A 144,179-nucleotide genomic window follows, 5' to 3' on the forward strand; every position below is an offset into this window, starting at 1 on the left:
GAAATGTGATAATATTATCATTGCAGGCATAATTATGTGTAAATGAGTAAACACGTTGATTGTGAGATAATGATCGAGTGCCCAATGAGCGCAATAGAGTTCCAAGGTGCTGTATAATTATTATGATGCATGAACGAGTGCTCATATAAATACGACTAAGACGTGTGAGTTCTCTGTCGTGGTCAAGGCATTTTACATGAAACCAATGAATCCTATATGCATGGTGTGGAAATCTAACCCTATGTGGCACTTTCGGATGATACGGTCGTAATCGTATACTAAGAACTAATAGCATTGAAAACAGAATACGCGAGAAAAAACAAACAAACAAACAAACAAGGAAGTAAACGATTGGTGTAATCTACGTTTCGATATTTCCCATGCTCATGATACATCTCTTACTTTTTTACAAGGGAAGTCGCACGTAGCTTACCCAGTTTCTAACAACATATCTTGAATATCGTGTAATATATAGTTAAACCTTTTGATGTCCAAAAAGATATTTCATAACATCATTTTACATCGCATATATATATATATAAAACATGTTATTGTTATGTTAGTCGAAATTGATGTCCCTGTCAATGTCAGTGTCCCTGTTTTTGTTTCTGTCATTTTCTATGTTTCTGTCTCTGTCCTTGTCCGAAGCAATAATAATAATAATAATGATAATAATAATGATAATGATAATAATAATAATAATAATAAAAAAAAACAATAATGATAATGATAATAAGAATAAGAATAATAAAACAATAATGACAATGATAATGATAATAATAATAATAATACCTCGATTCTGTATTTCTATATGTTTACTATGATAATATATGGAATGTAATACTCATTATGTTAAGGGCACACTCGTCACAAGTTTTTTTGTACTTCTCATGAGAGATGTGCCCCAACATTTTCGAATTGACCACATGTTACTTGTACTTATATAAAATTATATTCATATTTGCTGGAAATAAATGCCATTGAACTTGAACTTGACCTTCCCTAATTCTCATTCGATTTTTATCAAATTTTTACTGTTGTGCTAATAGAGTTTACTCCTTAATCTTTCCAGACTAACTTTAATCCGGTCGGGAATTCCCCATCAAAATGATATATCAGTAGACCTGTACATAAAAAGAAAAAAAAAATTAGTTGAATACCCTGGTACAATGACACTCATAAAATTAATAATGACATCATAAATCAAAGTACACAATCCGAAATTTCAATGACTAGATTTAAGAGAATCAAATTTCACTTTCGGTGGAAGCATTGTGTCTCCTTATATGATGAACAATAAATCAATTTTCAGGTCCACTTAAAAAGATAACTTCCGTGCACCCCATTCAGAACATGGCATTTTAGTTACGTTAACACTCATGGACTCAATGTATAGGGCAATTCTATTTCAAAGTTGGCTTTTGTAATAGGGCAAAACCACTGCAGATAAATCATAATCGGGGAGAAACCAGTAAAATTTGGGATTTTGAATTTCCACTTGACGAAAGTGTTCATTCAAACAGTATATCCGTTTCATGCACTTTACATACAATGTATCATGAATATTAGATGGAATCGTAATTCGTCATCTAAAAATAACCAATACTGGCCTGCACACAAAACTTCATTTAAATTCCTCTTTTTTCCCCTCCCCCTCTTTTTTTTTTTTGGGGGGGGGGGGGGAGGGGGGGTATGAACACCAACAGAAACTGTTTGCATCCTTCCCATGAAATATTTTATTGTTGTGTATGATGCAATGATGTGACATAATGATTATACTTTGGGAGGATGTATAGGGATCATTGTTTAATATTCTTTATTTTGTTAAAAAACAATGTGACACATGGAAAGTCTTAACAACAACAACAACAACAACAACAACCCATCAACAAAGGTATATACGGGCATGGGGAATTATAACCCCTATTATCATCATGCCCTCTTCGCGTCATTAATCTACTGTGCAGTTACGAGCAATTTCTTCCCATATCATCAGCAGGAAATGATGTCAAAACGTTGTTTATTTATACACAAGGATTTTCGGAGAAATATGAGAACTTGTCGCCCAGAGCAACACACCTTATCGAGGGCATATTTTCTGTTTAACTGAATAGGGAGAGATTTACCTATTATACAGCTGGGTATACTCAGTATTACTTATTATATCTTCGTATTACGCAGGAACGAGCCAACGTCCGGAGGTCAAAAAACTTTTTTGTAGTCAATTGCCCAACTCTCGTTGGCGGCTTTTGTGGTCTAGCGATCAAGGATGTTTGTCAAACATTCTTACACGTCACGCTTTAAAGGCATTACCTACCATTTACAGATGACACAAAAACCCAGCTTTATGAGTGCTTAAAATAGTTTTAAGATGTGAATTAGGGATAGAAACATCCAATTTAAAAATGGTCATTAGTATAACCACTGCTATGTATATACAAAATGTGAACAATATAAATATAGTTATATAAAATTGCCTATAGAATAAACCGTCTGCAGTTGCGGTTTATTCAGAAAGATAGTGATATCTCCTTTTATAATAGGCTCTATTGCCAAATGCTTACATTATAGTTGGATGTTTTGTGATACAATAGTCATCTGACCTACACATATGCATCTAGAATATGATAAGTCGAACATTTATTAAATCCCTACTCCCAATGGTGAACAGTATACCTTCAACCCGTGCTTTTGATGTGAATGGTGATAAAGGGATACTGGGTTGTGCTGACTACTCACTTGATCATTATGGCAGCAAATGCAGACAGACGTATCAAGACAATTCCTCTCGATACCATTATGACGAAAAAAAAAGAAAGGGAAATCATACTGTGTGATCGGTTTTGATTATATATATACCACACCGTTGGGTAAGAGCTATATACTGTACCAATACGCAACTCCACAACCTAGTTGTCTTTTGTGAATATAGTATAGGCTCATAGACGAATATAATAGGATGAAGCAACCCTAAAATTGGATACATAAATAATTATGTCATATAAAATGCAAAAAGAAAAATACAAGACTTCTGAGCTTTCAGAAAAAAAGAAGAAGTGATTTTGGTTACAACGACGATGTGCAGGTGTCGTCGCGTCACGGAAGTTGCGGCTCACAATATAATCTGGTAACTTATACAACCCCTTTAACCCTCAAACTTCATCACATTGCAGTGACAAGATGTGGATTTTTTAAAAATGAAAAAGTGAAAATGAAATTCAATGAAGATGTGTGCGCATAATTATAATGTTAATTGTATATAGACATGAGAGGCTATTATAACTTAATTCATAACATGCGAATACGAAAAAAAGCTACCACGATCACTGTTTCGTGCATGCAACATCATGACTGTGTATATCGAACATTGCAATATCATTATGGGGGTGTTTCATAAAGCTGTTCGTAAAGTTACGAACGACTTACGAGCGACTGGTGATCAGTTCTGATGTGCTATACTTATCAGAATTTCAATAATTCAGCACAAGAAATGATCACCAGTCGCTCGTAAGTTGTTCGTAACTTTACGAACAGCTTTATGAAACAGGGACCTAGACAGATATTCTACGTAAGGTTTTAATCAAACGTCTATACATACAGTCATGTTTGTTTGATTTTGATTTATGTACTTTGTAAAGTCAACACGAATTTGGAGCAGTTTTGCATTTTGTTTTTACGTAAATAATGTCGATCACAATTTGTTATGTTGGTCCTGTTATGAGAGGATTAATGAGAGCCTTTCAGGGGCGCCTGTATTTTACGCGCCTCAGCGTGTTCTGACGAGTTTCCATGGTTCTTCGACGAATTTTCATAATATTATTATTGCTCATGAGCAGTTGTCTTTTCCGAGAACGTGACTATTCTACACGGATCCAGGTGGAGCGCGACGGGTGCGTGTACCCCCCCCCCCCTTTTCTTTTTTGTTAAAACAAAATAAATAAATAAAAAATGCGGGGGGCCCTTGCGGCCCCTTAATTTTTTTAAGGCGCCCCTTCTTTGCAGAATTCCTGGATCTGCCTCTGTATACATCATCTTTCTTTGTCCGTAAGAAGCTAAATAAGTTATACAGTGCTTTTAAACGGCCGAGGAGTTACGAACTGAAGAACACTTTAGAACGATGAGGTCTTCTATCAGGATAATTTGATAGTTTTTGACACATTTTCAAAACAGGAAGGAAAATCTCACGTGAAAACCCCCAATTGAATGGTGCAAACTTTATCAGGAGACAAAAGTGAGTACAGTAGGGGTGTGCTAGATTTCAGCGGAAAAATACCATCGCCCTTAGAGCACAATGTCATAACACACCAGGTTAAACAAGTTGGTCTGAACGAATAACTATTATCTGTAAAGTTCATTCCGTGAAGCTTATCAATCTGTTCGTCAGCTTTTATACTCTAAGTAAAACGAACTTAAACATGGTATAACTGCACTTCGAAGGGAAGGAACAAGCCCTTCATTCGCTATCTTCATGATTGTCTTTGCCTTCCAAATCAATGCCTCAACCAACGTGCAGCCTCCTGCTGTACAGTGTGTTATCGTCGAGTAAATGTTACATTCTGTACAAATAAAAGTATTCAGAGGAGAATATTATACTTATATACCGTCTGTGCTCAAGATTGATTTGATTTGATTTGATTTGATTTGATTTTGATTTGATTTCTGAATTTCTTTTTCATACATAAATGAAATACACAGTCAGTTGAACGAACTAATTGAGCACAGTATAATTTGAATCTGACAATTAAAACAAATAAATGATTGAAAAAATCAAGAAAATTTTTCTGACATAAAGCAAAATGAATATAAACAAACTATTTTTGCATACATTAATATGCAAACATATATTACAGTATATCTATTGTTCAAAGACAAATTACGCAACTCTTGATGTACAGAAATTCAGGAGACATCATCATAAGCAAACGCTTGACGAGGACAATGGCATCAGAAATGATAGTCTAAACAATACAACATTGTAAGAATATAATATACAAGTCACCACTCACTGAGTGGCGATAAAGAGAAAGGGAGGGAAGTTGACTGCATTAAGAAGACCTAATTCAAACAATCGGAACAACAAACAAAATAGGACCAATAAAAAAGTGAAAAGCTAAGACATTGCTAAATCTAAGACATTTTACAGTCTCGGTCACAGTCACTATACATGACAACAAAAAATATTGATAAGACAAAGCGAAAAGTATAGGCTATCGCCTCACACCTCCCTTTGACTTGTCACTGAACATTCTACAACATTATAACTCCTAACAAAAACTCATGCAGCAACGATACGTCTCTTCACAAAGTTATCATTCCTAAATTACTTTTAGTCTATATTCATTTGACGTGAGGGATATCATAAAATTGTTCCTTCTTATAAGTTTAATTCATGTCCAAAGAGCGAATGGGAAACTCTCGAGTCTAAACGGCATCTCCTCATATTATAGTTGACTGGCATTTCATACAGCCATTGACGTCGTGTATTTACTTATAAGTATAGGTCTAATCGCCTATATTGCTCTAATTGGATGGGGGACTTCTTAGATTTAATGTGTATACTTCTTAAATTGTATTTAAATTTTCTCGATTTGTTTGCATGATTTTACCACATTGCTATACTTTCTTGTAAAGTCAATATAAACATGGCGTTGGTGGATGTTCACTCTTTAGTGTGCACTGACCCAAGGCTAAAACAACGAACTTAAAGGGATGGTACAGTATTGGTGGAGATGAGAATTGGGCTTTTAACTTTTTGTGAGATACCAACAAAACACTTATGATATAGTACAGAGCATACCATTTTAAGAGGAATTCAAAGTTTATTTGATGAAAATCGGGTTTGGAATGGCTGAAACATCCACAAACAAAGTAAGACAAAGCAATCGTAATAAAGTGTGGGTCCCACACTTTATTAGAATTGCTCTTTTTTGGATATCTCAGCCATTTCAAAACCAATTTTCATCATAGAAACATTATATTCCTCATAGAATTACATGCTCTTTCATATTTCATAAGAGGTATCTCGTTATCTCACCAAAAAATGTTAGAAACCTGAAATTAGGTCTAAACCAAAACTATACGATCCCTTTAAATGAGGCAAATCTGTTTCACATCCAGAACATTATTGGACTATATAATAGCGTCCATAGTTCATGGACTTGCAGTGTGTATTGTTTCGAAAATTCATGTCGTAAATAAAGAGAAAAAGAACTTCGATGAAAAGAGAGGATTACATGAAAGGAGCTTCTCAGATTAAAATGTTTAATCATGATAAACATAACTTCAAAAATACTGTAATGATAGTTATTGACATCTAAGAATTTGGGTTTAGAAAGAAATGAAAAGAACTGTGAATGACGTTCAGTCTTTTGATTAAGTTGAATTTATCTTTGATCCGATAGCGGCCGAATAAACATTGACGCAATTCAGTGATTTATCTCTCGTGCATGTTGACTCTCCCAACTTACAACCGCAGCCAAATAGACATTGGCACTAAATGGCAGCGATTAATCTGCAAACTCGTACATGACGGACAGAGTTAACTTTAGACCAAAGTTTTGGAGGGAGAGACACTCTTTCTGAGTATGAATAACTCAAACTTTTCGATGAATTTTTGAGTTCATATAAAATGTCACCGCCCTGAAGTGGTAGCGTGTGAGAAAGATATAGCGTTTGGAATAATGGAAATGAGCGCATGTGTGAAGAATCGTTTAAAAAAGAAAAAAAAAAGAGGAGAATAAAGAAAGATCATACTTAAGAACACTTTAGCCTGTTCGTTTTCCCAACCAAAAATTGCCTCTGTGAAGTATTATGTTGTGGTGCCGTCTGATAGACGTTGAGTTTTGGTTTGTTTGATTTTGTATTCGTTTTTTTTTTCTTTTGTTGTAGCTGTTTTTAACTTTATAGACATGTGAATCGTAGATGGATCCTACAACATAAATTCTTTGTACATCGTGGCGTTATAACACTTTCGGAAGCACTGAACAGTGGCAGATGATAATAAATCAATGCTAAAAAGTAACGATCCTTTCTATCGTCACGGTATACTGCTTGGTGTGACGAATATTCGTCAAGCTCTGGAGTACCGTGCGCGAGCACAGTGACAGCCCTGCGCCCGTAGAATCCTCTTGCGCCGGTGATTCCTGATCAACGTTACCATGGGTGTGTGAAGCCGCTCCAAGTCCGATCGATCAACCGTTGCGTGGATGGCAATCGGCTGTGCGTTTTTTCCGCTTCGCTGCGCGGCGGCTGCTGGCGTTCGGGAACCACCCTAATTTGCATATGACCCCAAAGAGCTCGTGCTTTCACACGCCGGACCGGCTCGCGGCTCTCTTGCAAGGTCAGATGCATTGCAGCAGGAGGATCCAGGATGCTATGGTAATTTATGAGCCCGTGGTTCCGTTGTGCGTCCGTACACGGCCGTCCAAAACGAAAAGGGTCAGTGACGACCTCCAATCCCCTCCGCCCCCCCCCCCCCCGCCACTAAAGTTGCATTGACGATGGGGGCGCACATACCGCTCCTGCTGCTGCCGAGCCAAGCGCCCGTCTGTGCATCAGTGTTATATCGCATGTACAATGATATGCCTTCTTTACACGTAAAGGATACCATGTACCATGAGATGGCACGGGGCGCGGCGTTGGTAGGGCAAGTCATGAACAATTTTTGAATACACTACTCTGCATGAATAGCTATGCACGACACTACCGTTGTGGCTTGGAAAGGGTATTAACGCCCTTCTTCTTCTTTACTGCATCTGGAATTATATGGATTTTCCTTTATGATGAGGTAAGAGTTTGTGTATATGAATGATTTTGTAATTTTGGGGATTCAAATTGCCTTCTCATTTTGTCAGACAATTCTGTCGCATTTATTGGGTCGGAGAGAGGAGCAGCTACTGTAGCAGGACAGCGCGGAGTATGCACGCCCTGCACCAGTGTCATCCGCAATGCAATGTCAATGCAACTGTAGCTGTGACTGGTGACTAAACGTTAGTAAAAATATTGACGACATGCACATGGAGTATCGTAACGAAACAACAGACGATTTTGCTTGTAGAAAAGATTCTAGAATCTAGTTGTTTTAAAGTTGTAAATTACTGTGTATGGAGAAAGACATGGGATGGTCCTTGGTGGAGGCTCATTTTCGGAATGTTAAAATGTAACGTTACATACTCTGCAAGAGGGATGCACTAACTTGGAAGAAGAAGAAGAAGAATTTAGAAAGTTGTACTTGTACTGTAGCACGAGACTGTGCGACGAGATGGCAGCTTTTTTTTTTTTTTTTTGGTTTATTGTAGATCTATGTTTGGTATTCCAAAAATGACAATCTAACATTGTTAGATTATAAATTATATTAGGCCCTAACAGTAGCTAGCTAGAACTCTAGACAGAAAATTCCGTTTGTTCAGGGGAGTTTTTTAAATCTTGCTTTTACTTTACTTTTGGCCCTCCTCCATCCGGAGGCGATTCTGTGAAGCCAGACGTACACTGTAGTATTCTGTCACTGTGTTTAGTCGTAGTCTCTGTGGAACATATCCCTGACAACAAAATACAGACTGATTTTTCTTCGGTCAACTGTCAAAGCCCTAGCGGACCCTACTTTGGTAGTGTCAATTCTTTTGACAACAAAGACAAAGCCGAAGGTCACCAAAAAATATACGCGTCTGTTAAATACTTTTTTACATTGTACTATGGTCGGAAGGACTTCCATATGTACAATTGTACCCCCACTATTAGTATCAGTTACCGGTACTATTACACCTACATTTTGTATGAGCTTCCTCTGGCTCTGAAGTCCGCATTTCCCTAGTAGGACACCGAGATCAGTGTTACCTTAACTCTATAAACCCTAACCCTAACCCTAATCTTAAACTGAGTAAACTCTAATCCTAATCCCACAAAGCCACCTAAACTTATTCGTTACTTAGCTATACAGTCATAACGACACATAGCGGGGGGTACTTATGGAAGTCTTGCCCTACGGTCCGTACGGACTAGGTTTTTAGGTTCTATCAAAGATCTTTTATCGTTGATATGTGTTCTACTTCTGGTCAGAACTGTGTTGTTAAGACACTGTAAATTTGTATGACTCTAGTCTTAGTGACAGAAAATCTGTCTGTCTGGAGGAGGTTTTTTAATCATTTTTTTTTTTTTTTGCTTTTACATTCCTCCTCATCCATAGGAGGGGATTTCATGAAGCCAGACGTAAATATTACTGCAATGTTCTAATGTAATCTCTGGGAACATATCCCCGACAGCAAGATACAGACTGGTCTTTGGTCAGTGATACAGATTGATACTGATATACCCTGCTTTCAATTAGATGTTCTACTCTAGATACTTAACCAGTGTGAAATGAAAGAGGACAACATTTTTCAAACTTGTCAAATAGAGCACATGTCCTTCATTGTTTGGGATTCAAATTTGAATGTTACTGTACCTTGTACATGTACAGTGTACCTTCTCTAAATGAATTATTGTAAATGTGATGGGTAGAATAGTGTCGGCCTAATTATAATTAGAAATCTAGATTCTATCCCGATTTGCCGCATATTATTATTAACTCTCTGCAACAGTGGCAAATCTTCCTCCATCTGTGATAGAGAAGAAATAATAAGATCACTAATTAATATCAATTATGACTCTGGCAAACCCAACTCACTCAACACACAGGGCACCCATAATATTAATAAAGATAAGCTCAATACCAATGGAGATTCGCGTGGTCAAGAGTGGCCAGGCGATGTGCAGTCAGCATGTCCCTCTTAGCAGCAGGTTATGTGCCGGGTCGCGGCAAAGCATCAGATTTTGCAACAGGGAGTGCTCCCCGTTTGCGGCATGAGGCAAATAGGCAGTACGCACGATTACATTGAATTGTAAGTAGAGGCTCCGATGTTGGCACCTACAGATTGCACGTGTGCAGTGAATGCATGTCTCGATATACACTGTGTCTGATGCAAACCAGAACATGTGCCCTCCATCGTAGCCCTGTTTCCGGCCTCCCCTGAAACCTCACAAAATTATTCATTTTACATCATTTTTACAATTGGGAGCAGAAGACAGCTCTTTGCACCTGTAGTACTCTCTCCCATCAATTCTGATTGACCCCCCCCCCCCCAAAAAAAAAAAAAATGTATGAAACTAGTCATATCTTGGTATACAGTCATGTCCATCAAAGCCCTAATTTAGCGATAAGTAAATTGCAGACTAACCTTTTCGAGAGGCTTCCTTTGAGATTTCCTGTTGTTTTCAACTAACTGGTAACAAGCATCGAGTGTGCTTTTAATACATGTAGTCCCACGTATAGAACAAAAGCAGTCCAGAGTTTAACTCTCTTGTGTGTACATGTACAGTACTGGAAGTAGGACCCTAGTCTTAATGAAATATCTGTACACCTATAGTCTGTACAGTCTGTATGTTGTACGAGTACACGTGTACTCCAATATGTAATACTGTATAAACTGTTATTTTCGCGTACAGATATTTTGGCGAATTAGAAGGTGACAGACATTTTTGCGAGATGTTGATTTCACGAATTGACACCAACGCTATCTTGCATGTATTGTTACTCCAGTGTATGGCAACATTTTCGCGTGTTGTTCAATTTGCGATCCAACTGTGATTCGCGAAATTTGCGAAAATTAAACCCTCGCAAAAATAACCACATATAGTATTCTGGCTATCCAAACTAGTCATGAATGCAGATGATATTGACACTTTTGTCGACCGTTTGTATTAAATAATCTGACAATTAGGAAAGATCTAAATTCCAGTCAATTTTAACTAGTGTTAAATTCCTTATCTGAGATTAAATGTGAAAAAATATATATATTATTTCACTCTTTTTGCATTATATATCGAAGCATGTCAATTTCTTTTTGGGGAAAGACTTCCTTCTATTCCCCACTAAGTTTGCCTTACCACCCTACAATGTACACTACCTTTGAACCATTTTAGCTTAGGCACGGATGCATACACTCACACACATTTTGGCAAGTGGTGGAGTATGAATGGCTGGGGGGGGGGGGTGGATTAGGGAGAGGGGGGTATAAGGAAGTCTTCCCCCTTTTTTTTTTAATGGGCACAGAAAACATTGCCTGCCGTCCACTTACTAATAGTACAGGATCATCTTGGGGGAAAAAAATTAAATATGTATTTTTTCCTCTGCTAGGCAAACAGTATTGCCATGAAGGCCTATTAAAGAAGTCATGATGATTTAAAAGCGGTATTTGCAGAACTGGACCCAAATGTTTTGCAGGGAAACTGATATCAGATGTTGTTTTTTCCGTGTACATGTACAAGTAAGAAAAGTTTTAAGCACAGCTGTTTTTGAATTGGTAGAAAGAAGGAGAAAAAAACTTCCATACACCCCCCAACTAACTGTTGCTATGCCACTCTATACTACCCTACCCTCCTTAGCTTAGGCATGGATGCCCACATTCACACACATTTGGCAAGTGGTAGGGTGCAAGCATGTAGGCCAACATTGTATGAGTGGGGGGAGGGGGACATACAATGTACACATATAAAGGAAGTCTTGCCAGAAGGAGATATGCACATGAACAGATAATGGCTTGTTGCACATTGTTTACATTGCTAGCTTGTCCAGTAAAATGTGTCAACATCAACAAGGGACCCAAACTGAAGATACAAGTGTTTTCAATGTGTCAATGAAGATTTCTTTTCTTGGAACCCTTTTCCTCTGAAACTTCAAAGTTACGGTTTTTAAGTAAACGTAGAAGCTAAACTATGCAAGTACAGCATATATATGTAAAGACCCTTGTTAGACTCCTACAATAAGACCAAAATACTTGCTAGCTGATCAGTCAAAAAGAAAAGAGACCTACAATGTATCTGACATGAGCAAGGAGGCAGTTACAATGTACGCCAGAAGATCATGAAGCGTACCAACTGCTCATTTGTGCATACGAGCAGCTTGGTATGCTTCGGTGATATCTAATCTTTCAAGGTAAATGCAAGCATGCCAGAAAATTAAGAGTGGACAGTTATTGTGTGCATATGTTTGTAGCCCCATTAATCTCCTTTTTCTGTATTGGGTAAAAGGATCACTCAATACAAATACCTATTTGTCCACAGTAAAGAAATGAAACCAGTTTCACAGTGTAGTGAGCAAGTACAATTGTGTGTATGTGCACTCACAGTGTGCTTTGTAAAAAGCAGTCAACTGGAAATGCATGCGGAATTTAGAATTGTAATTCTGTTTTATCAGTGATACTAGAGCTTAGCTGAAAATATGTTTCAAATTACCCAACTTGTAATATCTAGTAAGAATCAATTTTATCATACAGTTGATGAAAGCTGGAAAATAGAAGCACGCAAATGCTATTAAAGAATAGTGTATAATGCCATATACCCATATTTTTCTCAGTTTTTATTTTCCCCTTTTTTTTTAGTCGGGTGCCTTTCACAAATTTAAAAACCTTGCCGAAATTACATAACTCTGATCCCAACATGAATGCCACGCACAGGCTCATACAGTGTACAGACTGTATACGTACAATTATATCACTGGTATGCAGTTGGTACGTAAACAAGGTGTGTGTACCAGTACGCACATCTGATACAGTAAGACACAGTTTTCATGTGTCCCACTATGGACCGCTTCCAATTTTTGTTATGACCTGTTACAAGTACATGCTGTCATGTTTCTTGCATTCACCCAATTTAATTATAACACAGCATCCACAGCAGTCACGGCCTGTCACGTTTGTCCGACTGCCATGGCTGCCAGGAACATGCTGTAAATGTAGCATACACTTGTATACAAGCAATTTGTCAGATTATACTCCATTAGCAGAGGAGGAGACAAAATAATTTCATATCAGTACTCTTGTATAGAATATGAAGGGAGTATAGAATATGAAGGGAGTTTGATTGACTCTGACAATACATTGTATGCTTATATCACAGCCCCAGATGAACTTTATGAATTTGATATGAGATGAAAAGAAGATCCATGCTTGACTGTTTGAAGCATACAAAATTTACAGTGTACGTGTACACACGTGTACAGTATCATGCACATGCATGTACCAAGCAGTGTTACAATCTACTTCCTTCTCCAAAGCTGAACCAGTCACCAATCACTGAGCATGGGCTGTACAATCAGTTTTATGAGCAATTCACAGAAAGCAACTCTGTCAAACTTGCCCTACTTGTTCTACCATCAATCGTGAGTCACCACTCGCAGGACATTCATTGTAATTTGTCCATGCCGTATTTGCATTCTTTGCATTCCAATCAATGCTGTACAAATAAGGTTGTTTGTACCAAATAGTATTTTCTCAGTAAGTATATCATTGGACAAGGAATTATTCAGTTGGTACTTGACACGAACAATGCATTTTTGAACATACAGTACATATACTGAGTCAACTGCTGTTTAAAATAGACAGTTGTGCACAGTTGCAAAGCAAAGTATTCTACATATAAAGTAACTGCACACAAAGGCATGGAAACATTGAGACATGAAGGAATCAGACAAAGTATGAAATAACACAAACTTACACATCAAGGTGTTGAACATGACACATTCAAAAACTTTAGTCATTTATTTACAATGTACCACAACCCTGTTCTTTTAGTTGTATATTGTCAGAGTTGTTATAAAAACACATGCTCACACATAACTGTTTTTTTTTTAATGTGTCAAGAAATCAACCTAGCTGATCATGTTTGGTTACATTCATTTTATAGCTTGAAAGAAAAAATAAATCAACAACACCTGCTTTGTGCTCCTGGTTTCTTGCTCCTGTGTTCACAGAACTTGCATATTTCTTTACAATTTATACATTTAAAAAAAAATACAGGTGCATGATATAAAATACGATGTACAACATGTTCTTGAGATTATTCTTGGCTAACTCTACAGTTAAGTGTTTATTTGAAATACTGTTCAGTTGAGTAGTGAAGGTTGGTATGGTGCAGTTTCAGTAACAATGCTGTTGCATCTTCAAAAGTCCATGATGAGTGCCAAAGTAGGGCATCTCTCCACTAATATGCATGTACAGTGTATGCTGCATGTGAACTTTGGCTTTGTATGCATGACTACAGTACATACATAAGATATGTACACATATGTACTTGAAGCTGTTTAGTCTTCTGGAAGACTTCTTATCAGGGCTTATCAGCATTTATTCAGAAATACAAATATTCAAAGTGGAGCAGAAAGTACATACACGTGTGTACATACATGTATCTTGGCCTGTTACATGTAGCATTTTAGACAGCCACCTACTATGTTTAAATGATACAAATTTATCTTGAACTCTATTGGAGTAATAACGGACTTCCTGCTTCTTTTGTGGGGGTGTTCTGATGTACAGCTACACTCTTTGTACATAATACATGTAGTGTACATTGTGCTATTCTGTATTGGCTCCGTTCTCGGTTAGCTCTTGGGGGGGGGGGGGGCGCTAGAGGGCATTCAGTGTGTGCATTGAAATTGTGCAGGGCTTCAGGTGTTGTTAGGAGTATTGATTGGTTGTTCTTTTGAGAACAAAATAGCAACAGTGTCAAACCAATGCTGTGGATGTCCATCACTGACTTGAAGGGATGGCTTAGTCAAAGGAGATCATTGTGGAAAAAACATATGGAGTGGTGTGTGTAGAAGGACGCACAGTATTAACGGTTCTACATTGTACATGTACAAATTATAACATTTACGAGCATACATTGTATCACATGAGTGGCAGTTGTCAGCAAAATGCGATTGTGATAAAGAAAAGCACAGGCCTTCAGTAAACATAGTGTCTAATACCAGCATTTCTTTGCAAATTCTTTTGGAGGACTTTATATTGAAAATATGACAATCACACCATAGAAACACAGTCAGATTTGCCATATCAAGTGACAAATTGTATCACAAATCGTAAAAAAGTTTTCTGTGATCATTTGTCATTGCAAAATCAGGATTTAACATCAAGTAATGGGGGAAAAAAGAGTTGCCTATAAAATGCGCACTGCTATAGCTGTGTTTGTTATGATAGATTTTGACTGTACTACCTTGTAATTCTCATTGTCGCATAAACATGTAAATGTACGCTCTGCGCATGCCTTTTACACAGTAACTCTGCATTCCCAGAAGTGCACAATTAAACAGCGAAAATGTGACCCTGCTTAACCTCCCCATGACGCGTGTGGGTACGTAAGATCACTGCATTCATTATTTGCATGTAGTGTACAGCCTGCGTACGGATTTGACTGCTAGCGATGAAATGTTTGCATTCATATGTGGGATAGGGAGAATTGGTATTGTGGTATTTTGAAATCATAGAAAATGATGTTCTTCAGAACATTTTCTTTTCTACTATTATCTTTAGGGATAGCCTACGCTACTTGTCAATACGATTTTCTTTTTCCCCAGTAAAAATATATCGCAGACCTACAGTTCAAATTACATTACTGAAAGGCTGTGTGAAGCCAAACCCCAACTTTGATAATTGTGATTAGATGTAATAAAGTACATATTTTACATGTACGTGTACATTGTACATACAGTATTCTTCTTGTGATGTCTGCATGCTGGCTGAATTCTGTGCATTGATTTCAATGATAGATATTCACACTGCCAGCCATGTTGCACATGAACAGTATGTATGGTGCAATGTACTCGTACACTGTATGAAGAAGCTATTGAACGAATGCTGGATAAAATGCTCCTGAACGGAGGACTGTTTGTTGCTTTGTAGTTTTGACAGCATTGTCATCTGCCGGTACTGGTGTTTGCGCATCTTCTCAGTCCTTTATGTGGCAAGGTCTATACATATAGATAAAGTCAGTGGCCCATCCCTTGACTATCATGCTCCCTTACCCAGCCCCTGGGGACTTGGAGGATAGAACTGTATCTCAAGAAGCAGGGACGCCTTCCTGCAAGAAGGACGCATCTTGCTGTTCAGTGATGTGTGCTGTCAGCCAAATCTAGTGTATTGTTTGATGTAGACATGTGTCTGCACAAGTACACAATGCATCATGTGTAGTAGAAATCAGGGGAACATTGTCACATTTGCAATGTATTATACAGTGTCTAACAGAGCAGTGGGGTTTTAGAGAATTGATACCGCTGTAATACAGTAAGTACATTGGGTTCCTACATTTTACATCTTTGTAGGAGTGGCCAGAACATAAACACATACTGTACTTTTTCATGGGGATTACTGTACAGGTGTAGTGTAGACCTTTGTTTTGTAAGGTCAATTACAACTGTATACCATTCATATTTTGCATACTTTCTGTTTTGCAGTCACGACAGTTTGCATCATAAGATCGTATTACTGTCTGTAGGTGTTATATTTCATTATGCACTGATTGAGTAATGCATTGGTCGTTATTCACAGGAAACAAAACCTGCTGTAAAGTGGAAAGCAGGATGAAGGTCATAGACGGAGAGGTTTAGGGAGAGGAGGAATTCTACTGTGTACTGATATTCAGCTTTGAGAATGAAGAGAAATTGTTTTTCTATAACACAACAACTGGAAAGGTAGTACTGTATGTTATCTTTGGCTTTGACTAGTGTAAAAACTACAGTAGCTTGGCAGTGTAATTGAATATTGAAGTAACTAACAACAACTGCAAGTCTTATTTCCCCTTCTACTGCAGCATTACAACGCGCCTACATGTGTACATGTACATTTTTATATATAATTTACGTGCATGTTGCCTTTTTATTTCACAACCTGAGTTGCTTTTAAACATGTTTCTGTACGATGCTAGTGGTGCAGCGACTTTTGGCATACAGTACACTTGTATATTTAAAGACATGCTACTCACATGAAATGCTTTGCTGTATTTATTAACTAAAGTGGGCAGTGCTTTTAGGCAAATCCCATTTGCGATCAAGTCATTTTACTTTAATAGACAGCGCACTCACATCACATGAACAGACAAAGGGAACACAAGTCGCAGCATTGCATTGGATGCAAACACTTTACATCTTTCTTTGGAATCTCCCCCTCCACCTGAAGCAGGAAATCCTCTTGATCCCATCAGATGTCTCTATCACTATGCACCCATCCTCCCAGAACATTTTGATGAGACAAAAATGTAGGGCCTACAAATTGTATGTCTGCCTACATGTACACCTTTGAGAGTCCTTGAGACTTTTTTTTTCAGCAGTTGTACATGTACTTGTCTCAGAAATTTCCTTTTAGTATATTTAAAGTGGGACTGACAAAGTGAAATTCATTCAGCCCTGCTACACAAACTAACTTCCTACAGTGTACACTGTTGCGCTTCAAAGGCTAGAGCAGTTATTAAAACCAGTACCAGTGCCAGTAGGTGTTTACATGTAAAACATTAGTCTTACAAAACTGTCTCAAACCCAAAATGCCTTCACTTTGCTATTATTACACAACCTTATAGACAGTAGTGTTGTATGAACATAATGTATAGGCTACATTGTACATGCATACATTGCATCACTTTTCTTCAACAAAAAAGTAACATCGTAAATTCCAGTTGTTTACTCTAAATACTCACAAGTTTTGCTTACATGTATCATATGATTGCTTGAACTTCTGATTGGGCAGTGAGAATCGATTTTCAGCATCATACATTAGGTGTAATACATGTATGGCTTCTACATTGTAGCAACCATTTGCAATCATGTTTAAATTTGCAAGATATAATTCCAGCCATTGAAAATTCAATTTTGGCAAGGTCTCACAATAGTGTACCTACAACTGTAAGTAATGCGTCATCAAGGAAGATGGACCTCTTTCTCTCTAAAAAACAAATAAACAAAAAATCTGAAAATGCCTTTTATACAATGATAACGATGGCTGCCCAGAGTTCATTTAAACTTTGAAGAATGTGCCATACTTGTGCATGCCCTTGACCGAATTTCTAAAACAAAGAGTCATGCTTACATTACCACTCTACCAGGAGTTGAAGGGCCTACGTGTATGTTTGTAGTGTGTTAATAATGAAGAGCGTGCAAAATACATACCTTATGTACATGTGTACAATTCACAGCTGAGTGCACATAGATAACAGACAGGACTTGATATACAGTTGTAGCAGAGGGAGGGGTTCATGTGACAGCACACACCTTATGGATAGCAAATGAAATTGTGTGTCACTGTAGCGTCATGTTCCACATATCACAAACTGTGTTGTAACCTGTAGGGCACATGCAGCTGTGTTGGTACATGTGTAGCTAGTCTTTGGTACACTGGATGCTGTATTCTCCATGCTGTCATACAGTTATACAGTGTGCATACAAATGTACATGTACGATGTACATGTACACCATATCCATTGGTGTAAGTTCTGATTCATCCAGGTAACGTTAAAAAACGGTGCAAAATTAAATCAGTTCATATGGACTTCCTGTTTTAATTTCGAGAATGATTCATCTTGACTTACATCTGTACCAGGTACTGTTTTAATTCTGAGAACAAGAAACCGGTCTTGGAATTAAAACAGTAAGTCCAGATGAATTGATTTAATTTTGTACAAGCCGTACCTTTATTATTAGTGTACACCATACAAATGCACAGCTTTGTAGGTACATGTAGACATAGAACTGTCTACTGGCACTAGGTATCAAAATGCCAAGGGGCAAAAATGTTTGTATGGACTAAAAAACACCAATTGCCACTTCAAAACCGTACCCACTGGTATGTATGCAGTATCAAGACCGATCCATCAATGTGTGTGTCAATATGGAGATTATGAGAGATACTAGTTGTATGTACATAGGCCCTACACATTCAGAGCATACATTGTACTTGTGCGTACAAATGTACAGTATATTTGTATTTTATGGTAGTAAAAACTAAAATGTAGTGTACATACTGTAGTTGTTGGTGATGTACGTGCACTCTCGTCGAGTTGCAGTTTCTTTGACACCATGCAAAATGACAGCTGCTGTACTGTAGACTGTTGTCTGTACATCTTCTAGAAGATGCTACCCCTATAGTGGTAAATTGCGGGGGAGAGGTGCGAGGGGTTCAAAGATGCACTTTGTTCCAGTAAAAGCAGTCTAAAGTGATTACCAGCTTTAATGTGCTCGACGTAAGTCCATTTAGGAAATGGGCATTTCAGAAGAGAGTGTCAGTCTCCAAAGTTGACCTCTTTTCACTGATCAATGTTTGAATGCGCTCTCACCAGAGAGAAAAGATCAGTAATTTGCGTTACAGTGTAGTTGTACACATACACTGTACCTGTAGGCCTCTAAATATGGTTGTACAGAGAACATGCATGCACATTGTGTACAAAACTCACTGTATTGTAATTGATGTGAATTTGTACTCACAAGTATGATTTGCAATGCATCCAGAAAGATATGGCAAATTGCCCGTGTCCTACATGTACAGATTATACATTATGTACAAGGTCCACTGTAAGATTTCAGAGTTGAAATAGAACACAGAATGGACTACACTGTATGCATTGTGGCAATTTCTTGTCTGAATTTTGTTTTTGTGTTTCGAGTTGTTTTGCCATGTACCTTCTAAACAGTATTGTAGAGAGAAGGGGGAGGCTGATGTGCAATTTATAGACAGACACTTGTACAACCTGTAGGAGCACAGTTCTTCTCTGCTGTACAATCAAACCAGGTCAAATTTGGCTGGTAAATTTGCCCTGTCACAATGAACAATAGTGACTGGATTAGACTAGAAAAGGGCAATGCCGGTAGTTAGTCTATAGGAAACCATGACCTACAATGTGATAGTGTGTCATATCCTCAGATCATTGTCCTCTGTTTTCGCAGTGAAGGTCACATTTCAATTTTTTATTGTGGGCTGCCGATCAATATGGTAAAACCAGAAAAATTGTGGCATAAAAATTCTTTTAATTCCAGCTGACAGCCTTTTTGCAGTATAAAACTTTCACAAATTGCCGACCTTGAAAAAAACAATGATTATACTGCTTAGATGTACGTGTAGGCCCTGCAAGTGATACAGGGATTTGTTGAGTCATTCAAACTCATACACTTTCTTTGATGCCAGTCTACTATACCCTTGAGGAAGAAGTTAAGAGATGAGTTTCAGGCATATTTTGCTGTTAGTCTTTTATCAATTTTGTTTTTCACGGCCGTATGAAAAAGGGAATCATTTTTTAAACATACTGGAGATGAGATGAAAAAGACCTTAATTTATCTTATTTCTTACATCTTGTTATTGTGTTCATAGTTCACCACTTCTCATGCAACAGTAGTCGTACAATGCTGTATAGCAACAATTGAACGTCATTCAAAATAGACCCAAACACCTGGGTATGACGCTGTGAAGAACTTTGTGGATAACCTTAAGGTGTACATACAATGGTGTCGGACACCAGTTACATCACACCATGATGCATATCATTGTTAATAGTGGGCAGGGATGGGTCATTTCCCGGTTGGCTGATCTCTCTCCTGCCTGGGCTGTCGGCCTCGTGAGATAAGCAGTAGACCAGGAAGCAAGCGAGCGTGTAGCGAGACTGTTTCATTTTTAAAGCGCAGTGCTCACACCCATGCGAAAAACCTGTATCTTTTCAGATTGCAGCGCACACTGAAAGTATACATGTAGCAGTTTGCATAAGCATCAATGCAGTGTGTCATAACCGAGGTATTCAAGTGCACATACTGTACCGGTACATTTAATACAGTCAGGTGTATTCCGGTTCAGCACTCGGTTATAAAAAGTGCTGTCATACATGTACATTCACACACATAAAGACACAAAGTGACACATTGTGCCACAACTTCTGAAGTATTACATGTATACAAGTAGGCCGACTCTGTTCAAATGATTTGTGGTACAAAGTTGTAAATTCTGAGTCCAAGTCTAAAGTTGCAATTTGTGCCCATTGCATTATCATCCCATGTTGGTGTTGTGGTACTGTAGGATATGATACATCATACAATTGTAGTTCTAGTGATATCAATATTGTATTTAAAACCAACAAACTCAAAAAGTCGTTCGACCTCTCCATGAGCACCTTTAGTACCTCCTTAGCTTCCAGGTCAGAATCCAGCATGTGCTGTACACTACTGCATCATTAACATGAACAGGTTTATCCCTAGCACTGTGTGTATGTATTTCTTCCGGTCCTGTGGTTTAATCACCAAGTTGGGCTCTCCTTGAACATTTAATTTTAAAGATACGTACAATCGTTGTAAGGTGTTGTATGGACGCGCGTCATAGTTTAAAACTGCAAGGTATAAAATCATTGAAGTTTAAAACTTCCAAGATTACGCTGAATAACATGTGACCCTAACTCACAGTATGTATGCTGAACCCAATTAACCGCAGGACAGTTCACTACATGCTGTGCAACAGGTGAGTACAAGTGTATGTAATCATGAAGTCATTTTTGAAAGGCTGACAGCCATTATCTGACAGTGCCAGTCATACAGAATAGTTTGTTCAACCGGGATATAGACACCTTAGAATGGGGAACTGTCCATGGATGCACAATAGTGACATCATACAGTAGACAGTTCATTCAGTGATTTTCTCCTGTGCAGTACAGTACAGTCTTGAAATAACCTTGTATTGACCTTGTCTTTCAGCTGTGTGGTAACTTTTCTAGATCGATGGCATCTTTCCTCTTTTGTTCCATACTCCCACATGCCCTGTGGCGTGTCAGTCCATTGTTGTGGATTTCAGTGGGAACTGGTGGGAATTACATGTAGGGCCTACATGGAAAAGCTGGATTTTTATTTTATCCCCTTCCGGCCTCCCCCTCCTCAGTGAATTGCATTTCATCATGTGTAGGTGTATCAGTAATTATGCCAACAATTTTGCATACTGGTACTGTACAGTTGTACTGTCTCTACTAAAACTGACAGACAAACAAACAAACAAAAAACATACAGATATTGTTCATGCATAGGCCCCATCATTAAAAAAGCTAAGTTTGAATTAAAAAATGTGAAAACTGGATTTTTCTCACAAAGATGTGCAGTCTGATTCTGTGACAATATGCCATTCAGTCTATGTATGTAAAATTGCATTGCAAAATTCTATTCATGTTTAATTAGATTTTTCTTTTCCATTATGTACAGCTGTACGTAGAGTTTGTGCAGTGTTCAGATGTGTCAGTTTTATTGTGATTAGATATTGCTTTGTGATGCAAGTCTTTTTAGATTGAATTTTCCTATTTTAAAAGACTGCCAAAGTACTGCCAATGTTCATCATACTGTAGCCAAGGGAAGCGATTTGGCACACACGGTATTACTGTATGCCGAATCTCATACAAGGGGAGGAAGTGAAGCTGCACCGAGGTTAAGTGTCAAATAAGAATACAATTGAGTGTACACACAGACAGACGTTATTTGTTCCTTGTCGCAGAGAACCACAATGTCACTCTGTTCTGCCACCTGGATAGATCTGGAAAATTGAAGCAATTCTATTGTGCAAAATGTCCTGAAATTATTTTTCTGTGAAAGTATTGTTAATTGTATTTAGCATCAAAGCATTTTAATAAGTGTAGCTTTTGCTGCAAAGTTGCCAGCTATAGGTACTACTGTGTGGACAGGAGATTTAAATTAATGAGTGGGAATTATGAAGTGGTGCAATTTCCCTATTTGAGATATTTCACAGGTTTAGACTAACTCTTGACTTTAAGCACATAGAACAGGATATCACTGAGGGACAGGAAAAGGAGGAAAGAAAAGAGGAACAATGCTAGACCTCCTATGTAAGAACATTTCTTTACCAAGTTTGGAGCAGTTTGGACCCTGCATTAGTCACGGAACCATCCAGTGAAGTTGCAGAACATTTCATTTGTTGTACAGTCAGTGGATACATGTATGTGCCCAGCAAAGCATTGAAAGCAAACCTTTGTGCTCTGTAGAGCATGGTTGTAGAGAATCATTGAATTATTCGAGCCTTATCGATACAGTAAAAAAGGTCAAGGTGTAAAACCCATGGGAGAGAGAGAGAGAGAGGGGGACGGGTTGGGGTCAAGGAGATAGAAGTAAGGACACGCCTTCTTGGAATCCCCTGTCTGTATGATAATGTCTGCGTGCCTCACAGTTGACCTACATTGTATACTGTCGGTTGACACTACAGCGTAGTATTCCTCGCAGCGGCACAATCATGCTTGTTTGCATACTGTCACATGCTTATTTTGCAATTGTGCACCATGTCCAAACTGGCTGTAAGAAGCAGAATTGAATTAAACACACAGATTAGTATAGGTCTTGAGAAAATCAGATGTAAGAAAGTGTCATGGAATACCAAAATTTTTCTTTTTGCAAAGAGCTGGTTGATATCTGTAGCTTCAGTGGCCTCTGAATGTCTCATCCACCCACACACATCTGTTGTGACGCTGTGCTATGGTTACCTAGAAATGATGACTTTTAGTGAGGAAGGGTCATAGTTCCTGAGTCATGGATCTGAAAAGTATGTTTGTTTTGTTTTTGTTTTGTTTTTCCCCACGCAAATCAAGGGGAAATTGTGAACTGATAACATCGACTTGAGGGATACCCATTTCCAGGCAAAAGCCAGAATTCAGGCCCTAGCAGTATCAAATTTCAGGTCTTTTCATTCGGTGTACAAACCAGCTTCTTGGAGATGGTCCTCTCTCTCAAACTGTTATAACTGGCATACCTGCACCTCTTTGTGAATAGTTCAATGCCAAACTTCAAAAAGATTTCATGATGTTGTTTCGATCAGGGAGGTGTTACAGAGATGGAGTGGCAACTCAATAGATTCATGCAAACACATGTTTGGGTTCAAGGTGTTACAATGGGATGTCTAGCATTCCACCACGCTTTTCAGTCATGTTCGGCACTGCTCTAGTTGCAAGAGAAGTTCGGAGACGAAGAACGCACTTCACCTTTCGTTGAATTACAAGCTTTATTTCACCGTAAAATTCTAAATGAAATGCTCGAATTGATTTAGAATAGTTTAGGAAAGAATTCAATATCATAAACATGTATTTCTAGATTCTTCATAATGCGCAGATCGAAATGAAATGCAAATTATGATAATAATAATAATAATAATAATAATAATAATAATAATAATATTAATAATTGTTTTGGATATAAACTCCAAATTTTATTGTCCAAGAATGGAAATTCATTTTGCCCAATTGATCGTGGGCCCGGCAGCCACTGAGCAGCGCCAGATCGACGTTGCTCTAACCTTTTCAACTGTTGAACGGCAAACAAGGCAGCAGCAACTCCCATCTTTTAACGTCTTGTGGTATGACGCGGCCGGGGTTTGAACCCACGACCTCCCGATTGTGAAGGCAGCCGCTCTACTCACTGAGCCAACACATCGGTTATTAGGCCCTCTTACAAACCTAATATTTTTCTATAATGCACACATTTCCGCATGTTAGTTTTCTATCTTTTAATCTGGGATATTTTGATCTTTCAAATAAAGTACTCTGCTAAAGTGTGTTCCAGTTTTGCACTGCATTTTGATTTGCTGCTCCAACTTAAGATACACGAATTCATTGTTGCAATCACATTGAAAGAGAGAGAGAGCGAATTGCAGTAGGGGCAAGTATTTCTAGATGTGAGAGCACTAGTATACAAATATACTTGGCCTTGAGAGTTTCTTGTTAAAACTATGGGCAGAGGTGACTCCAAACTAGTACTATTCACTGAGGGGCGCAGCCCCGAAGTGAATAGTACTAGTTTGGAGTCACCGAGGCCCATAGTTTTAACAAGAAACTCGAAACTAGGCAAAGTATATTTGTTTTATATTTTGGATCAAAAATTTGAATAAAAAGTGAAAATCATTTTATATAGGCCCCATAGGCTTAGCCGCACTGCGGCGGCAGCGCAGCGCCTGCAATACGCAACAGTGCGAGAGATCGGAAATTGAAAAACGTAGTAGCCGTGGCACCGCCAGAGTTGCCCGTCGCATGTATCCAAGCGCTCGTATGGCCGCTGCACACCTGAACACTAGAATTCGGGACCGGACGCGGACGGGTACACTTGATTGTAAAGAAGGGTGATTGTGACATCATTTTGCAAATAGTATACTATTTGCAAAATGTCGTCATAAAAGTGACGTCATTTTGCAAATAGTACTTCATGGAGTGTCAAACACACAAACACTCTAAAATAGTTCAAAATACCTACAATCACGTGAAGCTCTTTTAACCAATCAGTGGAAGACAAATTTTTGATCCAAAATATAATACCGATTATTGATGCTCTCTTTTGTCAGAGCACATGGGTAATACCTGTAGTTGAACGCATGACTTCTCGGCGGTGCCGGGCATGACTTCAAAGGAGAGCAGTAATTGTCTCTCCTTCTCTAGCACCTCCCTGTTTCGATTGAGCATGCTTCCACATTCTACATACAGTACATGTATCATATATTTTTGATTGAGTATTAACTGTCCATAAGACATTCCTGGGCTATCGGACTAGGGTAACATAGAGCATGGATTTCTACTCATTCCTTGGTCAATATTAAACATGTGCTTCGTACAATAAGAGCATTGCTTAGAATACCATCCACAACCCAATATTCTTAGAATATCACGGTGCTGCTGCAATATGCTATTAAGCTGGAGTTTGTGGAATTGCATTTCAAAGTGGGTTAGTAATGCTTTAACCTGTAGAAATTCCTCGTGACCAAGCTGTATCTTCTTAGAATTTTGTGCGAATTTGTGAAGTAGGAGGCAAGAACTTTATTTATTTATTTTGTTCATCAAAGCAGAAAAAGTAGGATAGGGCATTGTCCCCTATTCTGTGTCTAAGATGGAAGTGGTTGATCATTCAGGCATTATACGTCACAGCAAAAACCTCTCTAGGGGTTCAGAGAGCCTGTCATGCATAATAGTATCTTGTTTATAGTGGATGATGTGTTTCATTGATATGGGGGTGTTAATCCTCTTTCTTCATAGAATACTGGCAAAATCGGCATTCATTAGAGGATTTTGTTTGTCTCACTCTTCTAAATTGTAATGAAGAGGTCCAGACTAGATCATAAGCTCTATTTGAGGCGCGGTCAGACTGGCAAAAGGTCAAAAAGTTTAAGATCGCTAAGTTTGGGTCATTGGTACGCGGGCACAAAAAAGAAGAAAGAGCGCGCCTTGCGATGACTAGTGATTGTGACGTAACAATGCACATCTGTACATGACAATAGCCTCGGCCTACAAAAGGAGACACCGCCCGCAAACAAATAAGTTTGACGGTGGTTAGGGAAATATCCCTAGTTAGAGTGGGAAGTTTTGCTGGAAGTTTGCGGTTAAACTTCACAATCTATTGCCAGTTTGACCGTGCCTTTAGTTGCTGTCTTTGATATGTGGGCCTGCTTGCGAATGCCTGGTAACTGATGAGAAATTTTGTGTAATATGTTATCTATCCGATACAGAAATTCAAGTGGTAGGCCTACAGTTGTACATGTACGATGTATTTCTTCATCATGCAGCAATGCACATGGTGCACCCTGTAGGCCTACCACGTAACTTGTAGGTTCAGGTGTACATGTACACTGTAGGCCTACATGTGTAGGCCTACAAATGTACACAAGTTATGTGCCTATACTATACAAGTGTGTACATTTACACCTGAAATGCTAATTTTCAATGGACATAAGTATAACAGAAAAACGTTTTGGCACAAAGTATTGTATCAGTATACATACAATATCATGCTGCAAAATGACCGTATTACTAGGTCTAGCTTGTTAGGGTGAAGTTTGTTTAAATTATTGGCCTGTAGGCTTTGCATCAAAACGAGAGTGATATTGTAACAGTGAAATTTAACTAGATCTCAGTACTTCTGAGGAAAAACAAAAAATAAAAGCCTGTAGTTTGACATTGTCTTCAGGCACATTATCTTTAAATGTATTGCAGTGATTATGGAGAAAAATACAAGTAAATTCAACAATTCGATAATGTGAAAAGAGAAGGGGATTTAGCACATTCAGGGCAAAGATGAAAGCAAGAAAGGAGAGCCAACCAGAAGAAGGAAAAAAAGACAAAGGAAAGAAGAGAAAGAGAAAGAGACAGACAGATGGAGAGACAGACTGTATGATAGACAGAGTACAAAGGGGGTGGGGTGCTGTAGTTGAGTGTGGGAATTAAACTGTATTGGGTGTCATTTGTGACTCATGCTGAGTGTCTGCTATCATGTTTGGATGAAGAGAGCAGAATTACATGTCCTCCATGCATACAGGGTCCTTGCACAGTCAGCCAGCATGAAGTATGCATGTGGCAGAGCCTGGGGCAAGGGTGTATTCTGTGTCCCCCAATGCCTACAGTATGATGTGGCACATAAATTACCATAATTTTAGCCTCTGCACTGCTTCACCAATTCTTAACCTATCCCCTACCCCCTCTCCTTCCCCACCCCACCCCCACCCCAACTGAATCTCCTACAATGTACATACATGTGTTTGTGTTTCTTGACCCTAAATCTTTTTTCTGAAGTCATTACATGTGGTTTTATTGCTGCTGCTAAATTCATGCACTCTTTTGTCATAAATCTTCCTCATGAGCTACAGTATGGGCAATGGGAATTCTTGTGCAGAAAATGAAGAGCTTTCAATTATAATAAATGCTTTCCTCAATGCTTCTGTCATTATTGACATTGTCTGTTTGACCTGTAGTTTTCTGTCTTTTTTTTAAATCCATATTATGCTTTATGCAGGGAGGTGTGAGACACCTCCCTGCTTTATGCAAATCTATCTGTCTATCTAAGGTCTACAAACTGTATCAACTATCTCTGTTTATCTTTCTATTTACATTTGTATGAATTTATCTTTCTATTTACATTTGTACAAAATTGTATGAATATGAGTTCTTTGTGAAGTTGTGTTGTCATCCACTGGGTAGGCCTATATTCCCGATTTGTGTGTGTGTGTGTGTGTGATTCAGAGTGAGTCATCAAACCTTGTAGACAATAAGATATTGAAGAATTATCCTGTCAAAAAATTCCATAATGTGATTGATTGTAGATACAGTTCTGTGTATAGAGAATGGAATATAAAATACAATGTAAATGTGCACATTTTCATTTGAGATTCTATATTATTTTGCTTGTTCATACCCATACCACATACAAGTCTATGGTATTGACTTGTGCCTTGCTCTTACTTTTTCCTGTTTGCTCTTTTGGAAATTACAGGAATCTAGTCACATGACGGCAGTGGGTCGGTAGTTTTAGAGGACAGCCCTCATGGAGGCCGATAGTGTCTAGGGAGTTTCACCAAGCTATGGATCATCTGAGATACAAATTACACAAGTGTCTGGTAAGAAGACTACCTTGGTATACAGTTATTTGTTGATGATATATTTATATAATATGTGGTATATGTGGTATATGTGTGCACACAAACATCTACCTAAAGTTGCAGTTGGCCTGCTATTTTTTACATGTCACACATTTAAATTCTTGTTTATTTCGTGTTAGGATATTTTCAACTTGATTGTGTGTGTTTTAAGAATGTTAATGAGAGTGTTTACCGGAGCGTTGATTGATGCTTCAAATTTAAGTGCTGTTTGACGCACAATGTATGATGTGCCATTTGAGTCCATAACAAACCACATGATCCAAATCTAATTGTCTTTAATATGCAAAAGTGCCAACACCAGCAGTGCAATTTTGATCAATATTTCAATCAATAGGCCTACTCATAAACTAACATTGAATGTTTTGGGAAGAACGGCACCTCCTTTAATTAAGGTACTGTAGATTTCTCTCTTCTTCTCTTAAACGTACATCATACAGTTCTATGCACACTGCTCGGTTTTCAATGGATTGAATCACAACACTTTACCCACCTCATGTAGACATTAATTCTTAGCATACAGTTGTACAGTTTGTCATTGTTGTGCCAGAGCTGTGATTTGGCCATGCCTATACAATTTGTGCTCTAATGTAATTAGTAGGTACAATGTCCCCACTCATCTTTTCTTTTTCATTTTAGGTACAATGTACTACTGATGCAGAATATTGCAGCTAATGTACAACAGTGTAATTGGTGTTGGGAGCGGTGTGCCTTTTGTGCCTGTAATTCTTGGTTTATTCACAGCAGCCTTGGATCACTTTCCAATAAGATAATGTCGCTCCCTCCCTTGCAGTGAAACTTCCATCCACAAACCACATTATTAGTTATCATTACTATTAGTATTTTTATTTTATTTTTGTAATGACAAATTTACAGTAGATTATGTTTATGCTGTTTCCATGTTAGCTGTTGTTAATCAGACCTGAAAGAACAAGCTGTGTCGAGATTTGAGAGACAACCAATATTCAACAATAACTGCTAGAAAGGCTTTGGTCTAGGTGCCAAAGCACAGAAGGCAGACCGACTACACTGTACATAGACTTTGAATAAACTCTGAATCCACAGCAGATACAGAAGTGGGATTAAACGACAGTTTGGCAGCTTCTTATTCTTACTGCTGAATACAAACATACAGTCTGTGAGCCAGGCAACGGGGAGTGAAGGACACATCTGGGCTAAACTTGCCAGGTACTCTGAGTCTGAGGAAGAGGAAGGCCTACATGTTACAGTGTATGCACGTCCTTATTTACAATTATTCGTCTGTGCTGGTCAGTGCAAGCAAATTTGGCCAAGACATTAGTGCTGCATCGAAAAGTTTTGTGACCTGCCCTGCAGATGACATAGATAAAGGTATAAATGTCCAGTAGTACCGCACGACATGCCAGGATTTCCCCCCATCCCCAGCCCTGAGACACATGGCATAGAATGCTAAGCACGCTTGGCAGCTTGTTTGTTTATCGAATCCAAGGCGACTAGAACTAGTGCAGTGCAGACACAGAGTACAATGCCTGGTAATCACACTAGACCAATGTGGACCCATTCTTCTCAATGCTGGCATCATTTCAAAAACCTGTAACTGAATTTACCTCTCACGCTGCAATCACAGGTGCAAGCACAATATGCCACTTTCAAAGCATTTCTTTCCCTCGTGTGAATGTGCGGTGTTGCCCACGATGCTCACAGGAATATTATGTTGATTGACCTATAAATGCTGAAGATAGATTTCCTTATTTAAGGCTATAAATTCTCATTTGGCTATCTGGAAGCATTTGATTTTTATTAGTGTGTAGGTAGAGGAGGGTATGTAATTTTGAAGCCATGAAAGTATAAGCTGTACATGTACATGGCTGATGATATACTTGTAGGCCTTGTACCGTACAGTTGTGCTGTAATTGCAATCAACATGCATGTTTGTTTGTCAGTTTGTCATGTATGTTTGTTTGTCAGTTTGTCATGTTTATCCAGTATATAAATCTTCCTTGCAATTGCATGATGAGTTTACATGATATAAAAGGAAATAAAGTAGATTGTCAAAGTCACAACACAATTACCCATACTCGATGCCTACAAAATTTACATGATCCAAAAGCATCAGAAATGTGAATTTCATGCTTATGTGGAATAGTCTGCATTGTCCTCAAAGGAAAGCATACACTGGTGTACTTCTGTTAGCTGAGCTGCCTTGGAAACTAAAAGGTGGATTCAGGATAGGGCATGGTCCATCCATATTGTCTTGAGTCAGTGGAGATACTGTGTAAGAAATTTGTTGTGTATGCGTGAGTTCATTCATATCATTATTGTAGTCATGGTGACGAGCAGGTAACAGTGCATACAGTAAGGGTACCAGACACCAACCTAGGGACATCAGAATGTGATACCTGGTATATAATTTCACCCATGGCCACCTGTGTGAGAGAAATTCACCACTGAACCAGATCAGTGCACATACATGTACAGTGTAGTACATGTAGAAACCACTCCTTACAATACTTCATTATTAGCATGGTATAAACAGGGAGGTGGGTTCTCACCTCCCTGGCACAAATATGTACAACTGTCAAACATTTGCAGATGAAAATAAAAAAGTAGGAGTGCTTCAAAATAGATGTAAAATGGGAGTTAGGGATAAAGACACCTAATACATGACAAAGTTAATCAATATTATTATATTGTTATAAATACAAAATGTGAACAATACATACAGTACACTAGTTTTATTGATAACTGTTTCTAGAATAAACTGCCACTATACATGTAGCATTACAATTAGTGTACATGCATACACTTTGTACAATATAATTTAATTTCTATGCTGTCCAAAGGATTTGTTTATTTTTGCTACACATCCAATTGATGAACTTAATTGAAATCTTTATGTTTTAGCAGATATCATGTAAAAGTGAATTATGTTTATTCTCTGTGTGGCCCATAAACAACGCTGCACACTGGCACTGGTTTGACGGTCCAGGACCAGTAAAAAATCACTGTCGGGCTAGTAAATTTTTCAGGAATTACCCAGTAAAAATTGAAAAACTGGGTGCCTACTGGTCTGAGACAGTTCGGACCGGTAGAAAAAATGGGTTAATGTGCAGCAGTGCTATAAACATTTAATTTCAGTGAAAATTTGCTAATAATTCTCGTGCTTCTTGTCAAACAATTTTGTCAGGTTCCTGGAGTCCAATTATGAACACTGTGCAGGTGCACATGTACATACAGCTGTACGTACAAATGTACGGTACGCTGTAGTACAGTGTTCAGTCACTGTACACATTCTCAGGATACAACGGGTTTCCCCATGAGAGGAAGTTGAATAATTCTCATTTGTACACATATCTTCATCAAACTTTTGAAATGATTGCAGCATGAAACAGACTGATGACAGATCAAATCACCTGGAAGTGAGATACACCTGTACAAACCAGTATAATTATGCTGCATTATGATTTCTTACTAAAATTAAAAGGCACTCAGGGAATAATTTTCGAACTCAAATTTGATTAGCAATTTCAGCTGGTGAAAAATATCTTCAGTGATATCCTGTACACTTCTACATGTATGAAAGACAACTGCTACACAAAAGTTAGTTTGTGTAGCAGTGGTGTAAAAATGCATAACAAATTGTGATGCGATACCAGGAAAATTATTCCTTGGGCACTGTATGTTTGCTGTGTCTGCCTATCCCTGCCTCTCCCCTCCTCCGAGGTATAAGATAATTAACACTGAGTAACTGTAAATAGTGACTTCAGCCAGGATTGTATGAAAATGAGAGGAGCTTTTCGTCATCATTATGCCGTCATGAAAATTCAGGGCATACAGACATAGATCTGTTACACGACAACCAGTAATAGCAACAGCTAAAAATAGTGAAGTGGGAGAAACATAATACCGGGTAGTTGTCAATTTCATTTGCTGCGTGAAAAAGTGTGCAGATCGCTCTTTTTTTTTTTTTCAGAGCGAGGGATATCTGCAGCTCCGTGTGCAAACGCTTCGTGCCCGAGACTGGTGATAAATTATGCGGCAAAAGAGCTGCTCAGGCACTCTCTCTTTCTGCCGATGTCACGAGCACGTGGTACAGAAAAACGCCCCGGCAGTCTCTGACGCTGCCATTAGTGATACCTGCACTTGTTCTGTCTCTGCAGCCACCACTCTCTTCCTTGAGGCCGTTTAGGCGTTTTCATGATCTCTTGGCAGCTGTGTGTGATTCTGCTTCCTCAGTTCGTGTGCAGAGGGGAGTGTGGTAATCGCTCTGTCAGTCGGCGACTTTTTCAAAGCAGCATCTCTCCGGTGCACCATGAGTTTACGCATGACCTCAATATACTGACGCCCTCCTTTTAAAACTGCTCAAAAACAAGGATACAGTCCAATCCCCTTTTCATCAATGGCATACTCTCATGTTGTGCCAGCGCCGGGTTACGGTGGATTCAAATTCAGATTCACCAATTTTGATATATTATTTTGATATCAACTTTGGATGCAGGTTACTGATGGTCTGATGGCGATTGATAACAGCAATTTCCCGCATTGATGAGGTCGTGTGTATTGCTATGCCCAGCTAATGTGGATATATTATTCAAGCACTGGTGGAAATACTCTACTTGCCTCCCAAGCGTTCCATGTGTCCTCATTTGAAGAGAGATATAATGTGAAATACATCTTCATGCCTGCAGTGTCACTGCTGTGGGGAGAAGAACAGAAAATGATGGCTATGTCGCAGGACCGTACTGTGATTTTCTAGTGACTGAGTAATGGCTGAGAAATGGATTATTCCTTCAAGGGTAGCATTGTTCAAAATGCACCGTTGGTTTAAACGCACATCACTGAGCAACCAGGAAGGCGACCCTCGATAAATCCAGTCACCTTTCTTGCTTTTCTTCAACATTTTAAGTGGAAGGAAGGAAGCTGCAGATTTTTAAAATGGACCTTTTTGTTGATCTTTCCTCCGTGAAAGTGAAACTGCCATGTACACTGTACAAAATATGTATTTATAGAACAAGTTTTTCACACTGGTACAGTATGTAATGATGTGTTTCGCTGAAATCTGTTACCACCACTCGTTGCCAAACATCTGGCAAGCATGACAGGCAGGTGGCAAAGTCGCTCTTGAATTTGCATCGATATGAATTCTCTACTTCATGATGATTTTTTGTTGGAATGCTCTGACAGGCCTCAGCCAGAATCCAAACTTGTACAGATGCTGCAGGTACGTACCGGTACATGTACAACGTTGAATTTCCCTTTCATTAATACAGCATTTCAATACTGACTTTAATACTAGAGAGGAAAAACATCACATGTTGCGTACACAAGTGTGGGACACCACCTGAAGAAATTTGACACATTAGAATAAAAGAAGATAGACTAAGGCATGACAGAGTAAGGCATGACAGAGGAAGATCTGCAGATGAAATTTGTGTAATGATCAGTATTGCCACAATTTTTCTAATTGTATTAATATTTTCCCTCCTTTCAGTTTTTTCAGTGAATGTCTTATTGATAATAGTACATTGTGGCATTCACATGAGTGTTGCAATCACTAAGAAGTACAAACTCTGTACTGACTACATGTATGGATGTAAAACACTACAAGATGCAAACAGCTGGTAGAATGTACAATGAACTGTAGGTAACTGTAAAACCAGGAAATGCGGACAAACATTCCAAATGTTTGCACACATCTTGATTTCATGAATTTTAGCGAGAGTCAAGATTTGTGAAATTAAAATGCACACGAAAGTTCTTGTCTGGAGACACTATACACATGTAGGACCTATTTGAATGCCGGTGTAGTGGCAATTTGCAAAAATGTTTACATTGCGCTAAAAAAGCTGTTGACTCAAATTTGGGGTGGTATAATTACAATGAAAAATGTACATGCTGCAAAAATTTCTTGCCTTACAGTACACAAGTGTGGGAATGCCTGCTGCTGAGATCAAATAGTAATTCTATGTGCCTCTGCGTAGTAGGGCCTATATCTGATTCATTACTGTCAACCAAACATGTACTTGATAGTTAGCAAATATTGAAGGCCTGAAATCATGGGATTTGCATAGCTGTAGCAGCCATTCCCCCCCCCCCCTCAAAAAAAAAACAACAACAACAACAACACACAAACAAACAAACATACAAACAAACTGACAGTTGTAAAGAAAATGAGGACATTTGCTATTAAAAAAATGATGACGTCACCTTTAGACTGTCAGCTTGTGTCCAATGAATGCAAACTGTTTGTACAAAACGGAGACATCTTGACTGTTGATCTTGTTTACATTCAGTCAAGGCGGGGGAAGGGAGGGCAAACAACTTTTAATAGGCAGATAGTGCGTCTACCTTTACTGAGCAGTTAGCTGCTTGATAGTACCTGCAAAGTCAAAATTCTTGTCATTGAATGCATGCACGTGATGATCTCAAAATAATGTTTATGTCACAATCAGAATCTGTTACATGCATCATGTGATTTTTTTCAAGACTGTTTAATAATCAGTGTGTAGATGCAACTGTACTGTTTGATGATACTCTGTGATGTGATCAATGTGCCCAACGGTTGTGCATGTACATACATTGTATGTACACGTACATCATGTGCAACCAACTAAAATAACCCATGTGCTCATAAACTGGTTTTAGTCTCGTACAAATATGCTAGGGTATGTATGCGTCATCACATGGATTAAGTTCCACTGAATCAGATCATCTCTTTGAAGGATAGAGTGAAACTGTGAACTGTTTGGCAATTGAAATAGGTGCTGTAACAAGAACTTGTTAAACATGATTCCAGCCAGTATGAAATAGTAATGGTTCTACATATTATTTCAGTATGTGTAATGACTGATTATTCTGATATGTACAGTTTTGTAGCCCCGACATTACCAATATCAGTGGAATAGATTTACATGTGACAAAGAAATTTTTGAAGGACTTCATTTATAGATTTTCAGACTCACCAGCATATAATCTCATGGCTATTACAATGCTTATCGATGGCACCGGTTTGATGGTCCCAGAATGGTAAAAATCTTTGTCGGGTCAGTAACTTTACAGGAATTGCCAAATTTTCTCATCTGACATGACCTGTTGAAAAATGTGATGACATCAGCTGTCGGGTCTCGTTAAGAAAAAAAAAAAGACAGGACCAGTAAATTCAACTTTTTGCGAGATATTTAGAAACCACCTGATATCTGAAATAAAACAAAGTGATCCTAATAAAAGATGGGTCTTTAATAGCTTTATTAGGATTGCCTTTTTTTTTTATATATGTCAGCCATTTCAAAACCAATTTTCATTGAATAAACTTTAATTCCTCTTATGATTACAAAAAGTGTACGTATGCTCGTTCATATTTTATAAGAAGTTTCTCATTTATCGTAAAACATTAGAAACCTCACACCCCATCTCAACCCAAACTGGACCATCACTTTAAGGTACTTGTAAAACTAATGTGTACAAGTGTGAATTTCCGTGCCACTGCAAATTTGAAATGATTGTACAATCTTTGTAATTAAGTGTGCACTTAAGATCTGATCACTATGATGTTCATAGCAATGTATATTAGATACAGGTCTAATATGAGAGTATACACAGTGTACACTGTATGTTTATTCTTTCATATATTCAAGTTATTGGCAGCAGCATGGGCGATACCTATGATATGCATCAGGGCTATCTCCAAGATGTCTACAATCTTGAAGATTTATGATCAAACCTGCATTCCATGCCCTCCTCCCCCCCCCCCCCAAAAAAAAAAAAAAGAAAAAAAAAAGAGTAAATCATAAAATCTACAACAGTTGTAGATTTTATGATTTACTGAAACTTTGAAAGAGATACCAACTTCAAGTGTAGTCGACATTACATGGAGCTATTGTTTGGAAATGCTGGTACACATTTTCAGATAATATTTCACTGAAGCCTCCAGCAGTAATTTCCAATTCCCAGAATAGATCATCCCTGTAATGGAAATTTCTTATGATATCTGTAATGCAAACTATGCAAGATTTTTCAGAAGGAAGGGATCCTTGCTGCTGGCCATCATGGTTTTGTTTTAAACGTGCAGATGTTACGGCTGTACATGGTGTAGTGTTTCTTGAGTCAATCTCCTGGAAGCTAGCATAATTTGCAGTGTACTGTAAGTACAGCATGTGTCCTGTTTGCTCTTCTAATTTTTCTCTTTGACTGCTTGGAAATGTGACACTCTCCTGCATCCAGGTATAAAGTACAGACACAGGCTTGATATTAACCAGACACTCCATATGTCCAAGGGATGGATGTCATTAATAGCCCTGTTGCAAGTACATAATGTACATTTAAGGTGGCATATCGGGTAAACATGTTCGCACATTTGTTAAAAAGAGTATTCACAATTGATATCCATGCTTTTCTAGAGAGTGAGGGGAAATATAAGTACTTTTTCTTTTGATAGTTCAGAAGTGGGTTGAAAAGCGATTTTATAATTTTAGTAGGAAATTCTGGGTTTACATACAAGTAGTGCTTTATAAAACATACTCAAAGCTGTTTCACATCCTTCAGCTGATAGCTGTGATAGAATTTCATGTCAGTTGCAATGTACAGTGTAGCTTTCCATTTTCTGGCATTGGTGCTTGTATCTAGATAAATGACAGATCTATACTTACATTTACCTCTTGACAAGCTACAAGGAAGACAGAACTGAAATTGATATGTGCATGAGAGGTATTGTAACCAAGTAACACTCCTTACTAGAGGAAAACAGTGTGGTACAAAGTGTACTTGTGGTCATTCAATCCGCTGTACAGTTTGTTGGTTACATGCACACCTGTACATTGGAGTGTAGTGATGTACAATGTACATGTGTACATTATGTACAATTTGTAAGCATAATTTTTGGGGCTAAAAAAAAAGTATGTGAACAACTTCAGGCCAATGAATGCAGAAAGACCTTAGTACAAACTCTCTGTAACAAAGTGTTGCAACCCTCTGAAGATACTGGTAATGCTAATAGCGATATTTGGTTTTAATAGTACGCTGTTTACCTTTGCATCAGAGGTCATTATGTTTATTCAAGTACAAATTCATTAGTAAAATTTCGTCACATTTTTTATTTTTTTCCGTCATGGAAAACAGAAGAAACAGCAAAATATTGGAGCCAAAGCTACTGCATTGATAAACATAATGTGGTTGTACATATTACTACATGTAGCTACCTCCCTGCACTTAGGAAAGGGAGAGTACTGTAAAATTTTGATTTCGCAAATTTCGCGAGTGCCAAGATTCGCGAAATTAAAATTCATGCGAAAGTTCTTGTCTACACTGTATGCATTGAATGCCAGTGGCAGTTCGCAAAAATTTCATGCTGCAAAAAAGGCCCGTCAGCTCCAATTCGCGAAAAATTTCATGCCAAGAATATATCATGTTTTACAGTACATTGCTGTAGGGAAACATTTTTGCAAGCTTCACCAATATCCACTGAAGTTCATTTAAGAATGATTTTTTTGGGTAAAAAAAAAAATACAAACGAATGCAATTTCAAGTACTTCAGGTTTCTTTTCTACTACTGTCATAGTCCCTCCGAAGTTTTACAGAATTTCTGTCTAGATTCAACAGAATATTAAAGTAATTTTCATATAGTTTTCTTGAGGAAACTTATACAATGACGTACATGTGATACATATTTGCATCTTCTTGGTTTCACCAATTTAGCAGTCTTCTGTTGCTGTAATATTTAAAATATGCAGCATGGTGCCTTGTTCTGGTTTCAGCCACATTACAGTATTACTATTGGTTGGATACAGTCTTTCAGAAATTTGGAAATTAGTTAATCATTTTTGTTGACGTCAGTCGTTAAAATTTTAGCCCTAAGTGCTCATGCTTTTTATGGCTGAAATTATGGCTGATGCGTCAGCATTATGTTTTGGTCTGTGGAGCATATAGAATGTTTCAGGTGATTAAAATATTTAGTGCTGGTGACGACAGGCGTAGCTGATGATGGGAGTCATCCAAACAGTCAGGATAAACCAAATTTTCTGTCCCTATCCAGGAGTTTTAGACCTTATTAACTAGCCCTACCAAATATTCAGAAAATTTTGTAGATCTCTAAACAGTGCAGATGTTTGTCAGCAGTATCTCCTTCCATGTGAGGGTTGAAAAACAGCTTCTCATACCCCTTTTTGCTTTCTACCTTGGTTGTAAAATTGGAGTGGGAGCAGCACAATCTGCACAATTTTGACAGATTACCTACTCCAGGTATCTACATGATGTACCCATCGTGTCCAGGCTTAGGAGTTTGTGAATGCAATTCAAAATCAATGTGCATTATTTCCAAGGCGTGGCCCAAAGGGTACCCCACCCCCTGGGAGTTTCCAGGGGACTTCAGAACCCCCAATGTAGAGAATCTCATATTGGAAAATAGAATTTTGTAAACCAGAAATACACATACTCTATTAAAGTATTAGTGAGTGTACATTGAAGCTGGTTCATGGCAGATCCACTGGCCAGGAGTAGTCCCCGTTGGGGCTGGGTACGAATTGGGAGCCAGTTTTCACATTTTTATCTTATTTTTGACAATGTATGGTCAAATTTTCTACAAACTTTGCAGGTATTATTGCCCAGGTGATGTAGATAGAATAAACTCATGGACACCATGCCCCCCCCCCTAGTTTTTTCTTTTTTCAAAGGTGCTATTATAGTCCACAGGAATACCTGGTAAGTGAACTCACAATACTCAGGTGAGTGCGGGAACCCTGGATATCTTGTTTTAATCATTTATTAACCTCACACAGGAGTGGATGAAGCATGGTAAGGTTGATCAGGTACGTGGACAAAATATGCCACGCACGCTGCAACAAAGTGGAGATTCTCACGGTCAATATCATGATACAAAATATTGCTGATTTTATATTTCTTCAAATTTATAAATTGCCAAAGATTTAGTTTCCTCAGTAATGCTCCAATTTGTCCTCATAGTCTATAGATTACACCAAATCAATAGGGGAGGAGGGGGTTGCATTTGTGTCCAATTGAGATAGCATGCCTTGATCAAGGACTTAATATTTACTCCGATCTTCACATGCAGACTGCTGTGTTTGTATTGTGACTGCATCACAGGGCAGAGGTACTATGACCTTTACCTTCTTATGAGGCTAAATGATTGTATTGTTTGTATTTCATTGAGTTATTATCTCTTGGATCTACATGGGTGTCCTAATGACATTTGTTGACCAGCATGAGTCACCTCCAAGATGACCTTGACCTCCGATCATGTGGATGATACAGAGTTGTATGTTGGCTGTGTTTACAGTGGTCAGTTGGTCTTACAGTGGTCAGTTGTCCACCAGTTGGTGCATTACGGTGCTTGCATCAATCTGCAGAGATGGGAGGATTGTGCAAACACAGGTCACTTCTATCTATCATGAGAAAATCTCTAATTTGCCAAACTGGACTGACTTCATCATCTATGAGCAAAATTGTGTTTTCATGGATATAGACCTACAGCCAAGTAATCACGAAGACCCATGAAAAATGAAGAAGCCATAATTTGACCCTGGGCGTCCTCTTGCTGGAGACTTTCTTGTCATTCAAGTGTTTGTCTCAAGTCCTACTGTATGCATCACTGACTGCTGACGTGTACAGTATGTCTTCATAAACTGGATGGCTTCATCTCATATATTCGTTTTCTAGCGCTTCCCCGAACAAACAGGATGTTCAGTCTGTACCTCATTGTTTCAACAATGTGCGTCATGTGAGTCTGTTCTCTTACCAGATATTATCCTCTCAGTGTTTCGCATCTGCACATTTCGCCCATTTTGCTCGAAGTGAGTGGACACAGTCCTTTGTGCAGTGTTCTGCGTTGTCAAGGAGTGTAAAGACATGAAGTTATCCATGAAGGTAGGCCTCTTGTCATCTGTGTATATTTCTCTATAAAGCCAAGCGTCTGTGATACACGTACATTCCTGGTTAAAAGCAATCACTTTGGCTGCGTCTATCAACTTTCCAATGTTTGAAACGCGTTTCACTACCCACTATCAAAAAGTGTGTGCAAACGCCTTTCAGATCACGTTTCTCGAGTCGTTGCATTCATCGACTCATTCGTGAGTCGATTGGGAGGCCTCATCACTGCGTAGCTCCATTGTGCAGTTTGGCTTGAGGAGCAGAGACGTCTTCTTGGCAGTGATTGGTGTGGGCAGGTTCGAGCTATAAACGTGTTTCAGAACGACTTTGAGTTTATCAACTCTTCACACTCATGTTTCTGGCTCAAACGCATTATATGCGATCACACTTTTTTGGGCGTTTCAGAAACACATTTCTAACCCCATAATGAAGACTGCTTTGCATTTATCAACTGCCCAAAACTCCCTGAAAACTGTATGGAAACCTTAATTCTGCACCAGAAGTGAGTGATAAATGCACCTTTTCAAGTACAACAGAAATGCATTTATAATGTCTGTTGTGATAATGACGGCTGTTGTAAGGTCCTGTCTTGTTTCCTCTGTCTTTGAATATTTGAGAAGCGTGGATGTTATGATGTCATGAAAGTATGTGATAAGTTACTGTAAAAGCGGATATTTTCGCGCGACTAATTTTTCACGCTCTGCCGGGTAAGAAGAGTTTCGCATGTTTTTAATTCTGCGGAATCAAGACATCAACTACTGGAACATATGGCAAGCAAAAATATTTGTGTGCTTTTATTTACACGCTAGTTTCTGGTTGCGCGAAATGCGCAAAAATTTCAACACTGAAATTTCCACATTAACAGTATTACTGTACATTGCATCCTAATGGACCTGTTCATTTGTGTACATGTACACTTTGTATGTGTGTGTGTGTGTGTGTGTGTGGGATACCTAATGGCGTGCAATGTGTGTTGTTTTTTGTTTTGCTTGTTTTGCTTGGAATTTGTTAAGAAGCTTTTACTGAGTGTGATTTACTAAATTGATTTCTGCAATGCAATTATCAAAGGGTATAGTCTTAATGCTTCTGGAGGAAGACAGGACTTTTTTTGTTTCACCTTTTTTTATTAACATGAAGTATGATTTATGACTTTCAGAGATAGCTACTTTTCATGCTGCATTTTGCCAGTTTTTCCCTGCTCTGTTGTATGAGTGTAAATGCGTCACACAGCCAACTTTGTTATATTGCCCTATTCGTCATTAACACTTTCCAACTGTATGATCAGCATAATTTGTGGGAAAGGCACGCAATTAGTGTTTTAATGATATAAACAGTGTCGTTAGTTGGCATAAAGACTTCCATGGCTCTGTTAACAGAAATGAGTGGATATTTTTCACATCAGTTTGTGTATGTGTGGATACTAGGATAAAGGTAAACATTCACAATTGCTTAAAGCCACTGTTTACCATTGGGAACAGTGATTTGAAAATGTTCGATTTATCACATTTGATGCATCAGTTGTATCACAAAACATCCTACCATATAAAAATATGGCAATAAAGCCACAAATGTAAGGAGATATCACAAATTTTCTCAATAAACCAAAACTGTAGACGGTTTATTCTAGAAACAATTTCAATAAAACTATTGTTCACAGTTTGTATATTTTAACAATACTTTAATAACATCGATTATAGTGATAAAGATTTGTACATTGGTTGTTTCTATCTCTAACTCACATTTTAGAACTATTTTGAAGCACTAAAGCTGTTGTTTTTTCAAATGATAAACAGCACTTGGCTTTAAAGTGTTAAGTGTATTACCTCAAGGTGATACTGACAGTGATAGTGTGAGGCAATGCCATACATCACTGTCCCGTCTCTGTTCCTTGCGTCGGTCTCAAAATCGATGGTTCCTGTATACTGCCTCACTAAAGCGTGGACAATTTCTCAGAGATGCCACCTCGCGGATACACGCTCTCCGTAAGCCGTCAGAATGATTGAGCTTGACAATTTGGTTACATTCCTCGAGCAGTGGAATCCATCAAAGGTGTGGGGGCATTGCAGTCACCCTGGGGTGAAGGAATAGAAGTCTTCAAGGCTTAATTCATTCTCCATCTAATTCTAGTCGAATATTTAGCTGCTCTAAACATTAGCAGTTCGGTAGAGCCTGCGGTGTCATGAACCCCACTTCCCGTCCCTTTCCTGTGTCTGTTTCCGTCAGGTTATGGTACTTACATAATATCTATTCATATTTCTTGAAGTGTGACACTGTTTCCCTGAAATCCAATCGTGCTCAAATCATAGCACATCATTAAATGAATGCTCACAAGTAATATCAGTGTCATGTATCAGCGACATTTAATGTACCAGTGGATTTTTTTTTGTAGAGTCCCCATCAGCCATAAATGTAGGGAAAAAGTGTTTATATTCACTACCCTGCTCCCAAGCTTGATCAATGATTGTATTAGATTCAATAAAACAAAAACAAACAAACATGATTCCAAGAATATGTGGTAATAGTGTAAAAATCTGCTTTAAATATTATTGCAATGTGAAGTGTAGGTCTTGTGGTATCTGACTCATGCAGAAGCCACACCAGTGAAGTACATCCTCCATATATAACAATATGCCCTTGAAGGTATTTGCTGATTTCAAGAAATCAAAAACTACCTTTTGAATTTTGATACTGTTGTAGTTTTGTTTCACCTTGTGTGATGATGAACACATGACAAGGGTGGAGATTTTGATTTCCTGTTTGCCAAAAAAAAAGAAGAAAAGAAAAGAAAAGAAATCGACAAGACAATGTCCTGAGATAGTATTGAAGTATCAAACTATTACCATATATGACAATGTTTCTTGATGGTTCTTCTGTAAAGTGCAGCTACGAAAAGCAATCATACTTGCTGCTACACTTGTAGTCTATGAATAGGCTTGTATGAGTACAACTCTGTAGAGATCTGCATTGACTAAAGACGAATGAAATACAACATAGGGCTCAACGAAAAAGTTCATCACATTCACCTTTTGTTGCAGTGGAGTTCCAGGTGTTGTTGCATAGAAAATCAAACAAATGCATAGAAAATCAAACAAATGCATAGAAAATCAAACAAATGTAAGGTGTCAGCCAGTCAGAACTGAGTATTCAGAAACATATGTTTGATGTGCTGACTCATGTTTGATCTCGACTTTCATGCTACAACAGGGCGATGGTTTGTGACTTGACATTTGTACACTGTACAGTGACTGTATGTACTGTATATGACTATGACCTTGTAGTTTTTCCTTTAGTTTAGTGATGTGTAATAACAGTTGTTCCATCTAAATCTTCATCATGCAGGCAGAGTATTAGTGCAGAAGTGTGCTATGCACGTCATTGGCCTCATTATTCTCACCAGGCATTAGTGGTAGGGCAGAGTTATTAATCACCTTTGGGATATTTCTAGTTCTGTTTCTCCCTGTATTTCCTTCTGCTACAGTGCCTCTCCTCTTTTTGTGCCCCAGCTCACTCAGCCTTGCACTAGGGTGAGAGGTCCACGTTGCCAGCCAGCCAACCAGCCAGCCAGCCAGCCAGCATCTATTCATTAAGTGTATCTCTCTCCTCTCCTTGCTCTTTCAAGTGGGTTCTGGGAAGAGACGCTGGGGCATAGTGTGTGCTGGCTGCATAAGATATGTAAACCGCTTGCCTCCGTAATAGACTCAAGGGGCTTGATGCATTTTGCATTTATTTTGTCGCGAGAGAGATAGGGGCTCTCGTGACAGCATCCCATCGTCCGTGCCCTGCGGGGGCTGAGCTCATGAGGCAAGTTATGGCTGCTGGGACTAGATGGTTTTGCCATCTCATCTCTTCCCCCCCCCCCCCCCCCCCCCCCCCCCCCAGTCCAGATGCTGTCCCATCATCATCATCATCCTCATCATCCTCCTTCTCCTCCCAGTTGCGTGGTGCAGCACGCGGTGTTACTCGGGGAGCGGGTGTAATTCACCTTGTCACCCTGAGCATACCTTGCTGTCATCTCCGATATCTCAGCGTGTTTACTTCTCGTCCTAGTTGTGGTGTCCACTGAGCTATATGTCTGTCCACTGATAAAGAAGTCCTTGGGGGTACAGAGGTGGGGAAGATGTTGGCAGGAGGTTGGAACGATTATGAAACTTGCAGTCAGCTCCTGGCAGGGAAGCCTGGGAAATTACTGTGATGAGTGAGAGCTGTATCATTCATTCCGTCTGGCCTAAACACAGTTCCCCAGAATTTTATAGATGATTTCACAGATGAATTTAAAATTATTAAACCCTGCTTGTGATTTTCCTTTTTGTTTTGTATTTGTAGTTGTCAAGTCTGTGCACATTCATATCTTGCTGGTTCTGTAGACCAGCAGTATTGAAGCATATAATGTACAATGATGAGGGTCGTAAACCTATCTCTAGGCTCAACCATGGTTTCATGACACAATGTATGTGTATTTGTAATTGTATTAACATTGTCTGTTCACACAATCACAAATGTTCAAGAAAATTCTTGCAGGAACGGAACCTTGATGAAGCTTATATACATATTATAGTGTCTTTGAAAATGAAAAGCAGTTGGTGGGAATCCCCCACCGTTATCATCAATGAGGATTCCGCGATGCATTAAATGTCCTATAAAAGAGGCTACCCACCCCCTCTCTGCGAGGCTCAGTATAATGATGTCTATTTTGGGGTTCACTTGAGGAGTGTACTACACAATGTACAGAGCCAAGCAAAACTGTGGTACCCTGTAACATGTACATGCATTCACCTGTTAAAAATTTGGGAAGATGTAGGGGGATATGACAACAGTTGTCAGAGTATAGCACCTTATCTTGCTGATATCTTTTTCACTACTTGCTGTATAGGAAATTTCCTTCTTTCAACTGCATGAAATGACCTTGTTTTGATGAGAAGATTAAATGTGTTAGCTGTAGTCCCTAGCTGTATATTGTTTTAACTGAATACACCTCTACACTTTCAATATTCAAATTCAGATGATTAAATGATAAGCTGAAAGTCATCATAATCACGGATATTCCGGGCCTGGGTTGTGATAAGCCATTCCCTTTTCATGGAAGAAGACTTTCTTTCATAGGAATGTGCATTGTCATGGATGATATTCTTAAAATGAATGTGCGTGCAATACATGAACTATACCTTGTACTTGTCCTGTAAAGTGTGCTATGAGTTTCTATCATTTTGATATTTGTTCATATATTTGGGTTTTATGGATGCAAATGTTTGTTCTCCATAAAATTTGGTTTTCTGTCTGGAATAACAAAATTAATGGTTTTGAATTTCATGTTTGTTTTGTTGTTTTCTTTGTACAGAGACCACACAGAATACTTGCCTTCACCCTCTGCTACACGCTGACCTGTTTTGTGTGCCTGAGCCTGTACTACGATGGCACCTATAGAGCCAGCACTTCCCCCCAGTTCAAGGTGCTAGCGAACAACGCCTCGCTCGCCTCGGCGGCTGCCGCCGTCACTGCCAGCCAACGGCAGCCGGCCCAGTCGCAGCTCTCCTTGCAGCAGCCCGAGGGTGCCAGACGCAATGTCTCCCGCGAGATCCTCCAGCTCCAGGATAAGGCCGATGAGCTGCAGAGACAGGTGGAAGCGCAGACGGCGGCCCGGCAACACCCGCCGAAAATCAACTGGCGGGACATCGCCAAGGGGGATATGGTCAAGAAGACAAAAGTATTGTCCAAAAACGACTACAGACACTTTGCTGATAACAGGGTACGTATTGCACTGTGAAACGAGTTTTTCTCTTTTATTTCCAGTTTATTAGCAATAGTGTATGACCTCTTTTAGACAGATTTTTGTAAATTTGATGCATATCTGCAAGTGTGCGGAAACTTCTTTCCACACTAATAGATAATGCCAAGATATACATTGATGGCCGCTTCAAATCAATGTGTATGCTTGATCAAGACAGCTGGCAAAACGGTAAGAGAAGGGAAATGTTAGGACCCCAGCCTATTCTGGCAAGTGCAAGTATACTTTATTGTACTGTGCCTGGGGAAAGACAAACACATAGGATAAGGGAAAGAAATTATGCTATTGTTCAGATACAAGTTTCAAATTGCATTGTTTCCAATCAAATATGCAACAAGAGCCATTGATCAAGCAATTAGTGAACGGAGTTGCCAGCAATCCCCCATATTGGGAAGTAGGAAGAGGTATAAGCAAGGAGGTTCAGGAGATGGAGTCACAGCAGTCTGATATTTCCTTTGATCCCATGTTTTATGCCACCATTCCGAAATATTTGGAAGTATGTGCCAAACTGGATCTGCCCCACAGATAGGAAGACAATGGATTCATGTCTCATTTCAAAAGGAAGATATGTTTTTATTATGGTAATTACTGTTCACAATGTATACTTTTATATGAAAAAATCAATGGTACATAATGGTAAAGACCAGGGATGTGTGAAAAGAAATTGCACAAATATTGCAGAAATGAAAACCAAAATTTCTCAGCTGGCTGTGGCTGTGTCTGATCACTTTATAAAGAATACTTTACTATCAGTTTCATGTGTTGGAATTAATCACTAAAGTGATAAAATCGTTTTTCCAGATCTCAAACACTTTCAGAACATGCAGCTCACATTTATATTTTTGCACATATTTTTGGATAGGATTGACATCTGTTTTACATACTTTGATATCATTAGGTGAAGTTTCATCTCATATGATAAATAAACAGATTGCTGAGAAAGATGGTGGCATCAATTGCGAGGATCAGGAGAATTCTTTTGAGCATCCATAGAAAACTGACAAATGTTTGAATAATTACAGCCAAGTTGGAACTCCGTCTCTTGAACCTCCTTGGTGCAAGTGGATGTACATATGTCAATTCCAGGAAGTAAACCATTTCATCAACCTATTTGTCACGACAGTTGACTTGGATGAATACGGTGCCATTTTATAGCAGCTTGGAAAAGTAATTCATAATGTCAATGGCACCCAGGGGTGACAAAAAGATTCTAGAGTGTCACACAGTAAAAAAAAAAAAATAGAATAATGATAGTAATAATAATAATAATAATAATTTTAAAAAAATCTTTGGGTACTGTCATGTCTGACTGCCAAACCAAAAGATAGATTTAGGAAGTGATTTACATATGTCATGTTTTTAGTGCCATCTTCTTTTAGATTAGAATGGAAATGAGAGAGAAGAGAAATGAAGAAGAGGGGGAACTTACAGTGAGGTACGGTTGCCAATTGAATCACCACTAAAAGAAAGATAAAATATTTAAAAGCAAAACAAGAAAGGAACTGAAAATGTAAACACACACACACAATAATTTATCAAATTATGGATGAGTGATAGGCTTGTTTGTCAGTGAAACTAATTAATCCAATGGAAAAGAGATCTATATCACTGTGGTCAGAGATGGCATATTGGATATTACATTTATAATTGATGTTTACATCAATCACATTTTAATAGCATGATTCCAGTCTTCCTGTAGTACGGTTGTAGAGTGAGTCACATGTTTGGTGTGATACATATGTTAAATTCATTCAGCCATATTACAATGACATTTACAGGTATATGCTTTATATGACAAAGACACATTCATAATATTGTCCATGCAAGCAACAAGGAATTGACAAGGTATTTTATAACATTTAGTTTTAATACCAGTCGTAGATGGCTAGTAATGTGAGAAACTGCGTAATCTTTATCACAGAAAGACTAAGAGTCTCTAGAGCTTTAGGGAAAATAGGCCCAGAATTCTGAGGATGTGTTCCACTATTCATCTGTGGGCGAGAAGACTGCAAAACTACTAAAGGTATATGACCCATTCTACGCTGATGTCCCAAGTTAGCAATGGATTAAATTTAGTGGAAATCTCCCAAGAAAGGACTATGTCCTTGGAATCTGGTTGATCCACGATGGAGTGGCAGGCATGTGACAGTTTGAAACAAGCTAAACTGTAGATTACTTCGGACTCTGACATGAAGCTGTTAATGTAGTTAACTTGCTTTTTTGATCTGCACTTCTGTCAACTTTATGTCTCTCTTAATTTTGGGTCCACAAAGAATTAAAGATAATATAAAGTTTTGGTACCTCAAAAGTTTCCCTGAGTTTCCTTGACCTAATAGTTTGTGTTTCAGGTTAAAGTACCTTTCATATAACTAACACTGTTAGACTTACTCGCCCCAAAGTGCTCCCATGTCTTAGTAATCATGCAATAATGGTTTCGTACCAGAGCAGAGAGGGCTCTAAAAAATTCGAACGAGCCGTTAGTTTGACTCGACGCAGTACCGCGACAATCAATATACACGTATTGTACAAAACCATTATTGCATGAAAGACATGGGAGCACTTTGGGGCGAGTAAGTCTCACAGTGTTAGTTATATGAAAGGTACTTTAACATGAAACACAACTAAGACAAGGAACTCAGGGAAACTTTTGAGGTACCAAAACTTTATATCATCTTTAATGTGATACAATGATAGTTTCGAGGAAGTCCGTGGTTAGGGTGGTTAGAAGAAGTTTTCATCCTGCTCCAGCTACACTTTTGTATTTGGTCTTCACTGGGAAATGCACTCACAGATCATCTATATGCATGTTTGTACAAAGTTGTGTATGATCCATGTTTACCCTACAGTTATGTGAGACAGTGAAAGATTGGTTTGCACCCCTTCTACCATAAAAGCAATAAGGTTTTCCTGTTTTGCAGTTCTGAGTGGAACACTGGTATTCAACAGAAGTTCTAAATGAAGATAATACAACTGTACATGCATAGTAGAAATATATCAGGACTGTCAGATGATTGACGCCATTATTGCCTGATCAGCCAAATTATCACGCAACATTAACACCCACTGGCATGGAAATTGCAATATTAAAGTTCTTTGCGTGTGTGTATGTGTGTGTGTGTGTGTGTGTGTGTGTGTGTGTGTGTGTGTGTGTGTATTAAGTTTTAACCCTTTCTCAGCCAGAGACATTGGACAGTGTGTACAATGCTATGGACTTATCTGTGCCAATTGACTCTCGAAGCATGCAATGGGTTAAACAGAACAAATCTACCAAATGAGGAAGTAGGGGCCTTCTGCAGTACTCGCATGGCCTGGACTCCACTCATTTTGTCAATACATCAACAGTTGGCCACATTGTAGGACAATACTAGTTGGCTGTGAGCACATATTGATCATAGGAGTGAGAAATAACTACCTACAGGAAATGTTCCAGAGATGTACTGAATACATCGACTGGTCTTGTGTCTTACTCACGAGTTGTCTGATTTGGCTCACAAACAAAAATTCATATGTGTACAGGTCACAGAAATATGACAAGTGAAAATGTTTTGCACAGAGCAGTTTAGAATGCTGGTGGAGGTGGTGCTTGTCGTAGGCATTGTTTCTTTGAGACTTCAACGTTATGTGAAGCGAAAGGGAAGAGAAACACACACAAAAACAACATCTTCTTGAGAGGGACTTGATGGACGATGTGGTATTTTTTTCTATGAGTGGTTGGCAATGTGTGATAAATGCATTATGATTATGTGGCTTGCCAGCAACAGCGGATCTCTTCATTGTGAAGTCAGGCGCATACCTCGCCGGGGTTTTCACACGCTCGACTCCCTCCGCGTACCTCAGCCTCCCTGCTATATCAAATAATCTCCTTCTCTTCTCCAACTTTATGTGATAAATGTTTCACATGGAGAATTAGTCAAAACAATGATTCATCTCTTGCACAGTCATTCTTTGTCATACTGCCATATCCAGCTTCTCTGCCATCGACTATTGACCATGTTATTGTAGTCAACATTATCATCAGCTTGGGGTAACAGTGCATCTGTTGGGAACACAGGGCCTCGGCATTCCTTTCTCACGCATCTCAAAAGTACTTTATTGTTTATTGTTGTAATTGGGAGAGAAACACACTTAGTACATACATGTAGAATATCTTTTGGCTGCAATGTGATACAGTTGTTGTAGTTTCCTAAGGTATGAGACTGGATGAAATGATATGTCTGTGCATGAGAGGAAGTTAGAACATGAGTGTCATTCCATAGTTTCGTTGAGAATGCTGAAGTAGACTGAAATTCAAAAGATAATCAAGTACTGTTAACATGTAGAGTAGATGGTAACATCTCATACCCGAGTACAATGCACTTTACTTATCAATTTAATGTCACATTAGTTAGTGTTGTTTAAATCTGCATAGAGAAAGCTTGGACCTGAGACTGAAATCATTGTAAGTCAAAGGGAAGTATTGCCAGTTGAGATCAAAAAGGTCGAACATACAGTAGTATGTGGAGTTTATGCCCTTGTGCTTCTCATGTAACATTGTGCAGTTATTGCAACATTCATCTCAACTTTTTTTTTAGATTCCTTTATTTGATTTTTTTTTTTTTTGGGGGGGGGGGGGTCAGTTCCATCTGATGGAAACATTTGCAACATATTGTACTGTATGTATCTTCCCACTTGAGCTTTTTTATTTGTTTATCTGGAAAGGGTGTATTACATACCATACATAATGTATGTTGTATATATTCGGCTGGCTCATCGTATGTATATCAACAATTTTTTCATGTACTGTCAAATTTTCTGTATTTCTTTTCCTTTCCCCTTCCTGCCTGTGACCGTGCAGAGCCTGTCGTACCACTGTAAACGATGTGCAATAGTTTCCAGCTCTGGCCAGCTCTTGGGACGCGGGGCTGGGCCTGAAATCGACAAGAATGAATGCGTGATTCGCATGAACGATGCGCCCACCAAGGGCTTTGAAGCCGATGTGGGCACAAGGACTACAGCCCGGGTGATCGGGCACAGAAATCTGGGGCGAGTCTTTGCCCACCAGAAGGACTTGCAGGACCAGATGTTCTCCAATCGGTCGTCAGAAAAAGTTTTCATCCACTGGTCTTACCTGACGGACATTGATGCCGACCAAGTCGGAGAGTATGCGCTGGTCATGAAACTCATGGAGAAATACCCCAAGGTGGATTTTGTGATGTTCACGCCGCAAAAAATGAAATTTGCCGAAAAGCTCTTCCATCAGGAGACGGATCTCACAAGGTACAGTATTAGTCCAATTTTTTTTTTTTTCTTGTGCTGTTATTATCAGCAGTACTAATTACATGCATGTCTTGTTATTAAAGAAGATATCCACTCCAAAATTTAATCGATTTCATAAGAAAGAGAAAAAAATTTCCCTGCAGAACAGTGCCAAAATGATGAAATTGGATACAAAATAAGGGAGTTTCTGAAGAACATTCTGAAATTTCAACATTTTTGTGGAAAACACTTCTTGACCAATCGTTATAAATTTTCAAATTGGCAAGTTGAAGATGTCATGCTCTCACAATTTCTTATTCATTTCATTTGCAGAAATGACAAAAACTAATATTTCAGCTGTATTATATAAAGCTTGCCTTAAAACTACCAAAAATGAAATAAATTTTGGTGTGGGAATATGCTTTTACCTGTATTAGCTAAACAATAATTTTTTTTCTGAATTTCATGTACATTGTATACCATACATGAAAAATTGTGAGGGCATGACATCATCAACTTGCTTATTACAATATTCATAAGGACTGATCAAGAAATGTTTTTTAAAAAATGTGAAACAGATTTCACAATGTCACGTCTTCCATATATTTCTTATCAAATTTTTGTCATTTTCGGATAATTCTGTTGGGAATGTTTTTCTCTTTCTTTTGGAGTTTATTTATTTTTGGGGTGGATTTCTTCTGTAACTCTTCTATACTACATTCAGCAGTCAAGATGGACATCCATATACCTTTATCCACAAGTATTTAGAATTTTCTATATTTGTTGTCTTTTATGCATCGTCTTGTGTTATGAGCTATACAGCGACTGCTGATCAGGAACGCTACACTGGGTTTCTCATGAGAAATTCTCCTGATCATCCTTCTAGCTTTTCATCCCGAAACTTGATACACGCGTCCATGTGTGGGGCCCTGAATTGATAAACAGTGACATCTTGCAAAGCCAGTTCAGGAGTCACATCTCTACAGCAAACATGGGCAAGGCAACAGGTTCAATCTTTCTTCGCAACAGCAGCCTTGCATTATTTGGTAGATCATGAGGTGGTTGTAGTGGGGCAAGGTTGTATGACTTTTGAGTCGCTTTGAAGAATAGGTAAAGGAATCAATGGCATTGTTGGCCAATCTTATCTCGAAAGGTCAAGATGATTTCCACTTTGTCTCACGTCACATGTTAGTGATGTTGCTGTAGGTAGTTTGAATAGCGAGAAATAAATTATTTGACATCGCAGTCTTTCGTACTCATCTAATAGAATTGCAGTCTTTCCTGGTATTCCAGTCGCTTAATCAAATAGTCGAGGACCAAATTCCCCAATAAAGGGGGTTCCCCCAGCCCCAGATAACAGAGTATGATAGAGAATCCTTAAAGGAAGTGAGCTTTAATAGGCTAGCTGGACAGATTAGCTTGTTTGTCTGCATTATCGGTTTTGGTTTCAATAGCATTTTCATCCCATTGTGCTTTTACCCCTAACAATCCTCTGCTTCTCTTGATTGCGTCATTTTAAACTTCCAAAAACATCTGCTGTGAGCCACATGTTCCTCTACTGTCCAAGCTCAGTGCTGACCAGTCTCTCTAGCCTGAGTCTATTAAGTAGCCTGCGTCTTTGTAACAGGAAATTTACCCTCAGCATTATCATACTATCAAGCTAAGTAGGTCAATAATGTCTGTGTTTTCTCAAACGCCCGATTGTTCTCAAGACCCGCAGATAGAGTGCCATGTCTACAGTAGGATTGCATGACCGCGCATATCAGAGGGGGTGGGATGGAGTTTGAAGATTATGGTGGTGTATTGATTACAACTTTGTGTGACAAAAAAAAGAGGCAAAATTGATCAAAACCTAACAAAAAAAAAACCTTTAAAAAGATGGTATGTTTACACACACACACACATTTTAAAAGCTTACTAAATTGCTAACAATTTCAGGTGATTCTTCAATTTGGCAGTGCATTGTAGAAGAAAGACATTTTCCGTTTCTCAAATTGGCAAATTTATGCCACTTGCTTTGATTTTATTCCATAATTAGGAAGACATGACATCAGTAAAAGAAATGTGCCTGTTTATGTCGGTCTTTGATTAAGGTGATACCTAATGCCATGTATGTTCAGAAATCAAAAAAGGTATTTCAAATTTCATTGAGTTTTGAGAGATCCCAAAACCAATGTTAGGGAAAAAGATGAATACATTTCAATATTCCAGAGGTCATGTGATATTTGATCAATCACAAAGGGGCAGAAGGACATGCAGACTTAATCTGGACAAACGTCACATACTTTTAACATGTTTTGGGAGTCTAGCTAAAAAATTATGGGTCAAACTGCTTACGATATTTGCTGTCTAACATTTGTCATGATGCTGTAATTGAAAAATGATGTGACACTTTGTTTGAAGAAGTATCTTACATTTATTAAAGTGAAAGCAAACTTTTTGTCCCTAAACATTGTTTTTTTTCTGATGTCCCTTTTTGTAACATTACTGAGCGATCTTGTAAGTTACCATGGCAACTCAAATATTTGTGAAATTGTATTCATCCTTTTCAGTATCATAAAACCTGTAAAGGATAAACATGTAACATGATTGTGACATGAAACAAAAAGCACCAATACGTAAATTTGCTTAAAGTTAAATGTATCATCATAACTAACCACAGAATTGCCCTTATACAATGTACATGTATGTGTAGATGTGTGTTGGAAATCAGAGGTGCCAATTTTGATGATAACAAAAGGATAATTTCAATTGCAAATTCTTCAAGGACTTGGTGGGTGTTTAAAAAACACTTAATTTCTTTGTCTTGTCCTTCAAGGATCCGTTACCTAGAAGTGGGAGAGGGTAACATACAGTACTCAGCCCTTGAAATATAATGAACAAGCAGAACAACCAGAACCATAGCAAAGCTTTGCCTTGAAATGAATGTCACGTACTGTACAGACAGACAACAAAGGACCTTGTTGAAAGGATCGTTGTAATCAAGAGAGACAAAACTTTCGATGATCCTACCTGGGCATGAATAGCGTTGGAATATTTCAAGGCTGTTGTTATTCATTCGAACTTGTGCTTTTGCTGCTAAAGTGTGATGTCTATCATATGTTGTCTCCAGCAATATGTTTACATTAATTATTGTTTTGTGCTTTGTAGGTTTATTTTGGTATTGCAGCTACAAGGGATTTCCAGTATGCGGTACTGTAAGAGTGGATATTTTCGCGCGACTAATTTTTCGCGCTTGGCCGGGTGAGAAGAGTTTCGCGTGTATTTAATTCCGCGAAATCAAGACATCATGCACAGGAACACATGGCAAGCAAAAATAGTCGCGTGCTTTTATTTTCGCTCTAGTTTCTGGTTGCGCGAAATGCGCGAAAATTTTAACACCGCGAAAATTTCCACTTTAACAGTATATGGCATTTAATAAATCCTGATTTATTATACCCCCACTCACACTAGTGTGTATCGGGGTACATAGTTTGATATCCTGGTATATCACTGTCAAATATCGTAAAAGTCTTCAATAAATCTTTACTCTAGGTAGGTGATCTTCTCTGTCTAGTTGACTTGGACAAGACATGATTTTGCATAATGTTGGTTTGTGATGGCTTGTCATAAGGCACTGTTTTATTACCGAGAATACACTTGGACTCCACAAAATGTAATGTATAGAGAGGACATTTATGTAAGGGATGCCCACCACTTTTTTTTTTCAAATGATATTCATTCACTTCCAATCAAATGATTAAAAGAAAAAGATCAATTTACTACTGTACAAAAGTTGTACAACATAAGAGAATAATTCTTTAAAAAAAAAGAAGAACTTAAACATTTTCATGTTTCAATATAACTAAATAAAGATGGCAAAATTATAGCAATTACCGAAGGGAAAAAAAAATGGAAGTATATCATATCTAAAGTAGAACCCATCCGGCCCCAAAACAATTCTCCCTAGCTGACCTAACTACCCTTCCTGACCATATACTGCTTTACTATAATTACCAAAAAACAAAAAACGAACAAAACACTTCACCCCTACATAGTTACCTATCCTTTCCTTCCCACCCCTACCCATTACAGTTTCACTATTTTACTTCTTACACACAACCACTCAATCAAAAAAAATACACACACGCACACACACACACACACACACACACACACATACACACACATACATGTATATATTCACATTCATCTACATGTCTCATATCAACACTATAAAGGCAAGATCACCGTGGGATCACTTCCTGTTCTTAAGTTGGCTTTTCATTTTAACCCATAGAGAACGGACTGATTTTGCTACAACATGCATTTCCCACAGACACCTGTACGAGTATTCTCATGACTCATCTTCAACAGGTTAAAAATGATCTATAGGTCTGCTAAAGAGGTCTTTCTGCCAAGTGCTACATTTGTAGATGTTTTTGCACAGGTGTATTTAAACACAGTTGGAATGAATGTGGATTTTTATGTAGTTTCAACATTTTATAACAAGTTTTATAATCGTCTTTCTCTAAATATGACTTTCAAACATTGTTCCTTGGATGTACAATGTATGTATTGGACCAGATGGTACCACAGAGCAATCTTTTGGAAGATAGTAGGCAACTGCTCTTTATTTCCTGATTTTCTAAAGAAAACTGACCAACGTATTGCGGGAGGAATTTAATCAGTTGGTCAAATTCAGAGGCAGATATTTTGATCACTGGCATTGTGCTAGATAATTTACTCTCGCATGTGTGACCCAACCACCCACTGGGCTTACATATTACTCTTAACATGCATATTTTATGGCCCATTTTGTGATAAGGTGTGCAATTATTTACGAGCTGCAATTGTGAGTGTGTATGTGTGTGTGCGTATGGTAGCAGCCAGGAAAAACCAACAGGATGTAAGCATTTAGATTGTTGCCATGGCAACTACACTTACTGCAATTTACAATCATTGTAAACATCTCTATAAAACATACCCCTTGCATTGAAGTAGGTGTACACAGTATCACTAATGCAGACCTGCAATTGTTCTTTCATTTTAACCGTACAGTATTAAGTGTATGTGTGTTTTTGTCCACTTTTTCCAAATGTTAGATTAAAAAGGAATAGTAATTTTGAAGCGAGAAAAAGTTTTGTTCTAAATTTTTCTTTGACATGTCTTTATATAGGGTTTCCGTGATTTTGAATCAAAAATATTGTATCTTTATCTCTGTCTGTTCTAGCATACTGTATCAGTACATGTTTTTGATAGTCTGAAGGCATTGGTAATCCTGAAAAAAAAAAAAATATTGCAGTGTTGGTATCATTGATTGTCACAAAGAGAATCATCATTCTGAACAGTGCTGTGGAAAATACAATGCAGTGTGAATGCACCTCTGGTGGGCAGGGCAGCCAAGATACATATTGCCTAAAAAAAAAAAATGATTTGTGGGGCAGCACTCTTGTCTTTGGCAGATTACAAGGAAATCAAAGTGTTTCTCCCTCACTGCACACCACTGGTGCCTACTTAGGCAAGCTGCCTTATGAATGAGTACACTAAATTCTCCGAACATGTCCACTGAGGTTGGAAATCTTGCCCCTCCCAGAAAATCGCTTCCAAGCATAACTTTGTTGGTAATACTCAAGCTTTAAAGGTTATACTAGATTTTTAGGCTCGCCATTTTCTTAACCACATTAAATCCCCCCCCCCCCCGAAAAAGAAGGAATAGTATCAAAAAAGCCTGCACCAAACCAACCACCAAAGCTGTTAAAGGTGGCATGATTTAGTGTTTATCAGTTATCGTGTTGACAACATTTTGTAAGGTCCTGTTTACCTTTGGGAGCAGTGATTTAAAAAATGTTCAAGATATCACATCTGATATATATGTGTAGGTCCATTGTATTGCAAAATACCCTACCATGTAAGATTTTCACAATAAAGCCTAAGATATATGGAGATATCAGTATTTTCCCATTCAGCCATTACTGTAGACGGTTTGGTCTGGAAACATTCTTAAATAATTATTGTTCACATTTTGTGTACTTTGAAATTCTTTTTACCATCAATTGTATGGATTCAAATTTTTACAGTGGTTGTTTCCATCCCTAACTCACATTTCAGAACTATTTTGAATCACTAATGCTGGGTTTTTGTTTCATCTGCAAATGGTAAATTATGCCTTTAAAGTCATCTTCAAGCTGACATGTCTTAAATGTATTTCATAATATTCCATTTACTGTTTGGTACTCGGCTTTATTTGACATTTGATAATGCTTGCATCTATTGGCAAGCTAACTGAGATGCTTTTATGCAAATATGGCTTTAAAGGATAAAGAATGTGTGGGCATTAGTGATACTGACTGTATTATTTCTATGTTTACTGCCAGAAAGTAGGCAAATTAATTGTATCATTCTTCTCTGCCACCTCCTCCAGAAACCAATGCTTGTCAGCATCAGGTTCAGTCTGTGTGCAAATGTTGATGCCATAAAATTCATTCCCACACTTCCTCCGTGCAGTACATAGAACAGGGTACGCATATTTGTGAACATACGGCATTTTCCCACATACCGTATGTTTAGGCAATGTGCATGATATGCTAACAATACAACCATATGGCAGAATAATGTGACTGTGAGTTATGAGAAGATCAAAGCTTTGGAATAGATTTGTCTTTTGGATTGATCTGTTCAAGTTCAACGCACAATTCCTTCTTCCATCTGTCTATCTGTCTGTCTGTCTGTCTGTTTCTTTTTCTGTCTTTTCATTTTTTTTCCCCTAATAATATCCATACAGGGTATCCTCATATAGTCTAACACCCCCTCCCCCCCCCCCCCCCCCCCGAAACTGGAGCAAAGTGTATGATAAAGCGAATGTTGCCTGTCACTATTGTGCTATGTTTCGCATGAAAGCTCACATTTTGGCAGAATTTACCTTTCTCTTCCTCATTGCACACTGTCCTTTTTTTTATCATTCTTTCTTTCTTTTCTGCTAGATATTTGCAGCCTTGAAGTTCATGTGTCCCGTTTGCAACCTTGGAATATTAGATTCCCTTTCATAAGCTGGTATATTGTACGGGTATAGGTAATCAAGACCTTTCCACCGAATAATCAAACTAGAAACTTCTTTTTGTGGAGAGGGAATACAAAAATGCCAATTAATTCATTCGGACCCCAAAATTCCAAAGGTCCATTATTCTTGTTGCAAAAGGGGAGCATATTCTCAAGTGACATGGGTTAGTTTTTCATTTTACTTCTTTTAAAAGCCTGTGGTGGAATACCATAAGATGTCATACACAATATTGAGAGACATTAATCTTCAAGCAAAAGGGATATTATGACCTTTAAAGTTTATGTCCAGGATAAACATACTGTACAAGCTGTGCATACAATTTTAAAGATGCAAACATCTTGTATTTACATACCTGAATGTATGTACATTTGTAGATGTTATTAAATGATTGATACTATGGTCGTAAGAACATGAAGGAAATGACATATATGTTGAGGGAGATTTGAGGAATACTAGGGAGTAATAAATGCTTACTGTAGGGCAGATACATGTAGGTATCATGTATAATGCAGCTTCTGTGGCTGCTCTATTTTTTTTTTCCTTTGCTTTCCTTGTTACTTAAGCCCTTTCTTCACTGTGACAGCATCATGGTAATGGGAGAAATATTGTGACCTGATAAATTTTCCCTTGTTGTCTTCGCAAAATTGGACCTAATGAACAGAATAGAATCAACCAAGCAGCATGGTATGTAGGTCAGGGTTTCATCAAAATTGGACCCAATACATTATGAATTTTTTGTTGTTGTTCTTGTTTGTTTTACACATTTTCACAGAACAGTTATTTAGCAGCCACTTGTGTAAATCACAAATACAGATGAGGTGATGCTGCCATAGCCTAATACATATACATGTATGTATTCTTGATCTGTTTGAATATGATTGCAACCAATATTACAGTCACTATCTTTATTGTACAGATGTATGTATCTCCAATTTTGGTATGAGTTTTTATTCCTCTTTCCATCTCTTTATGCTCATACAGGTCTGTAATGTAATAAGATTTTGTATGGAATAGCAATTCAATATATTTATCGAGATGATTCATGTCATAATAGTCCAAATTGAGTTATCATTTGTACTTGGGTAAGCGCATTATCTGATATTATGAAAGTCATGTATACTCGTGATTAAAAGCAGTAGATCGTTTCGTGGCATTGTCAAGTGACTGTGCTCGGTGTTGTGATCGTGACATCAAATAATAATCCATGTCTCCCCCGGCGGGATCTGGATATAGCACGCGGATGTCATAAATAAATCAATACGATGCGATCCTGAAATTCACCGTTTGATAGACCTGACCTTTGGAACAGGCTGGGAGAAGATGTGAGATCAAGAAGGAGATGCATATTGTAGAGGGACAAAAGAAACTGGGTGTACCTAACGTGGAACGAGTTGGGCGGTGAATAGTATGCACGAAGAATAGGGACAAGAATAGAGTGATGGAAATTATGTTGGCGTGGATGTTCTCAGAGAGCTGTGTTTAGGATTACATTCAACAAATTGTGAATCTGTGCCACGAGTGAGCACACCTTGCTCTGTACATGCATTTAGTGGATGAGGCTGCATCTGATCTCTAAAAGCTTTGTCGCAACAAAACGTGCTCTCAGCAGAAAAATTTGCATTGTAGTCATGATTGTAGGGAGCATGGATGATAAGGCGTCTCTAACACCCTGTCCTTTTACTTTAATCATGGCGGACTGATAGACTGGATGAAAGATATCTGCATATGAAGAAGTCACATGTACAGTACAATTTGTAGGAAAGAAAAAAAAATGCTTGTAGTGAGCCTAATGACATCAGTTTTTCCGTTGGAAAGAGACTCTGGACAAAGACATGCTGAAACTGGGAGGCTTTTTTTAAATACAAAATGTAGCTGAACTGTGGTCATATCTTATGTACCAGTAATAAATTTGATTTCCTCTTGCCAAACAGTTGAAAAGTGGCCAGTTTGGGCACCTAAAATCTTTGAATTTGAAATATTGGTGGCCTGAAAAATAAATGTAGTGGCCCAAAATAAAAGGAAAAAGAAAAATCTCTTTTGAATTTTAGCTGCCCGTTAGGGCAACCAAAAGATAGTCGTTATGGAAATTTGGTAGCCAGACATCAGTTTTTAGTGGCCCGTGGCCATCGGGCCACCGCTGATGTCAAGCCCTGACATGGTAGGATTCAGCAGTTTTCATACATTGGGTGTTGTTCAAAAAATCTGGAATGGAACAACAGTGTTAATTGAATATTGTGCGTAGTATGTCTTTCATGCTTCATCTATGAAAAATAATCATAGTGGAAAAATAAATCACTTTGAAGTCTTGAGGACAAGCTATGCAACAGCTGAGTCCTCTATGCAAGATTGATTAGTCTTTGTAGATATTACACAAATGGTCTAAGTATGCAAAGTTTGTCCTTTGGGACCAGCGTGCAATGAAACATTGAGGACATGATGATGTTAAAGAATTCCCCAAGACATAGAGTGGGTGTATTGTACACGTAGGTGATGATCAGAGCAGGGAGGTGGGCTAACCCTAACCCTAACCCTCTCTTCCCACCTCCCTTATCAGAGTACATGCATGTTGGCAGGGTAGCATGTGCTGTACACACCTTTCAAACCATCATCTGTCACCATTTAATGTGTGCCAGTAATCTGTCTTTATATGAGGCTTACCAGGGTGACTTTCTTGTCATTTATTTATTTATTTTTGCAGTCATTTATTTTCATTCTATTTATATGCCTTTTTATTCATTTATTTATCAATTGATTTAGTTATGTATTTATTCATTAAGTTTTTGCTTGAAAGAGACCTTAGGATTTTGTACTGGAACATTTTTCTGAGATGTATGCTAGTAAAACTCTTATAAGAATTCCTCAGCTAAGAATCTTTTTTTCTAGAGGGAATCTTCATAATTCTTTTTTTTTTCATATAGATTATATACATATTATATATATATATTTTTTTTTTTTTTTTTGGGGGGGGGGTTTGAGAAAAGATAGCTCCTTGGACTGTAAGCTTAAAAGTCTCTATGTTTTTACAGTCTATTTTCTTTTTTCAGTGGTGCACAATTTATTCCATTGAGTTTATGCTATCAATGATTCCTTTCTGTAAGCAGAAGTATTCTGAGCCGCACAGACTACAAAAGCGTTACAATTTTGCTTTACCCAGGTTACACGAAGTAAGACTAAATAAAAAAACCACAAAACAGATAACATGTATTTTAATCTCATAATCCATCAAAACCTTGAAAATTGCAATCATGTGAAACCAGACTTAAGGCCATCTATGTGGTAAGCAATCAATTATTACATAATTTTAAGACCCTGTGACAGAAGGCTTTTATTGTTGTTGTTTTTCTCTCGTTATTTCCGTAGTCACTGAGACAAGACGCCTGTATTGAAATCAAACAAAAGTCCTACACATGTTATTTCCTGCTCACATCTTCCTACATTGTACCCCAGTGATTTCAGACAGCACAATGACCTGGGACTTTTTTCAGGTCTACCAGAGGACTTTTCCATGTAACACACTGACTTTCATGCCACATACAATTGTTAGTGCGTTGTAGATGGATGGAAATGCCGGCAGATAGAGGATCAACAAAAAGATCGGTGTGATCCATAACTGATGTCATACATTTAATTTTTTACGTACATGTTTTCGAAAATTTCATCTCTTTTAATAGTGTTAATGGACATAGGTATGTTGATTGTGTGTCTATGAGACACTTTTATTTTTCTATCCACAATTCACAATTCAACATTACTTTGTTTGGGTGTGGTCGTGTTTGTTGACAACGAGTTCTGACGTAGATTGAACGATTAGCAAAGTCTGTGCTAGATATTTATTCCCCCCATCTCTGCCTTGTATTACTGGCTATTACTTTACCTTGCTGACCTTGCAGGCATCAAAAGCTGAGAAAAATACAAAACAAGATGTTTTGGTTGAGAAATTAGTACACATGGCTGTTTGCTTTAAAAAAAAGAAACTTAAATGTTAAAATGTTTAAAGCTTAAAGGCCTAGTAGTGTGGGGAAACGTGAGTGATCCTGTTGAATAAGCCAGTTCGTAATTAGCTCATGTACACATTGGGACAAATGACCTTTCTTTTTTCTCAGTTGGTTAGGCACTTCACTCGTTTTCAAAGTGGCATAATGCATAGCTCGCACGACGTAACAATTTATGGAATTCATGTTCATACAAAGAATTAACTTGTGTTGAGATCAGGTGATGAGAATGCTCTATCTGTTGACAATTTAGCAGGCATCCATTTCATTGTTTTGTGAATAACAATCAATTTCCTTTTATATTGCAAAATACCATTCTTGCTGTCAGGTGGATGTGCTGGCAAGCACCATTTAGATAAGGATCACATGAATAATCAGCGCATCACAGATGCTTATCTCATTGGATTTACAAACCAAAATGCCTATTGGTACAAATGACCTTTTTCTGCTCAAGCGCAAATTGGAATTACGAACTGGTCTATTGATCTCCATTCGCTGCTCATCGGGATACATTTGAAACCATGAATAGGGTCCGTCAGCCAGTGGTGGTGAATGTGTGCATCGAAGCGCATGCTCAACGGTTATGGTCACCCCCAGTCAAGGTTCTTCGGCTGTGTGTGTACAGATAGTGATAGAGCTGTACACAATGAAAGTAATATACACTGTAGTATTGGTTGAGGTGAGGATTCAGCTTTTAATTTTTTTTTTTGGTGAAATACTTAGAAACCATTTTATGACATGTTAAAGAGCATACGATTCTAAAAAGAATTCAAAGTTTTTAATTCTTTTAGTGAAAATTGGTTTTGAAATGGCTGAGATATCCCAAAACAAAGTGAAGCAAACCGATCCTAATAAAAGTGGATCCCACCTTTTATTATGATTACTTTGATTCGGATGTTGCAGCCATTTCACAACCAATTTCAATCAAATAAACTTTGAATTCCTCTTAGAATTACATGCTCTTTCAAATTTCACGAGAGGTTTCTCATTATCTCAAATAAAAGTCTGAGAATATTTTAAAATCCAAAACTTCTATTGTTATGAAGCATGTCACTGTCATGAATTAGACCTGATAGCATATCTAACATACTTGACGGCATCTGAAGTACAAAGCTGATAGCATCAAAACTTCACGCAGTGGCCTGTAGGTTTCTTCCAGTTTCTGTCTGAGACGAGGCTGCATATTGGCACTGGTCCGACGGTCCAGGACCAGTAGAAATCACTGTCGGACCACTAACTTTTTCTGGGATGGACCAGTAAAAAATGGAAGAACTGGGAACCTACTGGTCCGTCAGACAGGTCAGACCAATAGAAAAAAATGGGTTAGTGTGCGGCCCTGTCTTGGGTCTAATAGATAAAGAGGGGAAGTACAGCATAATGATCACATATCATCAGATAGCATAGGATCTGAGAAAACTTGTTGAAAGCAAATCAAAAATTCAATGCTCATTGACTTGATAAGACTTTCAGAGTGACAGTTTGGATGTGGAGCAACTACACCTGCTGACAGGCCGAACATTGTGGAGGTTCTTGATAAAAGATGACAACTCAAACAATACATCGGTGGGCATAATACACTATGCCATTTGTGGGTGTGGTGTTGTAGTACTAGTATGGGCTTGTCAGATGGAAAACCAAGGTAAATATTGGGACACAAAGAAAGAAAATGGAAGATTCAAGGATTTTCTTTTCAGTTCTCGCTGTAAAAGCCATACTGGAACTGAACCAAAGCGGCAGTTCCATGCCGTTAATGTCTACACATAAACATGAGTTGAATGAAGCATGTAAATTGGTGAAAATTCGAGAGATTTGACAGCGATGAGGAAGCGGCATGCTTCAAAATTTAATCAAACATTGGCTCAGTACATATTGGTACCCAAAGTGATATTTTTTTTTACCACAAATCACTTATTTTTTCATGTGATATTTCAAAATTAATTACCATTTTATCTTTTATGATGAGAATTATAGCCCACCTTTCCTTTTTTTCTCTCTCTATCATAGGGATGAGTGCAAAATTATACCGGTACATAATGTAAACTTTTAAGTATGCGAATATCTTGATATGATGAACAGTTGTTTTAGAAGACAGTATTGTATTCTTTTTAAAAGATATCATATGCAAAATAAGTCATGAAGCAATGACTTCATCAGTTCATTGATTTACTTTAAAAAGGTTCAAAAAGTCTTGAAATCTTTAACAGTGTCTTGTGACCTGTTACAAACAAATAAAAAAAGATCTTCCATCAAAATTTAGTAATTGGCGTGGCACTGGAAAATCAAATTCGATGAGCATTATATGAAGTGCCCCTTAAACTCTGACAATGAAACAACATTAACGAGTTAGACACGTGGTATTCATGCACAAGCTGATATCAAAGCCACGTTCAGACAAACTGGTAGATAAAAAAAACAAGAAAAGAAAAGGCTTTCCTGATCAGGCCATGACCCTTTGATATCATGTCTGAAAATGGAAAGACTCTAAACAACAGTGTGAAGAGCAATGCAAAAAGACAGATGCCCCATGTTTTCACTTTCCACCCAGACTTGTTTGTTCGGATCACCCATAGCAGTGCTCTTCCGTCACTATCAAAGCCCATGTTGGTAAACCTGCTAGATGATCAAATGGCTGTGTTTGGATCCGCGACAGTTGATTGCAACTATGTCTGATGGGTGCAAACAAACTCATCCATATTTCTGAAGGTCAGAGTTGGAGGAGATAAAAACGAGCCATTTTTGTGTCATTTCCCATCTGTGTAGGATTGAAAGTTTATTTTTATACACGTAGGCCATTGCATGCTGGTCGTGGATTTTGCGATGCATACTTTGTAAATTTGTGTAGCCACCCTTGAGACCAGCAGTGGTTTGAGAGAACCTTCACTCGTGCTGTAAATAGTAGACAGTATAAAATAAGATGCAAAAAGTGTCAGATTTAGGCATGAAATAGATTCTCTATACCATCATAAGTTATACCTTTGTGATAGGAGCTATTGGAGTTTGATTGAATAAGCTTTTGTTAACTTCAGAAATGACTGAAATTTGAAATCTTAAAAATCTTAAAATCAAGCTCTTGACAGGATATTGTCATGCTTAAATCGATCAGTGAAAGATTTACTAGTAAAATAATTGGAAATAGTTTCTACATTTTTAAGAGTGTAAATCACAATTGTACTACAGAGTGTACATTCATACGTAGTTTACTGTGCACTGTATAAAGTACATACATACATGTCCTTTGATTTGCTGTGTATTGACTATCTTCTTTTGATCCACCTAGTAGAGTCATGAAGAACATATGTCTTTCAAAGCAGTTGAAACTCTTGTCCATTTTGCACAAAACAGAACTGGGAAAAACAACAACATTGTGTTCAGTGTAGTATTATGTGAGTGAAGCCATTGTTGATTCGTCTATTTGCACTAAATTCAGGAAAGGTGGAGATTTCGTTTGAGGGGTACTTCCCCTTTTTTTCATCAACTGTTACAATTTAGAAATTTCATACATTCTTGTACCGTCGCCCTTCAGTGCCTGATGCAACAGACTTGAAGTTCACTGTAATTAGCAAGTGAATATCAAAAGAAGTTCAACTGTCAAAGGAGCTTTGTTGCTTTAAAACCTTCTTGTGGTCACTCAGAGTTCTTGTGTATTTCTTCATACATAGAGTCTAGTCTCATATCTTCCTTGTCATTATTCCAACGGATTGACAAATTGCTCTACATTCACATACAGATACATGGTAGTACATGTATTAGCACCAATAACTGTAGAACTAGATATTTTCACAAATTTTGCGAGGAGCCAAGATTCGCAAAGATTCACAAAATTAAAATGAACAACAAAGTTTTTGTCTATACACAATGCATTGAATCCCATTCACCAATTCACAAGAGTTTCATGCTGCCAAAAAGGGTGTCAGCTTCAATTCGCGAATGTTTCTGGTGTTACAGTACAGTGCTCTCCGCATAATCAGGTACTGCTTAATCGGGTACTCCGCTTAATTGACTTAAAAAGTGAAAAACAGTTCCCGATGCATGATATATTTACCGGATAATCGGGTAGGCATTCCGGATAAGCAGGTAGGAATTTTCCAGATTAACCCGATATATTCCCATAGTTTCCTGCAGAAACCCTTTGAAATTTGTGTAAATATAAATAATGAAGAAACTGTGAGGTGCTGAAAGTCAGTAGAGAGCTTAGGTTCACGGTCTAACACGATTATGTGCAGTGTACGACTGATTGGCCGTATGACTGGTACAAGTAGACGCATTTTTGCATGTCGTATAACCCTCATGTGGCTTGATGAGGACTCGGGGGCTGCAAGCAGATTGCTGATGTTTGCAAAATTACACTGCAGATACTTTAAACTAAGGCTGTTGTGTGACTTTAGATGAGCTGTGGCTGTAAGTGACATACCATGCTGTGTGTCTGACACAGAGAGGTGTGTCATTACATGTAGTATGTGGTATCTGCGTAGTGAATGGATGAACATGCTTTCTGGTTAATTGGTTACTCCGCTTAATCGGGTAAAAAAATGCTCTGCTGGACACTACCCAATTAAGCGGAGAGTACTGTATTCACTGTTTTGGTTGCAGCCATGTGGTAACAAAAAATGTTAGCATGCATACTCGGACTGGACTCAGTTGCATTAGAAAGCAACTCAACACAGAAATTCATTAATTTGCATCTTTTCTGTCTGTTTCTAACTTGCAGGAGACAAGCAAGAACTTGGTTATCAACGGGGTGGTACACAATGTTGCTTGCTATGGACGTGTGTGACGAAATTAATGTCTATGGCATGGTCAGCGAAGATTATTGCAAGTAAGTATAGTAAATTGATTCACCGTATTATGACTGAAAACCAGTTCTCAACATTTACAATGTATTGAGCACATTATTTATGTGCAATTCATGATTATGATAAGGTGAAAGGGGCTTCTGAATATCCACCTAAAGAATTGTTTGATGAATAGGTTTTGTCATTAGAACAAGTGGCTAGCCACATCATTGGACATTTTCAGTAGTGTCACTGTTGATGTAATTATTATTATCTAATATCATCATACTGCTTTTTGTTCTGTCACTTATTGCTGCTGCTGTGGCTGCTACTGCTGCTATAGTGTCTAATGTAGTGTTGACCAGTGTTTGGATCAGTTAAATAATTTGTGAATTGAATGCTCAGTTCCATGATTATTAGGAAAACACTAACTAGTAAACATTATGATTGACATACTTAGAAATGACTGAAGTTCACTGATTTACACTGAAGGGCTGGTGTGAAAATCAATCGTATTAAAAAAAAAATCAACTTTTATAGCAAATGAGATTGCTTTAACCCACTTTTAATGGCAAATGTAATCTGTGGAGAATGTTTTAAAGTTTGATTAGATATGGCATAGAAAGGTAAACCGAAGATGTGTATTCTCTCTGTGCAGTGTTGATAGTGCCAATAAAATGCAGTCTACTCGCCACTTTACAATAATTATGAATACTTCAGAAGTCGGGAAAGTGACATTGCCATATTTGCATAATCATCTGGCGTCAGAGTGCAATGACCCTGTCCTTTTTCTAGAGGCACGTCCAATGTGTTCTCAATTAATTGCTTTTCCTCCTTGTGTTGGCACAGACATTTCCAGTTCCTGTCACTTGCTTGACATGATAAAGTTATCTAAGTTGCTCTTTTCCCCATACGTCCGTTACATGTGTCATGTTTTAATTGCAGTTTTGATCACCAGCTTCTAAACATGATAAGTTAGATATGAACAGGCCACCATTACAATGTTGTTGGGTTTGTTTGTTTTTTTTTCTATTGGGGGGGGGGGGGGAGGAGGGGGTTGTTGCTATTGATATGTTAGTATCTTAATTGGACTGATGTTTATGCATTGAAGCCAACCGATGTGCACTATTATTTATGATCTCTATAGTGCAGTGCCTTCAACTCTGACACACTAACAAAAACAAGGAGGTGAAAAATGTTGGCAATGTCCTTTTGCTAAGTTGTCAAGTTGTCCTTTGAGGTTGTGAAGTATTATAAGGTATACATGTAGCCAGAGAGAGAGATAATTGCATTTCAGTCAACAACAGCTTACGCTCTGTATGCAGAGTGCTTGCGCAGCGCAGAGTTAACTCCGCGCTATTGCTCGCCAAGTCCAATCCACCAAATTAATTTTTGATGACCCCGCCGTGACATCATGTTGCACCGTCGCATTTTCAGCACGCTCTCTCTCTCTCCGCGTCTTCAGACGGCGGTGTGAGGGGCCGCAGCTCTGAATATTTCAGAACATGATGAACAGTAGTTGGAGGCTTTGCCCTCGGATTCCTGGTAGACTCAGGAAGAGCATCGTTAGAGGGCTGCGCAGGAGATTAGATGAAAATGTATTGTATCTGTGTTAAACGTGATTAGATATGCGGGCAGGATCTTAAGAGTGACTCATTTGTGCTCTTCGTTTGATGTGGCAGTGTGACATTTACGCAAATGTAGCCTGATATAATCACCCCAGCTACTTGATTACATCCTCATATCCTCCCCATCTCCCTATTCTTCTTGTCTCCCAGCCCAGCAGCTTCTAGCCCCATCCCACCCCACCCCCCCCCCCCCCCGCAAAAAAACCACCCAATACATACAGTGTACGTACACCCTCTTTCCTTCCCTGCTCCATCTAAATCCCTACCCATTCCCCTCCCCCCCCAAAAAAAAAAAAAAAATTAAAAAAAATAAAAGATAATAAATATCAAAACCAGAAACCAACATCAGAAATTCTCATGAGTGTAAGATGTTGTACAGTGTGTGTATTATTTGTACTCATAATACCTTTGCGTTTCTGCCAGGGGAAAAAAAAATATGTGTGTTTTTATGGAGGTACTTGAATTCATGCATCATTTTACAGGCAACGACCATCTCTTGACTTGGTCGCGACTAGAGATGTCGCGGAGACATCTCAAAGAGCATCTGGGAGGCTGGAAAAAGTCTCTGAAAAAAAGAAAAATTAATATGTTCCATTCTCACACAACTCCCCAGAGACCAGGGGATTCGTTTCATGAAGTCATCACGTAAAAGTCTTTACATAAATCTCAAAAATGGCCAAAGTCACTCTTATGTAGCCGTGAGAGGCTCTCAGAGAGAAGTGAAATCCATTTCATGATGTCTCTTGTAAAATGTGTCTTATGAGCGAAAAGTCTCTCATAAGACCTTCCTGTGAAATGGACCCCAGGCTAGGCTCCAGGGGACATCGCAGAGATGTCTCTGCCTCCACTTCAGGAGCAGGAAGACTGGAGTTACCATCAGGTCGTCACCCAGCTAGTGAGATACACACTTTAGTCTTTGAGATTAGGACTGTTGTGTGTACCAAATTGCTATGAGTTACCCTTGCGTGATTTATCCACATATTTGCTTTGCTGAGGAAGCCATAGCAAACATACAGCAAAGTGTTTCACTTTTCTTCTCTCATTCCTCCGTTTCAAATGGTGGAACCCACACAATCATTACCCAAAGAGGAGGCCCCTGTGTTCCTTGGTGGTGCATTCTCTGGCATGTGTTTGCCACTAATGCTATCAGTATCCTTGCTCTCTGTTCAGATGTAAGCCAGTTTATACCAAAACTCGATAAAGAAACAAAGTATAAAGAATCATCGTATAGCAAACAGACCTTTCAAATGCTAATCTCAACCATTCTGGAAAAGGTCATATAGATGCACAGTTTCCCTCTGCGCATGTTGTTATGGTCATGATGTCGCCACTGGTGAGAGGAATAGGGTCATCTTTCGTCCTCGCTCACATTAAGCCCCGCCTAGTTATACCGTTCTATGGTCACCATACACGTACGTTCAGACACCTATGAACATGATGGAATGCTGATTCGTTATCGAGTTCTAGTTCGAAACGATGCTCTGACTGTCATTTTGTTATACATAATTTCGTTAGTCAGCGTTCAGACATATAAATTGTTTGCGTCTGAACACCCTGTTGTATTACACACCAGTGATGCCTCTGCCACGAATACCACCAGTATCGTAATATCGCACACCAGTAATGCCTCCCTGGCATCCCGAACACATGGCTGGCATCCCGAACACATGGCTGGCCACCACATGGCAAGCACGCACACAGAGTCAACCTCCCATCTTTATTCACACAGAGAAGTGATGTGGGAGGAGCCAGCTTCTGTCAGGGATGTCTGCCATCCCACAGCCAACCTTGGGAATGTTTTCTGATCAGAGGTAGTGGAAACCCTGTGCTCTGTGTACCAGACACAAAATGAGAGCATCAAGGGCGATTGCATCTGGGCTCTGGGCTTAGTGTCCTCCCTGCTCTCACAAGATCTCCACGTAATATTTTCCAACCCTCAACAAGATGAGAAGATGATGACTTCTGGCATCGCAAGAGCCCCCAAAATGTCAAATTCGAGCTCAAAATACCAGTAGATGTGACCGTTAGCGAGAGCATTCCACGAAATTTAGATTGGCTTCCAGAACATGTTGTAAGGAGATGTGCGTAGTCAGTGCATAATGCACAAAAATGTCCCATATTACATATGGGTATTTGCAAACTGATCACTCATATTTTATTGTCAATTGTATCTTGAGTGTGCTTGAAACAAAATGAAAGAGAGATACTTTATAGCAAGATATTTTCACTTCATGAAATTTTTGCGAATTGGTGCTGACAGCCTTTTTCGCGGCATGAAAATTTTGCAGATTGCCACTGGCATTCTATGCATGCAGTGGAGACAAGAACATTAGCATGCATTTTAATTTTGTGAATCTTGGCTCATGTTATTCGCCAAACTAACGCGCACATGAAAATTTCTGGCTTTGCAGGAGGGTAGAAAACTAGCGGTAGATACAAGAGAAGAGGAAACCCATGACAACGATAAATAGAGCATACTTTGCATATATACCAGAGGATCAAACTTTTCGGAATATATTTCTGCCGTACTGTATATACCTGGTACATATCATTATCACATAGAATTGCAGTAGGTACAATGTAAATGGCAGATATTTTGAAATATAATGCAACAGTGAAGTGTTAGAGGTGATTCAGTCATACAGTGCCATTCAACTTTGCTCAAATATTTTCAGCAAATGAGGTACCAGTTCTTTGTTGCAAATGGAGAAGGAAGATGAACTGAATAAAAAAACTGAACAGAACTTACAAAGACTAGAAAAACCCCAAGTCCGTCACTGTTCAAGGTGCAGCTTGAAGATATGGCACAGTTTGTTTGCCATGTAATAAACCCATAATGATTTATAGCTCTTGGAATTATTTTTTTCCGAGACTATTGACCATCAAAGAAGAATTAAATTAAATTCCATTGGTTCGGGTCTTGTCAAGTGTTTGCTCTCAATAGAAACTGTGCTGTAATTCAAAATCTCCATGATAAGGTCAGTAATGCAGATAATATTTTCGTGCAAATAATATTCCCCTCATCAAATGTGGACTCTGGATTTGCATATATATATTAGTCATGGTTTGTGAGAATTGTCATCAGCTTGGAACTTTCAGTGATATGGCCGTAGTTTAGTGTGATCTACTGTGAAGAGGTACTAACAGGTACTAGCTCGCCTAGTACAGTATACGCCATATATTTCGCGAGTCTAAATTTTCACGAATCTGGATTTCCCGACGATTTTGCGAGTGGTTAAATTCTCGATCGTGGAGTCCCGTGCTGAATGGAGAAGTGTACACGCGTACGTCACATCCACATCCGGATCGGAGTCGATATTTTCGCATGTCTTCAATTTCGCGAATAGCACCTGACTCACGAAATTCGCGAAAATAAAAAGCTTGCGAAATATTCGGCGCTTACAATACCTCCTTGCAGCGTCTATTAGAATAAGTGTTCAGTAAGTAATGGAAGAAGAGAATGGTATGAGAACAAAGTGTCACAGTAGGAATGATGCAGTATAATTGCAGGTACTGCTTTATATGACCCCATGGGTCAAAACCTTAATGATATTGTACATATTTGAAGATGTGTGTACCATGATAATAATGCGGGCATTTGCCATACACAAAGTTTAGTAGAACTGTGCTTTCCCTTCCACTTGCATTTCATACATTGTACACAATAATCTCTCCTTCCTGATGAATTTTGAATTGCACAATGATAGAGCACAAGTGTAGTTTTCAGAAAACTGCTTGGAAAATTCAGCAAATTGTCACTTTATGGCATCATGATTGCTTGAATAGCAAGGTGACAATAAATGAAATGAAATGACATATCACAGTTAAAATATGATATTTCTATGAGAGAATAGTTGGAAAATGATTATCACTGTGTTATGGCATGATAGTGCAGTACAGAGTAAATGTATTCATGCATTCAGGCTATGTTAAAGCTATAGCGGGATGTATGAATCATATGCATATAATAGAGGTTGTGTACCAGCCATGGGTTGGGTCGGCCTTTGCATATTTTTGTTGTTGCTTTATTTGAAAATCATGTTACTTATTTATGCACGAGCGAAAGATATCCGTTCTGGACTTTGGTATTTGCTCGATGGCCGACGTTTAGATCCCATGTATGCTTTAAGACAGTAAACACATTGTCGTGCTAGACTTGCGCTGAGAGGAGAGCGTGGATTACTTTGATATTCTATGCATGAACATAAAAATGCAAGGCTGTACTGTGATTCAGCCTAATACCGTATGCTCATTATTCATGTAGGCCACGAGTGCCGTCATAGATATTTAAGGTCATCTCAATATTAAGCCAACACCGTAGTTGTACATTGTACTGTGCACCCTACTGCATCAACCTGCCATTGTGGATTGTTGATTACTTGGGTAATTTCGAGTAGCAATGAGCCGTCAAGTTTCCTACTTAAGAATATCATATTTCTTGCAGTCTTACTCTCTCTCTCTCTCTCAATAAATCTATCAGGGCTCATCATTAGCAGTGGCCTGATGGACTGCGGCCACTAAAAATTGAATGTCAGGCTACCAAATTTGTATAGCGGTTATATTTTGGTGGCCCGTTTGGCAACTGAGAAGTCCAAATTGAATTTTGTATTTTTTTTTTTTATTTTGGACCACTACATTATTATTATTATTTTTTTTTTATTTTTTTTTTTTTGGGGGGGGGGGGGGGGGCACCATAATTTCAAATTCAAAGATTTCAGTGGCCCAAACGGCCCACCTGACAGAAATGTGAAAGTGTCAAGTCCTGTACATATATACATATAGATATATATGTAGCCATATATACAATACATGCATACTTATATATAATCATATAAAGTATTTATTAAATTTCTCTGTCTCTTTTTCTCTGCATCTACCTTTGCCTACTGCTCTAGCCATATTTACCCTGTCTTCATCATATCCTAATAGAAGGGAACTGTGTGGGTGGTACTGATAAGGGAATATTTGTTGACATTATGATGGTCCCTCTGTAATTTACTCTGCAATCACGGCGTCTGGTCTTTCAGTTTTCGACATTCTTGGGACGTCTCCCAAATGGCAAGAGTGCTCGTGAGGACTTCTTTTACTGCACACATGTGAAATGAGATATGAAGGCTGATAGCAGCTGTGGTGTATGCACCCCCACATACTTATGAATTTATGTGACCACAAGCATTGGAAAGACAGAGTATAAGGAATTCACCTTACCAATGCATTCCCATGAGTGTGAAATCAAGCATAAAGAACATTCGTAATCAAGATTGACTGTTAATGCATGTCTGGTCACGATGTTTGTATTGTCCATGAAGAGACATACTTTGTTCTGCATATTATGGAGTGGGGGGGAATCCCAATTTTGATTTTGGTGGAATTAATTGAAAACTTTAAGGTTTTTAACAATATTGAATACTCCGCTGGTTCTCAGCTAATGACATTTTACTTGTCATGAAATACTGTGTACTCCATTTATTGAATGATCGTGATATTTCCCAAACCAAGACGTGGGAGACAATTTCACCAGTGGCAGAATACGGAAATTAAAACCACACAGCATACGCATGTAAGACAGAGAATAAATGTTATTGCTTTTCAAGAAGCAACAGTTAGTGATTTCCTGCTTTGAAGTTGTTTTTCAGGAGCTTGGCATTTGTGTTATGGAAGGCACAATTTATTTTGGCACGGTCTTGATCTCTGTGAATATCAGTTGACTTCTTTGGAATATGAAACTAACAAAACATGTTGACATATAATGCATGTGTGTGGTCTATTCAATACCAGTTCTTAAAAGATCAACTGAATATCAAATTACCTGTGAAATTTATGAAAATGGAAATATGATGATAGATACCATAAAGCCAGAACATTTGTGGCATGAAGCATTTGCAAATTAACGCAGATAGCTGTTTTCGTGGCATGAAACTTTCACGAATTGCCGCTTGCATTCAGTTCATTGTATAGACAAAAACTTTGGCACACATTTTGCTTTTGCGAATCTTGGTTCCTCGAAAGAATTTGCAGAAGTTTCATGCACATAAAAGTGACTGGTTTGATAGCATGTGGTGTATTCAGTACGAGCTCTGGAAAGAGCAAATGTTTCTTTAATCTTCTCATTGATAACCCTAATGCTGCAAAGCATTTGGGAGATGATTTCAGACCACTAGTCCAGACTATCGAATGTATTTTTGTTTCCAAACAGTGTGGAATTAATCCTAGCTTTTAATCTTTTCTTTCTCTTGCCCCATTTCACCACCATCTCCTTCAGGGATCACCCATTAGAAAAGGTGCCTTACCACTACTACGACCCACTCTCCAAGCCGGAGTGCTCCTACTACCACACCAGCGAAGTCCGGCTGTCCAGCGGCCACCTCTTCATCACGGAGAAGGCCGTCTTCGCCCGCTGGTCGCACATCTACAACATCCACTTCCACCATCCCCAGTGGACACCTAGGCCGTACAGTGTCAGCGACACGTTGCGGACTCCATTCCTATTGCGCTATCACATAGCCAACAACCGACTCTTTTCGAGACATCCCCTGTGGAAGCTCTACTTCCACTTTGCCGGAATTTTCTACCCCTTGGTGCATTGACGCAAGTGATTCACAGTAGATAGGTCCCGTTCAGAATTCTATCGCCGATGGTATCTTTCTCATTTTGTGTGTTGAATTGTAACTTTTTAACAAATTCAGTTGTGCCAGCACCACGATGACACAGCGAATCTAAGTGAACAACACTGTGGAAAGCAATGCGTGTTTGCAAAGTGTCATGGTATGAAATATAGCGTGCATATTTGGAAGCGTGCACGTGGGAAGATGGTCAACCCATCGTGTGTTCGCGGCACCTGCTGCTTTGAGCCGGCCTGGGTTGAGGGACAGAGATGAGAGAAGAATATGGCGGGGGAAAAAAAAGCAAGGATGACGATATTCACCCCTCGCTGCAGGAGCTATCCGTCCAGGTTGACATGCTGTGGTCTGCTGTCCGTGCAACGCGGCGACGAGCGTGGACGTCAACTTCAGCCCTAGCCATCTGTTGCGTGCAACTGCCAACCAGGAGGAGCGGCGTGAGAAGAGGGCGATGTGTGGGGCGGGGCAGCATCCTCTGTCCGCAGAGAAGGGAGTTCCAGCAACAAAGCTTTCAATACTTAAGGGAAAGGGAGGGAGGGGGAAGCGTAGCACGGCATAGATAAGGATCAGCGTCACAGATCCGTGCAGCTGTAGATAATGGACAGCGTTCAGTGATTGTTGTTGGATTTTTTTTTTGTATATACATATATGTGTAAATCAGTGAGAGAGCAATGAATATGATATGCTTTGATGAGATGTTGCCGTGTGTGTAGTCGTGTAGGTGCTGAAGAAAATAGTCTCTGCCCTGCCAATGTATGTGCTGTTCAGAGCTCTCCAGGCTTCTAGCATGCCAAAATTGTCGTCGTTTCGGGGAGGAAGGGAAATGGGTACAATATCTTCCACTCCAGAAGCACAGTGAGCATTTCCCTCAGTCCCCCGGGACAGACTTACTCCTTTCACGGGATTAATCGATTTGTGATGTTGCAACCGAGACCCAGATATTGAGAAGTCGGTAACTCCAATTCACAACTTTGTGGTCTTGTATGTCAGAAACAAGACATTTAAGAGCCGATAGTTCTGACATTGACACCTTATGGGGGGATAAAAAAAATTCTTAAAGGAAATGGCTGATACTGTCATGGATGTAGGTAAAGTGTGCACTTCCTTGTAAATTTGATGCCGACATACATCAACTGAAGTCTGCACAAGCCATAAACTATGGGTCTTGTTTTTTAAAAGAAACATGAAAAAAAAATTGATGAAAAAGCACCATATTCATTATGCTGTTGATGCTGTCCTCATGATTTGAAGTAATTGTACAGATTGAAAGCATTTCAAAGAATTGTATAAATTTCTTCTAAGAATATATGTATATGATGTAATGAATTTCAAGAGATTGTATAAAGATCTCAAACCTTTTTCACTTCCAGTATAATCCTTCAGTAAGGTTGTGTCACATTAAAGGCACATTTTGAGGCTCTGTGTTTCGGAAGTCAATATTTTGTCCATTTTCCTGTTTAGTTTTCAGAGCATAATACAAGTCAGTCATGTCCCCTAAGTTTGTGGGGAAGCAAGGTAGCCAGAAGCTGGAAAACTTTGAAGACTCGGATCAAAGCAACAGTTGTAGCAACAGTTGCAGCAACGTTGGCAACATAGGATGGTGGTGCTGCTCTCCTTCTTTGCCGGGTGCAAAATCATCAACAAACTTGTCTGCCAGCACATATATTTAGGGCATGGGCATGATGCCTCGCTTGTATTGTAAGATTGCTGTGTGTATCAAAGACCATGACGGCCACTGTAGTGGTTCCCGAGTCTTTTCAGATATCCACAGAGATGTTAACATTCCAGTCCATGGAATGCGCACCGTACCAAGTACATGCCGATGTGAATAATTCAACTTTTTTTTTTTTTTTCCTATGTACGGTACACGATAGCATTAATTTGTTAAAAGCTGCTGGCTGAGAAAATTGCCTGATTCACATTGAATGTTGGAAGTTGAGGTTGATATTGAATTCAGATTTAGTAGGAGGCACATTTGAGGAAGGAGGGCTCTGTGTCAGTGAATGTAAAGGAGATGTTCATTGGGCGGATTCCTAGGAAGAGTGAAGAGTAAAGGGATTGTTTCATTGTCATAGGAATGTGGTAGAATTTTGTTACGTTTGCCAATGTTATTATTATTATTTTTTTCAATAGGCACAGGCAGGAGGAAAGCAGGTGCCGAGGGAGACACATATAAGATTACTTGCCAAGTTTTAATGCCAAGATATATATTCTTGTTATACAGGTATTAGAACTCCGTATATTCTCACTGTCTCCTTCTCTCTCTCTCTCTCTTTCTTTCTCTCTCTCTCTATGACTATGTTGTGTTCTAAGTGGTAGTTGACTAAATAAACCTATCATGTATGTTGTTGTGATTGTAAGTACATGTATTTTGTATCAAGGTATGCATCACATTGTGTGAAAACCCATGTGTGATGGTAGCCATTCTTTTTTTGGGGGGGGGGGGGCAGGAGAAGTGAGATACATACTCTGTAACTACAGACCTTTTCAAGAGAAAAAGAGAATATTCTAGAAAATATTCAAGGTATTCATAGTCACCTAGAACAGATCAGCATTGCACCTTTAGGAAAATACATTGGAGGTTGCATTGTTTTTCTTCCTTTACTTTGCCAAACACAAATTTGGGGGAAAGGTGTGTTATGTGATCCAATCAATGGTTCCATTTTTTCAATTATCAACCACAGAGTTTACGTCGTGCAACAGCTCACTCAATTTTCTTTTCTTTTTTTCTCCTTTTTTTTTTTTTTTGCACATTCAGAGATTTCATACGCTATTTGGATTCTATAAAAGATATCACAACTTACATCTACTTAGCATGACTGATGCCTAAAACCACTGATCTATAGTTTGCCAACTTTGGATTCTCAGGCTGTATAAAAGCACTTTCACATTTGGTCACATTAGCTTTGTAATACCATAAGCATGATTCTAAATCAAGATGATACCAACATTTAAAAAAATGAAACAAAAAGACGCTCTTGTGCATTGGTGAAATGGTAATATTGAAAACAGAAGAATCATTTTCTTCTTCAGAAATGGAGTGGCGAATCATATGACATGGATGATGCAGAATGACATTTGTAATGAACTTTGTAATGCTTGTTGTAAATAAGGGATCTTTGCACATATACGTGGGAAACAGTCGTAACCAGCAGTTTGAGTGAAATATAGTGACATTTTAGATTCAGGCAAAACGTTTCTTGATTACTGTCATTTTGTAGACTTAGATTTTGTGGGTGAAAAGTGATTTGCAAATTAGACTTTGTCTTCAGAGACCAGTAGTTAGAAAGTCAGAAAGTCATAACTGTAGATAGTCTGCAGATGAGTAAAAATGTGTCATCTCGAGTACAGGTGTTCAAATATTGAGTAGATGTAAGAAGTAGACCGGTAGGTGAATTTACAAGGATGTGTACTTCAAATATCAGTATATAGTGGTAGTATTTCATTTCAAAGAACCGCTGGCTAAAGACTAAATTTTGCAATTGGTTGTGGAATATCCCACTCTGTTTCCAAAATGCTGTCATTTGCTGAATGACAGTGAACTTCTAGGGATTTAAAGTTTGACCGGGGGTGTAATATCCATTAAAAGTAAGCGTACTGACACAGCTTTCCAAATGTGAGCATAATGTACAATTGGGTAGCTTCAACAGAAGCGAAATTATATGACGCAACATGGTTTAAAAGGGTATCGGGAGAAATGCATGCTGCCTTTTTGTAACATGGTCCTTTTTTCACCTAGGCTTACACGATGTCATCATGTACTGTATCAGCGTAAAAGAAAAAAAAAAATCAAAATTCAAATACGCGAGTGGAAAACTCTCTGCTTCTTAACCCTGAATGTGTTCCAGGTACTTAGATTTATAGTGTGTGCCAGCCTTTTTCATCAGCATTTACTGATCCGCCCAAAGTTGACCTAGTTGTAGTTAGTTGACCTAGTTAGTAAGCCCACTGAGGTATAGCAATGTGCCTCTGTTCAGGAGGAAGGCCATATGAAGTAACACCTAATCTCTATTTATTGACAGTTCATTTCCAGACATCTGTACCAATAGGCAAAGGAAGTACTCCGGCATGTGTACCAATTGTCGAGCAAGGCACTGTTAAGGTTAATGCAGGCGTTGATATGCATTGTTTTCCAGCTAATAGAAGCATACGCAGTTAAACCCATATTTGAAATAGAAGAAGAATCTGAATAGGATCATCGTCCTTGGGGATAAGATATGATATTGGCATTGCATGTGGGACAGAGCCAGCAGAAGACATCAGGGGCCTGTTGCATAAAACGTTTGCATAAAACAGTGTGCTGGATCAGTAGTTTGAATGATACCAGGAAATGGTTGACCTGACAGCTGCACACGTAAGAAATCTATTTCTGCTATCTTATTACTAGTCACAGGATTTGATATTATTATCACCCACTCTGAAAATGTATATGTCTCTCAAGATTATATCAACAGCCTTTTGCCACCCTCATTGAAAACTGCTTTGTGTACATGTGATTTTATGTTAGTTTATCTCTGACACTTATCCAGTTCTTGTCTTTTTTTGTAATGTTTATGCACTATGCTATCATTCTTTTGAAACTTAATGTTCCTAAAGAAGGCCAGATTCATTATCCGGAAAGGAATACATGCTGGTTTTGTGTTCTTCGGAACCAGTGTTTATCCAAGCATAGAAAGTTGCATATATAGCGAATTACCTGTAACTTTCTAATCCTCTCATTCCTAATAGCAGTACAGACAGAACATTCAAGCAGTGTATGGTAGGCCTTGATGTTTTGTATGTTACAAGGACTATTTGTCGTGATCACCATCCGTTATACTGTACTATTTGTTCAACAAGGCCGACGAACCAATTTGCGTGCTTCAACAAACACTGTGTTTTGTACAGATTAGCCACAAAGGCACTTTAATACCCGTCACATGCATTGAGCAGTTGCCCAGTGGGGCGAGTTGGGGAGAGAGGCTTTTGTAGTACTGTGTCTGATAAATATGTCGTGCTCCAGTTCTAGAACAAAGGTGGTCATTACTGAGATTTGTTTGTGTGTTTTGTTTTTTCTTTCATTGTGTTTTCTTTCATTGTCTTTCCATTTGTTGGGGGGGGGGGGGGGTTGTAAATGATCTGTTAATTCGAGGGCAGTTCAGTTTCCTCATACCTCTTCTGCACAACCACATTCCTGACTTCAGCCAGCCATGCGTCATTGGGAATAGAGAACAGCAGAGGGGGCTCCTGTCAGTTGTAACTTGGTGTGGGAAACAGAGCCCTCTATAGTCAGCAACATGTCAGGCATAGATACTTCCAGCACACAGGCCTGCTCTATACACTGTTTCAAGAAGAGAGTTTATGGAGGAAGGACATCATGATTTTTTTTTGGCCAAACTGTCTGTAAATTTAATTGGCATGGCCATCATAGTAATATGAAGGTTAACTTGCTGATACATTTTATTTTCATGTCCTGTTTAATATGATATGAAGATATGACATTTGGGTCTATGGAATTTATGTCAACGTGAGCTAGCTTGCACGTTATGTTTCATCGCAGCTGTGGAGCTGTGCAGTACTCTTGTATCAGTCCTCTCAAAAATTTTCCTACTCACGTGTACTCCCGAAGTAAATTCTGTCAACAGTTATGGTCAATGGTAACTCGTCAGCTCATATCCTGCAACCTGTATTGTAAAAATAAAATTTGTTCTTTTGTTTTTAAGTTGTGCTCATTTGCTTGATGTCTGCAAAGGCAACCCCCAACTTTTAAGAAGCCAAGCTCACCAATTCTGGGCATCTCTATAGGGAACCACATTTAAGTGTCACCATGCCTCATCTGCACGCAGCTTTGCTTTCAATATTTTGGATGCACTATCTTAAATCTCTATTACCGGTGGAAAGACATCATGATGTGTTTTGCTTGAAAGTGTCTCTTTCATTTAAACATCCTAAACAGTGTACACAGTGACAGTGGCATTTGGTTACAGTGCGTTACGTTTCCTCTGCTTGCATTACTTACATTCATGTGCAACACACATACGCACACACACATGTGTTTACAGGCATGGTGAAATTTAAAGAAGACACTTATTATTTTTTTTCTAAAATTGTATGAATCGCTCATAATGCATCAACATATTGTATCTGTAAATACATTGATGTACACTCTATATTGCAAGATCCTTTGCTGCATTTGTTCAAGATTATTAAAAGCAAGCAAACAAAATCATACACTCCTGAGGAAAGTCCAGCAAATTGTGAATACCAAATGTACTTATACTTTGCCAAGCGAATGTCGGGTATCAACAAATTTTTGATCTACGCATCATTTTTGAGATGTGTGTTGCAAGATACCAGTTACACATAGTAAAGTGACCATCGTTATAATGTAGATTTATGAAGCTACTTCTGCCAACCATTGAAAAGTGTGGCCATGTCTACATAATTATATAAAAGCTGAAGAATCCATGCAAGAGCTATTCTGGAATAAGAAAGCTTCCAAAAAGCTTACAAAACAAGAGAAACTGAAATGACTTTTTATCGAACAGACATAATATCTCATACTGCGTGGATTATAAGATAACATGCAAATGATTGCTTATGATTAGTCGAGAATGTCACAATCTTCTTAGCAGTCACTGAAATTTCCTTTTCCTTTCCAGTTGAAGATGTTTGAGCTTTTTTAGGATCGTTATGCCAATTCACAACACTTGCATACGTAGGTGAGACACCTGTGTGCAAGAAACACTTTCACTTTGGTGTATGTTTGCCATAGTTCTTGTTCACACTTTTCTGTCTGGTCACAGTGGCTGTAATGTTTTCATTGTATATGTAAAAATTGTCATGTATTACTACCCAATACTCTGTATTTATATCGTCTTACAGCTGTTATAACCACATTCCCTGTATCTGTATCGTAATCTCAACCTCTAATAATTGCAAATGTACAATGTAAGTGCGTAATATTTCTTCTCGATCATCCATCCTGCTATTTATTGCAAAGTGCTGTACAAAATGATACCATTAATCGAATGATTTGAAAGAAAACATCTGTGCATCATGGAGTCGTATGATAGGCTAGACTTGAAAACATTTTGCGACCCCGCAGTGTGAAGCAGATAAGAGACAAACAAAATGTGTTCATATTTATTCAGCGAAGTTGTTGTCTTTGCAGGCTATGATATGATGCCAATGTGATCTGTGCTGGTTCGAATAGTACTATTATGTAATCTGGTAAACATGAGCAGTATAATTCCATGGGCCAAGACAGAATCGAAATGTTGGTAGGTACCCTGTACAGGCAGACAGATGCTACATCCTTGCTTCTGCTGTATTAGATATTTGTGATTTCCCACTATAACTTTATCAACCAAGAAAGGGATATTCCGGTAATATGCAATATGCTAGACATGTTTAGAGATGGATTGCCAGCACTGTATCATTGCATGTTCACAAGAGTGTCTCGCCTCAGACCAGGTGCGCCCTGCATCTCTTCTGAGTTGTGTCGAGGCGAGGGAAAAGAGGCTCGTTGTACCGCAGACTGCTGGATGCTCTGGAAGTGGACTTTGTTAATTTTAATGAGTTAATGAGTACTGGTCGTCGAAGATGAAGCGCAGTACGATAAACAGCCAAGGCACGAAATCCCTGGTATGAAATCCAGTAAATTATCCACAAGTCATGTGAGTTTTGAAAAAAAAAATTATCGGACCAACTCCATTTACTCTTAACTATGTTGATGTATATAAAGTTTCTTGTCTGTGGCCATTTATTATATGAGCTCTGCTCGTACACTAAAGGTCAAAAGAAATTATGACATTGTCTTTAATATGCAACCAGTCAAAAGAATATAACCATATGGCTCAAACTAACTATTGTCCCCTACAATGTACCAGGGCTTTATGTTGAGCGTGATGATAAGGTACACGTCTGTGCATGGTCCAGATTGCATGATAACGTATACTTAAATTCACAGATATATATTAATATTTCATTCAGGGTTGGTTGAAATTCTCAACATTATTAGTGGGAAGGGAGTTTGCAGGAAGGAGGAATTAACCCAATGATGATGAAGATGTGTCTACATGTCTTCATTTGATGAACTGAATGTGATTTTATTTACACTCTCTCTTGTATCACTTATTATTATGTGCATGTTTTTGTGTCTAAATGTATCATCAGTGTATTGTATGTATTTATGTATCCATTATTCAAAAATAGGACACTGTAATGAGGTTATATCAGAGGGAATGGTTAATGTGATCTTTTTCCTTCTCACTCTGTTAGTGTGGGCAGGAAGACAGTGGACAAATCATCCCTGAATCGAAAAACAAACTCGCTTTGTTAATCCTCCCAAGTCCTGCGATTGCATGAAGTCGGCATATGACATTGTGAACTGATTTCCATAGAGCTGACCCACTGATACCACATCAATGAGATTATATGTGAATTTTTAGCTTTCCTTTTTCTTTTTAAATTTCACCATTTAGAAATCATTTCTGTGGCAAGTAGTGATTTAAATTTCTAGGAGACCCGTGATCGTACATGAATCTTCTCATGGACACAATGTTGTCATGGAATGGAATCCCATGCCACGCTCCGTAATTTGTCCAAAATATTTGGTATGTAATGGCGCTCTGTCATCTCATGTAGAGAATACACACCAGAACCTTTCCAGAATGATATACCAGGCTCATTTCACCTGTTGAACCACTACGACAAACTTTAACCCCGTCAGTCAGTCTGTATTCTTAATGTTAATCTTCTGTTGAATAATCAGCACTTTCAAAAAAAAGAAAAAAGAAAAAATCATTTACTTCCATGATATTATGCATTTGGGGTTATTTTGGCACACACATTCTCCAAGTATCAAGTTTGTTTTGTGAAGCAGTATTTACCAGTATTTGGTACTCCTATTTAAGTGGAAGAGTGTATTGATGAGATGGTGCATACAGCTATTGAGTTTATGAAGCAAATTTATTCAAAAAATAAAGATTTTTGCGTGATATTGTTTCATGAAGCATCAGCAATCTCCTTCAAGTGGCAGTGGCATTAGCATGCCATTGCCTTAGAAGGAGACAGAAACATGAAGCATGAGTGTTTAAGTAATAATTCATTCAACCGACACCAAAGATTGAGTTTGAGATTTCAGCAGATATCACATCCATGGTCATACAAAATTTATCTGGCTTTGTGCAAGAAAAATGTTTTCTTTTCTTCTTTTTTTTATTACCCTGCTCGCCTATCTAACGTGAGGACATTTAGGGGATTATTCAGTTTTTGTTAAGATAGGGATTCAGGTTCTAACTTTTGGGAAGGTAGTTAGAAACCACTTATACGAAATATTTAAGAGTATACAATCTAAGAGGAATTAAAAACTTATTTGGTGAAAATCAGTTTTGAAATGGCTGAGATATCCAAAAACAAAGAGGTCCTAATAAAAGGTGGGTCCCACCTTTTATTAAGACCACCTTGTTTTACTTTGTTGGGTTTTTTTTTTTTATACCTTGGCCATTTCAAAACTGACTTTTGTCAAATAAGCTTTTCATTCCTCTTAAAATTGTTTGCTCTTTAATATTTCATGTAAGTGGTTTCTAACTGTCTTGCAAAAAAGTTAAAATCTATATCCCCATCTCAACCGAAGCTATACCATCCTTTTAATGTGCCAGGGCTTTGGCAATGTGTAATGAAAGTGCTTGCTGACTGATAATGGTGGAGACACATGTCATTTGTTTAATATTCCTCTACTCTTCAACCCTGTAACCACCACTTGACTCTTAGCCAGTTTACACCATGTAAAGGCAGTAGTCGGCATACTATCAAGCCCACATATTATCTGTATATAATTTGATACTGAAAATGTCATGCAGAGTCTCGACACATTCCTGTTTTTTTTGTTTTTTTTGTTTTTAAATGTTATGAGACTGTATTTGTATGCAGGGCTCAACATTAGTTGTGGCCCGGGGCCACTAAAATGGGTGTCGGGCAACCAGATTTCTCATTTAGTGGCACAATCAAGCATCTAAGATTCAAAATGGATTGTTGCTTTTGCTTTTATTTCAGACCACTACATATCTTGTTCGGGCCACAAAAATTTCAGATTTATAGTTCTTAGTGGCCCAAAGGGGCTACCAGACAAACGGATTTCTGTCGAGCCTTGGTGTATGTTTGTATGTGTGAATCATTATATCAGAGATGCTGTGGTGTATGGTAAGCTTGGTAATTGAAGAAAACCCACCTGCGTTTGTACATGCAGCTTTGCATCTATATGTGTAAATGTGTGCTTGCATGCAGCTCTGTTGCTCACATAATAGTTGTCTTGTATGTGCTGCTGATATGCGAGTGTTGCTTGGTCTCATATTCCAGACCCAATACTGCCGTTTCCCACAATATCACAGTATTAATTGTGACACATCTATCATGGTTTGTGTATGTGGTACTTCACCTGCTCTGTTTATTTTGTTTCCTTCACTGCAGTATGAATACTCCCCTTCTTCTCTCTCTGTTCACAGTAGTTTTAATTTCCATGGCAGTTGGTAAAAATGTCATTTGGTCTGTAATGTAGACTAACATCCTCTGTCTCAGAGACAAGGTTTTAACATATGATTGATTTGGAAGGTGAAGTGTATCAACATTATTATTATTTTTTTTGTCTATAACTGCAGTGAACGACTTGCACGACTATGCCCTACTTTTCATAGCATCGTCTGCAGTTGAAAATGTGCATTACACTATCAGACCAGTGGCAGTGTGGATTGTCTTATTCAACCACAATGTTCCTTTTCATTCGGTGTTGTAGTTTTGTTCTTAGCCCTTGAATTTCAAATGAATGCAATTTGTATATTTATGGAGTAAGCTATTTTGTATTTTGGAAAGGCTGAAATATTTTGTGTTGTTTTGCTCTTGGAGGAAAATTTAATTTATCAAGAAGGGACAGTGATCTTATTGCTTTTCCATAAAATGTGGTGAAACAGCTGACCATTTTATTCATTTCTTTGTTCATCAGTGTAGTGATAGCCTCGTACAGAAGCAAACATGTATTTCCAGAGTGCAGGTTCCAGTTAGTTCAAAACAAAAACATTAGAGACAGAAGGTCTTTGATGATGATTTGCCCCTCTTTGCAGAGAATTTGCGGAAACAGAATGAAGTGTTACCCAATTTGTTTCATTGCGTGTATTACACCATATATGAGTTGTGTAATATGTATGACTTCTGACCCCGCTACCCCCTTCATTTCCAATCTCAAGATTACTTTTGGATAAAACAGCCCAAGTCTTCGATTGACTTCACATGAAAGTGTCATGACAAAGAGCTGTGTGAGACATTTTTATGCAGTTGATTTTTTTTTTTTTTTGGCACTCAGTGTAGAAAGATGAAGTTTACATTTATTCACATTGCTGACTTGCGACACAGTTTACGTAAGATTGGATGTTCACAACAAATTTCATAGTAAGCGTAAATACGTATTTGCATGTTTTGATTTTTGCATTGGTATCACCTAGCGCAAAATTACCACACCAAGAAAACATGTGCTTATGACATTTTCTCACACTTTTCATTTCAGATCAGATCCACAAAGATTCGTTTGACTAGTGTTCACGTACAAATGCTTAAGTACATTTTATACTCTTTCCGTTTTTGACAAGTTTTAGATGTCGTTCATTTCGACATGCACTAGAATATTTGTAATTAAACTACTGGTCATACTAGAAAGGACACAATGTAAATGTTACAAATAAAGCTTTGTTGTTTATTATGGACTTGACGGGAGTGAAAACATATTCAGCCATGATTTGAATAAAAAAAAAAGGTAAATAATGTATCTGTACACATGGATCTTGGTGTGTTATTATTTATTAGTTGAGTGACATGGTTGGCAGATAGTGTGTGTGATTGAGTGTGTGTGTTTGAGCGCATTCACAAAGGAGGTCCTCAGTTATTGAATACCTTGACACATTTCAGGGATATATATATATATATATATATATATATATATATATATATATATATATATATATATAGTATACAAATAATGAATGTTTACAGTGCAATGGACAGAATATTTCATGAGGTGAAAGATGAAATGATCCATTCACCGAGGTGAAGCCGAGTTGAATGGATCAATAATTTCATCTTTCACCGAGTGAAATATTCTGTCCATTGCACGAATGAAAAACATTTATTATTTGTTTTATATAACACCTAAAAGAGATCCTTGTCATTTGATGTTTTATGAATTTAGAAACAAGAGAGAAGGTGCGGGATCTGAGATCGAGCGAGAGAGTGCTCACTGAGCGCTTTACGCTAGCGCGCTGTCACATACAAACTGCAAATGCAAACGTTTTATATGCGTAGTGTGCCGGGCCCTCGGCTTAATGTGCAATGGAGCAAATCGTATGGATCCAAGATAGCACAGTAGATGGAGCCACAATTGCATGAATGATGACATAATAACAAAATGGGCCAAATGATCAATAGCAAACAACAAATCAAATGACAAGGATCTATCTAGGTGTTATATAATTTTTTGTATTTGTACATGATTCTGATGATATGAATTCTACAATACGAGTTGAAAGCTGATGTTTATCATTGGGTGTTTTTTTTTTTTTTTTTTTTTTGGGGGGGGGTCATAAGATATGTAAATAGTATTCAGATACATGCATTACCTTTTTAGAGGTGTAATATACATGTACTTGATGTTGCCACAAGAATTATATCCCCCTCATTTCATAATTTCACATCATGTAGTACATACATCGACAACTACATGTATAGATTTGTGGAATTTATTGTGGACCTTGAGCAGAGAAACCAATACTCCGAAATATCTTAAACAGATTACATTGAACAATGTTGATGACATAGGAGCCTCATACATTGTACATGTATTTCAGAAATGTAACGGTGTAATTCCATTACAATACCGCTTGCTTATAACAAGTTCACCGGTGTAAAATCTATGCATGCCGCCTTCTTTTGCTCTGCTTCCTTGAGCCCGAACTCATGCATTCTTATGGTGAGGCTGCCATGTCATCATCCTTGTTCATTGCAATTTGTTATAAATTTTGAAAACATTCTTATTCCTCATCCCAAATACTATAAATTGTGAAACTCTGTACTCAGGATGACTGATTTATAGTTGTTCACATGTAAGTCTGAAAATCATCCGGAGGTCTCCTTTAGTACATATTTCATTCTAGCCACATTAGCCACCAGTCAAATTTTATGATATTAGTTACTTGACATTGATGTAACTCTCCGCAATATTTCCATCCTCACTGCATTAGTTACATGATAGTGATATGGCCAACCATCAACCAGTAGTTAATCCACACCATTATATATAAATATATATTTTTTTTTTCTCTCTCTCTTCATAAATTACACTGTATGTTGAGTAATTTGTAGTCCCCGTGTTGGTACAATAATAATCAAAAACAGAACTAAGAAAGGTATCATGCTGTCAATACCCACAGTTTATTTTCGACACAAATATTCAAGCTCCCTGCCCTTTGTCAAGTGATTTAAAATAAACCGTTGGTATTGACAGCATGAAACCGTTTTTTGGTTATATATATATATATATATATATATATATATACACACACACACATATAATATATATACATTTATACATATATATATATATATACATATATATAACTTTGAACAAACTTCTCTCTCCTTGTACAAGTATGTCCAATTTGCTTCAACTCATTCGACGCACTAAATTGATGTTCTTAATTAGAAATCACTTTTGTTCACTTTAGATGGGGCTCAGAATTTCCCAATGAGATAACCAAATATTGAATATATTTCAAGGAGAGAATATACAAACAAGAAAAAATATTCACTTTTATTTTGCTCTGAAGATAAGTAATTTTTGACCTTTCTGACATTAAGGTACAAGTCTGTGAGGTTAACAGTAGTCCAATTGTGTGATTACTGTATCTTCTGTGAAACGAGGAATTTTCGCGTGCATTTTAATTTCGCGAATTTCGCGAGCGCCAAGATTCGCGAAATTAAAATGCACGTGAAAGTCCTTGTTTATACTATACGCATTAAACGCCAGTGGCATTTCGCGAAAATTTCATGCCACGAAAAAGGCTGTCGGCTCCAATTCGCGAAAAATTCATGCCGTGAATATATCATGTTTTACAGTATATCTTAACCCTTTCTGTGCCAGGGACTTTGGACAGTATAATACAATGCTATGAGGCTTTCCTTTGTCAATCAGCATTCAAAGGTCACAGATGGTTAACTCTTAATGTGCCAGGCCCCAAACCCCTAACATGCCAGAGGTTTTTACCTAACGCCAGAACGTTTCGAAACTGGACTGACAATGAAATTTAAAACCGCCATATCTCTGAAACTATTGACTGTTTTGAATTGAGTTCTACACAACATATATCAAGAAATGTTTGCTCTTTCGTGTCATGCAGTCAGTTTGCCACAATATCTATCTGAATCTGAAGTATTGCAGAAATATTTGATACATCAAAACAATTATTAGAAATTTTTGTGTAGTATGGAAAAAAAGAGTCAGTCTTGTTTTTTCTTCAATGGAACGCTCCCTTGGCTCTGTGAGAAAGTTTTAGAGCAACATTTCCTCTTTCAAATGATAACAAAATTGCCTTCTAGAATTGTATGATTCCAAAGATACTAGCAATTTATTTTGTCTTAGCAATTTCTCTTTCTGCCTCAGTAATTCATTCCCAAATCTGAGTCCTTTAGTCCCAGATCCTGTATTTGAAACTAAAGTTAATTGTCCCGGGCCCTGGAATAGTGTCTTTTGTCCACCTGAGAAGGAAGAACCTGCTAATCCTCCTTTTGTTTACGCGGACCGCGGGCGGGCGTACTCTATTGAAATCGGCAGGCCTTTGCCCACGCGCAATTCCTATGCTAGCGTGGGGATGATTAGTGACGTTCACCAAAACAAAAGGATGAAAGACTTGACCGATGAACGAAAGCTGACCCTCTTTGAGGGACAAAATCAAAGCAGCTTCCCGCAGGACAGCGTCCAAGCGGAACAATGCGAGTGGAACCGCATAGACAATACACGCAGAGTCAATAGCCTACACACGCGTGGTTTACCTATGAGACTTTTGATCCATACACATCTCGCAGAGGGTGCGCCCGCTGCGGATTTTCCCGATGTGAGAAAAATACATCTAGCTGAAAAATCGTGTATTTACTCAAAATTTTCCAATGTAAGCATGTTCATATTTTTAGTGGAAACGATGGCTATGCTAATCAGCTACCAGTACATAACATTGGCAGTTGCTTGGTGTAACACATTACGGTACCACAAGAACTTAAATGATCAATGCTTTTCTCGCTGTTCTTTGTCGCCGATCGGCGACCATGGCACGTCAGGACTAAGGTCGCCGTTCGGCGACCATGGCACGTAAAGAGTTAAAGGTGTGGTATAGTTTTGGCTTAGATGGGGCTTAAGGTTTCCAACTTTTTCTTTTTTTAGATAATGAGAACGTCTTATGAAATATAAAAGAGCATATAATTCTAAAGAGGAATTCAAAGCTTATTAGATGAAAATTGGTTTTGAAATTGCCGAGATATCCAAAACAAAGCAATCCTTGTAAAGAGTGGGACCCCCTTTTATCAGGATCACTTCATTTTACTTTTTTTTTTGGGGGGGGGATATCTCAGCCATTTGAAAAAACAATATTCATGAAATTGTAACTTTTAATAGGTCTCTTCAACATGTCATAGAATGGTTTCTAAGTATCTTCCAAAAAGTTAAAAGCTGAATCATCACCTCAACCAATACTATACCATCGGTTAATACACATGCTCACACATACTAAAGGCAACAAGTGAATGCCAACATTGCAGTTTCAATTTTCCTTTTTTTTTTATTCAAAACATCATCAACACGAGTCCATGGTAGACCCAATCAGCTTGCACGATCACATTGGACAAAATATACAATAACAGACACAAGCCTACCAATAACTACAAATTTTTCCTTAAAACTAATCCTACTCGTTACGCTAGCTTTGGCATAAGCAGTACAGACACACAAATTCCCCATTCCTACTGGAATGGAAATGGTTTGGCATTCCACATGAAGCATGATTGTATACTACACAGGGTCATATGTTTACTTTCTATTTCCCCCTAGATAGCAAATCTCTTGATATATTTACTGAATCAAACATCATGACCTTAATCCACTCATGTAGGTATAGACCATACCTTCTTGACACACTGTAATTTCAGTTAAGTTGGGGCTTCAGCTTTCAGAATTTTTTTTTTGTTATTGTTGTTGTTAGATAATGACAAACCTCTTATGAACTATGAAAGAGCACACAATTCAAGAGGAATTAAAAATTTACTTGATGAAAATCAATTTTGAAAGGGCTGAGATATCCCCAAACAAAATAAAGCAAAATGGTCCTAATAAAAGGTGGGACCCACCCATTATTATAGGACCTTGTTGCTTTTGGATATCTTGACCATTTCAAACCCAATTTTTATCACATGAACTTTGAATTAGAGCCTCTTAGAATTATTATGCTCTTTCAGAGTTCATAAAATCTCTCATTATCTCACAAAAAAAGTTGGAAACCTGAAGTCCCATCTCAACCAAACCTACATAATCCCTTTAAAGTATGAGATCAAGCAGTGAGGTTAGAGAGAGGCCTTGGAAGAGTTAGAAGTTCTGCTTTACTTATGCAAGTTGACATTCTGCGGAAGTTCTCCCTTGGATCAACTCACTGGACTACTGTAAAAGTGGATATTTTTGCGCGACTAATTTTTCACGCTTGGCCCGGTAAGAAGAGTTTCGCGCGTTTTTCATTCCGCGGAATCAAGAAATCACGCACAGGAACATAATGGCAAGCCAAAATATTCGCGTGCTTTTATTTTCGCGCTTGTTTTTGGTTGCGCAAAATGTGCGAAAATTACAACACCACAAAAATTTCCACTTTTACAGTACGTGTCTTCCACCTCTCAAAATGTCCACCCAGCATTGTGTAGTTTGTGCATATGTGAAGAGTTTTATTGCAAAATGGGCTAAGTGCCATTTTTAAACATTTCAAAGCAAGTCTATCATCTGATAGAGCAAAATAAAACATTTCCAGTAATATGTCACTTGAAACATAACAAGGAATATTCTACAAGTTATGAATAAAAATATCCCATATTTTCTTTGTTTTTAAGTACCTTTAATCACAAATATCTCAACTTAACAAGAATGGAGTTAGCTCGTTTTGCGATAACACTCTTCATATATTTACAACAATGGCAACACATACTGTATACGCTATAATTTTCGCGTACATAAATTTTCGCAAATTGCCGCTGTCACACATTTTCGCGAGTGGTTAAATTCGCGATTGGGGGACCAGAGAAAATATGAAGTGGCAAAGAAAGTGTGAATTTTCAACTTACTAGCAAATAAGAACGATACTAGTTATACACTGCATGAAAAAAACTTACCAAACTCTGCGAACTAGTAAGTTAGAATTCAACATTTTTGAAGTGGTTAAGTCCATCGCGCTAGATTTCTGACGAGTGGTCCCCTTGCGATAATGGATTGGCTCTCTACAGTATTCGTAAGTAGACGTGGACGTGCGTAAACAAGCTTAACCAGTATGGTCTGTTCGGTAAGCCATGACATGGTATACTAGTACTGAAATGTTCGTATCATCATGGCAAGGGATTCATTTTAGAAGGTAATATTTTCGCGTGTTGTTAATTTCGCGAATAGCTCCCGACTCGCGAAATTCGCGAAAATAAAACCCCCGCGAAATATATAGCGTATACAGTAGTTACTGCAGCTTTCAAGCTGTGAGCTGGGCAATGGTCAGTCAGCTGTACTGTCATTTCTATGGTAACTGCAACTACAGTGTGTATGTACAATGTACTGCCACAATTGCAAATCTTGTCGCAAAATAGGGATATGGAGAGGCCTTCTTCATAGGCTCTCTTCACGGCATAATCTGAGGGTGAGGAAGGCTGGGCCAGCACATTAATGATTAATGGGGATGAATAACGCATAGCTCAATCAGCACAACATGTCTAGTGTATGATGGGGGGAAGCCAATTCCTACTGTACAAATTCATAATCCAAAATGCAATCCAGTGTGCATACATAACAACACATCAGCAATTCACAATGATTGTTCTCAGCCACTTGACACGAACACACTACTACACTAGAGCTGAGTCGTTTTGGAGAGCGAAGTTACACCACTGCATAGCAGACTGCTGTTTTATGCATGAACACATCAAGCAAGCAGACCAATCCAAACTCAAATACATTTGTACTGTAAAGTGGGTTTTTTTTGTGGAAATTTTCATGTTTTTTGTATAACATAAAACTAGCACAAAACTATTGGTGTTCAATTTTTTTGCTTGAATGCGAGCTTAAGTTATGCACATATATTTCACTGTTGGGTTTCTAGATCAGGTTATAAGCTACAAAGACTGCAACCCTAACCATGCCTTACATCGGAGATTCTCTTGCCCTGGACCCCTTGGCAAACTGAAAACTTTAAAGGACAAGTTCACCTTCATAAACATAAGGATTGAGAGAATGTAGCAATATTAGTAGAACACATCATTGAAAGTTTGAGGAAAATCGGACTATCCGTTCAAAAGTTATGAATTTTTGAAGTTTTTGTGCAGTAACCGCTGGATGAGAAGACTACTGCAGTGTGTGAAAAACTTAGATGTCACATGCGTACAACAATATAAGGAAAATATAAAGAGAATTTCACAAAATTTCATCTTATGAAAAAAGTACACATTCCCCCGACTCGTTACCGACAAATGTTATGGGTAATATCATTCCCCCTGCCTTTAGAAAGAGGCAAGTCAAGTGCTCTTTTATTATGCGAAAAAAGTGAAAATATGTTGAATTTTCTTTATATTTTCTTTATACTGTTGTACGCATATGACTCACAAGCTGTAGTAGTCTCCTAATCCAGCGGTTCCAAAACAAAAATTTTAAAAATTTATAACTTTTGCATCGATTGTCAAATGTTCCTCAAACTTTCACTGATGTGTTCTACTAATATTGTTGCATTCTCTCAATCGTTATGTTTATGAAGGTGAACTTGTCCTTTAAAAATGCGAACATGCGCACAATATTATGCGCGCATAGCGCACATCACCAGAGCAAGATGTTCCTTGCGACCAGGGTCCAGGGTCTGCTGGAAGTTAAGGTTATAGTTGACCGAGCGAAAAGATCGGTCTGTATCTTGTCGTCGGGGATATGTTCCGTGGAGACTACATCTGGCTTCACAGAATCCCCTCCTTTACGGAGGAGAGCCGATGAATGTCAAAAAAAACTAGAAAAAGACTCCTCTAGACAGACAGATTTTTCTGTCTAAGGTTACAGATGCTCTGTGGTGCTATCTTAACCTTACATGTATTTTTTAACATGATATGACAAAATACAGAACTTGAGCATGAGAAAGCCTCATTTTAAGCAGAAGAAACACAGCGAGACCAGGAGAGCAGGGGAACCTGCTAAAATGGCCTCTGAGCAGGTGAGTTGGCATCTCTGAGGCTGAACATTTACATAATTTACGCATGATTTTTAATGTGGACTTGTTACATTTCATTGTAGTATGCAATGCCAAGGACCTTAATCACTGTGGTAGCGGTGAGATGCTTAAAGTGATCCCTCCATGGTCATGACCGTCCACACAACTAAATATGTGGGAAATTCATCTTTACCCCACCAAAAAACAAAAAACAAAAAAGTTATCGCATCCAAATTTTCACTCTTGCAGAACTGCAAAGCAATACATTATCAATCTTTGTCACGACACACACAATTATCCGTCTATACTGTATAAGCTGTTATTTTCGCGAATTTTGCGAATCACAGTTGGATCGCATATCTAACAACACGCGAAAATGTCTCCATGCGCCCTTTTAATAGTGCATTAACGTAAGCATCGGCCTAAGCGTCGCGAATATTCGCGAAAACAATATCTTGTGAAAATGTCTATGGCCTCGTCATTCGCGAAAATATCTGTACGCGAAAATAAGAGCGTATACAGTATTATGAAAAGTACACTTCAATGGCTAAGTAACACAGTAGCTGCACAAAGAAACGTTTCCCAGTAAATCCATAATGTAGCTCAATGGCTAATTACAAATCTGTACACCATTGTACTCAAATACATGTGACCCTCCTCTTCCAAGGAAGGTGGGTATCTATCCAACCTCCCTACCCTTCCACAGCAACAGAAACCACTGCATATCTTTCATTCTTATTTTTTTACATACACAAGTGGAAAAAGAGCAAAAAAGAAAAAAAAAAGAAAGCAGTTCTGTAATGCAGTGAATGAAAAGAATCAACCTCTAGGCTTCACCAAATTCCTTGTTTCTTCAAAATACATCTAAAAAGCCAAGAATTTTAATACCACCAGATGACAAATTCTGTTACCCTATGCATGTGCATATTTTTGATCCACCATTGAAAGCTCGTGATATCATACACATACCTAACTCTGTGATGTGTGTTGTTACCTCCAGAAGCTTTAATGTTTCATAACTAATGGAATCATCTAATACAAATACCACTGTGTCACTGTATGGCAGAGGCACAACACTGACAAACACAATTAAAGGGACATTTCAGACAATTTAAACAATTTTACATCAGGCAGTACATAAATCGATAGTGCCTTGTACAGATTTGTGGAATTTTTGGTCTTTTGAGTTGATAAACCAATACTCTGAACAAAAAACAAGAAACAACAACCAAAAAACAAAAATAAAATACACTGAACAAGAATGATGACATAAGAGGTTCACACACTCCAGTAAATGCAGCTTAGCAATTCTATTACAATACCACGTGCTTAACAAGTTCAACTGTGTACAATTTTTGTGTGCTCTCTTCAGTGTTCTACTTCCTTCAGCACCAAATCATGTATCCTTGTTCATTGTGATTTGTTATGAATTTAGATGACATTCTTTTTCCTCATCCCAATCACTATACACAATTCAAAACTCTGTGCCCAGTATATATAACCAATTTATAGATGTTCAAATGCACAAGTCTAAAAATCATTTGGAGGTCTCCTTTAATACTGTTGACACAATGGACTGGTAGGGGACTTTGGCATATCACAGTTTGTTTGCAACAGGGCTGAAAAGAAATGTGTAATACATGGGAAAAACCTAATGTGATTGATATACAGCTGTAGTTAATTAATATCTTAACATAAGAGCTTTTCCTATTTACAAAAACACACTGCTCGCCACTTTATTCTGATTCCATGCACGTGAACCAACTGTACACCAATGACTAATCAGCTCTGAAAGCTTGGACAAACAAACAATCATTCTTTCTGGCAGGTTGAAATATATTTATAACAAAAAATGAGCAGAACTTGTAAATACCATCGTACTAGGCATAAATTCAAATGAACTGTTGTGTCTTGTGTTGTATTTGAGTAGAAATAATGGGTTAGTGTGCAGCCCTACATAGCGGCCACCCAAGGGAGACAAAAAGAGTGACCATTATAGACAGGTGGCCTGTAAAGACAAGTTCTCTGACATTTCATATGTACCACATGTACATGTACTGTATACGCCATATATTTCGCGAGTCTAAATTTTCGTGAATTGAGACTTCCCGACAATTTCGCCAGTGGTTGATTTTGCGATCGTGGAGTCCTGTACTGAACAGAGAAATGTATACGCATTATACGTCACATTCACATCAGGATCAGAGTCAATATTTTCGCGTGTTTTTAATTTCGCAAATAACAGCTGACTCGCGAAAATTCGCGAAAATAAAAACCTCGCAAAATATTCGGCGTATACAGTATTATGCATGTGTTTCATGCATTGAACAATGCCGTTATTACATACGAGTGTGCATACAACGAGCAAGCTTTTCATGCATGCAGTACTGCAGTGCCTGCATGGGGGTAGAGTAAAGCAGTGGCAATCTTTAAACTCTTCGCCATACATAGTCATGACCAACACAGCTGCAAGACGAAAAGCATGCAGAACAAAAACATGCTGCATTATCGACCCGGCTGCAGCTCCATATGGATTTGTGGCCGCTATCATACACAGGTTAAATCTACCGTGGGATAAAGAATTGGTGGCTGCTTGCCGCATTTGACAGGTGGCTGCTACGTACAGGGCCTCCAACTTCACTTTTAGGGGGGGGGGGTTCAATGGCTATATATGGTAGGTGGCTGCTATAGGCAGGTGGCCGCTAAGGCAGGTTTGACCATATTTCATGACTCATGTTTTGTACCCCTTTCATAAACTCATCCTCCAATTATCCGCCTAAGAATAATGCGGACATTTCAATAAAAAATGGGTTCACAAACTCTGAAAATTATCCGCATTATTTTTACGAGCGCCCGTCCTGAAAAAGGCGGATAATCGTCACGGTGACTACACACGTCCCTTCTGCGGGAAAGACAGTTGACGTTTTGACCGCACCCCGGCAATTATCCGCATTATTTGGGTTTGCGTTCACAAATATAAACTCCAAATCTGGTCCCGATGCTGCTATTACGCGGCTAATAGAAGGGTCGAAAAAAAGCGGATAATTCTTCCCCCGCTCCGATTTTACGACCAAATGATGTGGATCTTATCCGCATTATTGAGTTTATGAAAGGGGTATTAGAGGTCACCTATTCAGGCTGACCCCAACTTCGATTGGAAAATGCCTCTGCCAGGGGTTGGCCAACAGTGATTTGCAAAATATTGTGGGAGGAATAAGAACTAAAAGTTTGCTCTCAAGCTTGCAAACTTAACAAGATTTGCATGAAAAATGTTTCTACACTCGTGTACAAAACAAATTCCTGTGTAAATCTGAAACCTCTCCATGTAAAGCTTGAAAGTCTCCAGGACTTGAAATACAGCACGCAAATACAAGAAAAAATTTGAAGGCACACTAAAATGTACAAAATGAGAGGTTATCGTGTTGCATCATAAATCGCACATAGTCATGGAATGACAAAAGTGAATACTGTCATAATTAGTGAAAGCTAATTAAAAACTATAGTAGAAAATGCACTTAACCCAGACTGAGATAATATTTGCATTTGATGAGGAAATACTGTAAAACACAATATTTTTGTGACATTTTCGTGAATGGGAGCCAATGGCCTTATTTGCAGCATGAAATTTTCATGAGTTGCCTCTAACATTCAATGCATATACATGTAGTGTAGACAAGATCTTTTGTGTGCATTTTAAATCCGTAAATCTTGGCCCTTGTGAACTTCGCGAAATTAAAATGCATGTGAACATTCCTTGTTTTACAGGAACACTCTGAGATTTGTATGAATATGGACAAGATATTAAACTGCAATACTGTAAATCACGATATTTTCGCAGCATGGAATTTTCGCGAATTGGAGCCGACGACCTTTTTTGCGGCATGACATTTTTGCAAATTGCCTCTAACATTCAATGCATATGGTGAAGACAAGAACTTTCGCGTGCATTTTAAATTCGTGAATCTTAGCCCTCGCAAAATTTGCGAACTTAAAATGCATGGAACATTCCTCGTTTTACAGTACTCTGATATTTGTTGGAATACACAAGATATACATGTACTTGTAATACTCTGAGATCTGTAGGAATACACAAGATATTCTTCTAATGTTCTGAGATTTGTCGCAGCAAACAAGACATTTGAATGATGCTCTGAGATTTGTAGGAATTAACAGGATAATCTTGTAACACACTCAGATTTGTAGGAACACCAGAACACAAGATATGTAAGCTTGCGATATTCTGAGATACACAACAATGCATGCAGGAATACACAAGATACTCTTGCACAAATCTTTGTCACCAATATTGAGTGTGCGTCAAGGGAACCAAATACACAATAGAAAAATAGATCGCATTGGTTACACTTTCACGATAAAACATTACAAGGATAATATGATAAAGGAAGTTAAAAAAAAAATAATAATAATATATCAACACTACTTGGGAGCGATGGTGTCTATGACAAGTATTGCATTGATGCTCAAGGTTTTTGGGGTTTTTGGTGTTTTTGTTTTTTTTTTATAACAACCCAGCAAACAAGGTCTCTGTGTATACATTTTGAGATGTGAAAACAAATGTTCCCTTATAATGAAGGCAAATTAAAACTTTCTCACTATGACTAATTGTCATAATATATAAAGACAGAATGAAAGAAAAGTACATACACTGTGAAAGTTGTAGTTAGCAAGATATCTGCATTAATGGTAAGACATATAAACACATAATATCACATAATTTCATTACCAGGGTATATTGCAATGCAAGTTTTTGGCATGTGTAAAGTGTATCAAGAATACATCAGGAAAAAAAAAAGACTCCTGTTACTGAAAATCCATAGGGTACAATTCAGTTTTAATTCCATGTTCAAACGGTACACTTGCAATTGCCAGCATAACTGGATAATGACAAAGTCAAAACATGTTTTTGCAGATTTTAATAAACATAATGTATCCAGCAAGGCTAAATACCTCATTATCTAGACAGACATTGCAACTAAATCATGTCAAGTGGATTCAAGTTGGTGATTTTAACCCACTCCATTCTGAATTCTGAAATCCCCATAGACTTAATACACAGGCCACCAGGTTAAATTAATATTCCAGTCTTCCTTTCAACACAAACCTTTCTAATAGCTCAAAGAAATGCTTTGATTGCAGTCACGATTTGATGGAACACTGTCGCTTCTATGTAGGCATACGCCGGTGCAGTATACCGTGGAACATGTGTCAAAATTACCAGACTACAAGATTGAGCTCTCTGAGTATGCAATTAACCTTGAAAAGAGAGTAATCTTCATTAAGTGTTCCCCCGTTGATGGCATCAGTCATTTGATACCGGCAAATCTGGTCACACATGTATTTCTGCTTGATCTGGAGCGCTGTCAAAGAGTGCGGCGTGTGACACACACGTTTGGGGGCGTGCAGTCGTAATACATCTATAGGCTATTGGTATGAGTAATTTGTTTCACTAGTCTCTTTTGCTTATGCCTAAAGTTGTGCTGAACTTTGCCAAGTACAGACACATTTTCTCCCCTTTAAAAATGTAATACACTGATGACATACCTCATGTACAGTTTCCAAATGCACAATATTAATAATGATGATGATGATGATCCAATTCGTAGTAGTAGTAGTAGTAGTATAATTATAACGATAACAAAGACAGTATGTGTGATAATAATCATCATCATAATAGATTCACTGTGTAGCTCAAAGCATTACAACATGTAATGACATTAATATGTAACTTTTATTTGCATTTACCTTGATACACTTCAAGGCTAATTGTATTCTTAATAATCTGAACAGGTACGGTAGTACCCATACCTGGTATGATAATCAATGAACTCCTGTGTCTCATAGCCCATGTTCATTACTGCATTACACAGTAGGTAGGTAGGCAGTATGAGGCTCTACAGGGACAGCACTTTAGCCATCAGTTTCCTGTGATTAAAAAGCATTGCAATAGCTTGTAATGCTCCCCCACAGCTTGGTGAAAACGAATACATACATTTGTATACACACCCTTACCTGAGCAATTGAAGTAACATTTTTGCATGAATAAGTTGAAATTAGTTTCATGTTCATCTTTTTTTCATACACAGTGACACAATTAAAGACCACTTATGCAAATGACATGTAGAGATGTCATAGCCTCACAAGTGCCCAATTTCCCCTTTTCTTTCTCTTTTACATGAATAAACAAAACAGTAATCTATCGATTTTTAAACTGTTTGCTAGTAAATCATATGTGATGGCAGGAATAAGTGAATTCTTTCAACTCATGTATTCAGGAATTTTTAATCCCATTTCCTTGAAGTAATCACGATAAAACCTAGTTGGTTTGCATAATTCACCCTAAGCCACTTTTTATCCAGGGGCTTGCAGTTGCTGTTATCTAAAATGACTGTGGTTGCCATGGCAATGACCAAAACTACCAAAAGCCATTTTGTTGTCTCTCAGCTGTCATCTTGTTGCCTCCAAAATTAATGTTGCAAGGCACACTTGCTGTCAAGTGCTTTGTCAAAACCAGACCCTGGATTTGCTGGAAATACAGGACAGCAGCCTGGCTGTGCTTCATTTCGGAAGTATCAAATGGATTCCACGCAAGACATCTTGTCATCGCGTTGAAGGGTACATGTCAGGTCAGTGTGCAATTTCATTTCATGTCGCGCATTCACCGACATGCTGCTGTTTATTTCAAGCTGGTGTCTGGTTTCTCAGCCGCCACTGGAGCTGATTGCTTTGAGAGGAACATGATGCTAATTTTGCCACGCTACTCGTTAATCAGAACACCCTGCCAATCACTCAGCAGAGAGCACTGGAATCAAGCCCTACAAAGTGTGCTGCCATCTAGTGTGGACAAAGGGAACAGGATTTCCCAGTAAATCAGGACCAAACCACTGTAGTGGAACAAAGAGGTACAAACAAGGCTTCTTTACTGTCTGAAGGTCTTATCCTATTCAACCTGTGAGGCTTACAACTTTAATCACATTTTAATCCTCTTTGTGGTTGGATTAGTGGACTTAAATCTCAGGTGGGAGGGCCCAGATAGACACCTGGCATTTTACATGAAGTGGAAGAGGGTGGTATACACACTGACAGGAAACTGTTCAGGAGATGTCATATCACCCACATTATCAAGATCAATGACAAATTATATAACAAACACTAACTTGTGAAGAAAAAAAAAATTCAAAATCTTGCATTTTAGCTTTGTATCGTACCCAATAGCATCAATGTATTCTTTAAAGGACAAGTCCACCTTCATATACATAAGGATTGAGAGAATGCAGCAATATTAGTAGAACACATCAGTGAAAGTGTGAGGAAAATTGGACAATCCATTCAAAAGTTATGAATATTTTAAGTATCTCTGCAGTCACTGCTGGAAGAGAAGACTACTACAGTGTATGATGTCATATGCGTACAACTATATAAGGAAAATAAAAAGAGAATTTCACAAAACTTTACTTTTTGAATAAAGTGCACATTTCTTCGACTTGCTACTGACATATGTTAAGGGTAATATTATTCCCCCTGCCTTCTGAAAGAGAGAAGTCGAGTGTTCTTTTGTTATGCGAGAAAAATGGAAATATGTTGAATTTTCTTTATTCTTTCTTTATATCGTTGTACTCATGTGACATCACAAGCAATAGTAGTCTTTTCATCCAGCCTTGACTGAGCAGAAACTTCAAAAATTCATAACTTTTGAACGGATTGTCCGATTTTGCTCAAACTCTCACTGATGTGTTCTACTAATATTACTGCATTCACTCAACCCACATGTCTATGAAGGTGAACTTGTCCTTTAAAAAGAAAGAACAACAAAAAAAATCAAAATATCTCTTTACAAAAGACTATATGCATTGAAAGCAAAAGCACCACATATTTCAGTCAGAGGGGATGGCATCTTTTAACTACACTGAAAAAAAAAAAAAAAATGACCCATGTGCACTGTCTATTCTGATTTGCTAAGAGTTGTACATTTTGCTTGCATTGAGAATGCCTTCAGGCCACTTCTTGTATTAATGAATTGACATGGCACTCATAAAACTACACGGCACAGGCAGTAAACCAAAAATATTCAAGTGATGCAGATGAAGAACTGATGTCTGCTGCCCTCGTTGTTACAGGGTCATAAAATATCGCCCTCACAAAGTATTGCTCAGTCACCTGCAATTGCCCTAATGACGATTTCATGCCAGAGGTTGCCGAGGGGGCGCTATTTCACTGCGTAGCCATAGACATGATATTTGAAGATAGCTGGAAGGGCCTTGATTTTCTGCCTAGTGTAGCACACCTTGGAGAATCCTACCCGGTCGATGGCAATCCAGGGCTTTCGGGTGAGAGAGCAGTGGGCAACAAACTGGACGTAGGAACCCATGACCGCTTGCATGAACCGACACCATAGGTCACCGGGGTCGGACACAGTGTGGTCGATGAAGTAGAACCTGCCACCCTGAGATTGGAGCAAACAAGATTGGAAAAAGTGTTTACAACTACTGTAATCACAACAGACCAGTTTGCAACATGTGCAATGCATGTATCTAAAAGGAAATGAAACCCACACATTTGTGGATTGACATCAGTCAATGCAGCAAATTTAGTAAAATACAGTTGGCAGCAAAATTATTCAACCCCTTTCTTGTATTTTGGACACTCTGGCATAATGAATTACATTATAACTGCAGATTATTACTAAATCATCATAGTGGTGATCAGATAGATAGTTACAAGTAAATAACAGATCAGTAGCCTTTGATCTGCATATAGTTACAAACTCTGAGCATGCACATAAAGAGATTATATACGGTCCAGTGAGCACATTTGTGGTCATTTTCAGTCCTTTCGCTGATCACCGAAGCAAAACGTGAAATGCTTCATTGAACGTGGTTTGTTCACTCAATGTTTTGATAATTGACACAATATGACTGAATTTGTTTTAGGATTCTTAATACTTCAATTGGTATTTTTCATTGTACAAAAATATCTAAATGAACTAATTTCTAGTAAAAGTTGCCACCATAGAGTTTGTAAAGAGGTTTAGCCATGATATTAATAATTCAAAGTTTAAGTCATGTCAAAATGAACATAACAAAATGAACATAACATTGAAATGCTAAGAGTTGTGTATAGAATGGCAAGATATTATTTAAAATCCATAAAAACAAAAGAAATTAATTGTGATCATCAGACCATAACACGTCATGCTTCAGTGATCACAGAAAGGTCTAAAATGACCACAATGTGTTCACTGGACCGTATCTCTTCATGCATGAATGATCAAAGTTTCTAACTATATGCAAATCAAAGATTATTGATCGGGTAAGCATTTGTAATAAACTTTCTGTTCACCATTTGCATGATTTAATATCTGTAATGTTAAATATTCAGTTTGCCAGAGCGTCCATAATGCAAGGGGGTTGAATAATTCTGCTGCCAACTGTACATTTGTGAAGTTTGAGAAAAATCGGCAATTCATTCAAAAATTACGAATTTTAAAAGTTTTGGTGCCCCTATCATTGGATGAGAAAACTAAAACAGTTTGTGATGTCGTGCACAGGCATCAATAGAAAGAAAATGCAGAGAAACCAGTTTGTGATGTCATGCAAGGACAATGATAGGAAGAAAATGCACTGAGAATTTTGCAAAGTTCTATTCTTTCATGAAAAGTACACTTTCCCTCCTCTTGATACTGCAATTTTAAGGGTAATATAATTTGCGATGTTTTCTGAAAAAAATTGCTTTCACTTTACGCCATAAAAATGAAAATTGAAATCTCCTCATGTCTTTTCTATACTGTTGTCCATGTCTGACGTCATGAAATCTGATGATCTCCTCATCCAACAATGGTGGCATCAAAACTTAAATTCTTAAACTTTGAAACAAGTTGTTGTATCCACACAACAATACTGCCGCATTCCCTCAATCCACTTAAACAGAAAGATCATAAACAATATTATAAAAGATAAAAGAAATAACCAATGCATGCCATTCACAGTGCGTTTACAAGTATTGACATCAGTATTTTGTGGGCACACATGAACTGGTTGTTACAACATCGGGGGGGGGGGGGGGGGGGGCATAAATCCATAAATCAGACTTGCCCACTGAAGTCATGGCTAACTTGATGCAAATTACCCTCACTTAGATTATGGTGTTCACATATGATTTAGAAGAAAACAGAAAATTACTGTTTTTAAAAACTAAATCATCAAAGCTGGACTTTTCTTTGCTACAAATCAGACCTCTTCATAGTGCAGTTCCATATCTTGTTAAACTTTCATAATGTCTCAGACTCTCACTTCTTCTGTGGCTCTGATGTGATTTGCTAAAAGAATGGCTCAGCATCTATACAGAGACTCCAACCCAAAGCACCTTCTGCTCTGGAGATTCTCCCGCCTGAAAGCCCTAGCAAACGGGAGATTCCAAGTTGATGTGTGCGAAGCATGAAATCCCCAGGGTTCTAGATGCTCTCTGGTGCTATCTAAGGCTTATTTTTTCAACATACGTGACATACGATAGAAATAAGTGAGAAATCCTTTCCAACGGGAGACAAAGAGCCAGGGCAGGAGAAATTAACTCTCAAGCGGGAGAACGGGAGATTTTGCAAAAATTGATTTTCGGCGGGAGATCTCCCGTCGAAAACGGGAGAGTTGGAGTTTCTGTCTATATAGTTGAACTCATTGTGTGAATTTTCCATATCATGGCTATTTATGCAGACTACATGTATGCACAGACTGCCATCAGTACCCTTGCTTGGTACCTGGTTCCTAAGTTTTGCTGACTGTTAAGATGCAATGTGGTTTTTTTTTCCCTTCTTCATAGACCATCACAATGTACATTAATGATAATCAATGAAGAGCCTGTTGACAGAGACTATTACATAGACTTTGACTCCTGTCTCAATTTTCCTTTTTTTTTTTTATGACACCTGCAGCATTTCATCTCTGCAGTCAGACAAACACTCCATGTACATGTATGTGCAAATTTACTGGATGCATTTTTACAAATGCAACCAGCCTGATAATCTGAGAACAATTATACTGATCTCCACCTCTTTGTGAACCAAAAAGCTGCCAAATTCTATTAGCCGACCACATTGTGTTGAACTGAACCCAATTCAGCAATCTATGAACGATGTGAAAAATAAGAATCATGTATTATTAAGAGCATTCACTGAATACTGTCATAAAAAACTTCATCATTCCTGTTGCCTGCCAAGACTTGATTCATTTCACAGTCCAGAAAGTTTAGATTCCTTATCCAATCAGCCATTACCTGAGCAACAACATAGACAACCCACATGACAAAGGTTTCATTGCAATGTGGCATAAAATTAACAGATCTACACATTGTCATTTTAGATTTTTCAGAATCTAATGTTTTCATGACTCTAGGATCATAAGTTAGATGACACAATGATGTTGTGGCCTTGCAAGTCTCCCATGAACCTGCAATACATAAATCGCCACTCAACTTCCCTTTAAAGCAAGAAGGAAATCAGACGCAAAATTAAGAAGATGAGAAATTGTCGTCTTCTCGGGGGGGGGGGGGGGGGGGGGCACTCACGAGCTTCAGATAAAAAGAAGACTCGGTCCTTAACAACAGTCACTGAGGAATACTAAAATTTTATGATACATACATAATGTAATTTCATGACACTTGTTCATTCACAGTTAATTTCCAATTACACTGGCTGATGCACCAATCACAGAGGGATAATGGTAAGGGGTTTCATAGGTCATTCAAGCCAGGATTAGTTTTGCACTCTCTTTTTTTTTGGGGGGGGGGGCAATCCAGTCCAGTAGAAAAGCTAAACCCTGGAACTCACTTTTTAGCTGGTACCCAGTCACATTCAAGTAGACTAATAATGGTCATACATACAGCCAGTTTCCTCATCAAGGATGTACACTGTAATATATACCAACAGTAAAGCCAGTTAGGTACTGGTATTTTTCTACACAACTTTTTTGTGAAGATGAAACAATTACCAAGGGTAGGCACAATATACACAATCACACGGCATTTGCAATATTTTTTAACCAAACTGCACATATAAAATAACATGATTATTAAAATGGGACCAAAGATCAATATCAAATGACCAATCAAATCACAAGGATCTATCTAGGTGCTATATAAAATAAGATATTCTGGTAAAACAATCATTTCATCAGTGATGTGCACTGGTAAATATAGCAACCAATGGGATTAGTACCATGTGTAGATATTCCAGGTGAACATAAACAAAATCTCTTGTCTCTTGTAGAATAAGCTCTATCAAATGCACACACTTTTCCTCCTCTTCAAACACAAAGAAGCACATACCCCCCCCCCCCCCAAGATGTATACTGTAAAACATGATATATTCGCGGCATGAATTTTTCGCCAACTGCCATTGGCATTCAATGCATATAGTGTAGACAAGAACTTTCGCATGCATTTTAATTTCGCGAATCTTGGCGCTCGCGAAATTAAAATGCACGCGAAAATTCCTCGTTTTACAGTTTACACACACATGCACGCACACACACACACACACACACACACACACACACACACTACAGAATCACAGTGAAAGACATTTCTCCACCCCACCCCTCCTATTTTAAATTTTTGTTTTGGGGACCCTTTCACTCTCGTGTGTGTTCTTTCTTCCTTAAGTTGGCTTTGTAGACTGAATTGCAAAACATTTTGTGTCAAAGAGCAATTCAAAGTTCTGCACCTGTTATAGTACAAACCTAGGAGCAAGTCACATTTTTGAATACATTGTAGATAACAGTAAACTGTGAGGAACACTGGGAAAATAGTAAATTTTGGTAAAGGCTTTATCATGCAGTGAAACCTACCTTACATTTATTAAAACAACAACAATCGAACAAAAAATGACAGGATGCAAACTCACCGGTTTCAAGATGCGGTGAACTTCACCGATGACAGCAGCGACATCTCGGACAGAGCATAAGGCGAGGGTGCTGACCACAATGTCCTGTGAGGCATCCGCTATGTGCTCCTTCAGATTCTCCGCCTCTGCGCAGACAAACCCCGTCACCCGCAGGTTGGGATACGCGGCCGAGTTCTCCACAACGGCCTTCATGAAGTGACGGTTCGGCTCGACGACGGTCAGCGAGGTGTCTGGAGGGTAGTAGCCGAAATTCACTCCCGGTCCGCAGCCAATCTCCACTGCTCGTATCCTCTTGCCGCTGTGGTCACTCTTGTTGTTCTGGTCACTCTTGTCGTCTCCTGCGTCCATCTTCGCCCCGAAGCTGGACATCTGTGAGAGGAGTTTTTCCTTCTGTACCTTGAAGGCTTTGTGGTGCATCTCCGCATAGCCGTCGTAAAACTTCACGTACATAACCGGCTGATACCGTCTGAAGACAAACAGGAACACTCTGAGACAGAGAAAGAGGATCGCAAGGGGAACGACATATCGCCGAAAATAGTCCCCGATTTCACTGTCTTCAGTTGCCATGGTACCAACTTGTGACAATGTGCCTCATGCAGGTGAATTGTTTGAACAGCTTATTTAGAGTTCTGCTCCCCAAGTTCAGCATAGAAACGCTGTGTCTGTGGCAGCACGTGGTACAAATGCAAGGTGCTTGGCTACAAATTCATGTCATTGGAACCTCCACAGCTCTGAATGAAAGAGACCTCTATTTGCCTGTGAGATTTAAAGGCAGGTGACCTACAAAGTCCAAAGGTCTCCACTCTCCTCCAGAAAGAGCCGCTTGTTAGTCTTATCTTCAGACGAAGTAACCTTTATACTCTTCCACACTTCATAATGAAGTGACTTGTTTTAAAGGAGATCTGTAGAAATAGTCTTAGCTCTAAAACTGCAACATGAACTACTTTTATACAATCTCTTCCCTCCATATATCTTCTTCTCTGCAGAATTATCACCAAAAGAAACTGTGGGTTATCACGTCCAATCACTTGGGATATTCTGTTACAATGTATGTTAAAATCAGGGCTGGCACTGTGTTTTTAAAAGTGGGAGGGGGGAGCAGTTTATATTTCTGGTGTCACTTCCGGGTTTAATCAGCTGAGAAAAAGGGTTTAAGTGCAATTTTATGGTGCCATTTGAGGGGGGGGGGGGGTAGGGGCACATGCTTCAATTCTTAGAAACTTCTAGTATTATGCAAAAACAAAAGGGGGGCCACTCAAACCCATCATCACCAACCCTCCCGTTGTGCAGGCCCTAAAAATAATTACATGATGCAAGGTACAACTTGTACTTCTGGTACAGAACCAACCAATATGCTCACAGCTAATAAATGAATGTCTAGCTACTGTCTTAGTCACTCCATTTGACAATAATAATGTGTACTTTCACCCTACAATCAGCAGATAACAAAACTTATTCTGTGGCTGTCGTCTACAAAGAATGGACAAGGGTCTGTGTTTAACAAGCTGAGCATGTTTGCCATACAATGAACATTGAACTCGCAGTGGAAAGCTGTACTACATGTACATACTTAAAAGAGCATTTAGTTTAATAAACTCAAAGTGGGTGTGGCTTGCCAGTCAAGCAATGAAGACATTTTACATTGCAGTACCAGTGCATTTGAATTCTAAGCATACACTGCTGTATACTTGACTAGGAGAGCTCTTTACTTTTTTTTATTCCCTACCATTGGTTTCTGCAGCTCAATACTTGACACATCAATATCCTACTCTGTAAAACTACAGATTTCCATCATTACATTACAGCTTACTACATTTCTAATCATAATGCAATAAAATGATTTTTACAGAAATACTTGTTTGAAAAGAACTACCTCTTGGTTATGTGCAACATGTTTACTATTTCTATTCATGATAATACTGGTGAAGTAATCAATATTACAGCATCCTATCTCTTTATGGAGGTTAACTTTCACAGTGCTGGTAGAGCTCTCAAAAAACTTTTAGTCTGAAAATAGTGCGACCATAGAGTTTCCTTGGAGTACCCTGTCCACTCAGATATCTACATTTACTTAATATGGGCTGCTTAGTTTGGATATTTTCACAAGATGTGGTACCACTTTAGAGCAGGTCATCTTTTTCTTTTATACAAAGCTACTAATTTCAATCCATCTGACATCACCATGCCTAGCAAGCAACAATGAACTCTAATACATGTACAATCTTTTATTCTTTTCGAATTCTTACAGGAAATACAAAATTAACAAAAGCGCATATTGTAATAAGCTCGCTATCATCTGTGCTGATCAGAATGAAAAGTCATAGCAATTTCAGTGTCCGAGTACGCTGGAAACATAAAGCCAAAACATGACATTAGTTCGCCAAAACAAAATCCCAACACAATCTTATTATAATGAATTATCAAAGGCATAATGTCAACAATGTGATCTACATTCATGATATTGGTGGGTTTGAAAACATACAGACATAGCATGTTTTCTTTGAAAATTTAAAGAATATTCTGTACAACTGCTTACAAGTACTATGAGATCACTGCATTGAATGTCATCATCTTTGAATGCAGCATTTTTGGTTTTCTTCGGAGATAGGTTTGACAAAAACAAAAACAAAAACAAAAACAATAAAAAACAAAATAAAAAACAATCCCAATTTGGAATGCAGATAGAAAGAAGACACACCAGTCTCAGAATGGATATGAAGGGGAAAAAAAGAATATCTGGGCCAGGATCAAACCTGAATTTGTCATTACTGAAATGCAGACATTTCTAGACAGAAAAAACCTACATCTACAGCTTGTCTAGATCATGCAAATACTACCTTCAACTCTAGCCAGTGCTACTAGGTGAAAGTCATGTGCACTAGACCAAACTTAATTAAAACAAACACTTTCCTTGCTAAATCATTCGGTCAAATTCCTTAGAAAACAAACAAGCAAACTTCCTTCAACTGTAAAGCTTATTTACTATTATGAAAGAAAAGAGAAAAAATCTGAAAAAAGGAGCAAATCCACTATCGCCTTTTCCTCCTATTTGACAGCACAGCCAAACACATGCCACTTGAAGAGGCTAGGAAGGGATCCAATTTGAGTCTTGGTGTACTGGACTTTGGAGAATCCTGCCCGATCCACAGTCACCCACGGGGTTCTGGTCAAATTGCACTCGGCAAGGGCATAGAAGGCCGGAGCAAGGAGCCGCTGAAAGATATGGGACCAGCATCCCTTCTTGTGTGCTTCCGTGTGTTCGATGAAGTAGAAATGTCCTCCCTGCGGCAGAAACAAGTTGCATGGATCAGAGAGATTCAATACAGAAGTCCTTTATAATCCAGTTTTATTCTCTATTTGCTTTTTCCCCCCATTGAAACCATTTGTAATGTAATTCCTTATAGGATCTAATGATTAATATTAAATGTCCCTATACAAATGCAGAATTTGGCTAATTGCTGGCAAAATGATTAAACTCAGTCTTGTTTGTGCAGAACAATATGAATTAAACTATAAAAAAGCATTTGTGAGATTGGTGAAAACCCAAACCTAGATGGTCTATATTCCATCTTTTTAGATATTTCAAGTAAAGGAAAGCAAATGGCAAAGATATAAATTAATAGCAAAGACAATAGATTGATGAATTTAATGAGATGAACATTTATTTATTTTTTCTTTTTGGTAAAAAGTTGACATGATAAAAATTTGTACCAGGTTTTTTTTGTTTGTTTTAACATAACTAATTTATAAAACAAATATTTTTTCTCTAATGCATATTTATTAGGATTGTGATAGGCATGTTATTTTCAATATCATCATCATCATCATCATCATTATTATTATTATTATTATTATCATCATTATTATTATTATCATCATTGTTCTAACTGGTTTTTCAATACAATGTCAATGTACCAAAAAATTCAAACATACTGGTTTGAGCACACGGTAGACCTCGCTCACAACCGCCTCGAGGTCCTGGACGGAGCAGAGGGTGAGGGTACTGACTACTGCGTCTTGGCTCCCGTCTGCGACGTGCTCTTTCAAATCTTCCGCTCCCATAGCAAGGAAGTTTGCGATTTCCAGCGATGAAAATTTCGCCGCGTTACTCGCTACATCAGTCTTGAAGTTCTCATTCGGTTCGACGACAGTCAGGGAAGTATTCGGCGGGTACATAGCAAAGTTGCTGCCAGGTCCACATCCGATTTCCAGAGCAAAGCATCGCTTGTTCTCCTGAGAGAGCGAGGAAATTCCAGCAAACAGCTTCTCCTTGTGTTTCTGTATTGCTTCGTGATGTATTCTGCTCACCCGCCTACAGAAACTTGCAAAAACAGGAGGGAAGATTTTCCTGTAGATGAAGACAATTAATCGAATGCCAATGATTACTGCTGCAATGGGCAGCAGAAAACGTTGGAAATATTCTGCCATCTCCGCGTCAATACCAGCCATAATGTACGGATGTTGCTTGAATGACTGCTAGATACCATGTGCTGTTACAATGTGGATAATATGTAAGTGAATGTGGTGGACGCGTGAATGATGATGTGTTGAATGAATGGGGAGGCTGCCGCGCGCAGAATCGGAGTGTACATTATCACCACAATCATGTAAACACGATAATCAATCAGTGCTCAGCATAGAGGTCTACCCCGTGCAACTCGCCCTGTAAAACTCTCCCATCTCGCTCTAGCAGTCGGGGCACAATCGGCCAGAATTATATCACAGTCAAACCTGCCTTAGCGTCCACCTGTCTATAGCGACCATCTGTCTGACTGTCCTAACGGCCACTGAAAAATCCCCCCGAGAGAAAAACCCTGTTAAAGACCCACCCTGTGCATAGCGGCCACCTGTCTAACGCGGCCAGTGGCCAAGTCATCTTCACGACTGTACACATGCTACTGTGCAACAATTTCATAAACACCGCCACCGGCATTGTTCAATACATGAAACACACGTGTGCATACGTACACATCAGATGTACGTAAGTACCTACTGATGTATACAACGATGACACATGTACATGTATGTAGGCAATGCATCACACGAAGTTGAATAACCTGTCTATAGCGGCCACCTGTATATAGCTGCCACTTTTTTCGTCTCCCTTGGGTGGCCGCTATAGATAGGTTTGACTGTAGTACATGACTGTATACACTCACTAAGCACTAACTCCTGCATACTTTCTTTGCTTTTTTTTCTCATCACAGCATTGGTAGAACGTAATATTCTTTGTTTTCTGGTGGCGGGTTTATCTTTTCTCGGGGTGGAACCTTCGCAAAGCAATTGGTTTTGTTGGGTTGTTTTTTAATTAAAACATAACTCTTTTTTCTTTAACAGAATACTGTATATCGAGTTTGATTTTTTGAAGAGCCAAAAGTGTGTGTGTGTGTGGGGGGGGGGGTGAGGATGCTGCACCGCAGTTCTGGGTACTGTACATGGGTATGGATATGCGATATTTAACACAGTTTAAACCTCGGTCCCTGGTCCATACTTGATAAGATACGGTGCACCGGGTCCTCCAGAAAGGCTCCTTGGAATGCCATCCGATGAGCAAAGATAAATTATTAGGGGGAGTCCATTTGGGTGCAGTGATCAATTCTACCTGAGATCCTCAAAGAACCTTCAACGGATCGATCTCCTGTGATTCTGAGTTTCCGCCTTCAACCCGAGGAATGATCGGCGAGTCAGTACTTAGCATCCTAATAATACAGGTCAGTGAATCCGATATGATTATCTCAAACAAGCCTTTCAGGCAAAAGCAGGAATAGTGCATAGTGAACATTCCGAATGTTGATCTAAATATAGGTTTTCCCGGCCAATTTCGCACTTTTGTCAGTCCAATTCCTATATAATTGCTGCGTTCAATTTTTTAGCAAAATTTAGAGTAGATGACATGTTCGGTAGTTCAATTTTATGATCTCTTCATTCAAATTCATTTTGGGAGCATTCAAATTACCTTTAGCCTCATTCTAATTACTAGTAACACTTTTTCAATAGAAATTCGTAAAACAAGCGCCATTTCGTTATTCGTTCATTCAATTTAGAATGACATAGTCACGTGATCACGGACATGCCGCACTCGTTCATTCAAATTCATTTTTGGGGCATCCAATTTAACATCTTTTGCAGTCAATTTAGCACGCATGTTTATGCTTTGGTTCTTTCTTTATTTGTTTTTTGCCAACATATTTATTGTTTTGCAAGCGTCATTACATTTCATATTTTCGTACTTATTTTAGAGATTTTGGAAACAGTTTTTTTTTTCTTCAATGTGCTTAGTGATTCTTCCAGTCCGAAGATATAGTGCATCATGTGGCCACAACTTATCTGGCCGTTGAGTGCTTTATTTCGAGTGTGTCGGCCAGTTCTAGGAAGTCAAGGTTTAATGATCATGAAATGTTCCTATAATTCTTTTTCTGTCTTCTTGATAAATACGTCTGCATCTAACTTGTGCTGTCATGACTGTAGGAAGATGAAGTTAATTTGTAGTATTGGTACATAGGCCTAAAATGACATGTAAGAAAGAAAAGGGGCGTTACAGAACAACAAACTCGAGTTATATATGGTAACAAATATGATACTTTTACTGCTTAACAGTGCGTGGATGAAACAAAAAGTCACATAGAAATACGCGTTTAATGTTATCACCTTTTCAAAAAAGAAATAACATGACGTTGATTTGAATGAACATGTTAGGAATTTGACTGCCCATACGCGAAATTGAATGACTGAAATACCCCTTTCGGCCAGTGTTGGCGAATTTGAATGACTGAAGAGCACGTGCCAATTTGAATGCTCATTTTACGAAATCGAAAGGCACATGTGCAAATTTCACTGATCGAAATGCTAAATTGAACGACAAAGTTGCAATTTTGAATGACAGAATGTGCAGTGACGAGGATTTTCGCTAAATTGAATGAACCTTTTATCAAATGGACTGACAAAAGTGCGAAATTGGCCGGGAAAACCTATATTATGATGATGGTGATGATGACTCCGATGATGATGATGATGATGATGATGATGGAACAGCATCTATATAGCGCCTTTCATCTGAAGAAAATGAATATTCAAAGGCGTCCTAGTTTGTTGTTGTTGTTATTTTTTATTCAAAGCTCAAACCTGAATACAATACACAGCAATACAAGCTCTGGCGTCGCAACAGCTAGATAGGGACATTTCTACGACAGCAACTTTGGTGAACTTGAGCATTAATGTTCTTTTTCTATACTGGGTATACTGATACTTCACTCGGAAAAGTGATATATTTCTCGACGTTCCTTTCTACGACAGCAACTTTGGTGAACTTGAGCAATTAATGTTCTTTTCCTATACTGATACTACACTCGGAAAAGTGATATACAGTTGTATTTCTCGACGTTTAAAGGTGCCAATTCTTACTCTTCTTATTATTTCGTCTTGACCAATCAGGAAAAACTGTACAAAAGTATGGTGCAGAAATAAGAAGGCCGAGTAAATTATGGCCGATGCTTGATATGATCTCAAAGCGGTCGATTGCGTAACAACCACGCCGTAAAGTCGCATGTGCGTCCAAGGCCCTTTATGTGTCACGTGATAAGAAAAGAGTGGCTACAACAAAGATGGAAACCACAGAGATACACCCCCACCCCTCCCCCCCCCCCCCTCCCCCCGTAATCCTTGTTGCGTTGTACATGTACTAGTGTATACGGTGTAGGCATTTAATTCTTATTCAAACGAACGATGATTCAATTCATTTAAAAAGCAAACAATGATAATCATGACGATGCAAATTGAGACAACATTGATTACAAAAACTCAAGTCATCATCTTGTTTGATAGACAACTACATTAAATTGGAGGATAATGTCAATATTATCCTGTTGTGGGGTTGTTTTCGTAGCATGTGCACCGGCATGTGCAAAGTAGAAGTCAAATATTTTTACATTTTTAATGTCTCACGGCTTTTGTTTGTGATAATTTGTCATTATGATAGAAGTTCGGAACTTTGGCTCTCCATCAATAAGAAGCATCTTTGGTGAAAATCAATAGTCTGCTACAGCCCCCCCCCAAACAAACAAACAAACAAACAAACTAATAATAAAACAAAAACTTTCTAAAGAAAGAGAAAAATATTCCCTACAGAATGCTACAAATATGATAACAATCAGATCAGAAATAAGGAAGACATGACATTTTGAAATTTCACCTTTTTTTTTGAAAACATTTCTTGATCAATCCTTGAATATTCGAATAAGCGAGTTCATGTCATATCCTCACAATTTTTCATGTATTCTATACATGAATTTTGGAAAAATTGTTATTCTTACCTTATGCAAGTAAAAGCATGTTCCCATACCAGGTAATATCAGAGTTAACTTTGTTCTCCGTTTGTGGTTTCAAGACCAGTTTTATAATTATTCATACAGCTGATGAGATTTTCGTAATAATATTGTGAAAGCATGACATTGTCAACTTGTTGGTTTTAATATTCGTAAGCACTGGTCGAAAAAATGTCTTTAAAAAAAAGTAAAATTTCAAAATGTCATATCTTCCTTATTTCTTATCCGATTTTTGTCCCTTTTTTTTGGGGGGGGGGGGGGTGATTCTGTCGGGAATATTTTTTCTTTCTTTTGAAGTTTATTTATTATTGGAGTGGATTTTCTCTCTCATCCGAGAGTGAAAAGTCTGCTGTTCCGACGGTTCAATTGGGCGAAAATGTCATAAGGTTCGTTAATCCGAAAATGAAAATGCAATTTTGGATTAACCAACCTTTGGAATAACGAATAAAGTATAGGACAATCACCCAAGAGATAATCCCCTCGACGCTACCACCCCTCCCCCCCCCCCCCCAATCCCGGAACAGCTATAGCGTGAGGACAATAACCAAGGAGGTATGAGAGTTCTCTCATACCTCCTTGGTATAACGCCATGACGATTTCCCTTTGTGATACAGGACGATAACCCCCTCCTCCTCCACAACACAACATCTGAGTGATTACTATCAATGACTATATCCTGTGGGAGGGTGGGGAGAAGTGGGACAAAAAATGTGATTTGATGAAAATGCTCGTATAACTCTTCTGATATTTATAGAATGGGGCACTCGTGTCTCGGACCAAAAGACTACATGCTAGGCCACGTGATATTCCTAAAAGTCTCATATTTGTGTCATTATTGACTCATTTAAAAAAGGCTTACTGAACCGGGAGAAGTGGGCCACCCCATGGGAGAAGTGGGACATTGGTTGAGGTGAAGTGGGACGAACAGTAACTATAGGCTTAGACAATATTACAAGCATATTTTTCTTTTCTTTTCTTTTTTTATTGGTGTGATGTTTCTTTGTTGTTTTTGTTCCTTGATGTATATTTGATGGAAATTGCGTACTATTTATTGTTTGTAAGGGAATCGGCCTCGATAGGCTTCATACGGCCTTTACTGATCCCTCACGTGCTATGTCTGTTTGTATATTTTTCTCTTCTGTTTTATTGTGAACGTGATGTTTTCTTTTTAGCATGTGAAATAAATTTGAATTTGAATTTGAATTTGAATTTGATATCATATAATAATATGTGTGTGTGTGTGTTTGTGTGTGTGTGTGCGCGCTCGCGCGTGTAGGCCCTATATGTGTGTGTGTTTGAATATTTACACATGAAGAGTTTCATTGGAAAACGTGATACAATAGTGTCTAATCCATTATGGTCCATCAGAGAAAGTTGCATTAACATTTTTTATATCAACTATTTTTATCATATCTTTGAATACAGGAAGAAGTAGGACATTGATGATGTCCCAGTTTACCCCAGTAAACCCCCCCCCCAAAAAAAAAAAATCAAAATGGCAGCTAATATTACAATTTAGCTAATTTTTGCAAAATCTTTTAATACAAATGATTGAAACTCATAAGACCTACATAACATGCCAAAGTGCCTGCTAAAGCCGTATGATGAATAATATTCAGAAAGCATTTTACAATGAATGCAAAAAAAAAAATATATATATATATATATATAAAAACTGTGTCCGGAAAAATAATTCAAAATTAAACTCTCCTGCAGAGTTGTTGGAGAGCAGTCATTGTGCTTGTACTCTGATGCCAAATGCCTAATAACTTGAAATCTGATTAGTTCAAAACTTTTTTGAGATACACATGAGAGGTATCCCACTTCTCCCGCGTTCACTCCACTCTCCCCTGTAATGGTATCCAAAGGGAATCCCCTTGCTCCTGGGATAATTACTATAATAGCTTGTGTTCATGAAATCACGTTATGAGTCGATTGTTATTCTGAAGATCCGTAATTCGCAAAACACACAAATTTTGTTCACCTAGATCCTACAAAGTAGATATTCGTTATCCGAATATGAAATAGGTCTTATCGTTTCATCCGAATATTCTAACGTTATATTCCGAAGCGGGATTAGAAACCTGGCCCGTTTCTATAGAAACTTTGCGTTTAAACCATCTCAAAAAGAAAAGAAAATCAAATGCAGGTGTATCAAATCACGTGCAACTTTGCATTTAAAAGCAAGTGCGATGCTGAAAAGACTTGCGTTTGATAATCATACAAAACTAGAAAATTGTATGAAACTGAAACTCACCGAGTTGTGTTTAAACGCAACTCTAAAAACTCAAATGCAAATCCATCAAATCACACGCAACGATGTATTTAAACGCAAGAGCGTTGCGAAAAGACTTGTGGTTCTTCGTACGAAACTTGACACTGCATCTCTGTTATCGTATAAAAAAATAAAAAAATAACCAACGCAAGTGTGTTGTTGAAAAGACTTGCATTTGATTCCGTACGCAAATCAAAATATCAAACGGAACTTTCGCCGTGACCGAACTTAGTAGCAAGGGAAAGACCATACATGACACGTTTCAAACTATACCAAACGCAATGCAGCTTCACGAAATATCAATAAGAAATGGGAACAAACTGGAGGTTTAACTGTTAGTCAAAAGTTTTATTAGTCCGACAATGGAATGAGGTTTTTCAGATTAACAAACTTTTCTCTCTTGTTTTCAGACGGGATTGCGCCGTACAGAGCGGTAATGTTGCGAATCCGAGCGCGAGAACAATACTTTTTTTTCAGAGTATGGCAATAAAAATTCAAGCAAAACAAATATGGCGACTTATTGGAGAGGAACCGTATAGTCCTACATAATATTTTTGACTCAGTTGGCACTGAAAAATCTGGTCAACAGGATCATACGAAATCAAACGCAAATCTTTTCAGCAACGCACTAATTCAAGCCGCAAAGTTGCGTGCGATTTGGGGAATTTGCGTTTGATTTTTCAAATTAAGTTTAAAACGTAAAGTTTATAGAAACAGGCACAGGTTTCCGATCCTGCTCTCTCAAAATCTCAGTCGAGAGAGTTGGCAATTGTGCGTTGGTTACATATCAGCGCGAGATTTATGCAAGAACTAAAATAGGATCGTTGCTAAGATACAGTACGCATATTTCGACGGCAAAAGGAGTGAGATTTGGATATTCACTACGATCCAAAACTTACTCAGTACAGGGGAAATCAATTTTCATTTATATCAGTCGACAAAATGTCGACTTACAGGTAAGTCGACTTTTGCGTAAGTCAACGTGTTTTGCTCAGTCCGATTATGTCGACTTAGGCGAGGTTGACTGTAATTCAACACCAATATTCATCATCGAGACGGTTATCACAGCTGAATAAACATGTTTATGAAAAGTAACAGAAACTTTCATTAGAATAAACAAATACAAAATGCTTCAAGAATAAAGCAAATGCCACAAGGGCGCAGTGAAACCTGCCTGACTTGATGCAAACTCACCGGTTTCAAGATGCGGTGAACTTCGCCGATGAACGTAGTGACATCTCGGACGGAGCACAAGGCGAGGATGCTGACCACGATGTCCTGTGAGGCATCCCCTATGTGCTCCTTCAGATTCTCCGCCTGTACCCGCAGGTTGGGATGCGCGGCCGAGTTCTCCGCAACGGCCTTCAAGTGAAGTGACGGTTCGGTTCAACAACGGTCAGCGAGGTGTCCGGACACCCTCCAGGCCAGCAGCCGATCTCCATGGCTCGTATCCTCTTGCTACTCTGGTCAATCTTTTCGTCTCCTGCGTCCATCCCCGAAGGCGAAGCTTGACATCAATCTGTGAGAGGAGTTTTTATGCCTCCGCCACGAAGTGTCGGCGGAGGCATTATGTTTTCGGGTTGTCCGTCCTTCCGTCCGTCCGTAATCAATTATGTGGACAGCATAACTAAAAAACTGTTTGAGGTTTCCTAATGAAACATGGCATGTTATGACTTGTATGAGGGGGTGAAGTTGTGCCTATCAACTTTTGGGTGCATAATGTTCAAGGTCAAATGCCCAAAATTGCACTATTTCCCCCTATCTATGCAATGCCTGAAGGTATTTTCTTGAAACTTAGTGTATACATCTACTACCCAATAAAGATTTTCTAGTGAAAGTTTCGGGTCATGAGGTCAAAGGTCAAGTGAAATGTTAACATTTCACTTTTTTCTCCATATCTCGGAAATGGTTCAAGGTATCTTCATGGAACACAGCACATATGCATGTACTGACTGGCATAGCATATTATCTAGGGAACCTTGGGGTCATGAGATCAAAGATCAGGGGGTTAAAGGTCTAGGTCAACTTCTGAAAGTTTAATCTTTTCCTCATATTCATTTTGATATTTTGCCAATTAGATGAAACTGTCATCACACATTGTCAAGCTGTACTATAAGGACTTATTAGGAAAATCATACATTATATGGCGGAGGCATACCAGTCGCCAAAGCGGCATTTCTTTAGTTCCTTTTGTTCCTCGAAGGCTCTGTGGTGCATCTCGGCATAGCCATCATAAAACTTCACGTACTGAACCGGCTGAAACCGGTTGAAACTGATGTCTGAAGATAAGCAGGAACATTCTGAGACTGAGAAAGAGGGGAGAATGGGGAACGACATATCGCCGAAAGTATATAGTCCTCGATTTCAATGTCTTCAGTTGTCATGGTAATAACTTGTGATGGGTAAATTCATAGGTGCCTCCTGCAGGCGAATTGTTTGGACAGCTTATTGAGTTCTGCCTCGCCAAGGTCAGTACATTGTATAGAAACCGTGTGTCAGTAGCAGCAAGTGGAACGAATGATGCTTGGCTACAAATTTACGTCACTGGAACTTCCTCACCTCATCTCTGTATAGACGAATGAAAAAGACCTATATTTGCCCGTGACCTGCAAAGTCCAAAGGACTCCACCTTGACTGTCCTCCAGGATAAAACGGGATGTTAGTCTCATCTTCAGACTTAATTTCCTTAAAAATTTTAATTACTTTCAATGAAGTGACTCGTTTAACAGGAGAACTCTGTATAGCGATAGTCTTAGCTCTAAAACTGCAAAAACAAGAACATAGAATCTCTTCCCTTCATATATTTTCTTCTCTGCGGAATTATTAAAAAAAAGATAAGAATAAAAACACTGTAAACATTACTTCCAATATATATGTTTGCGATATTCTGTTATGCTAAAATCAGGACCAGAGCTTTGACAATACATTGTACTTTCACCTTACAAGTAACAGCAGATACCAAAACTTACTAAGCAGCTGTAGTCTTAAAAAAAATGACAAGCGTCAGTGTTTAAATTATTTACCATACAATGTACATTCGAATTGTACTTGCGGTGGAAAGCACTTAGTTTGAACTAAAATGGGTGTGGTTAGCAAAGCAAGCGGTCAAGACATTTTAAATTGCAGTACCAGTGATAAGACTAGTATTTACACTGCTGTATACGTGACTAGGAGAGCTCATTAGGTAATCCGAGCATAAATCCTCTCGGATCATCTTCTGAATTTGTACTGATTCTTTATTCTTTATTTTTCTGTTTCTTTATTTTCATTTGATTTTCTACCGTTAGCTTCTGCAGCTCAATACTTGACACATCAATATTCTACTCAGCAAAACTACAAATCGCCCTAATCACTTACTACATTAACATTCATGCATATAAATCATTCATAAATTTGAAAAGAACACCATTGTACATCTTTGGTTATACGCAAATTGTCTACTGTATGTGTAGTTACATTCTTATTCATGATACAAATGTTGGTGAAATAGTCAATATGGTATTACAGCATTCTATCTGTCTATATGCAGGTTAACTTTCACAGTGCTAATAGAGCTCCTCAGAACTTTTCAGTTTGAAAAGAGTGCTACAATAAAGTTTCCTCGAAGCACTCTGTCCACTCAGTATACATTTACTTTGATAACTAATTATGGGCTGCTTAATATTTTCATCATAAGGTATAATGGTACTACTTTACAGCCAGCTGCTTCTTCTTTGGTACAAAGCTACTAATTTCAATCCATTTGACATCGTCAAACCTGGAATATAACAAAGAACTGCATACACATATACAATCTTTTATTCAAGTAGAATTCTTTCAGAAAATATTACAGAATTACAAAAGTGCACATCATAAGCTTACTATCATCTGTGCTGATCAGGATGAAAACACAATGTAATCTTTGATAATGAATTATAAAAGGCAGCATGTGAAAAATGTCCTCTACATTCAAATTATTTCAAGAATATTCTGTGTAACTGCTTACAAGTACTAAGAGATCACTGCATTGAATGTCATTGTCTTTCAATGCAATTTTTTGGCTTTCTTCGGAGGCAGGTTTTTGACAAAAAAAAAACTATGCCATTTGGAATGCAGACAGAAAAAAGACATACCAGGAAATCAGAATGAATACGAAGGGAAAACAATGTTTGGGACAGGATTGAACTTGAATTCTTCATTAGCAAAATACAGACATTTCTATGCAGAAAACCCTACTTCTATCTTTTATGCAAACGCTACCTTCAACTCGAACTTTTGCACAGTCATGAAAGTCATGTGCAATAAACCAAACTCAACTAAAACTAACACTTTCCTTTAATATTCAATCGTTTTGTCAAATTCCGCAAAAACAAAAATTACTTCAAGCGCAAAAAAAAAATGTAGACTATAAGAACATGACAGGAAAAACTCATCAAATCAAAAGAAAGAGGAAAAAGAAGAAAAAGGAGCAAATCCACTATCGTGTCTGATTCCCATCCTATTTGACAGCACAGCCAAACACATGCCACTTGAAGATGTTCGGAACAGATCCAATTTGAGTCTTGGTGTACTGGACTTTGGAGAAACCTGCCCGCTCTACAGCTATCCATGGATTTGCGATCAAATTGCACTGGGTAAGCGCATAAAAGGTCGGAGCTAGGAGCCGCTGAAAGATATGGGACCAGCACCCCTTCTTGTGGGCCTCCGTGTGCTCGATGAAGTAGAAATGTCCTCCCTGCCGCAGAAACGAGTCGCAGGGATCAGAGAAACATACAGAAATTCTTTATCATCAAGTTCTATTCTATAGTTGCTTGTTTCTCAGATTGAAGCCAGATTTGTAATGTAATTCCATGTGATGATTAGAATAATGTCCCTATACACATGCAGTACACTGCATTTGGATTTGCTGGCAAAATTAACTCAGTCATGTTTGCATCGTCGAACAATTATATAAGTTATGTTTCTTATGTATTATGCATATTAACCTACTGTATATGAATGTCATCCACCTGCTCATTGTGTATCATGGACATTAATTTTTGTTTTGCTAAATGTCATTGCAGTGTTTATTCTGTGGAATAGGTATAGACTTAGTACTGAAACAGAACATCGTAATATTGTAAAATTGTTGAAAACTATATCTTGATGGTTTATACCTCTTTTTCTGATGCGTAAGATGGAAATAGTGTAAAGCACATGACACAGATATAATTAGCAAAAAAAAAAAAACCACCAATACCAATTATGAACATTTGTTTATTTACACTTGGAAAGGGAAACTTCTGACTATTCATAGAGAGCTCTGGTAAGACCTCATTTAGTACCAGTATATAGTCCTTATTTGGATATTAGCTTTAGAGAATGTTGAAAGGAGAGCCACAAAACTGGATAAAGGTGAGAATGAGAATAAGAGCTTTGTCATATGAACAGACAGAGGTTGAGTCAACTTCGACTTCCAACTTTGGCTTTACCGCCAGGTAAGTGCATGGTGATATGATTATAATGATCAGATAGTATTACCAGATTATTTGACATCGGTGATAAAAAAACACCAACGCACAGACATGATAAAAAGTTGTATAGTTTTAGATCACATACCACTACAAAAAAAAAATCTTTATTTTTTTTTTCATGCATATTAAGGAATCTTGGGAAAGTCGAGAGATGCAGCCAGCATCTTACGAATTTGAAATAATATTTTCTGGTTTATATAGGCCTAAGGTTTGGCATAACAAATCTATCAAGTTTACCTGGTAAGTTTGACGCCATCCAACCTGGCCATGCCTATGACCCAACCTACCTGTACTTTAAAATTGACCACACTTGATCTGAATATAATGTAGGTTGAGATAGGGCTTATGTTTCCAACTATTTTCATTTTTTGTGAGATGTAGATTGAAACCTCTCTTACAATATGAAAGAGCACACAATTCTAAGCCGAAATCAAAGTTTAATTGCTGAAAATTGGTATGAAAATAGCCGAGATATTCAGAAATAAAGAGTTTTTGATATAAAGTGGTATAGGGCCACATTGTTTTACTTATATTTTCAATTGGATAAATTGGCCATTTAAACACTTAATTAAAAATAAACTTTGAACACCTCTAAAGTCTCCACACGTGTATGCTCCTTGATATTACCGGTACATGGTTTCTCGTCATCTAAAAAAAAGGTCAAAATCTGTATCCCCATCTCAACCAACACTTGACCATCCCTTTAAAGCCTGCGTTCAGAATCATCCATCTACGATGTATATATAGGCATCCACAACAAAGATATATACAATATGTCACATAATTATGTGCGCTTTACAATTACATGACTTCCGTTTAACACATCAGGAAAGAAGGTTTTTCTAAATTGTGTATATTTCACTTTTATGATTATGATTATGATTATTATCATTATAATAATATCATTATAATAATAATTATTATTATTATTGCTATTATTGATACTTTAATTATCATCATCATCATTATTATTATTATCTTCATTATAGTCCACATTGTTCGCCGACTTCGTTCTTCTCTAGTTTTCATGAATGTTTACTTTTATCTCTTTTATATCTCCATGATTTTCCAACATTCAACACCTCCCTCTTCCTCTTCCCTTCTATTTCATCGTTCTTCTTCTAACGATGTCCGAACATCTTAGTTGATTCTCACTCTATTCTTCCTTACCACTCTCTCTGTTCCTTTCTCCACGTACCGTCTCTTCCCAGCTCCCTGCCCCACTAGTGCAACTTCAACTTCTAGCCCATTACTGTCCCCACTCTTCACTTTTTGCCCCCATTGTGTCGCTTCCCTCTTCAATTCTCCTCTTTCTATATGCTCTCCTTCCGCCAAACAACGATCCGGGCCTACATGCACATGGTGTCACCGCAAATCTTTCTCCCTCATCATCATCATTATCATCACCATCAATTTATAACTCACATTGGTACAATAATACAAAACAAAATTCAAACATACTGGTTTGAGGACACGGAAGACCTCGCTCACAACCGCCTCGAGGTCCTGGACGGAGCAGAGGGTGAGGGTACTGACCACTGCGTCTTGGCTCCCGTCGGCGACGTGCTCTTTCAAATCTTCCGCTCCCATAGCAAGGAAGTCTGCGATTTCCAGCGATGAAAATTTCGCCGCATTACTCGCTACATCAGTCCTGAAGTGCTCATTCGGTTCGACGACGATCAGGGAAGTATTCGGCGGGTACATATCAAAGTTGCTGCCAGTTCCACATCCGATTTCTAGAGCAAAGCATCGCTTGTTCTCCTGAGAGAGCGAGGAAATTCCGGCAAACAGCTTCTCCTTGTGTTTCTGTATTGCTTCATGATGTTTTCCACTCAGTTGTCTGCAGAGATATGCGAAAAAACGAGGGGTGCTTTTCTTGTAGATGATGGCAATCAATCGAATGCCAATAATTACTGCTGCAATGGGCAGCAGAAAGCGTTGTAAATATTCTGCCATCTTTGCGTCAATACCAGCCATGATGTAAAAATGTTGTCAGAATGATCACCGTGTGCTGCAGTGTCACCGAATGGTATGGGAATCTATGGGGACAGCAATGGGAGACTGCAGCGATAGCTAGCTAGCTAGCTGCATTTGCATGCACCGGCTGTCGCGCATGTGTGCATATCACCACAAAAGATGGTCACTCACAGAAAGAGGTCATGGTCTTTTCGACTGTGTGGACTTGACTCTCAGTAGTCTAGTTCTGGACTCTTTTTACCGATTCTGTTTTGGGGTGGGTTTTTTTTTTCGCTGACTATGACGAGTGATAGCGCGATCCCGAGAACTGCTGGACTTTTGTGGACGCGATCATAATGTCCACAAAACGATCTGACCTACTGACAACCAAAAAATTTAGGATGTCAGATATGCGACCATCTGGTAGCAGATACAGAAATCAAACTTGGAACCGGCCACACCCTCCGTCCGAAGTCAGGAGACTGCGACCGCAAGAATGTAGTGTAAGGTAGTTTTTATGTAGGCCCTAAGTTTGATAAGGCTTGGAATACTATAGTAAGGGAGTTGTGGACACTCGTGTAACGTACATGTCATCTATCATTGATTACTGTCCATGTTTACTCGATCTGAAACACTGCGAAAATGGGGAAAATTAGATTACAAATTACAACCAACCTGCCGAACATGCTTTCTTTATCGGAAAGTGATACGTGCATTTCGCTACTACTACAACTGCACTTGTATGTTTCTTGATATGAGAGAGTTATTATCTTCTGCGCATGTAGTTTTTAGATATCTCAAAGCGCCGTCTTGTTTTTACTCCAGGCTGGCTGTCAGTGATGCACTATGATATCAAAGCAGGAAAACATCTTTAGAATGTTATTACTCTTTTCACAGAAACATGTGTTTCGTGGTAGGTCCATGCTGCGCAGGGGACCTACATCACTTGTCATTGCTTGTACTGGACTTCATTGTGAATTTGCCTACATGTTCGAAACATCTCGTATATCTGCTGGTGAAATTCAAATGAATGTGTAATGCTTCATTATTGAACTTATATGACTCTACCACGCTGCCTCTATTATCGAGTGTTATTCGACAGTACGGTGTACAGCCTAACATGCAAACAACCCTGGCTGTCCACATCGGGAAACGATAAGTTCAGGCAACGATTCAACAACCACAAAAGCACCATAATTAGAAATCAAACACGAGTCCAGTCGCGCAACATTTCAACACAACGAATCACACACTAGCAGACCTGCGATTTTGCACTACATGTATAAGGAATATAGAAGCCTTCGACGACAGACACAGAACTAAAAACAATCATTGACACAAGGAACTTCCAGGGACCATCGCATGAACGCAGATATAGGTTTTCCCGGCCAATTTCGCACTTTTGTCAGTCCATTTGATAAAAGGTTCATTCAATTTAGCGAAAATCCTCGTCACTGCACATTCTGTCATTCAAAATTGCAAGTTGGTCGTTCAATTTAGCATTTCGATCAATGAAATTTGCACATGTGCCATTCGAATTCGTAAAACGAGCATTCGAATTGGCACGTGCTCTTCAGTCATTCAAATTCGCCAACACTGGCCGAAAGGGGTATTTCAGTCATTCAATTTCGCGTATGGGCAGTCAAATTCCTAACATGTTCATTCAAATTAACGTCATGTTATTTCTCTTTTGAAAAGGTGATAACATTTAAACGCGTATTTCTATGTGACTTTTTGTTTCATCCACGCACTGTTAAGCAGTAAAAGTATCATACTTTTTACCATACATAACTCGGGTTTCAGGCCCGTAGCCAGGGGGGGTGCGTCGGGTGCGTACGCACCCCCCTAAATTCTGAAAGGTCCACTTTTTCATAATAACGGTTTTTAGCAATTCTCAAGATAACAATCCAAATAAATATAAAGACACATTATATGCTACGTAAATGTGGAAGAGTACGTTTAACAATGTTAAAAATAATTGTACGAAACCCTTTTGTTGTATGAACCATCGGATCGTCCCCATGCACACAAACACAAATGTTATGTATCAATTTGTGCGAGCTATCATTATACAAATTGTATTGGCACTGCATGCCATGGCCCTTGGCGCGTGTGACCGGTGTTTTTTTTTTCCACTGGCCGCCCGAGTACGCATATGGAAAACTTGCGCGCATTTGCTCCGGAGCGAGAGCACCGGTGCTTATAACACGTGAAAAGACGCGTCATATCCCCCTCTTTTGGGACAAAAATAGCTCTGCACAAAAAACATGGCTATGAATTCAAAACCCTCGCCCTCCAAATGAAACTAGAATGTACCCTCTTTCTACTCCGTGTATTTCCCCAAAAATAGGTTTGGGGAAATTAGGGCACTTTTCCCCTGAAATTCTGCTTCAAATCACCAAATCTTGAGTTTGTCTATGGCGGAGTACCCAAAATAAGCCATAATTTTCGGACATGGCCATATAAATCACAGGCTGTACCACGGAAGCTTAGTTGAATTGTTTACCCTCGCACTTCAAAATGAAGTAGAATGTTTGGGCTCTTCAGTGATGTATAACTTGCTTTGATTGGTCAGAGAGAAATTAGGGCACTTTTCTTGTCAAATCAAAGAATGTTTTACAAAACTGCTTGTGACTTTGCTAAAGCGTGCGAGCTTTTGTGCTGTCCATTGTACACAATTCCCCTAATGCTTACGGACAACGGACGAGTGCATGTGCGTAAACAAACAATTGTGTTTGTGCTGTGAAAAGAAGGCGGGAGAGTTCAAGTTATTCACAATTTTCGCTGGATATCATGCCTTTTGAATCGTCTTTCGTCCACATTATAACAGATTAGTCTAATCTGACAATCCTGCAGAGTGTATTACCACTTCTTTCAGAGCTAAATATTGCCAAATTCAAGGATCATCATGCGTATTAATGTGAGAGCGTTAGACTGCATTGTGACGCGTCGTTATTTAATTTACATTCTTTATTCATATTTTTCATAAAAAACACAGGTAATGAGCCGGATTGGGTTAAAATTCTCACTTACAGCTTTGTAGAAGTCTGAGTCAACAGTATCACACAGTACTTCAAGACGTATTAGTACAAACGATTTCTTGAGCCTGCACCGTTTCAGGCTCTGTTCTGGATACGGCGGTAGAAACTCATTCTTTTTTGTTGTTTATCTTATCATTATTTACTAATCTCTTTTCTAACTTACAGGTAGCGGATTTCTTTGCAGGCCAAATTCGGAAATGTACTGTTGATTATTACTTATACATTTTCTCATGTTGTGACAGTTCTATTGGTTCTCATTTTAAAGTGAGCCAAAACCTAAGAACATTCTCACTTATAATTTCCAAAGAGTATTATGCAGGCACGCAAACTTATTTTAGTTGTATTTCATTTAAATGTAATGGGTAAGAGGGTATGAGAGAGAATGGAAAGTGCTGAGCTATGAAATAAAATGGTAAAGTAAAAAGTTTGTCAGATAGTATTACAAAAGCCTGAATATTGCAAGAGCTCCGGAGTAAAAACAGTCAGTGAAAAACCCTAGGTATATGTATGATAGCATTGTGAGAGCGTTAGACTGCATTGTGACGCGTCGTTATTTAATTTACATTCTTTATTGATATGTTTTCATAAATATCTCAGGTAATGAGTCGGATTGGATTACAATTCTCACTTACAGCATTGTAGAAGTCTGAGTCAACAGTATCACACAGTACTTCAAGACGTATTATAGTACAAACGATTTCTTGAGCCTGCACCGTTTCAGGCTCTGTTCTGGATACGGCGGTAGAAACTCATTCTTTTTTGTTGTTTATTTTATCATTATTTACTAATCTCTTTTCTAACTTACAGGTAGCGGATTTCTTTGCAGGCCAAATTCGGAAATGTACTGTTGATTATTACTTATACATTTTCTCATGTTGTGACAGTTCTATTGGTTCTCATTTCAAAGTGAGCCAAAACCTAAGAACATTTTCACTTATAATTTCCAAAGAGTATTATGCAGGCACGCAAACTCATTTTAGTTGTATTTCATTTAAATGTAATGGGTAAGAGGGTATGAGAGAGAATGGAAAGTGCTGAGCTATGAAGTAAAATGGTAAAGTAAAAAGTTTGTCAGATAGTATTACAAAAGAAACTCATTCTTTTTTGTTTGTTTATTTTATCATTATTTACTTATCTCTCTTCTAACTTAAAGGTAGTGGATCTCTTTGCAGCCCAAATTCGAAAATGCCTAGAGACAGCTAGTAACCAAATATGCTACTATAATTTAATAAATAAGAAATAACCATTCCAGTATGTATCTTAGTGTGCACAGTAAGACAGATCAAATCAAATAGGAAAACATCTGAGCACTAATATAGGTCTGAATTTGCACTCAACTTCTTCCAATGGCTAACGGATGTTTAATTTTTGAATTTCACTGACCTCCAAATTTCACAAAGAAAACCTTCTTAGCATGATGGTTAATATGACATTTGACTGATATTGGAGATGTTTGCGAATCGGATCTACTACCTTTGATATTATTAAATCTAAAATGATTATTTGAAAGTTCGGAAATGCTGGAAATATCCTACCACAAGGAGGCAAAATGTAAATGGTTCACATTTACAATTCATTTTGTTTTAAAAATTTTCTTATTTATTTTCGTTTTTGACAAACTCGCATACCAGGCTTCAGGCCTGCTAACGCGGGTATACAATAGAAAAAATAAAAGTTAAAACAACACCAGGAAAATCACTATTCTCAATTTTGCGGCGCGCTACGCGCGCAGAGTCTCGAACACAATTAAACTTTGCAACTTCCTGGCAAAATGAGTTTTTACTATTTCCTAGATGAAATACCGTAACGCGATTGCATGCAACAGACAAAAATACAAATTTCCTCGAGACTTTAAAACGTCATTAAAACAGTCAAAATTCATAATTTGCGGCGCGCTTCGCGCGCAAATTCTTATACAACTTTTGTAGTTCGGTCGTCCAAAGAATATATATATATATATATATATATATATATATATATATAAAATTGTGTGTGTGTGTGTGTGTGTGTGTGTGTGTGTGTGTGTCATCATTGGTATTGGTACCGAAGGTCCGTTTTTTTAATGACCGCACCCCCCCTTGAAAAATCCTGGCTACGGGCCTGGGTTTGTTGTTCTGTAACGCCCCTTTTCTGTCATACATGTCATTTTAGGCCTACATGTACCAATACTAACTTCATCTTCTTACAGTCATGACAGCACAAATTAGATACAGACGTATTTCTCAAGAAGACAGAAAAAGAATTATAGAAACATTTGATGATCATAACCTTGACTTCCTAGAACTGGCCGACACACTCGGAATAAAGCACTCAACGGCCAGATAAGTTGTGGCCACATGATGCACTAAATCTTCGGACTGGAAGAATCACTAAGCACATTGAAGAAAAAAAAAAAAACCTGTTGCCAAAATCTTTCAAATAAATACGAAAATATGAAATGTAATGACGCTTGCAAAACAGTAACTGTGTTGACAAAAAAAAAATAAAGAAAGAACCACAGCATAAACATGCTTGCTAAATTGACTGCAAAAGATGTTAAATTGGATGCCCAAAAATGAATTTGAATGAACGAGTGCGGCATGTCCGTGATCACGTGACTATATCATTCTAAATTGAATGAACGAATAACGAAATGGTGCTAGTTTTACGAATTTCAATTGAAAAAGTGTTAATTAGAATGACGCTAAAGGTAATTTGAATGCTCCAAAATGAATTTGAATGAAGAGATCATAAAATTGAACTACCGAACATGTCATCTACGCTAAATTTTGCTAAATTGAATGCAGCAATTAGGAATTGGACTGACACAAGTGCGAAATTGGCCGGGAAAACCTATATTATGTCATGGATTATACCAACTACACTTTTTACCAATACCTATATATGCACCGCTATACTGTTGTATGTTTCCCCGTATACCCCACTGCAACTGCAACAGGTCCCAATCGCTATAACTGAATTGAATTGAATTGAATTCGATAGTTTATTTATTTATTTCTATCATGAAAGAAGAAAAAGAAAATATGATTCAAAGCGGTACAAGTTGTCGATTTGTCTTTCATTCATCTGATAAGGCCAGTTTCTTCGAATACAATATAAAGTATATGCACGAATGATATTATTAAAAAATAAAGAAACAATCCACACGTTGTCATGGTAACAAAGAAAAGTAAGTAATCATAACGACGGAAAACAGAGTTCCACTAAAAAGCCAAGCGTGTAAGACGTGAAACACTGGAATAAAAACAACGACAGCACCCATGTTATACCAATAGTAAATAATATACACCTTTGTACATTATTGCTCATTGATACTCTTGATGCTGATAATTGTATACAAACATAAATTATAACTATAAACAGTACTTACTATGATTTTAGAATACAAACATGTAGAGTACATCATAACATAGAAAACAATTATGGCACAGACATTGTAGCAGCAGAACTGTGATTTTTTTCCTGTGTATTTGACTTATAATGCCTACACTCATTCAGAATAATGAGATGTCAGTAGAAATTATAGTCTTAATATATTCATAGGGAAACGTGCCATGGGTCATAAGGGTTATGACAGAGGTCAAAGGAGGACTAACCGTGTCAAGATGACGGATCACAAAGGGGACTCTGCCCGACCCAGTGCACTTAGCACCACTGTCGGCACTGTTTCAAGCAGTTTCACTTCTAGAAATCCTTTTTGATATAATTTGTACAGAGAAAAGGGAGAATTGGTTTTAAACAGGCGAAACCTCTGACACTTCTTCACTGTGCAACTATCGGTGATAGAAGGCAGTCAGAACCAACGAAGCAGTGGTGGCTGCAAAATACAGTATGGGACAAGAATGGAGAAAGAAAAGGAAAAGGAAAGGAATGGAAAAGGTCTGTGGGCAAGCTACACAATCTCAAGGACAAGCAAAATATGGGGGATTTTTCATAAACGGAATCAACTGGTACCTACAAGTAGAAAGCAAATACTCATATCAGTGCCCCCCCCCCCCCCCTATCTCAGCATTGCCTATTTCAGAATTCAAATCCGGAACGCTGCTCAAAAACGACGAAGACAGGTCCTCTGACCTGGGTGGGGGGGGGGGGGGGGGGAGTATGATTTGCGGCCCAAAGAGGTGATGACAATATTTCGTTCAAATAACGACACACACAACACACACAAACACACACACGGGCAAAAGTGGCAGTCTAGTTTCCGGAGGGGGGGGGGGATGGGTAGAATATATTCAATATTTTGTGGGCGAACACTCAATCGCAAGCTATATAGGCCTGATAGGGAGCGAAAAGACCGGGAGGGGGTGTAACCCCCTCTCGGTCTCTGGAGATTTTGTATATATTCTATATAAGCACTGAAATCCTGTAATCTGCATGGTGCACACGATGGAGCTTTCACATTTTTAAAGTTGAAATTCAACGGTCTGGTGAACACTTCTGGATGAATATTTCGAAGATTTTTCACTCAAAAAGAAGAAAACGAATATTCAAAGACAACGTGAATGGCTTAGATTATGGTATAGGGCCCATTTCTCTCCTCTTTCTCCGCGCGTGTGTGTTGATTGTGTACTAAGTTTATGGAGCTGGAAGAAAGGGAAGAATGTGAAGCATCTGCATTTTTAAAACCGATATTCAACGATCTGGTGCACATTTAGGGGGATTGGAAAATGTTCAATCCCAAATAAGAAATGTAAATAATGAAGGAGTGTGAATGACTGAATTTTCCGCTTATCATTCGTCTTTTCACTGTATAGTGTACTATTTTATTTATCTCTTTTTTAAATGGTTAGAAAGAAGGGGGAGGGTGTGGGAAGGGGTATCCCCTATCTGGTATTCCCGACTGAGCTTTTGCATAATATATCGAACTTAAATTTAACGATCAGGAGCATATTTGGGAGGGGGATATTAAGAAGATTTTACATGAAAAACTTGAGAAACAACTATTGAGGCCATTCAGACATGAATTACTAGATCAAATTTCTGCGTTTGCGTCCTTTTACTGTGTAAACATGGCGGTGCACCCTATCGTGTAGCGGGGGAGGTGTGTGCTATGGAGTTCCCCTCCTTCTCGAGGGAGTATTTGAATTTTTAGAAATGAAATTTAGTGATCTGATGCACTCTTTTGGTGGAATTTCGAGAAAATTTTCAATCATAAAAGCAAGAAAAAGAAATATTTAGTGATGTGGTATAACCGAACAGTTCAGTGCATAGACGGTACAATGCTGTCTTTACAAAGCGCAAGCGCTGACGCGCCCTCCAATGACAAAGTCGCTTGCTTATTATGTGTTACGGTTTCAATATTACAAGACAAGTGAACCGAGAGTAATGATATACCTAGCAATGACAGAGAGATTGATGCGTCTATACTGCATCCCATTTACGTCTCTTGATAATAACTTAATGAGAGGCACAAGAAAACTTTATCTAGGGATGAGAAATATGGAAATGATCGAGGTGACGATGACGATGATTACGATAAGGATAATTTATTCTGTAATGATAATGATGATAAAAGAAAAAAAGACGGAAAATAGAAAGAAGAGTGACACGACAAAAAGAATACCGCTAATGATATAGATAAGACTCCCGACTCCCAATCGGCGGACACGAGTCCGATTCCTGCCCAATGCTTAGGTCCTTGGACAAGACGTTTTTACCCACCATGTCTCTCTCATCCCGGGATTTGATCATTTTTTTCTTTGATCTTCAAGATATAACTAATTTTAAAATCCCCTATTCAAAATTCGCATGAATCGAAGGTACTCAAGGGTCCAGAGACAGACATGGAGAGAGAATGAAAATACATTGAATAGTGAATATTTATAAATAGATGAAATATCGGGGGTAAAAAAAAAAGAAAAAAAATTAATACAGTACACCCCCTCCCCCGCGTTTTTCTAGTTTTTCTTTTTTCTTTTTTTTTTTTTACAATATTTTTTCCTCTATCTAAATGGTACCACAGTCATGATTTTGTGTCAAGCGAAGTCACAAGATCGACTAAATGATATGGGGGATATTTGCAAATCCCATTTGCATCCAGTTCGAAGAGCACTAGAATTATTTAGTGCGCTCGTGCAGCCCACCCATGGCCGGTCCACAGCACCCGCAGTAGTGCAAAGTGACCCTTTAGTAAGTTACGTCAACGGCGGATGTATTGTTCGATGGCGTTACCAGCTACAGCTAGCTTTCATTCATGAGTTGAGCGATAAGAAAGTCGGTGACAGGATCAAATGAGTGCCTTTTACCATAAAAGTCACTACGTATTGAAAAGAATATCAAATCCAAGATCAGTTCCTTCAACAGACTGGTGAGTTTAATTACGTTCTCGCTAGTGTGGTGAATTGCGTCATAGTAGTCAGTATAGTCCCATGCATAAAGAAATGTGTAAGGTAAATTTTACTGAGTCTTATGCACTTGTCAATTGTAGTGTTGTAGTCCCGGCCCATGGGTACCCGGGGATGGCCGGGACTTGCAACCAAGTTGGGCGGGGAATTCAGCATTTTTTTCGCCCGGGTGGGTCGGGAATAGACCGGGCTTTGTAGGGGGAAATTCACTTAATTTGCCCCGGTGGGCCGGGGGATGTACCGGGGTGTTGTCGGGGGAAATTCAATTTATTTGCCCCGGTGGGTCGGGAATGGACCGGGCTTTGTCGGGGGAGATTCACTCATTTTGCCCCGGTGGGCGGGGAATAAACCGGGGTTTGTCGGGGGAAATTCGCTCCAACCAAATGGCAGGCATTTGGGGTGGGAATTTTGGCCGGGATTGAGCCAGATTTTGCTTGAGAGTTGACCATGACTTGTACCATTTCCAGTACGGTAATGTGACCATAAATTATTTCGCTTGACTAGCAATTCCCCGCTATTGAGGACTCGGTAACATTGCCCAAAGTCACGTTTAACGCATGAATCACGTAAGAAAATAGAGCCTAGCGCGAAACATGCGCGATTTGTGCATTTCATGCATTTTTCTGACGTGGAACCTTCGCTCGTATTGTCCGCGGATGTGCGCCGGATCTGCGCTTTACGCGATTCCATGCGGGCTCGGTCACACTGCCCAAAAGTTGCGTAATCGCATAAATCACGTAAGAAATTTGGTTTTGCGTGCTTGTCCGTCAAGAATTTGACCATTTTCGCTGATTTACGCATTGAAAAATCACCGATGAATTGCGCAAGAATTACGGAAAGATCACGCAAAAATATAGCGCCACAATCATACGTGAGTTGTTAGTGATACATTAGTGATTTATCGATCAGCATTTCGTAATTTATACATGCGCTTATTTGCGTGTTCTGTTAGAGATACATAGGCCTACGCCAATATTTTTTTTTAGTGATTTTCAGTGATACGTAGGTGTTACAAGCGCGAAACATGCGTCATTATTCATGTCTGCTACTAGTAATCGTCAGCGGACAGTCGTTGGTGAACGCGATAGCGGCAACATTTTCGCGAACAATCGCTGATATTCCACGCATATTTCGCGCATTGTTCACGTAGGCACCACGCAAACTACGCAAAAATTACGTAAAACAGTGCAATAATGCGTAAAGTTTTACGCGAAGCCGAGTTTTGAGCTCCTCAAAACCCGGAATTGCGTAAACTACGAAGGTTCCACGTTGTAGACAAACTCATGAAATGCGCATGTATCGCGTAAATAAGGCTCGAATTTCTTACGTGATTCATGCGTTTACGCGACTTTTGGGCAGTGTGACAGGTCCTCAAAGGCCAGGTTTTTGAGCAGCTCAAAACTCGGCTTCGCGTAAAACCAAAAGTTCTAGGCAGTATTGCGCTGTTTTACGTAATTTTTGCGTAGTTTGCGTTGTCCTTACGCGAAAAACGCGCGAAATATGCTTGGAATATCAGTGATCGTTTGCAAAAATGTTGCCGCTATCACGTTCATGTGCGAATCATGCGTGATTCATGCGCAATTCATTGTGATAAATTTTCCGTGGACCTCAGTCGTCGTGCACAACCACGAATTCGCCCTATTTGGGGCCTTTATTGCTTGCCTATGCGCTGAAAGTGCGTGGTTTAGTGATTTTTGAGTGATATTTCCGTAGTTCTTGCGCAATTCATCGGTGATTTTTATCGCGTAAATAAGCGAAAATTCTCGACGGTTAAGCACGCACAACCAAATTTCTTGCGTGATTCATGCAAACTTACGCGACTTTTGGGCAGTGTGACCGGGCCTTGAGGGTCGGGACTTGACCGGGGATTTCTATGCAAATATGCCCGACTTGTCCGGGACTTGGCCGGGGATTTCTGCACAAATATTGCCCGGACTGTCGGGGAATTGACCGGGGATTTCAACTTCAGTTTTGCCCGGCCTGCCGGGGACTTAGCGGGGGATTTCCGTGAAAATTTTGCCCGACCTGGCCGGGACTTGGCCGGGACTTGGCCGGGTGGTGTAACATCGCAAAGTTGCAAGTGGAATGCAAGTCCCGGCCATCCCCGGGTACCCATGGGCCGGGACTACAATTGACAAGTGCATTACTGAGTTGAGCCAAAGAGAGAAAAGAACGACGAGAGGCAGCGAGACGGGGCCCGGGGCCGCGGCCGGGCGGGGCGAGGCAGGGAAACATGGAATCACATGATGTGTTTTACTTCACGTGATTATTATGGAAGGTTTCCTTGTACGAGGGAGGCGCACCTGCAGTATAGTAAACCTTTACCAGCATCTGCAGTACCCAGTCGGCAGTAGCAGTAGGCCTAACGTTAGGTCAAATCTAAGTGAATAGCGAGCATTATGTAAATTTAATTGTGTACCGGTATTAGAATTAGTTCATATTCGTCACTTCGTGTCTATAATTGATTTTCACGTACCAGCTAACGTAAGCTTTAGATGGATGGTAATGTTACCATGCATATGATATGTGCTAGTGCAGCATGCAGTAGTGGCAGTGACCTCAGTGTAGTTTACACTAATTTTTTTTTTTTTTTTTTGTGACAGTGTGCACAGTGACCAGTGGCAGTGCAGTGTACAAAGCCATCACCATACTCTGTCCCTAGATAGCATCACACTGAATGTCATGTAGATCTATTACAATATACTCGAATCACCAATGAGACACATTTAATTGATTTTACTAAACCAACGTTGCACACTGTCACTGGCACTAATCCGATGGTCCCTGACCTGTAAAAATCACTGTTGGACCAGTAACTTTTTCAGGAATGGACCAATATAAAGCATGAAAAAAAAAAGAAAAAACAAAACAAAACTGGGTAACTGGTCTACTGGTCCAACAGACAGGTCAGACTTTGAGATAACTCACAGTGTATGACTGAGTGTATGGCAGCTATCAATAAATGTGAGAAGAAAAAAACCACCACAACCACCACCAAAAAAAAAAAACCAAACGAACAAACAAACAAACAAGGTCCACACCTACTGACTGTTGTGTGAAGTAGGGCTTTGATCATCTGCAGGTTTCCGCATTTGTGAACCAGGTCTTTCTGCAATATGGGAATTAAAAAAAAAGATCCATGTTTAGATGCTTGTGTGTCATTGATCGACCTTTAAAGGGAAATTCCAGTGCTGTTGAAAGTTTACAGTCATAAAAGAAGGAGTAAAATTGCTTAGCAAAACAGTGGAAATTTAGTCAAAATCACATTAAAAAAAAAGGAACTTTATGATATAAATGAAGTTTCTCTAATTTTTCAGATAACAGTTCTTGAACAGTCAATTGAAGAGAGGATGTCATCCCCTCACAACTTGCCATTTAATTATATAGTTTGTACATCAATTTTGGAAATTTCCAATTCTTCATTCATATGCAGTTATGTCCCAATCCCTAATTGTCATATATCTAACTGATCATTATTCTGAAGTTATTCAACAAGGGATGACATCATGTTGATAACAGAAACATTGAATTTCATCATTTCTTAGCACAAGATCAGTGGAAAATTGTGAGGTGATGACATCATAGGCCACATCTCACCTATTTGCATATTCATATCAAAAAGTTATTTTAAAAAAAATTGTTTTGCTGATATTAGTGAAATTGCACAATTTTATAACTTCCCTAATTTCTATCTGATTTTGATCAAATTATCACTTTTATACTTGAAAGATTTTACTCTTTGTTATTAGACAGACTGGAATTCCTCTGTACTCTAATTTGAGTTATTATGCACATGTTCCAGTTGTGTTTGAATAATTAAAAAAAATATAAACAGAAATGAAATTGAACAGTCTTTTTATACTTAGGCCAACAATAGTGTAAATTCCTTCCCTTTTCCAGTACCTATAGCTCAGTTTTTCAATATAGTGATTTTTTTTTTCTCTTGTACCAGTAGGCCTACTTTGTAAATGTAAATATGTCAAAGAAACAAAAACTGTGTTTGATTTATTTCTGTTAAGACTATAAGTGTAATACATGTAAGTGGCCACTTGCACATGCTGGACCTTGCCAGTGGAATCAGTTGCCTCAAGCTACTTGTACCGGGTATCTGTAACATTTTGAATATGGACTTTTTTAAAGTTGCCATCAAGACTCATTTGTTTGTAACCGCTTTCCAGTAGAATTGTACATTACAGCTGTATGTATTTTTTTTAATCGTTGTTTCATTCATTTTCATGTATATGTGTGTGTAATAATTTTTGTTTAATTTCATAATTTATTTTCCTACTGCACCATGAGCACATAAGTCATGTGGAATTGGCGCATTATAATTGCCCATTATTATTATTATTATTATTATTATTATTATTATTATTATTATTATTATTATTATTATTATTATTATTATTATTATTGTTATTATTATTATTATTATTATTATAATGTGTAACAACACTCAGTCTGTTCCCCCTGCATAAACATGGTCTCCTTTTGTACAAATGCAGAGAGTATGAATACCACAGGTGAAGGTTCTGCTTCATATTATCAATTGGCCATGTGGGATTCAATGTAAGTACAGGGGACTCCATGCTAGCAAAGAAAACCAAACCAACATCAACAGCAAAAAACAAAAACAAAAACAAAAAACATATGGCTTTTCACTATTTCATACTGCATAGAAACTTTCAGAAGTTTGAAAAGTTGATTTTATATTTTTCTTATGATTCTTTCTTGATCTCATTATCATGCATTATTGACACAATTTCTGCTTTGGAAGTTTAATTAAGCTGTCATAGTTTACAAGTGAGGAAGATTTCCCGTGATGAAACTTAGTGTAATTTGCAATGTACCGCAGTCCTACATAACTACCAGAGAAGTCCATGTAAGCAAAGAAAACCAAGCAAAAATTGTATCCTCTGAAGTTTATTTTGTCATAGTTTCAACTAGTAATGGTCAAAGTGTGACATGAAAGAAACATAAAAAGTTGTGAAAAATAGATTGTGAATGTCAAACTGAGAGAGTGTCATATTGAATGCTGTGATTGCAAGAAATATGAAAGTTGAAAATAAAGTTTACATCCACTTTTAGTTGATCTCTGCATTCACATCACGGGCATGAAACCAGTTCATAAAGACTTCCTCATCCTGTAGAATTGTGTGTTTGCACCAAATTCTGTACTTTAAATGCATTCATCACAATAAAGAATGAATAATAATCCACAAATTAAGTGAAAGCAGTGCGTACTGTTATATAGATTGAGAGAGAGAGAGAAAGAGAGAGAGGGCGATGAATTTAGACATGACTGAAATCATTGTGTTTTTTTGAATCAAACATAAGATAGCTGTATGATCTTTGAAAAGTAAATTTTTCTTCTGCCCCCCACACTATGCCATAACTGCAGTAAGCTCCATAGAGTGGTCAGCAAAACACACATTACATACCATTGCAATATAAACCTATCATTATTCACAAGTACTCGCAACTCAACGGTAAGTAATATCATCACCACACACAAAAAAACACACACAAATGATGTACATTGTATCCTTGGAGCCCTGCAAATTAGAGTTCCTGTATTTCGATAAAATCATTAGCAATTTGTAGTGGATCTCTCTCTCTTGTATCCATGCTTGATCATGCTTTGTGCACAATTCACCCATGAGCGCAGGTTCATCATTATGCCCAAATTCTTCTGTCTGTAGTTACACCCTAGTTTGGGAAACTTCCATTCACTCTTTTGTTTGAAGCTTAAGTACATGACCTATCCCATCATCCATTTCTTGTCTTTTTGTGATTGCTACAAATCTGTTGATAAGTTAGTGTACATATCGATCCAAAAATAGCCATGGCATTAAACTTTGTAAAATTCCAGAGCCATTCAATGCATTGTGTATACAAGAACTTTTTGGTGCATTTTACTTTTGTGGGTCTTTAATAGCTCCTTGTGAAATTCAAAAAAAAATCTGGGTGTATGCAGGCCTGGTTTATGTACTTTGTGCTGCTCAATAGTTGTTCTAGCAAAATAAATGCAGTTCGGTCTGAGAAGTATTCAGCCCCAAAATCATAGTAATCATCAAAAGAATTTTTCTCTTAGATTCCCTTTTGCTTAGAATAAAAAAGAAGTGAAAAAATATTTATTTTATACATCACTTCATTGTTCACTGTAAGTGAAATATATTAGATGCCAATCTTTCCTTGAGAAACTAGATTTGTTGTTTGGAAGTTTAATTTCTTAAATCTATTTCCTCATTAAGCAAAGGAATAAGATGCCACATTTTCAGACTTTATTGAAGCGACATTAGATCTAGCTACTTTTTTCATGCTTTTGTTTGGAGTTTAAATAGGAATCCCGGAGAGCATAACCCATGTCAACAACAACAGCAAAACCACCAAAAAGGCCCAATGCTGTATTCGTGTCGATTGTTCAAAAGGGTCTGTATGATAGTTAGAATATGGAGAATCTTAGGTTGTGGTTTCACTTGTCCTACAAGAAAAACTCTGTCCTGGTCGAGATCAAGGACAGGAAATGATGTCATATGTAATGCAATGTGATCAGGTATCACTAATGCATTCACAGGAATATCTTTATACATCTTCTGAGCATCATGTAAACTCTATGGACTTCCTGCTTTTCATATGTGTATGCATTGTTCATCCATATGTCAGTAGGTATTGGGTTATTCGGGTCCCTTTTTGCTGAATGGTGTGAATAGTTTATGATAGTGGTTTCAATAAATTTAGGATGGGCTGATTGTAAGCCATGGTAGTAATAAGAAGAAAGAGAAGAAGAATGCTAATGATATCAGACTTGCCAACCTTCACGGAATTAGTTGTGACACTCATGCAATTCACCAAATTTTAACTGTCTCAAGCTCTGATGAAGAGTTCTCACACTGAACCCCCAAAGCAGGAGTAAAACAAGAAATGTCCCCCAAATCCCTGATAATCCGACCTTGAATTTAAATGCCCAAGCCCAAATCTTTTAGATTTTCCCACAGGCACACTCTTTTTATGCATATGTTGAAATCTTTACTGAAGTATCCACTGGAGTGCACCATTTATGATGTGAAATTGTCAAAACTCCCTCCAGCAGAAAGGGAAGGGGGGGGGGGGGGGGGAGATTCCCCTTCCACACCATCCCCAACATTACAGTGTATGAGCACAAAAGAGTACTGCATGACAAAAGTATGGTTGACAAACTGATAATACCCATGATGCAAAATCCAACCTGAGTCAAAATAAGGCAAAATTGTCTCATTGATTTTCTTCAAAGAGTGCACTGAGTCTTTGGTGTACAATTGCATATGTACGTGTCCACTGTACCCTGATTTTCTTCGAATATCTTTGTTTTATTTGTTTGTTCATTTTTTGTCGAGCCCAACGGAGGTGCGGGGAGACTAAGGGATCGCCTGCGGCGTCTGTCCGTCCGTCGTCCCTCCGTCCGTCGTCCGTCCGTTGTCTGTCCGTAATGCTACAAAAACTTCAATAACTCTTTACTCTGGGCTTCAATTACAATCAAACTTCGAGGGAAGAGGGGTCATACAAAGTTTCACATTTTACCATGAAGGTCACCTCAAGGTCAAAGCTCACAGGCAGGGGTCAATGAACTTTAGGGCCCAATGTTAAGTTTTCATGGCGCGTTTCTATTATGGGTCATAACTTTTGATCCATAACTCCATTTGTGACCAAACTTGGATGGTAGATGTCCCTTGTGGAGTGGATGGTCGCCACAAGGTCAATGGTTACAAGCATGGGTCAACGAACTTTTAGAGCCCAATGTTAAGTTTTTATGGCGCGATTCTATTATGGGTCATAACTTTTGATCCATAGGTCCGTTTGTGACTAAACTTGGATGGTAGATGTCCCTTGGGGAGCAGATGATCACCACAAGGTCAAAGGTCACAAGCATGGGTCAACAAACTTTTAGAGCCCAATGTTAAGTTTTTATGGCGCGTTTCTATTATGGGTCATAACTTTTGATCCATAACTCCATTTGTGACTAAACTTGGATGGTAGATGTCCCTAGGGGAGTGGATGGTCACCACAAGGTCAATGGTCACAAGCATGGGTCAACGAACTTTTAGAGCCCAATGTTAAGTTTTTATGGCGCGTTTCTATCATGGGTCATAACTGTTGATCCATAGGTCTGTTTGTGACCAAACTTGGATGGTAGATGTCCCTTGGGGAGTGGATGGTCACCACAAGGTCAAAGGTCACAGGCAGGGGTCAACAAACTTTAAGGACCCAATGTTAAGTTTTTATGGCACGTTTCTTTTTTGCCATAAATTTTTACCCTTTTATATCTCTTTTTATCTGTTATATCTCTCTTTTTTCATCTGTTATATCCCATTCGCGTACAATTTCTTGTACACGAATGGGCGAGACACATTATGGCACTTGCCTTGTTTTTATTAGATATGATTTGTCCTGAAACTGAGAGTATTAACTGACCCAGACTAAGGGTGTGCAACCCATTCACACTTAATATATCTTAGAGTGGTGCATTGTTATTGCGCCAAAGCAAATTACACTGTTAACAGCACGACTGATTCATAGTAACTATTCATCATTCCTACCATGAGAGATTCAGGCATACTTGCAGATTGTTCTGGTACTTTATCTGTGTTCTGGTGAAGACAAGGAGATTTCTATTTTAAAAAATGAGAAGAAGAAATTATCAATGTCGCTTTACTGCAGGTGGCTAGAGCTTGATGACATGGCATCAGAGGACACGACTCATCTGCTATCTGAACCGGGACCCAGCGGCAGCAGCGCAGAGGGCGATGACACAGTCCGCAGCAGACATCGTTCTGACACCGACGATGAGGAGCTCTTGGACATCAGTGACATGCCTGCAACACCCTTCTTGCCATCTCCAAACAGGAGCTTTTCATTTGGGAGATCCAACAACAATGGCGGTCAGTGTGAATCAAAAGACATTCCATCAAGATAAAGGTGTCTGTGAAATATTAAAAAGACCATAAAGAATTTCAAATACAGTAAAGAAAATAGAAGGGAAAGTTTTTACCATCTTAGTTGTAGAAAAATTCATGCAGTGTGCCAGACCTTGAATGCATTGTGATGCCATGTTTGTCTGGATCTTGTGGTTCTTTCTGAATGCAACTTGATATTCAACACAAATTGTATGTGAAACTGAGTTATTTTCGGTTTCGTATGCAGCCAGATATCGTTTTTTTCTTCTGGAG

The 144,179-nt window shown here is 38.4% G+C and overlaps 5 protein-coding genes across 6 annotated transcripts in view; 2 read left to right on the forward strand and 3 right to left on the reverse strand.

Annotated features, from left to right (window-relative positions):
- The first annotated feature begins 7,646 nt into the window (after window positions 1–7,646).
- LOC139721664 (alpha-N-acetylgalactosaminide alpha-2,6-sialyltransferase 5-like) lies at window positions 7,647–79,136 on the forward strand. Of its 2 annotated transcripts, XM_071632994.1 has the most exons (6): window positions 7,647–7,786; window positions 28,055–28,178; window positions 45,409–45,816; window positions 50,690–51,111; window positions 66,830–66,937; window positions 74,784–79,136. In XM_071632994.1, the coding sequence occupies exons 2-6, from the start codon at window positions 28,143–28,145 to the stop codon at window positions 75,106–75,108; spliced, it is 1,299 nt and encodes a 432-aa protein (XP_071489095.1). In that variant the 5' UTR covers window positions 7,647–7,786; window positions 28,055–28,142; the 3' UTR covers window positions 75,109–79,136. The 2 variants fall into 2 exon arrangements, with proteins under 2 accessions (XP_071489095.1, XP_071489094.1); XM_071632993.1 differs by lacking the exons at window positions 7,647–7,786; window positions 28,055–28,178 and adding an exon at window positions 31,675–33,417.
- A 23,384-nt stretch (window positions 79,137–102,520) lies between these two features.
- Window positions 102,521–109,393, reverse strand: LOC139721591 (thiol S-methyltransferase TMT1A-like). Its single transcript, XM_071632921.1, has 2 exons — window positions 107,545–109,393; window positions 102,521–103,095 (listed from the first exon to the last, which is right to left on the reverse strand). Exons 1-2 carry the CDS (start codon window positions 108,109–108,111, stop codon window positions 102,859–102,861), a joined length of 804 nt encoding a protein of 267 aa, XP_071489022.1. The 5' UTR covers window positions 108,112–109,393; the 3' UTR covers window positions 102,521–102,858.
- A 548-nt stretch (window positions 109,394–109,941) lies between these two features.
- On the reverse strand, window positions 109,942–112,017 carry LOC139721592 (thiol S-methyltransferase TMT1A-like). Its single transcript, XM_071632922.1, has 2 exons — window positions 111,478–112,017; window positions 109,942–110,826 (listed from the first exon to the last, which is right to left on the reverse strand). Exons 1-2 carry the CDS (start codon window positions 111,991–111,993, stop codon window positions 110,590–110,592), a joined length of 753 nt encoding a protein of 250 aa, XP_071489023.1. The 5' UTR covers window positions 111,994–112,017; the 3' UTR covers window positions 109,942–110,589.
- Window positions 112,018–122,458: 10,441 nt separating this feature from the next.
- LOC139721593 (thiol S-methyltransferase TMT1A-like) lies at window positions 122,459–125,635 on the reverse strand. Its single transcript, XM_071632923.1, has 2 exons — window positions 125,094–125,635; window positions 122,459–122,854 (listed from the first exon to the last, which is right to left on the reverse strand). The coding sequence occupies exons 1-2, from the start codon at window positions 125,607–125,609 to the stop codon at window positions 122,618–122,620; spliced, it is 753 nt and encodes a 250-aa protein (XP_071489024.1). The 5' UTR covers window positions 125,610–125,635; the 3' UTR covers window positions 122,459–122,617.
- A 9,190-nt stretch (window positions 125,636–134,825) lies between these two features.
- LOC139721594 (H(+)/Cl(-) exchange transporter 4-like) overlaps window positions 134,826–144,179 on the forward strand; it is a 31,944-nt gene continuing 22,590 nt past the window's right edge. Inside the window, exons 1-2 of the mRNA XM_071632925.1 lie at window positions 134,826–134,936; window positions 143,671–143,891. Of these exons, the coding sequence (XP_071489026.1) occupies window positions 134,860–134,936; window positions 143,671–143,891 (298 nt within the window). The 5' untranslated portion in view covers window positions 134,826–134,859. The remainder of the gene's footprint in view (window positions 134,937–143,670; window positions 143,892–144,179) is intronic.

Source organism: Diadema antillarum, unplaced genomic scaffold (assembly GCF_040938485.1).
Source record: "Diadema antillarum isolate AM-2024a unplaced genomic scaffold, OU_Dant_1.0 scf00000146, whole genome shotgun sequence".
Classification (NCBI taxonomy): Eukaryota; Metazoa; Echinodermata; class Echinoidea; order Diadematoida; family Diadematidae; genus Diadema; species Diadema antillarum.

Excerpts from the sequence above, each read along its gene's own strand:
- LOC139721591 (XM_071632921.1), bottom strand. The coding sequence starts at position 108,111 with ATGGCAACTGAAGACAGTGAAATCGGGGACTATTTTCGGCGATATGTC. Across the intron at positions 103,096-107,544 it reads TTCACCGCATCTTGAAACCG|GGTGGCAGGTTCTACTTCAT; the intron begins GTGAGTTTGCAT and ends CTCCAATCTCAG.
- LOC139721593 (XM_071632923.1), bottom strand. The coding sequence starts at position 125,609 with ATGGCTGGTATTGACGCAAAGATGGCAGAATATTTACAACGCTTTCTG. Across the intron at positions 122,855-125,093 it reads TCTTCCGTGTCCTCAAACCA|GGAGGACATTTCTACTTCAT; the intron begins GTATGTTTGAAT and ends TTTCTGCGGCAG.
- LOC139721664 (XM_071632993.1), top strand. The coding sequence starts at position 33,334 with ATGAATTCTCTACTTCATGATGATTTTTTGTTGGAATGCTCTGACAGG. Across the intron at positions 45,817-50,689 it reads GACACTTTGCTGATAACAGG|AGCCTGTCGTACCACTGTAA; the intron begins GTACGTATTGCA and ends GTGACCGTGCAG. Across the intron at positions 66,938-74,783 it reads GTCAGCGAAGATTATTGCAA|GGATCACCCATTAGAAAAGG; the intron begins GTAAGTATAGTA and ends CATCTCCTTCAG.
- LOC139721592 (XM_071632922.1), bottom strand. The coding sequence starts at position 111,993 with ATGGCTGGTATTGACGCGGAGATGGCAGAATATTTCCAACGTTTTCTG. Across the intron at positions 110,827-111,477 it reads TCTACCGTGTGCTCAAACCA|GGAGGACATTTCTACTTCAT; the intron begins GTATGTTTGAAT and ends TTTCTGCCGCAG.